The following is a 144,179-nucleotide window of genomic DNA, read 5'->3' as shown; positions in this document are numbered from 1 at the left end:
AAGATCCGTTTGAGAGGAGAACTTTGTCAGAGAAAGTTCGGGTGAAAGAGCTGGGCCCAGATCAACCTGACCTCTCAATCAGACAGCAGGCTAGCGAGAAAGGGAAGCAGTATATGCGCGGCTTCTCCCGTAGCTGGTACACCAGGAAGGCTTGGCTAGCTGGGTGCACTGATGCTAATGCTTTATTTTGCTTTCCGTGCTTGCTTTTTAAAACGACGGGGTCAGATTCAGCATGGACAGGTACCGGAGTGAGGGATATGAAGCACCTGTCAGAGAAGGTAAAGAAACATGAGAACACCAGGGCACACATGGACAACTCTGTAAAGCTAGCTGTATTAGGAAGGGTGAACATTGCTACGCAGCTGGATGACGGCCACAGGATTGCGGTGAGGAAACACAATGAGGAGGTGGATAAAAACAGGCACATTCTATCCAAAATTATCGATTGTGTGAAGTTCTGTGGGGCTTTTGAGTTGGCCTTGCGTGGGCACGAGGAGACTCCCCAGAGCCTCTACAACACGGTGGAACTTCCACAGTCGCGCTGTAAACACTGTGTACGAGTACAGGGATGACCTCCTAACGTGTTTCCAGACCATCAGAGACTCTGGGAACTTTGATGCCCCGACTGTCAGAGAGGCGGGGGGCTTTGTGAGGATGCTCGAAGACGAGGCTTTCTGTTTTTTCCTGGCACTGTTCCACAAGATCATGCCAAATGTGGACATGCTTTTCAGCCAGCTGCAGAAGAGGAACATCGACCCTGTCTTCATTAAAGCACTTGTCCAGAGGTTCACAGAAAGCATGCTAACAATCAGGTAAATAACTATATTTACTATTGGCTGATAAAGATGCTGTTAGAAAGATGAATAGTTCACTTACAACAGTTTAAAAGCCTAAATGTGTCTGGTCATCAAAGTGAGTGATTATCATAGAGCCGTCACAATTATATTTGTTTTAGTATTTTAAAAGGAAAGAGAAGACATTTACATTACATTTTAGTCATTTAGCAGACGCTCTTATCCAGAGCGACTTACAGTTAAGAGTGCATACATTTTTTCATACTGGCCCCCGTGGGAAACGAACCCACAACCCTGGCGTTGCAAGCGCCATGCTCTACCAACTGAGCTACACGGGACCACATTAGTTTTGGCAAGATCTGAAAAAAGAAGTTGGTGGAGTGCAACCCTCAAACATTGAAGAATTACAGCAGTTTGCTGCTGAAGAATGGGCCAAATTGCCAGCAGAAAAGGTGCAGCAAGCTCATTGATGTCTACAATAAGCATATGTTGGCAGCTATCTTGGCCAAAAGCTGTGCAACCAAGTACTAGCTCCAGGGTGCCAATAATTTAGTCCATGACATTTGTCTATATTTTCTAAATTACAATTGTAAACTTAAGTTTACAGAAATATAATTAAAGGTGTGGAGACCCATTTTTTCCTCTCAAATTTCAACTGATTTTAGAAGAAATAGGGAATTATTTAAGAAAAGCCCAAGGGTGCCAATATATTTGGACACAACTGTATGCCTTCAGTCTAATTGGAATGTATGGCAGTAGAGTTGTTTGTATTTCTCCCTAACCAAAATGGCTGCCATTAGGATACCATTCAGGATTTTTTTCACCTGTGTTACCACGACAATCACGCCAAATGAGCATTGCATTTGTGTGCTCCTTCAGTGTGAATGCGCAAATTTGATATGGGTCACATGTAAAACTGATACATAATTGATACAGATTTACGGTATGTTGCCTATATATTACTATATACCGGTATTGATGCACAGACCAGTTTGGGTTTTTACTTTACCTTCTATAACGGTATTTCAATGTTTGGTTTGTTAAATGTGGTAATGCCACTCCGCCATGTGTAACGTCCGTTTTTCTAGTTTACTCCGCAATTTGGGTCGTCTCTCTCCCTCTCTCACCAAGTACCACCCCGTCACTCAAGGAGCGCAGTTGTTGTTACTCGACCACGAGAACAAGTGTTTGTCCAAAAAGACACAATCAGACGTTGATAATAATGCAGGAAAGTACTACACAGTTTGTAATAATTATTCAGGTGTCCACCAGGTCAATTTCTAGAAGAGGCCTAGTTGTTATTGAAGATTAACTTTATTGCTAAGTGCACAGCAGAACAAAATTATGTTGCATCCCTCTCACAAATGTAATAGAAAAAGGCTTTAAAACGTAATAACATCAGTTAATTATGTACATCACAGGTTAAAAGCAGTTACTAGACATAGTTTGTGTGTATATACACACTATCTGTCTGTCTGTCTGTCTGTCTGTCTATATATATATATATATATATATATATAAGTCACTGGTTGTGTGTTGAGGGGGAATTACAGTGAGCTAAGAAGTCTGATTGCAAGTTATCAAATTAAACTTTATTTTTGGACCCAGGGCCTCAATTCCCTCTTTGTGTGGGGACAGCGCATCTGACGAGCAGCAACAGCCCATCAAGCGACGGAGGATGCTGGGACCAGGAGAACAACAGAGGTTGGCTATAGAGGTAAGTTGTGATGTAATTGTCAGTGTTTCCCCATAGAACTTTTTTCAGGCCTGGTAGTATGTAGCCAAAACCCTGAACAATCAGCACCTTGGTAATCATATACTTGAGTTGGACATAGGCATGTGTCAGTCAGGATCACTTGCATCAAAATAGCTTAATTGCAAATTAAAGCTGATGATGTATCTTTTACAGGTATGTGATACCATCCTGAGTCATGCCAAAGAGAGGTTCTCCTTCACCCAGCACCTCATCAGCGCAACACTATTGCACGGAGAGTTGTTCCCACAACACAGTGTGAAGTTCCCCGATACAGCGCTTGAAACAACCGTGGAGGCGTACCCCATGTTGAACAAGGCCAAGCTCAAAACCGAACTGTCCCTCATCTATGAGAACAGTGAGTTCAAGGCTTGTAGTGGTGCAGTGCCCCTGTACCAGTTCTTCATGGAGAACAACCTTCAGAGCACTTTCACAGAGACTGCCAGCCTCCTCAAGATCCTCATCACCACACCCATGACAACTGCTGAGTCAGAAAGGTGCTTCTCTACACTGAAAAGGATCAAGACCTTCCTGAGAAACAGCATGACACAGGATCGCCTGAACGCTCTGGCCATGCTCTCCATGGAGAAGAAACTTGTCAGGGACATTCCTGACTTTAATCAAAGGGTCATTGAGAGGTTTGCCACTCAGAAGGACAGACGGGCAAAATTCCTGTACAAATAAGATGACAGACACACACACACAGAGCAGCTCTGGCCGCATGTTTCTTTGTATATAGTTGACCTTAGCATAAAAAATCCAGTTATATATGGTACTCTAGAAAGTCTTAATAGTGTCTTTGCTAATATTACTGTATATATGTTGTTTTGTATCAATTAATTGTTGCAGTTCTGGAGCACATTAACAATTAGTCACATTTAGTATGATCATAAAATACTGTATGCTATTCTTCCAGTCAAAGGTTTGAGTTCATCCACTTGATATCCATTTCTATATTATACATCCTTTTATACAGTGTAAGATTTCCTATAAACTTTATAATAATTTCATGTTATTGTCCACTTTCCACTCTGTTCTGACAGCATGCCTGTTGCGTTGCCTGTTTACTACCAATGGTAAAAAGTTCACTTTAAATGCAAATGAAAGGCTTGGGTTTGTGTAATATGTTTTTGTGTAAGAATGCCTCAACTTTTTAATATTGGCATTAAATAATTACTGAATGTTTCACTGAGCACTGCTGTCCTGCAGTTTGTGTTAAAATATATCGCGATGGTTACAGGAAAAAAAAGTATGGCACAGCCCCACCGAGAATATTTTTCACCAGCCGCCACTGGTTTAGGCCTCAATCCACACCAAAGGAAAGCTCTATAATGTAAGTTGATGTTGGAGATGATGACTTAGTAGTAACCCAGTTACTTAGAATTAACCTAACTGAATTTTCTGCATGTATTGTAAAAAATATATAATAATTTGACATTCCCCATTGCCTAGATTCCCCCTTTTCCTATATTGTACATGGTATGACACTGATGAGATGATTTAGAATTTCGTGCAGTAGCATTTACTGATTGCTGGATCAGTGAACACAATATTGCACACATTTCTCTTATGATGAAAACAATGTAATGGTAATATTCTGTGAACAAAACACTTAACACTGAGTTTTGTATTCACTGATGACGTTTGTATTTAAAGTTTTGTAAAAGGTGGTCTAAGATATGCAAGTCAGGTACAAAAGCAAGAAAATTATCCGAAGGTCTGTAAATGTATTTTGAGCATTTGATTATTGCTGTTCTGCTATAGATACAGTATGTTTCAACATACATCCAAAAATTGCTTGTGCGTGATTGAGAAAAACTGTAATAAACTTCGCTAGGTCAGCAAATAACACACTTCTGGGTCCGAAATTGGAATATACGTACACAGCAGTTTTATCTGCTGATATTCAGAATTTTTATGGCAAGCATTACACAGGTGGACATTTCAATTACATGTGAAGAGATAGAACAATGAGACTTAAAGGCTCCGCATGACCAATCCGATGTCTGCAGTGGCTGTACAGTATTTACTGCGATGCGGCCTCCCCAGAAGTCAGAGCAAACATACTTTTTGCTCTTTGTGGAGCAGAGCTGTTGTGAAGGAAGTAGTCAAGGAAGTTAATTTGTGTTTATACAGGACCTCCCGCCCCCACCTACGGTCAAACAATCATGTCAATGCAGAGCTATACGGAGCCCTCCGCATTGTTAAAACATTTGGGAGGAGCACGGCGATGCGGTATGGAGCTCGATTTGGCCTCCGCAAGCCTCGAGAGGCTCCGCAATTGCGTCACACCCTTCGTAAGGAGCCTCCGGATCACATTTTCGGCGCAAGCATAAATAGGCTTTTAGTCTGTTTCAAATGCACCAGCGAATATGAATCATTTACACACATCTCCCCTCATTGTGAATAAATAATGTAGAATATGAATCCGGGGTTGAAAGTGATTGGAGGTGGGTGAGAGAAGGGTGGACATTAATCAGAGCTCTGCCATTATTAGTGTGTGTTAGTGTGTGTGTGTGTGTGTGTGTGTGTGTGTGTGACTTGACGTATATAAATCAATGGTGTGACCTTGGTGTGAATACCAGGAGAGAAATATATGTGTTGATTAAAGCCAGTGTGTCAGGTCATCTTTTATACGAAGGGTTTCCACAAACTCATCATTAGAAAAGCCTCCCTCCTGTGTAGGCCACAATTTTCAGAGGATTGAAAATGGTTGCCGCAGTTTTCCCCAGACCTCATTGACTGTAGCTTTGAGCATGATCTAATAATATCGGTGAACGTTGTTGACTGGAAATGCAATTCAATCAGATGTCTAGCATTGTAGGGGACATAATTTGTGAGCATAGATAGCTCATATACTCCAGCTTTACATAAGGTAATTGAACAATAGAACACAACCAGCAGTATATATTCTGTTTAGTTAGCAGAGACACAGTTACTGTACATAGGAAACCATGAAGCCTGGATCCAAGTTCCAACACATACTGTAGATATGACACTTGTGTTCTGCTTCCCCTTGATAATCTATAGTCTATATTTAAACCGTGTGACATTCTCAATTTACCAGACTGCCAAAAACCTCTGGACATAACTAACCTTGGAAAGATCATCGTCTGCTGGTGTACTAATAACCAAACCCCATTGGCACATGGGATACATAGATTGAGCAGTTGGCATGAACCCCGCTGTGCCATTGCTGACATTCTATGTATACTCTAGGGGCCAGGGGCCATTTTGGAAGAGCCGTGTCTATTCTTAGTTTGCGTCTAGGTCAGTATGTCAATTGATTCTGCTTCTCCACACTGAAACTGAGTACGAAACGGGTATTGTTTTACTGTTGTCTATGGACTTACTTTGAACCCAATGTTAAACTGGTCATGTAAGCCGGTGAGTTTTTTAATTGAAAGCTTAATGATTGAGAAACCCTAGGGTGTTTATCATGGAGCAAATGTCAGGTTCAAAGTACTGTTTTTGTCGTTTTTTGTGCAGTGAATTGTTGTGGTGAGAGCCAGTGGGATCTTTTAGCTCAAAAATCTTTGTTGTCTGTTGATCTTTGTTGTGTGTTAAGCCTACCAGATCCTTCCTATTATGTGTTTTGACGTATGGGGAGAACATGGAACTCACAGCACCACTCCTGGTTGCTTTTTACTGTTTTGTTCTTATATTATGTTTGTTGTAAACTCCAAGACTTTGTCGCACTCAGACAGAAATGGGGACTGTGTTGTATTTGAATTACATGAAATAACGATGTTATTCACAATATTATGCATACAAAACACTCATAACCTTTATGTTACCTCATGTTCTTACCACAGTACTTACCTATCCAGTATTTTTTCAAGCATAATCAATCACGTTGTGTTGGTTTTGGAGGTGCCGCAGTTTTCAAGCAAAAGTTGGCATTTATAAAAACGGAACTTAATGTGAAAATGTGCTCACCTTCCCTCAAACTTTAGACCATGCGTACGCACAGTTTCTAATGTTGTGGTGAGAGCCAGTGGGATCTTTTAGCTCAAAAATCTTTGTTGTCTGTTGATCTTTGTTGTGTGTTAAGCCTACCAGATCCTTCCTATTATGTGTTTTGACATATGGGGAGAACATGGAACTCACAACACCACTCCTGGGTGCTTTTTACCGGTTTGTTCTTATATTATGTTTGTTGTAAACTCCTAGACTTTGTCGCACTCAGACAGAAATGGGGACTGTGTTGTATTTGAATTACATGAAATAACGATGTTATTCACAATATTATGCATACAAAACACTCATAACCTTTATGTTACCTCATGTTCTTACCACAGTACTTACCTATCCAGTATTTTTTCAAGCATAATCAATCACGTTGTGTTGGTTTTGTTTAGATTGCTCATTGACATTCCTCATGGGTGTGTGTCTCTGCAGGCAGGCACCATGCTGACCAGCATTACAGACGGGATCCTGTGCTGTCTGACTGGGAAGGCTACCAGCCTGGTGATGCCCGTCGAGTCCTCCGAGCCAGCTGACGCCTTTGAGTTTGTGGAGGTGAAGCCCGGGAGAGTCCTAAGGGTTCGCCACATCATCCCTGAGCGCCAGTCACCGGTGGTGACGGAGGAGGACCAGGTAAAGGAGCCAGAGCAGGTGAAGGGCAGTGGAAACAGCAACAGCAGCAGTGTGCACTGCAAGCGCAAGATCACTGTCTACCGCAACGGCCAGCTAGTCATTGAGAACCTGGGTGACGTGCTGCACTCGCAGATCCTCCAGTGCCAGGATGGAGACCTAGAGCCCTGCAGCACCGTGGAGGTGGAACTGGCCGACTATAAGGAAGTGACCACCTCCCCTGAACCCACGCCTCCCCTACCCATGGTCGGGGAGCAGAAACCTGCGGCACCTCCTCGCCGGCGCCACCGCAAGCCCAAGCGCACATTGATGATTGACTCGGAGAGGGAGATCTCCAGCTGCAAGGGGACGCACTCGGACGTGGCGCTCTTTTTCGTACATGGGGTAGGCGGCTCGCTGGACATCTGGGGCAGCCAGCTGGACTTCTTCTCGCGGCTGGGGTATGAAGTCATCGCCCCTGACATGGCGGGCCACGGGGCCAGCACAGCACCCCACATCGCGGCGGCCTACACCTTCTACGCCCTGGCCGAGGACATGCGCGCCATCTTCAAGAAATACGCCCGTAAACGCAACATCCTAATCGGGCACTCCTATGGGTCAGTATGCTTGCTTCTCTGTTAAAACTAATGGTCAATTGATTACCAAGTATCATCTTATGTCTTAGGTCAGTTAACAGAAGGAATATCGTGATAGTAAATTAATTACAGTATTTGAACATGCCCTGAAACACACCATAAACTGGCCCTGACGATGTCTGAAGAAGACAAACCGATCAGAGAGCAGGGTTATGATGATGTCATGATGAAGGGACCAATCAGAGAGCAGTGTTATGGTGATGTCATGATGAAGGGATCAATCAGAGCAGGGTTATGATGATGTCACAATGAAGTGACCAATCAGAGATTAGGTTATTTGATGTCATGGTGAAGGACCCATCAGAGAGCAGGGTTATGACGATGTGATGATGAATGGACCAATCAGAAAGCAGGTTCCCAAGACGTTATTTTCACGTGTTTGATTATATCCCTTTTCAGGGTATCGTTCTGTACCTTCCTGGCCCATGAGTATCCAGACCAGGTTCACAAGGTGGTGATGATCAATGGAGGGGGGCCCACAGCTCTGGAGCCCAGCCTCTGTTCAATCTTCCAGCTGCCTTCCTGTGTGCTGCACTGCCTCTCCCCCTGTCTGGCCTGGAGCTTTCTCAAGTAAGTAAATCATCCCATCTCTTTGTAGACAAAACTATTGCAGTGCAGACAAAACAACAACACATTGCTAGACAAAACAACATTTTGTAGACAAAATAACAACACATCGCCTAACAAATAGAACAACAACCTATCGCTGTAGACAAAACAAAATCAAGAAACTCTTCATACAGAAAGTATACTTTACACTAGGGTTCCCGAATAGTTGGCTGCCCACAAGGGATTTTATTTGGCCCTCCAAGATTTCGGAGCAAAAAAAATAAATAAAAAACATTGTTGTTGGACATAAAAGACTGTAATAACCAGGGGCCTCATTTATAAACCGTGCGTACAAAATAGACCGCAAAACATTTGTACGCCAGTTTTCAAGCAAAAGTTGGCATTTATAAAAACTGAACTTAATGTGCAAATGTGCTCACCTTCCCTCAAACTTTAGACCATGCGTACGCACAGTTTCTAATGGTTGAAGTATTGCATTGCAAGCAGGAAAGTAGATTAGTATTTTGTGCAAATGGGGGATATGATGGACGGCTTATTCATGAACAGGTTAATAACAAGATGCAATCATTTGCTGTTAGTGAGAAGAGAGAAATGTGATTTAGTTTATCTTTGCATTTTATAATATTAAAAAAATAGGCCTCTATTTCCTAGGCTATTATTTATTTCATTTCCATGATCATTGCATAATAAATTCCTCACCTTTTCTGTGATGATTTCATACTCATGAGGTAGCATAGGCCTACAACAAGGATACCATTCGTCCCATCTCTCATTTAATTGGACCCACTTCACAGTAGTAGATACAGTGGCTTGCGAAAGTATTCACCCCCCTTGGCATTTTTCCTATTTTGTTGCCTTACAATCTGGAATTAAAATGTTTTTTTGGGGGGTTTGTCTCATTTGATTTACACAACATGCCTATCACTTTGAAGAGGCAAAATGTTTTTATATTGTGAAAACAACAAGAATTAAGACAAAAAAACAGAAAACTTGAGCGTGCATAACTATTCAGCCACCCCCCAAAGTCAATACTTTGTAGAGCCACCTTTTACAGCAATTACAGCTGCAAGTCTCTTGGGGTATGTCTCTATAAGCTTGGCACATCTAGCCACTGGGATTTTTGCACATTCTTCAAGGCAAAACTGCTCCAGCTCTTTCAAGTTGGATGGGTTCCGCTGTTGTACAGCAATCTTTAAGTCATACCACAGATTCTCAATTGGATTGAGGTCTGGGCTTTGACTAGGCCATTCCAAGACATTTAAATGTTTCCCCTTACCCACTCAAGTGTTGCTTTAGCAGTATGCTTAGGGTCATTGTCCTGCTGGAAGGTGAACCTCCGTCCCAGTCTCAAATCTCTGGAAGACTGAAACAGGTTTCCCTCAATAATTTCCCTGTATTTAGCGCCATCCATCATTCCTTCAATTCTGACCAGTTTCCCAGTCCCTGCTGATGAAAAACATCCCCACAGCATGATGCTGCCACCACCATGCTTAACTGTGGGGATGGTGTTCTCGGGGTGATGAGAGGTGTTGGGTTTGCGCCAGACATAGTGTTTTCCTTGATGGCCAAAAAGCTCAATTTTTGTCTCATCTGACCAGAGTACCTTCTTCTATATGTATGGGGAGTCTCCCACATGCCTTTTGGCAAACACCAAATGTGTTTGCTTATTTTTTTCTTTAAGCAATGGCTTTTTTCTGGCCACTCTTCCGTAAAGCCAATCTCCGCTGTGGAGCTTTGCAGCTCCTTCAGGGTTATCTTTGGTCTCTTTGTTGCCTCTCCGATTAATGCCCTCCTTGCCTGGTCCGTGAGTTTTGGTGGGCGGCCCTCTCTTGGCAGGTTTGTTGTGGTGACATATTCTTTCAATTTTTTAATAATGGATTTAATGGTGCTTTGGGATGTTCAAAGTTTCTGATATTTTTTCATAACCCAACCCTGATCTGTACTTCTCCACAACTTTGTCCCTGACCTGTTTGGAGAGCTCCTTGGTGCCCCTTGCTTAGTGGTGTTTCAGACTCTGGGAACTTTCAGAACAGGTGTATATATACTGAGATCATGTGACACTTAGATTGCACACAGGTGGACTTTATTTAACTAATTATGTGACTTCTGAAGGTAATTGGTTGCACCAGATCTTATTTAGGGGCTTCATAGCAAAGGGGGTAAATACATATGCACGCACCACTTTTCCGTTATTTATTTTTTAGAATTTTCTGAAACAAGTTCTTTTTTTCATTTCACTTCACCAATTTGGACTATTTTGTGTATGTCCATTACATGACATCCAAATAAAAATTCATTTAAATTACAGGTTGTAATGCAAAAAATAGGAAAAACGCCAAGGGGGATGAATACTTTTGCAAGGCACTGTAGATAAGGTACTGGAAGTATTTTGCTCTATGCCATCCAATTCGGAGCGCAATTTATTAACGGTGGAACAGAGGGTTGTAGGTTACTTCTGAGTCTGAGTACTGTCATTTCAAATTTCTCGAGTAGACAATATTGCATTTATACACATAATCCATCTTTTCATAACCATTGCAGAATTTATTCTTCACCTTTTCTGGCCATGATGGGTTCATATTCCCAAAGTAGCCATAGCCTACAACAAATTACCATGCGCATCTCTCATGTAATTGGGCTTATTAGATACGCTATTATTTCAAGTATTTTGCATGCATCAGAAAGGAAGCGTAGTTTATAACATACAGTAGAATTTAACAGTTGATATTTTGCATTGAAGTGTGTATGGCTACCACTGTAAGTAGACAATGTTTCAGAATTCGGGAAGAAAAAGTAAATGCAAAACATTAGGCCCTATTCAATTCAAACCGTCTGTTTACAGGTCCACAGAAATGTGCAATTGTTGTTGTCTTTCATAAACTTTTTGTCTGTCGGATAGCCTACAGCAAATGTCACTGCAAAAGTTCAACATTATGCCATCATCTACAAAGACATTTGATCAAGTTCGCTATTGCTATTTCCTTTAGAAAACTGCCTCAGCCTAACTCGAATACTTCCAAAGTATACAGCAAATAAGGGTATTATTGTCACCATAAATGGTGAATGATGGGCGTTTTTCAGGCTGAGTTTTAATGCTTGTTCAAGCGTGCACAGTTTTAGGACCGGTTTGATTTATAACGGAAACATGCGTATGTATGGTATGCGCCAAGTTTATAAAACTCAATATTTTTGTACGTGCGCAGTCTTGAGAGGCATATGTGATCGTATCCCAATGTAATCAAGGTTTGAAATGATTCTGTTTTTGTCAAAAGACTATATCTGTTTGGGATTCTTGCGGGAAATTTTTTGTAGTGCACAAATTATTTATAACTATGTTCTGGCTCCCTGACCATCCAAGGAAAAATCGTCCCACGGCTGAATGTAATTGGGGACATCTGCTGTACACTGTCAATGCTTAACTACTACTGCATACACAAAGTAAGGGGAATTTAACACATCATTTTGAATATCAGATAATACTGATGGCTTCCAATTGGCTCATTCATCCCCCCTCCTCTCCCCTGTAAATATTCCCCAGGTCGTTGCTGTAAATGAGAATGTGTTCTTAGTCAACTTTCCTTGTAAAATAAGGGTAAAAAACAATTATACAAAATGGCTATGAGTCTGACCTCTTTTTCCAACATGTTCAGGGCTGGGTTTGCCCGTCAGGGAGCCAAAGAGAAGCAGCTGCTGAAGCAGGGCAATGCCTTCAACGTGAATCCATTTGTGTTGCGAGCCATGATGAGTGGGCAGTACTGGCCCGAGGGGGACGAGGTGTACCATGCTGAGCTTACTGTGCCCATCCTGTTGGTGCACGGCATGTACGACAAGTTTGTGCCCATGGATGAGGACCAACGCATGGCAGAGGTAAAGAGACATACATTTATGAATACCAATCCATGTGAATTTAGTTCAGAAGCTCTACTACTCATGAATGAAAGATAAATTATATCAATTGCATTTTATGTTCTATGAAAGATACATTTTATTTAATTATGATATGAATTATGAACAGTCCCTATCATATCACACGCCTGTCATCTTCAATGACTAATATTATATTGAAATGGTCAAAATAATCTGTACCACTGTTTTATATCTTGATTGTAACTATTATCCTTTTCATTTCAGATCCTTCTCTTTGCGTTCCTGAAAGTCATCGAGGAGGGCAGTCATATGGTGATGATGGAGTGCCCTGACACAGTCAACACCCTCCTGCACGAGTTTTTCCTATGGGAGCCCGACATGTCCAAAAAGGACGCCGCTAAGACTGATGCTGACAAGACTGTTACGGTCAATGGCGTTGTCGTTCAGACACCAAAACCAAACAAGCCCATGGAAAAATAACCAGTAAGGAGTTTCATTTTACATGAGCAAACCCAATCCGAGGGCCTGTCTTTGGCAGGTGGCACGTGGTCTTAGGGCTGCTCGCAGGCTGAGAGCTGTTATTAACAGGGCCAGAGTTTGTTGTGGAAGTGGAGGGGAGGCAACTGGTGCGCCAAGCTAGAGTTGGCATTTGAATGGGACTGTAGAAAGAAGAAGACAGGAAATGATGGAAAGAAGAGAGGCGGAATCTATTACAACGACAGAGATGGGTGTTTCTGTTTTCCCTTTGACAGCTGTCTGTGCTCCATCATGTGGTGTTTGTAATCAGACAGACCTCGGGTCCAGATAATGTTTTTAAAACACAATATCCATTCGTAATGCTCTGAAGTACCAAACTTGGTTGGTGAGTGGGCCATTGTCAACCAAAGTGAGGAGGCCATGACTATTAAATGGTGTGTGGATTGCCTTACTATCTATCTTCCATCATCTTGTGAATAATATATCACTGCTGATTGGTGTCCTCCTGTCATCAGTTGCAAGTTAAATAAGGATCTTATAAGACTGGGTCCATATGATGGATTCTCTTCAAGGGAATCATTAACTAAATAGGATAACTGAGAAACTATCCAGATAATGCTAGCCAATGGGTGACTGTGGTGTGTTATGGGAGTAAGATCGTTTATGATACATGGCGATCCAGTTTGCATGAGGTCATCCTCATAATGATCATCCCCAATTAAGCAGGTTATAGACTAAAGTGTTGACTGGATGGAAGTAGTGGTGAATGGATTGGTAATTGTTATGGCAAATAAACATGCAATAAGTAATCACATAAAGTATGTTACAGGCATAATAAAAACATACACCTAAACAAATTGATCATACAATTTCAATAACCTCATAAAATATCATCACGCCAAAGTAAAGCTGTTAAAACATATCCTTGAGCAAGCTAAGTATCTGTCAGTTACAGTCAGTATCTGTCAACTTTGTGCATTAACTCACGCTTGAAGTTTAGGGTATTGGTTCGCTTTTTAAACATAATGATTCATCTATGCACAACATGGAGTGGAGTATTTTGCCTTAAGAACCATTTGCGGTGTTGTCCAATATTATGCATTTAGAAACCTATGATTACTGTATGTGTCTACACTTGCATATGCATTTGAAGTTGTTGCATGAATAGGCTTTTAAGATATTCGAGAATTTTCTTGACTACATACTACAAATCCAAAAACCTCCCGTGTCCTCTGAGAGTATAATCTAAGGGGCATTATGGACAGAGAAGAAGTTGGACCAAAGCTTTAGTGATAGGCAGTAATCGAAATTATGTAAAAGTATTCCATAACTATTATTTATCCATACTGATGCCAGTTATTAAACTTCCAATCTTGCAAGTTCAACCCATTTTGCCTCAGAATTTGATGTAACACCATTTAGAATAATGTTGTTCTTCCGTCTACAAGATAGTGTAGCAAAGCATTTTCCTCCACTGCCCTCCAGTCAATCTGTATGTGCTTACTGCTTGCAATGTCAAAGGTCATCCGTGATAATAAGCTAAACATAACGTTATCAGGTGCTCATTTGTGAATGTTTTCGTGTCTCATAATGAGAGTGTGTGATTAATCTGTGATTAAGAAGTATGAAGCACAGTAATGCATTTTATGGTTCGGTCTCTCCGACTGCTACACACTGTTTATTGCATATGCATTATTCTGAGAAAAGATGCAAGAAGATTATGCAATTTCAACAGAGAAAAGGTGAGTTATGAACTGTAGACTAAGATAATGTACTATTAAGTAATGGAAACAAATAGGTTGAGGAACAAATTAGTTTAACGTGGACTGTCCAATACCATGAAGTGCTTCTGATGCAATGTCTGCTTATGCACTGTATAGATTAATCCGACAGCTATATGGACTGCAAGGTGCACGCACATTTGCTTCCTCCGCTAAATGTATAAAAATCGGTCAGTGTTCCTATCCAGTGTGCTATAATTTGTGGTTCAAAATGTGTAAATGTCATTGATGCATTTATTCATGGCCATCAGAACTCATGCACTGCCTGAATGTAGGTGCATATAAAATTATGATATATCGAACTGTTCAATTGAGTGTATGAATGTGCCTTTCATGGCATGAATTAAAACAAATGTTTGTATTATATGGTTGTTTTTGTTCTTCTGTGAATTAATGTATGAACGAATGAATGAGGGCAATTTTATAAGTAACCATGATTGTTTGAGTGTACATTTCTGGCCATGAGGCCTGGGGGGGTCACCTCTGTTTAGGCAACTGTCGCCTCTGCCGAGTCCCCAAAGACCGGATGATCCCGTTTTGGAAAGAGAGCCTGTGACGCAACTTCCGCTTTTGGACGTTAACCACAGATTATCCATTATATTGACCAGATACCCCAAGGTACACATGGTGTTACAGGAGGAGTTGAAGGCGGAACATGCCTCGTACTTACGGCAGCACCCGGATCTCCACGCCATGATGGCCGACTTCTTGCAGTTCCGGTTACTATGAAAACCGAGCGACGTCATCATGTTTGCCTACAAGGACTTCTCTCCCTTCGCATCCCGCCGACCCCTGGGGGCCACATTCAACACCTCACCTTGAGGACACGCACTGGGGCTGCGTCTCAATAGTCTAGTAGCTTCCTCTCACAGGCACTTTAGTGAGGACAATACTCTTCTGGTTAGCAGTTGTCACTAGTATGTACAGGGAGTTCGATGGTGAGGCTTATATCTGTACCTGGGGCAAAGACTTTGTGTTTTCCTGGGGCAAAAGTTCAGGATATCACCAGGTTGCTTCCCGAGGCTGTGAGTCAGTCACCGGGGGCTGATACTGTCATGGTTCATGTGAGGTCAAATTACATTATGAAGGGCAGCTCAGAACAGCTGAGGTGGATTTTAAAGAACTGATTGGGTCTCTACTTGACACCAACAAACGCCACATAATATCTGGCCCTCTGCCCTCCCTAAATTATGGCTTTGAACGGTTCAGCAGACTTTTAGCCCTCCATAACTGGCTACGAGACTATTGCAGCTCTGTGGGTGTAACATTTATTTAAAATGTTGATACCTTCTGGAAACAAAGCTTGTATTATAAGGAGGATGGGATCCACCCAAATAATTTGGGTTCCTGGATCCTTTCAAAGCATTATAAGGCTGCGTTGAGACAATGACTTATCAATGACCCAAGTCCAGCTCATTTAATCCCTACCATTGTGTCGCTGAGTTGTCATAATGATTCAGCAAATGTACATTATCCTAGAGGCATTGGAAGACACAATGTATATAACCTAATTTATGTCCCTCTTACTGCCCGGAATGCCTCTGCTGATCCTATAGCTTTTGTATGCAGTAATCAAATGCCTATGAACCAGAGTAATACTGTTAGCACTGAGGTGGTGTGTCCTAGTAGGAAGTCCACTGTGTGCAGCTCACCCTGCACTAATAAAAATAACCCAGAGTATGTCTACCTCTGCTAAGCTTCCCAGTAAAGCAAGAAAAATAATCAAGCATCCCAGAAAAGTGTTAAAAATAGCCCACGTGAACATATGTAGCTTAAGAAACAAGGTTCATGAAATCAATAATTTGCTAGTAACAGATGACATTCATATTCTGACTGTCACGCTCGTCATAATGAGTGGACCAAGGCGCCGCGTGATATGCGTACATCTCTTTTAATGAGTACTTTTCACAATGTAACAAATAACAAAACAACAAAACGAAACGTGAAGTCCTCGGTCATGAACACAAACCAACACGGAACAAGATCCCACAAAACACAAGTGCACAACAGGCTGCCTAAGTATGGTTCCCAATCAGAGACAACAAGCAACAGCTGATTCTCGTTGCCTCTGATTGAGAACCACCCCGGCCAACCTAGAAAACACATGAACTAGAAACTGAACATAGAACACAAAACATAGACCCTACACACCCTGGCTCAACATATAAGAGTCCCCAGAGCCAGGGCGTGACACTGACAATCTCTGAAACTCACTTAGATAATACCTTTGATGATACAGTGATAATACCTTTGATGATACAGTGGTAGCAATACAAGGTTATAACATTTACAGAAAAGACAGAAATGCCAATGGGGGCGGTGTTGCGGTCTATATTCAGAACCACATTTATGTAAAGCTTAGAGAGGATCTCATGTTAATACTGTTGAAGTAATATGGCTACAGGTTCACCTGCCTCACCTAAAGCCCATTCTGGTGGGAAGCTGCTATACAGTCAGTATCTGGATAACATGTGTGAAATGCTTGATAATGTATGTGATATCAACAGAGATGTATACTTTCTGGGTGATTTAAATATTGACTGACTTTCATCAGGCTGCCCACTCAAGAGAAAGCTTCAAACTGTAACTAGCGCCTGCATCCTGGTTCAGGTTATCAATCAACCTACCAGGGTAATTACAAACAGTACAGGAATGAAATCATCAACATGTATTGATCATTACTAATGTTCAGAAATTTGTTTGAAAGCAGTATCCAAATCCATCGGATGTAGTGATCACAATAAAAAAAGTTCTAAAGGCTGGGCCTAATATTGTGTATAAGAAGTCATACATTAAGTTCTGTAGTGATTCCTATGTTGTTGATGTGAAGAATATTTGTTGGTCTGTGGTGTGTAATGACGAGCAACCAGATGCTGCACTTGACACATTTATGAAATTGCTTATCCAAGTTACTAATAAGCATGCACCCATTAAGAAAATGACTGTAAAAACTGTTAAATCCCTGTGGATTGATAAGGAATTGAAAAATGGTATGGTTGAGAGGGATGAGAGGGATGAGGCAAAATAGATGGCAAATAGGTCTGGCTGTACAACCGATTGGCAAACATAGTGCAAATTGAGAAATCATGTGACTAAACTGAATAAAAAGAAGAAGAAACTACACTATGAAACAAAGATAAATGACATAAAGAATGATAGTAAAAAGCTTTGGAGCACCTTAAATGAAATGTTGGGCAAAAAGGCAAACTCTGCTCCATCATTCATTGAATCAGATGGCTCCTTCATCACAAAGCCCACTGATATTGCCAACTACTTTAATTATTTTTTTCATTGGCAAGATTAGCAAACTTAGGCATGACATGCCAGCAACAAACGCTGACACTATACATCCAAGTATATCTGACCAAATTATGAAAGACAAGCACTGTAATTTTGAATTCCGTAAAGTAAGTGTGGAAGAGATGAAAAAAGTATTATTGTCGATCAACAATGACAAGCCACCAGGGTTTGACAACTTGGATGGAAAATGACTGAGGATAATAGTGGACGATATTGCCACTCCTATTTGCCATATCTTCAATTTAAGCCTACTAGAAAGTGTGTGTCCTCAGTCCTGGAGGGAAGCAAAAGTTATTCCCCTACTTAAGAATAGTAAAGTGCCCTTAACTGGCTCAAATAGCCCAATCAGCCTGTTACCAACCCTTAGTAAACTTTTTGAAAAAATTGTGTTTGACCAGATAAAATGCTATTTTACAGTAAACAACAGACTTTCAGCACGCTTATAGGGAAGGACATTCAACAAGCACAGCACTTACACAAATGACTGATGATTGGCTAAGAGAAATGGATGATAAAAAGATTGTGGGGGCTGTTTTGTTAGACTTCAGTGTGGCTTTTGACATTATCGATCATAGTTGAGTAAAGCCAGTGTGTCTATGTATGCGGATGACTCAACACTATACACGTCAGCTACCACAGCGACTGAAATGACAGCAACACTTAACAAAGAGCTGCAGTTAGTTTCAGAATGGGTAGCAAGGAATAAGTTAATCCTAAATATTTCAATTGGCTCAGAACAGGGCAGCACGGCTGGCCCTTGGATGTACACAGAGAGCTAACATTAATAATATGAATGTCAATCTCTCCTGGCTCAAAGTGGAGGAGAGATTGACTTCATCACTACTTTTGTGAGAGGTATTGTCATGTTGAATGAACCGAGCTGTCTGAACTACTGGCACACAGAACTACTGGCACACAGCTCGGACACCCATGCATACCCCACAAGACATGCCACCAGCGGTCTCTTCACAGTCCCCAAGTCAAGAACAGACTATGGGAGGCGCACAGTACTACATAGAGCCATGACTACATGGAACTCTATTCCACATCAAGTAACTCATGCCAGCAGTAAAATTTGATTTAAAAAACAGATAAAAATACACCTTATGGAACAGCGTGGACTGTGAAGCAACACAAACATAGACCCATGCATACAAACACACAATAACATTCACACTATACACACATGTACACATGGATTTTGTGTTATAGATATGTGGCAGTAGAGTAGAGGCCTGAGGGCACACTTAATATGTTGTGAAATCTGTTCTGAATGTATTGTAATGTTTTTAAAACGTATAACTGCCTTAATTTTGCTGGACCCCAGGGAGAGTAGCTGCTGCCTTGGGGATCCATAATAAATACAAATACAAATACAGTGGCCCTCAATATCTAGAGTATTGATCAAATATGAATGCTTTTAGGGTGTTTTGTTTTTTATTTTGTGATACTGTTTTTACTGTCTACTGTTTTAATTTGCATGAGCTGTATTGAAACAAATTCCAATCAACTCTGTTGATATAGAAATCGCAAGAGTTAGACTTATGTCAGTTAGGGTGAATGAAAGAAAATGTATTATTTAGTGTCTTGTAAGTTTCCCATTAATATCTCAATCACTTTATCCTTTAGTGAGAATACATTTACATTTTCTACATGCTTTAGTTTCAGGTTAAGGGAATGTATTATGATCTAAAAAACTAACTTGAGCCACCGGGAAGGGGATCCAAGTCAGAACGTACTGTAGCCTACACCAAAGTCTGATGAACTGTTGTCTTTCTGATTTGGTGTGATCAGTCTTTAACAACTAAAAAATTAAACAAAATCAAAAACACCTTTGTGATTTTCTGAACTAAGAGGACTACAGTTCCAGGGTACATCTGATGTTACCAAGCTACGGCTGTGTCAAGTCATGGATGTGTGATTGTGTTGTGTTAAACAGAAAATATCATACAACTGTCTCCTGAAGTGCACATATGTGACCGACCGGCTCGATTTGGTCTTATGTAGTAAAATTGTAAATGTTGTTTTTTACATTGGATAAAAGTAGAGACTAGAAAATTGTATATCATACACTACAGTTGAGGAACAATGGGAAAGTAATTCTGCTTTGAAAATTGATGAACTTGTAACCCCACTTCTGAGAAAATCTTGAATGTTTTGGTACACCTACTGGAGAGCTCTTTGTCTACACCCATTCAGCATGGTTCACACAATCTTAAGCCTTAGCCCCACACATCTCTTTAAGGATTCACATGTGAGGCGAAGTGCTAAACAGTGAGTACGGTAGTGTACTAAACAACCAATGATTTCAAGACTAAAGGCTGGTTTATACTACGTCTATCGACATGTCTGTATACAGTTTTCGCAGTGACATCATGAACATTCTATTGTCGTCCGACATCAAACTTCTTGTTGCCGTTATGAAAAAGTATAAACACAAAAACGACAGACTGCATGACATCAGCAGCCTAGTGGTCCAAGATAGCATTATTGTGTATTTTAACACCAATAAACTCATCCGTTTAAAAATGAATTTAGTATATGTCAATCCAGGCAACTAAAAGCACATTTTGAAACAATGTTTTGGTTAATTTCTAGCTTGTTAGCAAGCTAGCTAACGTTAAGTTAGCTGGCTAGCCAGTTCAAATAATGACCATATCATATAGCTGACAACATCTTAACTTTAGCTAATTTCTATTCATTACTAAAGGAAAATAAACTCACAACAAGATCATTATTTACAAGTTAATGGCAAGCTAATTACTGAAAATAGCTTATGGTTGTGAGTGTGACAAAATAAAAGCAGGGCATTTACCAGATATTTTTTTTACTTGGACACTCTCTTGTTGGCCTAACGTTATATCCTAATTTGACTTTGGTGCAGGTCATGTTGTTCTTCACATTACCATCTCTGGTAAACACACACTATATCATATAAAATCTATGTTTATTTGTCACATGCACAGGATACAGAAGGTGTAAACGGTACAGTGAAATGGTTACTTACATAGTGGAGTCTTTTGTTTAGACATGTAGCTAGCTAGCTAAACAATGAACCATAATCCCAACTCATAATGTTATTACCCTGCATGAATCTACAGGTAGCTAAAGCTAACCAACTAGGTTCAATGTTAGCTAGCTAGCTAACATTAGGCTGCTATATCATACACGTAACGTTAGCTGGCGAGCCAGCCAGCCAGCTAACGTTAGCTAGCTAGCTAACAGTACTCTTTAACTTGCAATGAAAACAACTTTCTGACAAAATTAGGAATGTATAATATCTGAAAATGTAGCTAGCTAGACTCTCTTACCCGTATAGATGGATGAACGCTTCTCCCTCTCTGTCACGGATGCCATGGTTGCCCTTAGTTTGAAGATGTAATCCAGAGTCAGGTGTTTTATACAACAGCCTTCTGTGTTCTCTTTTCGACTCCCTCCGCATTTGTAATCAAACGCCTGAACTTTCTCCAGCTCCTTAGCTATCATACTCTGCTTCCACCGGGCATTCCACTGATTTCAAAACTCGGTCCTTCAGAAAGTGGAGAGCCTTAGCAAAAATTTTGCAGTTCTTTGTGATATCTTTCAAAAAAGCTGCTTTAGAAAGGATTACCTACACATACTGAGCAGCTCATGTTATAGACAGAAGCGTGCTACATGGCAGACCAATCCGAACTCATCTCTCGGCATGTCCAGCCCATCCATTATCTCAGCCAATCATGGCTAGCGGGAAGGTTCCTGTCTTTTTCAGTTGCTAAACCAACTAGGCTCGTAATTTAACAATTTTATTCATTTTACATTTACATTTTTAGTCATTTAGCAGACGCTCTATTCATATTTACAGATGGCATACAAGTTTGTTGTTAAGGCACATGAAAGTTCACATGTTCCAGAAGGCATTTCTGTCCAAAAACGCATTATGATTTGTAAAAATGTTTTTATGTTCAAATGCCTTTCCTGTGAAGTAGTGACACGCGACATAGTTTACTGAAATTAGTCACATATAGAGCTAGCTAGCGCACAGTCCTCTTAGTCCTGAATAATTTCCTTGCACAATTTTTTTACCCTCATGTTTCCAGTGGTTGTGTCAGGGTTGTGTGGTGGTGTGTCTGCCTGCAGATTTCCCCTCCCCACCAATCAAGATCCATGAACCTGGTCTAGCTTGTGCTTGAATGCAAGTCCCCGCTCCTGCACACTTGGGCTCAAGTTGGGTTTGGCTGGGCTCCAGTGCTAGTGCACATGTACTAATGGGCTCTGGAAACCGGAACTAGCAAGATGTCAGCGCCCACAAATTGGCGTATGCAACCATGAGTAGATTACATTGAGAGCAATGGTCAGCCGTCTTGGAGGCAGTCTCTAGTTCTTATTATAGCTCAATGCCAGATAGAGGCCGCTCTAACAGTGAAAATAAATGTATTCAAAAATGGAAGGCAGTCGGGAGGAGGCAAGATCAGATGGGACCATTCTAGCCAAGGAGAGGGCAGATATGTGTGTGAACAACAGAGGTGCGTTCAATTCGCTTGAATGTTTGCTAAGTTGCGGAGCGGTTTGTACTGAACAAGACATTTCCCCAAAACGGTCTTGTACATTCTTGAACAGACTGAGGTGCGTTTGCTCCTGTTTGGTGGGTGTGGCTTGAAGTAATGAGTGACGTATTTAAAGGGCAGTGGCCATGCTGACAGTGTTCCCCTACCCAACCCCTCCCCGTTTTTCAACTGGTCGTTAAGTACAGCACCATTTCCGATCAATTGAACATTCTAGAACGTAAAAACATTCTGAACGCCCTGGCCCCTTGTGCTGTACTGAACAACCATTTGAAAAAGGAGGGGTTGGTTTGTGGGTTGGGGAACGCCAAAGATGATGGATATACTAACAAGATACATGTCTCTCCGCCCTAACAATGGGAGTCGTTGTCCACAAAGCAGCACAACGGGCTGTCTAGCTCCCGCCTATCCTTTCTTTGGATTGGTGGATACATCTCATTATTGTAATCCTTTTTTGAATATTCGATGAGGGTTGTTGACGTCAACCGCCTGTATTCAATCGAGAGAGATGCTATGATGCTAGCTTCATGCCATGAATATGCATAGCCATCTCAAGACAACTCCGATATAACGTGTTTTTTCTCAAAGTTCCCGGGATGTCACATGTCCTACTTATATCAGTACACTAGCAACAACTTAAGCATTCCGAAAATTATATTCAATTAAATAAACCTCACGTAGCAAATAAGGCTTACATTTTTTGTTGTTGACCAAATTCAACACTCTCATTGACCTCCACACAAAAACTCCTTGCTTGGTTGGTGAAACAACGAAAAACCGCCACCTGCTGCAGGGAGACAGATTTTCTACTGAGTTAGGCCTCTTGCCGCGTTCAAAACAACTGGGAACTCGGAAATCTCAGACTTCTGACTTCAGTGCATTCAAAACAACCGGGAACTCGGGAAAAAAAACAGCTCCAACTGGGAAAAATCGATTTGAACGGTCATCCAACTCTGAATTCCAAATCGGGAACTCTGGCCTCTTTCTAGAACTCCGACTTTCCGATCTGAACATTACTGACGTCATGATTTGACCTTGTTTTTCCCCGAGTTCCCAGTTGGAGATTTCTGAGTTCTGAACTCCCAGTTGTTTTGAACACGGCATTACCACATATAGAACAATGAGACAGATATTTCACTGGATGTATAAATGTGAAGCATCCACTTGGCGTTTCCACTCACTACCAAATATGGTATGGAAGCCCTGGCCGGCAGTGGGAGAAGATGGAACAAGATGGATTTTGGCTGACATTCTGCTAATTTTCTCATCTATGAAACATTTTATCTCAATACAGTTTTCTGTTCCCAAAACTACAATCTGTTACAAACAGAGTGGACTAAGTTTAGTAGACTTTACCCTTTGCCAAAGTTTTTTTTTTTAAATTACGTTGTTTAGAAGTAGTGCAAAGGCCAATTGAGTTATTGCACACACGTACTTCACAGCGTAGGCGTTCCCTAACGGAAATATGCAAATACATGCTAGAACGCGCCAATAGGATCTCGCTAGCTCGTGCTTGGCTCTGCCCACCTCCTTTCTTGTTCTGCCCACTATGACTCATTTGTTCCCATTTGAAACGACGGGCTGTGGTCTATCTTGGTTGAGTTATAAAAATCTTTGGCATTACTCTTCCTCTCTGCGAACGCTGTCAGCACGGCCAATGCCCTTTAAATATGTCACTAGTTGCTTCAAGCCACACCCACCAAACGGGAGCAAGTCTGTTCAATAACGTTTTGGGGGAACGGGTCGTTCAGTACAAACCGTTCCGCAACGTAGCAAACGTTTAAACGAACTGAACGCACCTCAGTATGTAGCCGATCAAGTTTCAGATGTTTAATTTACGTCTGCTACGTTAGGTTAGGCTACTCACTGTATTCGTATCATACCGTTTTAGAATACGGTTAGTGTTCATTCAAGAGACGAGCCTTTTCACCTCAGATGCCACCATGCATTAACCAACGATAATGTCGTTGTTTAACCCTGTCTCTTATATATTTGTTTAGTGGTAATAATCGTATTTATTTGGAAAACATATTGGCTGATATTGCACGTCGTCAAAATCGTTCACTGATTGGCTTGCTAGCTACGTCTGAACCTATGCGTACGGTGGTAAACATCTGAACGTGCGCTTGCGTACTGGTAGTAATGGAGGACAGGTCCTTCTCTTCGGGGTAAAATCGGAATTACTATCGATAACAAGACAACAACTGCCCAATAATTATCGGTTGAAGCTATTTAACATTGTTGGTAAGTTATCTTGTTTTAAAGTTGTAATTTAACGCCATATGTGGCTTGTTCATCATGAACACGTCGTTGAAAATTGCAATGGCTAGCTAGTTAGCAGACGTTAGCAATAAAATGGCTTACTAGTTCGCTAACTTAGCTATTTTCTATGTATTATTAGCGAGATATTTAGTTAGCATAAAATCAGATTTCTTATTGACGTGTTATTATTTATCTTGTTTATGGCACGCATAACATTAGGCTAGAACATTTGCTATAAGCTGTTAGCCGCTAACTAGCTACACTTCAGGGTAGGCCGAACATGACTTTAAGAGACGCTGCTCTTGACCAATCAGGTTGCTGCTTTTGTTTTGGTCTGGTAGGTAGGTTGGTACATGCATAGAATTAGGAATTAGAATACTAGAATGTGCATGAACCTTCTTATGATGGGATAAATGTCCGCCATTTTGGTCAGGGAGTTGGGCAACTATGGTTGGCCAGTGCTGTGATGAGATATTGTGTAAAATAATGAATTTTAAAGGCCCACCTCAGAGGAAGTTGCCTGAGTAATTCCAGTCCTATAGCATGAATTCTTGTTTAGGATTGCTGGATTGCTGATGCTGTGTATTGGCTAATGAGAGGCTTTGTAGCCACCGGTCAGCCATATAGGCACTCCTCAGAAAAGCAGTCCTCCATAGGAATAAATGGACTTCTACAGTATTTCATTTAAGGATAAGGATAAAATTACATGTATTTTTGTTGTTGTGGTGGGGATAGTAACATTAGTACTTTCTAAAAAAGTATACTTTAAGAAAAATGTTTTTATATATTTGTATTATTATTAGCTCTAATAGAATAAACGTGGCAAAAATAAATGTAGACTTTTATAAATGCATTTCTATAGCTTCCAAATAATTTTTTACAATGGTGGGGGAGTGCCAAGATGGAGGCACGGTGGTGTCAAAACAGCGCACCCTGTTAGTCATCTAGTTTATATAAATAATTGGTCCACCTCACAGGCTGCTAATACATATTCAGAAATTTTACATACACATTAGCCAAATACATTTAAACGCAGTTTTTCACAATTCCTGACATTTAATCCTAGTAAAAATTCCCTGTCTTTGGTCAGTTAGGATCACCACTTTATTTTAAGAATGTGGAATGTCAGTATAATAGTAGAGAGAATGATTTATTTAAGCTTTTATTTCTTTCATCACATTCCCAGTGGTTCAGAAGTTTACATACACGCAATTAGTATTCGGTAGCAATGCCTTTAAATTGTTTAACTTGGGTCAAACGTTTCGGGTAGCCTTCCGCAACCTTCCCACAATAAGTTGGGTGAATTTTGGCCCATTTCTCCTGACAGAGCTGGCGTAACTGAGCCAGGTTTGTAGGCCTCCTTGCTCGCACACACTTTTTCAGTTCTGGCCACACATTTTCTATAGGATTGAGGTCAGGGCTTTGTGATGGCCACTCCAATACCTTGACTTTGTTGTCCTTAAGCCATTTTTGCCACAACTTTGGAAGTATGCTTGTGGTCATTGTCCATTTGGAAGACCCATTTGCGACCAAGCTTTAACTTCCTGACTGATGTCTTGAGATGTTGCTTGAGATGTTGCCCCTTTTTCCTCCAAACATAACGATGGTCATTATGGCCAAACAGTTCTATTTTTGTTTCATCAGACCAGAGGACATTTCTCCAAAAAGTACGATCTATGTCCCCATGTGCAGTTGCAAACCGTAGTCTGGCTTTTTTATGGCGGTTTTGGAGAAGTGGCTTCTTCCTTGCTGAGCGGCCTTTCAGGTTATGTCGATATAGGACTCGTTTTACTGTGGATATATATACTTTTGTACCTGTTTCCTCCAGCATCTTCACAATGTCCTTTGCTGTTGTTCTGGGATTGATTTGCACTTTTCGCACCAAAGTACGTTCATCTCTAGGAGACAGAACGTGTCTCCTTCCTGAGCGGTATGGTGGCTGCGTGGTCCCAAGGTGTTTATACCTGCGTACTATTGTTTGTACAGATGAACGTGGTACCTTCAGGCGTTTGGAAATTGCTCCCATGGATGAACCAGACTTGTGGAGGTCTACAATTACTTTTCTGAGGTCTTGGCTGATTTCTTTTGATTTTTCCATGATGTCAAGCAAAGAGGCACTGAGTTTGAAGGTAGGCCTTGAAATACATCCACAGGTACACCTCCAATTGACTCAAATGATGTCAATTAGCCTATCAGAAGCTTCTAAAGCCATGACATCATTTTCTGGAATTTTCCAAGCTGTTTAAAGGCACAGTCAACTTAGTGTATGTAAACTTCTGACCCACTGGAATTGTGAAATAATCTGTCTGTAAACAATCTTTGGAAAAATGACTTGTGTCATGCACAAAGTAGATGTCCTAACCGACTTGCCAAAACTATAGTTTGTTAACAAGAAATTTGTGGAGTGGTTGAAAAATGAGTTTTAATGACTCCAACCTAAGTGTATGTAAACTTCCGACTTCAACTGTATATTGGCACTGTTTGCCGGCCCAAGATGAAGTCGAGGGCCTAACAACACCCGTGCCAGTATATCCATCAAACACCGGCTTCTCTGGGATTATGACTTAATTATTCACCATCTTTGCTGTAGCCAAAGATTATCTATTATATTGCTCAGCTCAGTCACGACATGTGAATTTTGCAGGTCTTTCTGATTAATAAACAATGCCATGCTGGTGGGTGGTACCATTCAAATGAAACCCAGCCCATAAATGAAACAGAGACAAAATTATTTACACGTCATTTAATAGGAAAAGTCACATCATTGGCACGAATTTGCACGAAGAGGTCATACTTTGACTAAAACGATGACTTATTGACTGACATTGTTGTGCAACGTGGGTAAGCTCTGGACATCGTCTTTCACCTCAAAAGTGGATTTCTACTGGTGTGGGCGTTTTAAGAATATATCTGCAATGTATGTTTGTTAGCTAGCTAGCAAGACAGTTTTACAGGCGTTATTCCATATATTTTTCAAATTAACTGACAATATGCCAACATTCCATTCAAACAATTCAGTCAATCCACAGCCATACACTGGCTGAAATCAGTTGATGATAGGACTTATGACAACAAGTACTGATATCGTATCATATAATAGCACAAACAGCTGTCGTGGAAATTCTTACACAGGGACACTCAAAGTCAATATTAAATGAATCATTGTTTATTGTCAGTGCGCTGGAGAGGTTCCAACAAACGTAATGCAGCATAGTGAACGTCTGTCAGAAGCTCTAACGGGGCAGTCCCGTTTAGTTCCCTTATATGCTGGTTACAGACACGTTACATAGTCATAGTTCATAGGGTTGGTTCCGGCATGTCTGGCACCGTCTCCTATCTTAACTTAAAGAACATATTCTGGGCGTTCTGCCAACTAGTCTAAAGGAGGAGGTCATAACGACCCCCCCTCATATCCTTACCAGGCACAGGCAGGAACCAAGGATTGTTTATGACACCAAAGACAAGATGCACAAAGTAAAATTTCCTTTACACAGCATTCCAAGAAAACAATAATGTCTGTTTACATATATTTTAGAGGCTATTATACAGAACATTGGTATAAAACCTGTATAAACTGTATTTATAATTATATGACAATATTTTAGATTGACAATAATTCTATTACACAATTTTTGATATCACATGCCTTTTATTTTCCTGCATAAGTAAAATCAGGATTATGCCTCTACTGCAATTCATTCCAATTAGACTGGTTTCGATTTCTCCCTGACCAATATGGCTGCCATTTTCACCCCATTCTGGAACTTTGAGGGATTATGACATAGCCCTTCTAGTAATTTAATAGGATCTCTATGGGTACATGCATGAAACAAAGGACTATATCAACTTCGACCGAATTATTTTATCCTGTTGTTTACATAGCTATTTACAACCGACCAACACATTGTAAACACTCAGTAGCCTAACAGTGGGCTGTGACTGGGTCATCAACCAGCATTTTGGCAATATTATGCATCACACATATGTTTTGCTACCACCTGGCCACCCAGTCACCACTGATTATTATAATTTTTTCTTCCCCAATGGACATCCTTAGTATTATCAATAGTATGCATGCTCACGGACTACTGTTGTTAAACTGTCGCTATTCTTGTGATATTGAATCTTGTTGAATTCGGATCTGCAGGGCCATTCTATTTAGGATGGCGTCCGATTCGGGGCCGCAGACTCCCAGCTCCAAAGGGATCATGACCTTTCACCCCACTGCTGAGGAGTTTCAGAACTTCAGCCGCTATATCGCATACATGGAGTCCCAGGGAGCACACAAAGCTGGTCTGGCTAAAGTAAGCAACGACACAACCCCTTCTGCCTTGTGAAGATTATTTTCTGATTTGTATTACCTATACCTGCTTTCAGAACTGTAACTTTGTGGTACTAAAATGTTATGTTTTTATAGATCGTGCCACCGAAGGATTGGAAACCCAGGAAGTCCTATGACGATATAGATGACTTGGTGATCCCAGCTCCCATCCAGCAGGTCGTGACGGGCCAGTCAGGTCTGTTCACCCAGTACAACATCCAGAAGAAGCCCATGACCGTCCGAGAGTTCCGCAAGACGACCAACAGCGACAAGTGAGTCTGACTGCACCAACACTGTAACATCTGTAACATACTAAACATAGTGTATGAATAAGCAATTCTGTATGTTTCCTCTTGTATGAAGACTTTGTGAATTGGTCTGTGATTGGGAAAGCCACTCTGTGGACATGCTATATGATTGAGGAAATTATACAGCTACAAAAGTTAATAACATGGTTGAAAGTTGGGGTTTGTATGATCATGTAAGTATTATTATTTATTGTTTCTCAAGATTTTGACAGGCTGTGGCTTTACAGGCACTCATTAAAAAACTTGATCATTTATAATCAGCAGTACCGATTGGCCCTGTTTATTTTTTCCCCATCATAGGTTCTGCAGTCCTCGCTATGCCGACTTTGAGGAGCTGGAGAGGAAGTACTGGAAGAACGTGACCTTTAACCCGCCCATCTACGGGGCCGATGTGAACGGAACTCTCTATGACCCTGTGAGTAATAACGAATCCCCTCTGGGTTGTTTTTAATATTCTATGGTGTTTACAATGTTGACATGTTGTTATTGTTCCTAGTTATAAGGATGTTGGCTGATGAGAGTGAGGTGTTTTGTGGTTGTGTAGACGGACGGTTGTGTAGATTACTTGTAAGTGTTTCTCTCAGTCATGTGTTGCACCCACACTTTTAATTCACAACAAATCTACAAGGCTGCAATGGTTTTGTTTCAATGCATCGATGATGATGCTAAATCTCCAGCGACAATAGTTACATTATTCTATCTTTCTCTCCAGGATGTGACAGATTGGAACATCGGCAAACTGAACACCATCCTGGACACGGTGGAGCACGAGAGTGGTATAACCATCGAGGGGGTGAACACGCCCTACCTGTACTTTGGCATGTGGAAGACCACCTTCGCCTGGCACACCGAGGACATGGACCTCTACAGCATCAACTACCTCCACTTTGGAGCGCCCAAGTCCTGGTAACTAACTACACTATTACTCACATAATAGATTTACCGGTAGTTGTGTGTGTATAAGAGCCATGTTATTAAGCATCGACATACTGATGATGGTAATGGGAGTGCAGTTTGGGGACTCTTTGTCATTATCGGAACAACACTCAACAAGTAAAATAAATGGCAACTATTGTAATGTCTCTGTTATAACAGGTGATAACTGATTATTGACAGTCTGATATCCTCACAGGTACTGTGTTCCTCCAGAGCATGGGAAAAGAATGGAGCGCTTGGCTCAAGGTGAGAGGCATGATCATGTGTGAAGTTTGAGGCTGTTAGAACAACTGATTTTTAACAAGCATTAATCCAACGCACTGTTTTCTGCTGTTCCCTTGCAGGGTTTTTCCCTGGAAGCCACCAAAATTGCGAAGCCTTCCTGAGGCACAAGATGACCCTCATCTCTCCCTCCATATTGAGGAAATATGGCATTCCATTTGAGAAAGTAATACTAGCCTAATACAATGTGTGATGTCAAAAACTCTTATGCTGATATATAAAGCTTTACACAGGGTATAGTATATCATTGCTATTTCCTATTTGTTTTCCAGATCACTCAGGAGCCGGGTGAGTTCATGGTGACGTTTCCCTATAGCTACCACGCCGGATTTAACCATGGCTATAACTGTGCAGAGTCCACCAACTTTGCAACTGAAAGATGGATTGAGTATGGAAAGCAAGCCATACTGGTAAGGATTTGAAAAACAAATGTATTTCAGTGTTCCTCCTTTAAAGGTGCTATACATAGGATTTCTTTTTGGTTTTGCATTTTAATTTCAGAACATTTTAATTATATCTGCAGTAATAGTGTAACGATAGTGTTTCACAGTATTACTTACCCGCCAGTGTTGTGATTGGCTGTGATATTCGCCTATTGATTTCTCCCGCTGGGCCCGGTTTATTTTATAAAAATGGGAAAGCTGTGGCTGTGTTATCTAGTGGAAACCAGGGCAAGCGGCCAATGTAGAAATAGCTCTGTCATTTCCTGGTTGCAAAAATTCTACACTGTTCGCTCAAGTTCAATGTATGTGAGAAAACAAGCACTGAATAGTGTAGAGAATCATTGTTAAATATCTTTTCAATAACCAAAAATATACACTGAACAAAAATATAAACTCAACATGCAACAATTTCAAAGATTTTACAGAGTTACAGTTCTTATAAGGAAATCAGTCAGTTGAAATCAATTCATTAGGCCCTAATCTATGCATTTCACATGACTGGGAATACAGATATGCATATGTTGGTCACAGATACCTTAAAAAAAAAAAGTAGTGGCCTGGATCAGAAATCTGGTGTGACCAGCATTTGCCTCAGGCAGCGCGACACATCTCCTTCGCATAGAGCTGATCAGGCTGTTGATTGTGGCCTCTGGAATGTTGTCCCACTCCTCTTCAATGGCTGTGTGAAGTTGCTGGATATTGGTGGGAACTGGAACACTTTGTCATACACGTCGATCCAGAGCATCCCAAACATGCTCAATGAGTGACATGTCTGGTGAGTATGCAGGCCATGGAAGACCTGGGAAATTTTCAGCTTCCAGGAATTGTGTACAGATCCTTGCGACATGGGGCCGTGCATTATCAGGCTGAAACATGAGCTGATGGCGGCGGATGAATGGCATGACAATGGGCCTCAGGATGTTGTCACGGTATCTCTGTGCATTCAAATTGCCATCGATAAAATACAATTGTGTTTGTTGTCTGTAGCTTAGTTTGTGCAGAAATTATTCGGTTGTGCAAACCCACAGTTTCATCAGCTGTCCGGGTGGCTGGTCTCAGATGGTTCCATAGGTGAAGAAGCCGGATGTGGAGGTCCTGGGCTGGCGTTGTTACACGTGGTCTCCGGTTGTGAGTCTAGTTGGACGTACTGCCAAATTCTCTAAAACGACGTTGGAGGTGGCTTATGGTAGAGAAATGAACATTACATTCTCTGGCAACAGTTCTTGTGGACCTTTCTGCAGTCAGCATGCCAATGGCACGCTCCCTCAACATTTGAGACATCTGTGGTATTGTGTTGTGACAAAACTGCACATTTTAGAGTGGCCTTCTATTGTCCCTAGCACAAGGTGCACCTGTGTAATGGTCATGCTGTTTAATCAGCTTCTTGATATGCCACACCTGTCAGGTGGATGGATTATCTTGGCAAAGGAGAAATCCTCACTAACAGGGATGTAAACAAATTTGTGCACAGAATTTGAGAGAAAAAGCTTTTTGTGCAGATGGTAAATTTACGGGATCTTTTATTTCAGCTCATGAAACATGGGACCAACACTTTACATGTTGCGTTTTATATTTTTGTTCAGTGTAGTTTTTACAGGTGTTTGAGGCTGGTGGACCAAAAGTAAAAGGCTCAAGCACGAGTCTCTGACATGTTACTGGGAAATGGGATACGGGGGAGGGGGAGGGGGAGATTTAGTTTTGAATGCAGCCTAGTGCTGTTGCAATTCACCTACCTTCCACATAGGGGACAAATTCAGAGATTCTATGTGTAGCACCTTTAAACAACCTTGTACATTAATATCATTATCAAGGGATGCTATAGTAGGAACATTGTGGCATATATATGGTAAATGAGGGAAACTGGGAAAAGACGGTCCTTTTATCATCAATACTGTCTCATAAAGCTCTATCAGACTGACCTTAGTTTTACTTTAGTGGTTGTTTAACCTTCATTCTTTGGGGGCATGATTACTTCCCTAGCACTTATACTTCCTACCTCTTTCCTCCAGTGTTCGTGCAGGAAGGATATGGTGAAGATCTCCATGGACCTGTTTGTGAAGAAGTACCAGCCGGACCGCTACGAGCAGTGGCTGGCAGGGCAGGACACAGGGTCCATTGACCACTCACAACCCACCCCAGAGGCCAAGGAGTTCCTGGAGGAGGATCAGGGGAAGGACTGCATCTCCCATGAGCCCTGTGTGGAGGAGCTCAACACGGAGGGGGAGAGAAAGAGGTCAGAAGAGATCTGTTCATTTTTATGTCGGTAGAGCAGATTTTGTTTTGTTTTATGGTTTTAAATTCCCATTCTAAAATGCTTGACATGAAAATCTATTAAACTTTGATGTTTTGTGGCCCATCAGCCCCACACAGAGGATAGGGACCAAGAGGCACCGGGTGTGTCTGGATGTACCTGACGAGGTGGTCCCTAAAGATGAAGAAGAGGACGAGGAGTATGGAAAGAAAGCCAGACTAGGCCTCTCCACTCAGGGCACGGGAGCAGAGGACTGCGAAGATACAGGTAATCTCACTGACAGTAAGGCTGTGCCTTTCTACCTCATCACTTATTTTCACAATTTAAAACCTGTGCAATTATATGAAAATTCTACACAGATGATGCATGGTATGATACATTAGTACAAATCAGAGGTAACATGAAAAAGTATCATGTCAGCGCCTTTGGAGGCTTGTGTTCAAATCCCACCGCTGCCACCAAATGTCAAATTGTTTGAATCTAGGCCTCTTTTGTGTTTGTATTAGGGCTATTCACCTGTAAAGGAATTTCGCTGAGACTGTTAAAGTTAGTCCTTGTGCATAGAGTTCTATGGTTTGTTAAACTTTGAAATCAGTGGTTTTTGTTTGGTATACATTTTAAAGTTAAAAATCTGAGTATTGTAGTAAATAGATCTGCATCACTGATTCACAGTGGGACTCTGATACTTGGAAATGATATCCCCATTGCTTCTCCATGTTTGTATTTCAGTCACCTTGAGGGACCTCCCTAATGTAAAGACAGACCCTATGCAGGGCAACAGCAGCAGAAGCCCTGCTCCGCAAAAAGTCACAATCCCCTCCACCAGCAATCATGCGGCAGCCATTTTGGCTCAACCCCAGTCGCACAGAAACGGGCACCTTCCAGGAGTGGCTCCTCCAGCCAGGACCGGCCCCTCCACCCATCCGATCAGAAAGCTAGGGGTGGCCAGCCTGCTCTTTCATAAGACCCAGAGCCCTAAGGAGGCCCTGCAGGTCCACAGCTACGCCCGCGAGAACCAGCAGCAGATTCACCACACCCACCTCCATGTGCACAGTTACGCCAGGGAGCACCTGCCACGGCACCTCCAACCCCACCTGCAACTCAAGCCCAAGCCCCAGGCCCAAGTCAAGGCCGAGCAGCAGGAGTCCCATGTCCCATCTACCAAAGGAGAGCAGAACCAGGCCGAAGCACAGAGTCCCTGTAAGGGAGAACAGGTTGAAACCAAAGTCCAGACCCAAGGCCTCGATAAGTGGCGGCAGCATCCTGGCGAGGCCCAGGCTTGGGAGGAGAGGTCCGAAGCCAGATCCCCTAGCAGTCCAGAGCCCGTTCAGACCCAAGCACACAACAGGGCAGCCAAAAGGGTTGAGGCGGAGGTCCGAAGGGACAGGCGGAAGGTTTGTTTGCCCTCTTTCATGGCGTTATCTTTAGCAGTTATTACTGTTTGGTTATAAGTTTGTAGTGTAGTTTGTGATGATAGTAGAGACTGATATTAGAGGTGAATATGTTAAAAATGAAAATGTGACATTGATGTTTCCACACTTGCCATACAGTAGAAAATGCCATTAGAACGACACGAGCCAGCTGATGGTTACTCATCCTCTTCCTTCCTCTTTCTCTCTTTCCACAGCAATGTCTTTCCCCTGTGCAGGCGGAGTTAACTTTAATGAAGCAGACAAACTTATGTCCAAATAAGCCAACAATCTTACGTCCAAGTAAGCTGACAAACTTAAGTCCAAGTAAGCAGACGGACTCAAGTCAGAGTAAGCAGACGCAGTCAAGTTCAAGTAAGCAGACGGAATGCAAGAGTAAACCGCATCCTCTCCTCCGCAAGCTGCCCAAACAGCACCCACTACTCAGGACCAGGGAAAGCTCCAGTGATGACGGTGAGTACCTGGTTGTAGTGCCGTCATGGACTTTTATAACAAGCAACCATTTGCGAGGCTCGACATTCACTAGGGGACAAGTAAAAAAAAAAAAAAATATGTTGGACAAGAAGATTTAAGTTGTCCGAATGGACAAGTAAAAAAATTCACACATCACAATATCAAACAATTACTCCAATCAGAATTGGATCAGTGAGACCAACATTTAAATAATATTCAAATCTGTTTTTCATATACATAATAAAAAAGCCTACATGTCAAAGTGTAGGTGATGCGTATTGTCGACAGCCTCATCCAAACCGATGCTGACATGAGGGAGGTGCCATAAAATGTAGCCAAACTTTAATAAGACTTTTAATGACAGAAATATAGGCTAAAGGTCAGTCATGTTTGACAAATATAATGAAGGATACTTAATGTTATCCACAAGCTTGATTCTGACGACATACAGTGCATTTGGAAAGTATTCAGACTTAACTTTTTCCACATTTTGTTACATTACAGCCTTATTGTTTTTTCCCCTCATCAATCTACACAAAATACCCCATAATAACAATGTTGTTTTTTACATTTTTGCAAATGTAAAAAACAACAACCCCGGAAATATCACATTTACATAAGTATTCAGACCTTTTACTCAGTACTTTGTTGAAGCACCTTTGGCAGCGATTACAGCCTTGAGTCTTCTTGGGTATGACGCTACAAGCTTGGCACACCTGTATTTGGGGAGTTTCTCCAATTCTTCTCTGCAGATCCTCTCAAGCTCTGTCAGGTAGGATGGGGAGCGTCGCTGCACAGCTATTTTCAGGTCTCTCCAGAGATGTTCGATCGGGTTCAATTCCGGGCTCTGGCTGGGCCACTCAAGGACATTCAGAGACTTGTCCCGAAGCCACTCCTGCGTTCTCTTGGCTGTGTGCTTAGGGTCGTTGTCCTGTTGGAAGGTGAACCTTTGCCCAAGTCTGAGGTCCTGAGCGCTCTGGAGCAGGTTTTCATCAAGGATCTCTCTGTACTTTGCTCCGTTCATATTTCCCTTGATCCTGACTAGCCTCCCAGTCCCTGCCGCTGAAAAACATCACCACAGCATGATGCTGCCACTACCATGGTTCACCGTAGGGATGGTGCCAGGTTTCCTCAAGACGTGACGCTTGGCATTCAGGCCAAAGAGTGCAATCTTGGTTTCATCACACCAGAGAATCTTGTTTCTCATGGTCTGAGAGTCTTTAGGTGACTTTTGGCAAACCCCAAGCGGGCTGTCATGTGCCTTTTTACTGGGGAGTGGCTTCCGTCTGGCCACTCTACCATAAAGGCCTGATTGGTAGAGTGCTGCAGAGATGGTTGTCCTTCTGGAAGGTTCTCCCATCTCCACAGAGGAACTCCGGAGCTCTGTCAGAGTGACCATCGGGCTCTAGGAAGAGTCTTGGTAGTTCCAAACTTCTTCCATTTAAGAATGTTGGTGGCCTCTGTGTTCTTGGGGATCTTCAATGCTGCGGAAATGTTTTGGTACCCTTCCCCAGATCTGTGCCTCGACACAATCCTGTCTTGGAGCTCTACGGACAATTCCTTTGACCTCATGGCTTGGTTTTTGCTCTGACATGCACTGTCAGCTGTGGGACCTTATATAGACAGGTGTGTGCCTTTCCAAATCATGTCCAATCAATTGAATTGACCACAGGTGGACTCCAAGTTGTAAAAACATCTCAAGTATGATCAATGGAAACAGGATGCACCTGAGCTCAATGTCGAGTCTCATAGCAAAGGGTCTGAATACTTATGTAAATAAGGTATTTCTGTTTTTATTTGTTATGCATTTGCAAAATATTCTAAAAACCAGTTCTTCGCTATGTCATTATGGGGTATTGTGTCGATGGATGAGGAAAACAAATAATTTAATACATTTTAGAATAAGGCTGTAATGTGATTTTTTTTTGGAAAAAGTCAAGGGGTCTGAATACTTTCCGAATGCACCGTACTTGAGGCACGGTTCGTTCAGATCAAATGGTCACAAGACCGGAGAGTGAAGGACAGTGCCTGCTGCGCACCGCACATCACCCACCTTGAATCTGAGCGGAGGCAGTCAGTATTTTGAAACTATTTAACCATAAACTTAATTGTTTAAAACATGGACATTTTATGTCAATTTATAAGTAGCCTGGCCAAAATACGACCATAGAAATGTTAAGGGGATTTTTTATTAACACTTAAAATGCCTTTGAAACCAGTTGTTCTATTGGTTTTCAAATCAACATTATTTTATTGTCCAGCAGCCAAAGGCATAATCCTAGTCATATCAGTAACCCTTACTAGTTGATACATCTTTAGATCACCCCTTTCTTAATTTCTAACGGATATTTTCATCTCTGTCACATGAAACTCCTCACGCGTGCGGTGTGCTTTTGAGAACAGTGTTTTCCCGCTAATTGCATTTTGGAACATACGTAAATAGCCTATAGCCATGTGCGCATTGTTGTGCTTATAATATGAAGAAGTAAAACTTTATCAATATTTTAAGCTAAACGGTCTGTTCTGTTGCATCAGCCTCATTGCTTTAAAAAAAATTGTAATGTGCAGTGGTTGTATGAATTTTGGATCTGTCGTCCCAGAGTCTGTTTTGGACCGTAGACATGTACAAAAGTATTTGGTTGTAATTGTAAGGTTGCAATATTTTATAGGCTACCAAGGGTGGCCAACCATCCTCCAGGAGAGCCTTAAAGGGGCAGTGTTGTATTTTGAGACAGGCTTGAATATGCAAAGGCAGAATGTAGCCAAAATGTGTGTCTGATTCTCTATGGTAAAAAAGATAGTAATGCATTTTAATTAGTAAAGTGGTGCCTTGCATCATACAATGGTGTAAAAATTGTGTTACAGACCATTTTTCTATTTTTGGACATGTGACTTGAGCTTTTGGACAAGTAAAAAATCTGTTCTACTTGTCCGAAGGATAAGTGGTAAAAAAAAAAAGCTAATGTCAAGCCCTGATTTGAATGGAAGTTCTGTACATATTCAGAGCCCTGTTCTCGTTTCTCTTAACCTCCCTCTTCCATCTCTCTCTCTCTCTCTATCCCTATCTTTCTCTCCTGCAGATGAACTGTGTGTGGACATGGAGGATGAACCAGAGGAGAAGGAGGAGTGGGCCAAGCCCCTGGCCCAGCTGTGGCAGAGCAGACCTTACAACCCCCAGGCGGAGAGGGAATACAACAAACTCATGGGCCTGCAGGCCCCCTACTGCTCCATCTGCCTGCTTTTCCACACATATGACCAGGTAAGAGAACTCCACTGTCTTGCTTCAACTACAGTTCAGCTGTTGTTCATAGGCACCCAAACAAGGTTTTTATTTGACTGATAACGCAAAACATAATAATGAGGTCCAAAACATTTTAGTTTTTACAATTTTGATTCACTGAAACCATTCAGCCAACAAGTCCAGGTCAGCACAATAACATTCATATAAACGACTATTTAACGCTACTAATACGTGTCCCTTTCCCTCCTCTCCAGTCGGAGTCAAGCGGCAACCCCAGCTACATTCTAAAAGGCCGGCGCGGGGGCAGACAGAGGTCCAAGCCCCTGATCCCGGAGATGTGTTTCAGCACCACCAATGACAAGACGAACAACAGCAGCAGCAGCGAGGGCGAGGGCCAACTTTCCACCCCTCACCTGGAGGAGGACGGCACCAGCCTGCTGGTCAGCTGCTCCCAGTGCTGCGTCCGCGTCCACGCCAGTGAGTAACCCAGCTTCATTCACTATCACTATGTTTACAGCCTGTTAGATTGAGCATGTATTTCATTAGTAATTGATTGTAGTGTTGTAGGCTATGCTTTCGATGAATTCTAGTTAATTTACACCAGTTGTTAGACAGCACGTTTCCATTGATAATCAATGATTTGCTCTTGCTGAATCCCAGTTCATTCACATCAGCAGTCCGTTTCACACTACTGTTTCGTATGGTATGCCGTTTGGGTCTTTGCGTGTCAAATAACACTGTGGAAAATCACCTCCCCAGTCAGCCTATTGTGCGTCATATTGCACTGTACAGCCTTGTCTAAGGATTGGGTTGACTGGTACAATAAATGTGGCTCATTTCACAGTGGTTTCAGAGTCCCGCAATAAGAGCTACGATGCTAATGTTCTGTAGGTGTCACAGAGTAGACTATGTCATTGATCCACAATCCATAGGTAAGGCTGTACAGTGAAATACGTATGCCTCCAATTCAATTCTAAAGTCTAAATCCACAGTGTGATTTCAACAGATTTTTGTCAAATTAACAAATTGTCTTTTGTTGAATTTATATAACATTCCAACCTTGTTTAGCATAATCTATTCCATTTATGGCATGATTCCACTATTTGTATTCATTTGCATCAACTTTCAATGAGACTTTTATTTTGAAGGCGAACCGCAAATTCCACTATTGTGGCTAATCCTTATTGTGGCTAGCTTCACATTGGTGGGTCCGACCATCATTAATCAAATAAGAACTGTTTTATAAATTAGGGGTATTTTTAAATGATGATACCTAGCTAGATAGTTAGCTAGCTAACTATAGCTACTGAAACAGATTGTCGTTTTGCTCTGTTTTTGGGGAAGAACATTGTTTGCATCCATCAGCTAGCTACCTTTTTTTTATGACCAACACTGTCCCAGAGCTTGGCGAAGTGTGTCTGCGCTCGTGCGGGAATGGCAGGTGCGCTAGACAACTTTACCAGCATCATAGCATACATATCGGTGAATCGCTGTGACACATGAAATACGAGTGATAGTGTAATCAATGTGTAATAACTACGTAGAAATGAATGTGACTACATTAAATTGTTATGTGACTTGCAGTTATATTCAGGTCCTGATTGGTCAACAAGCTTATTTGACTCGTCAAATAGTGTTATTTGACGTATATCTTTCTTGACATGAAAAGACCCAAACGGCGTTCCATAGTTTAGAGGACAGTTCATGTTTATTGTGTTCAATATGTTTAATGTAATCAATGAAATGCTCTCAAGGAAAAAACAGTTAATTCCAGAGTTGAGAATTGACAATTACTCACAAGCGTTCCAGAATCTACATAATCAATTATTAAACAATAACAAGTGACAAACCACCACTTTTAAATAGAAAAATGGCCTCAATGTTTTTCCTGTCCCTCTCAGGTTGCTATGGAGTGTCTGCAGACCAAGTGTCAGATGAGTGGATGTGTGCCCGCTGTGAGGCCAACGCTTTAACTGAGGTCAGTAGTACTGAAATCAAGTACATCTGAAACCATATCACTTGCCCCACTACACGATCTTAGCCCTACTTTATGCACTAGCTCCATACTGTAAGATGCAGGGCTCCCTTGCGAAAGAGACCTTGATAAAATAAAGGTCAAATAAATACTAACAATGAGGTGGGATAGGAGAGATGTCATTGCTAAGCTCATATGCATGAAACTCCTTCATAGATTCTAAGAACTAGACCTAAGCTAATTGAAGAAAGAAAGCTGACAACAAAAAAGTATAGGATCAAATCACATTTATTTTAGGGTTCTCCCCAGGAGTTTTATTACATAGTGGCGCAGCCAGTCCACAAGGTGGCGCAGCACCCCTCTTACATTCCTTGGGGAGAACCCTGAATTTAACCTCATTAAATTTGCTGACCCAATATTGGATAGTGAAAGTCCTATCCTGTACTGGGTCTTGCATGCCAAGTAATGAATCTTAGTTTGGATGTGTGGTTCTTGATTATTGGACTATTTAGTGAAATGTATTTCTGCCTCAGAATACAAGTACTTGTCAAGCTGTGAAATATGTCTGTTTTGGATTAAGTCCCAACTTGTTATAACCCAGTTTAGCTGCTAGAGGGCAGTGTTGTTTAAGAGAGAAGTAATGTACATTCTGGCTTTTGTCTCTCCGTGGGACCCAATGTATTTAAGCAAAGCCAGGAGCAGAATCGCTGATTTTAGTCACATGAGTAATTATTTGGAATGTAAGGTGATTTCTAGATCAGTGATTTTTGCGCAGTCCTGACTGCAAGTTATCAATTTCAAACCCGCACAAATGACAGAAAGTTGAGACGCAGCTCTCACTTATGTTCAAGTACTTGTTTCTGGCCACCCCAGAGTTAGCTTCCTAGGTCCATAAAAGTCCCCCATTACAAGATAATGGAAAACCCACTGCCAGGCAGCACAGCAAGGACTGTAAATAGCAGTACTCTGGCCAGCTTTGTTTGCAAAAGGGTATTGCCATAGACAATGTGGAGAAATGTTTCAAATAAAAAGAGTACATTCTGGTAATGACATGAAGGAATTTAAGTCGGTAAATAACTAATTTGCTCCACGTTGCATTAAATGGGGATGTTTTAATTAAGCCCAATCTTAGTACTGTAAATACTAAGCAAAGGACTGTAAAATAAAGTGAAACCAAAATGTGATGTTAAACACAAGGTCAGAGGTCATCTGTGTGTGTGTCTCTCCCTCAGGACTGCTGCCTGTGTTCACTGCGAGGGGGAGCTCTACAGAGAGCCAACAACGACAAGTGAGTAGTGCAGCGATTTCAGGAGCTACCCATTTAATGGAAGGCTTCCAGGCTAAATGTACAGTGAGGGGAAAAAAGTATTTGATCCCCTGCTGATTTTGTACATTTGCCCACTGACAAAGAAATTATCAGTCTATTATTTTAATGGTAGGTTTATTTGAACAGTGAGAGACAGAATAACAACAAAAAAATCAAGAAAAACGCATGTGAAAAATGTAATAAATTGATTTGCATTTTAATGAGGGAAATAAGTATTTGACCCCCTCTCAATCAGAAAGATTTCTGGCTCCCAGGTGTCTTTTATACAGGTAACGAGCTGTGATTAGGAGCACACTCTTAAAGGGAGTGCTCCTAATCTCAGCTTGTTACCTGTATAAAAGACACCTGTCCACAGAAGCAATCAATCAATCAGATTCCAAACTCTCCACCATGGCCAAGACCAAAGAGCTCTCCAAGGATGTCCGGGACAAGATTGTAGACCTACACAAGGATGGAATGTGCTACAAGACCATCGCCAAGCAGCTTGGTGAGAAGGTGACAATAGTTGGTGCGATTATTCGCAAATGGAAGAAACACAAAATAACTGTCAATCTCCCTCGGCCTGGGGCTCCATGCAAGATCTCACCTCGTGGATCTGCAATGATCATGAGAACAGTGAGGAATCAGCCCAGAACTACACGGGAGGATCTTGTCAATGATCTCAAGGAAGCTGGGACCATAGTCACCAAGAAAACAATTGGTAACACACTACGCCGTGAAGGACTGAAATCCTGCAGCGCCCGCAAGGTCCCCCTGCTCAAGAAAGCACATATACAGACCCGTCAGAAGTTTGCCAATGAACATCTGAATAATTCAGAGGAGAACTGTGTGAAAGTGTTGTGGTCAGATGAGACCAAAATCGAGCTCTTTGGCATCAACTCAACTCGCCGTGTTTGGAGGAGGAGGAATGCTGCCTATGACCCCCAAGAACACCATGCCCACCGTCAAACATGGAGGTGGAAACATTATGCTTTGGGGGTGTTTTTCTGCTAAGGGGACAGGACAACTTCACCGCATCAAAGGGACGATGGATGGGGCCATGTACCGTCAAAAATGGGTCGTGGATGGGTATTCCAGCATGACAATGAACCAAAAAACACAGCCAAGGCCACAAAGGAGTGGCTCAAGAAGAAGCACATTAAGGTCCTGGAGTGGCCTAGCCAGTCTCCAGACCTTAATCCCATAGAAAATCTGTGGAGGGAGCTGAAGGTTTGAATTGCCAAACGTCAGCCTCAAAACCTTAATGACTTGGAGAAGATCTGCAAAGAGGAGTGGGACAAAATCCCTCCTGAGATGTGTGCAAACCTGGTGGCCAACTACAAGAAATGTCTGACCTCTGTGATTGCCAACAAGGGTTTTGCCACCAAGTACTAAGTCATGTTTTGCAGAGGGGTCAAATACATATTTCCCTCATTAAAATGCAAATCTATTTATAACATTTTTGACATGCATTTTTCTGGATTTTGTTGTTGTTATTCTGTCTCTCACTGTTCAAATAAACCTACCATTAAAATTATAGACTGATCATTTCTTTGTCAGTGGGCAAACGTACAAAATCAGCAGGGGATCAAATACTTTTTTCCCTCACTGTATGTAGTTACACACAACGCTACAACCACTCTTGTCTGTAGCCAGTAGACTCACTTTACTCTACTCGCTGAATCTAGGACACTTCAGTAAAGGTAAAAGGCAGGGAATGCCTGTAGACCAAGCTAGCTTTATCCTCTGTCTAGTCAAGTTTCTGTAATGGCTTGTGACAGTGAGAAGCCTGTGCTAGTGTACAACAAGACCTTTGATATTTATGAGGGAGATGTTCTATATACTGTAGCATTACAAGATCTAATATGAACCTATTTTTGTCTAGGCTACATGTGATGCAAACATTTTTTGTATTTATACAAATAAATGTTTAATATAGCCTAGCCATATTGTTAGTTATTAATAATGTTACTACGTTGTCATTTCCTTGAATGGTGGAATGAAGGCACAGTAAAATTCCTCAGTGTATACTCTCCCCTGCTGTGTCACACACATACTGCGTTTGATGTGCTGTCCTATTTGTTTGTTTCCTGTGACACAGGTGGGTGCATGTGCTGTGTGCGCTCGCGGTCCTGGAGGCGCGCTTCGTGAACATCACCCACCGCAATCCTGTAGACCTTAGCTACATCCCCCTGGCCAGGTTCCAACTGGTGAGCTACCATTCCACCACATTCACAGTCAGGACCAAAACATGATCTAGGTTACTTCTATGTGACTTAGATGTGTATCAACTTCCTGTCATTTCAGTTTCATGGTTGAGTCACTTGACACAGTTTCTTTTTTTTTCCAACTGTTGAGAGATACAGAATTCAAGTTTCCTATAGACTTTTACTCTGTCTTGTGAGCTTAGGGCTACTTGTTTTCCTTATTATGAGCATTGTACACTCTGTTCTTTCTGTTCTTTTCCAGTATTCTTCATTAGCCCAGCACCTATGTTTTTAAGGATGTGCATATGACCACAAACTTCACATTGTGCACTCTTCCATTTTTCATACAAAAATTATGCTTCCACCATTTGTTGGTGGGTCAGTCTCTTTCATGGCTTTCACTTCTCACTCTGGTCCAGACCCCTTCTGCATGGTTCCTTTATTTGTCCATGTTGATCTACAGTGAGGAAGTGGAGTCTATGTATTTGAGTCTTAGGTCTTTTCTCAATTGGATTTGCTCAACTCCTGCGTCCTCTCTCGCCTCCTTTTGAAAAAGGTCAAAGGTAATCGAGGAGAGGCGGCGAGGAGAGGGAACTTGATTGAAAATACGCTTGTGTGAAATGACTCTCCTACTCCACTCACGCATCATCAGGCAAATTGTTTTTAAATGTGGTAGATTTCTGTGGAGGACTCTGGTAGGATTCACATGAGTATCCTCAATGAAAGGTGGCTATCGAGGAGGTCACTCTTCCGTTTGCCTACTAACTAATTGACATCTCTTTGACCACTTATCGGTTTCCGGCTCACAGAGGGCGGAGGACAGACTGGGAAGGACAGAAAATGTGGCACCTGGGAGCTTGAAACAGAAAGGGAACATTGTAATTTTCTCAATGCCCTTGTCTCCTTCCACCTCCCCTCTGTTTTTTCCCCACCCTCCTCTCACTCCTCTCTTTCTAATCCTCCACTGCTGCTCCTCTTCTTCCTCACCTTCCCTCCTTATTTTCCTTTCCCTGTTATTTGTCACTACTTCTCCCCTCTCCTCCCTTTTCATCTCTTTTTCAACGCCCGCTGCTCCTTCTCTCACTCCCCCTCTCTCCTCCATCTCCCTCCTCCCTATCCACCATCTTTCTCCCCCGCCCACCCGCAGAAGTGTTTCTACTGTAAGCGGCGGGTGAAGAGGGACGTGGGCTGTTGTGTGCAGTGTTCCCATGGCCGCTGCACCACCGCCTTCCACCCCACCTGCGCCCAGGCCGCTGGCCAGCTCATGCAGCCCGACGACTGGCCGTTCATCGTCCACGTCACCTGCTACAGGCACAAGTCGCTCGTCCTGCCAGAGGTAGCTATTACAGGGGAGGGGTTCATGTAGTGCAAACATGATAATACACTTTTGGGGAAGCATTGCATTACATATTTCTAGAGGGTTATATAAGAGTTTTCTGCCTCTTTTTTCCTCCCCAAATAGCAAATATTATCACAGCAATGATTCCTACACGTAGGTTTACCTCTGCATATTGAGTTTGTTGCCATTTTCTATTGCCTCCACCATCAAGTGCCTTCAGAAAGGATTCACAGCCCTTGACTTTTTCCACATTTTGTTGTTACAGCCTGAATTTAAAATGGATTCAATTGATAATTTGTCACTGACCTACACACAATACCCAGTTATGTAAAAGTGGAATGATAAAAAAAAAAATTTGAGTCAATAAGTGTTCAACTCCTTTGTTATCAACCCTAAATAAGTTCAGGAGTCAAAATGTCCTTAACAAGTCACATAATAAGTTGCATGGACTACAATTATCAGTAAGGTCCATCAGTCGAGCAGTGAATTTCAAACACTGATTCAACCACAAAGACCAGGGAGGTTTTCCAATGCCTCGCAAAGAAGGGAACCTACTGGTGGATGGGTAAAAACAATAAATAAAGCAGACATTGAATGTCCCTTTGAGCATGGTGAATTTATTAATTACACTGGATGGTGTATCAATACACCCAATCACTATAAAGATACAGGCATTCTTCCTAACTCAGTTGCCGGAGAGGAAGGAAACCACTCAGGGATTTCACCATGAGGCCAATGGTGACTTTCAAACAATTACAGAGTTGAATGGCTGTGATAGGAGAAAACTGAGGATGGGTCAACAACATTGTAGTTACTGCACAATACTAACCTAAATGACGGTGAAAAGAAGGAAGCCAGTACAGAATAAACATTTTCCAAAACATGCAACCTGTTTACTAAAGTAACACAGGAAATAAATTTGTCCTGAATACAAAGCTTTTTGATTGGGGAAAATCCAACACAACACCTCACGGAGTACCACTCTTCATATTTTCAAGCATGGTGGTGGCTGCATCATGTTATGGGTATGCTTGTCATTGGCTAGGACTAGGTTTTTGGGGGGGATAAAAATAAACTGAATATAGCTAAGCACAGGCAAAATGCTAGATGGAAAATCTGGTTCAGTCTGCTTTCCAACAGACACTGGGAGAGAAATTCACATTTCAGCAGGACAATAACCTAAAACACAAGGCCAAATATACACTGGAATTTCTTACCAAGACTACATTGAATATTCCTGAGTGGCCTGGTTACCATTTTGGCTTAAATTGGCTTGAAAATCTATTGCAAGACTTGGAAATGGCTAGCAATCATCAACAACCAACTTGACAGAGCTTGAAGAATTTTAAAAAGAATAATGTGCAAATATTGTACAATCCAGGTGTGCAAAGCTCTTAGAGACTTACCCAGAAAGACACAGCTGTAATCAATGCCAAAAGTGATTCTAACATCCTATGACTCTGGGGCGTGAAGACGTACACTACCGTTCAAAAGTTTGGGGTCACTTAGAAATGTCCTTGTTTTTGAAAGAAAAGCCTTTTCTTTTGTCCATTAAAATAACATCAAATTGATCAGAAATACAGTGTAGACATTGTTAATGTTGTAAATGGCTATTGTAGCTGGAAATGGCTGATTTTGTTATGGAGTATCTACATAGGCGTACAGAGGCCCATTATCAGCAACCATCAGTCCTGTGTTCCAATGGCACGTTGTGTTTGCTAATCCAAGTTTATCCTTTTAAAAGGCTAATTGATCATTAGAAAACCCTTTTGCAATTATGTTAGCACAGCTGAAAACTGTTGTGCTGATTAAAGAAGCAATAAAACTGGCCTTCTTGAGACTAGTTGAGTATCTGGAGCATCAGCAATTGTGGGTTCGATTACAGGCTCAAAATGGCCAGAAACAAAGAACTTTCTTCTGAAACTCGTCAGTCTATTCTTGTTCTGAGAAATGAAGGCTATTTCATGTGAGAAATTGCCAAGAAACTGAAGATCTCGTACAACGCTGTGTACTACTCCCTTCACAGAGCAGCGCAAAGTGGCTCTAACCAGAATAGAAAGAGGAGTGTGAGGCCCCAGTGCACAACCAGTGCACAACTGAGTAAGAGGACAAATACATTAGTGTCTAGTTTGAGAAACAGACGCCTCACAGGTCCTCAACTGGCAGCTTCATGAAATAGTACCCGCAAAACACCAGTCTCAACGTCAACAGTGAAGAGGCGACTCCGGGATGATAAAAATAAAAGATTAAGATGAGCAGTCTGAGATATGGCTGACCTTCTAGGCAGAGTTGCAAAGAAAAAGCCATATGTCAGACTGCCCCATCTTAATCTTTTATTTTTATTGGCCAGTCTGAGATATGGCTTTTTCTTTGCAACTCTGCCTAGAAGGTCAGCATCCCGGAGTCGCCTCTTCACTGTTGACGTTGAGACTGGTGTTTTGCGGGTACTATTTAATGAAGCTGCCATTGGAACACAGGACTGATGGTTGGTGATAATGGGCCTCTGTACGCCTATGTAGATATTCCATAACATTAACAATGTCTACACTGTATTTCTGATCAATTTGATGTTATTTTAATGGGCAAAAAAACAAGGACATTTCTAAGTGACCCCAAACTTTTGAACGGCAGTGTATGTAAATTAAATATTTCTGTATTTCATTTTCAATAAATGTGAAAACATTTCTAAAAACATGTTTTCACTTGGTTATGGGGTATTGTGTGTAGATGGGTGAGGAAAATAATTCCATTTTGAATTCAGGCTGTAACACAACAAAATGTGGAATAAGTCCAGGGGTATGAATACTTTCTGAATACACTGTATGTTGTTTGCACAGCAGACAATACCTGCGTCTTAGTTTTCAGGTTGAAAGCCAGTTTGAAGCCAGATTAGACTAAACAAGTCAAAACACGCTTCCCTAATGAAATACCCATTTAAATGTTGCGCAAAAACAACAACCTCCAAACCAGAGACCATGTGGCCATATAGGAACATGACGTCCCATCCCCCACAGTGAGACCTAGAATGCCTGCATGCAGGTACAGACACTTTGACAAGATGAAAGAATTATGTGACTCTTGGATCCTGTGTTACACACTTATTTTATGTCAGCCACCTAATGTGAAGTGTTGTAACGAGCATTGCGTGAGCGAGTCAGAACAATTTTCAGAGACAATCGGTGGCACACACACACCTGGTCTACAGTTTTTTTTGTGTGGGTTAGCCTGTCATTCATTCTCAGCTCGGGTCGATTTCTAGGGTTTGTTTACAGTCATGTAGCCTAGGCCATCGGTTTAATCATCTATGTCCATTCAGCTGAGTGCTGTAACACAACACTTCAATTCAGTACAACTTTATTTATCCCCTCGGGCCATTACTAAAGATCTGCTGGTTGTCTCTGTGACTTTGGCTGCTCTGATTTAGTCAGTGCAGCGGGCAGCACACTCAACCTTTTCCCCCCCTAAAGTGCTGAAGGCTTTTGTCGAAGCTCAGCCTCAGTGCTTTAATTCGCTAATTGGGTAAGATTTGATTGTTGTAAAAGAAGACACAGGACTGATGTTCAATGACATGCAAATGAATGTTCTCTGAATGTGTTGTCTGCATTTTTTAATACCTTTGTTGAGTTACCTTAAAAAGATGTCTAACGTGAAGAGAGAATTTCACCTCTACTGAAATTACTTTTACCTTCACATGTATTTATTCTTGCCAAATGTCTTAATCTTTAAGTGGAAATAAATGGTGTTATCTTTATGGTCATCTGTTTATGGTGCTATATTGAATGGTGTGATAATTGTAAAAAATATATATGGCTGCAAGATTTTTTTCTAAACAGAGTTCACTGATGGCTTATGCATTTTCTCGTTTTTTTTTTATATTTTAGCTGAATTAACTTTAAAAGCAGAGCTATATATTTTGTAAATAATATAATTTAAATATATGACTCAGTTTTAAAAGGAGAAGCTGTTAGACGTTAACAAAACAGATGCTTTTACGAGGCCACCTTCAAATGTATTTACGCTTGCCAGATGTCATATTTGTTTATTGGAAATATACAATGTGTCTTCTCTTCATGGTCATCCATTTATGGTGCTAGGGAAAGGGGATACCTAGTCAGTTGCACAACTGAATGTGTCTTCTGCATTTAACCCAATCCCTCTGAATCAGAAAGCTGCGGGGGGGTGCTGCCGCCTTAATCCACGTCATCGGCGCCGGGGGAGCAGTTTTTGTTGGGGATTAACAGCCTTGCTATTTGGAGTGGTGTGTGATTATTGTCCTCTTATCTCCTAGCGCAATAAAGCGGTCATGCGAGAGCTGGAGGTGGGCCAGAATGTTATTTGTAAGCACAAAAATGGCCGCTACTACCAGTGTGAAGTGCTGGAGCTGACCATCGCCACTTTCTACGAGGTCGTCTTCGACGACGGCTCCTACAGCGACAACCTCTTCCCAGAGGACATTGAGGTGAGGAAGCATCACCTGTATCATTGGTTGCTTGCATCATAAAATGCTATCTGGAGGTGTTGACAAAGAGCAGAAGACACATTTTTCGTTGTTCGCTGTAACATGGACCGTAAAGTTCAATTGTATTAAATACAAATATAGAGATATACTCTTAACAAGCTGCAATCGCCATGGCAACAAATGCAAAAAAGTTTATACTGTAACTTTACCTTTCTAAATGTCATTGTAGTACAATGAGGAGCCCTAATTTAGCAGTGCCAATAGATCAATCTGTTTTTATCAGTGCAAGCCGTGGGCTACTGTGGTATGGCAGAAACAGTGGTAGTATTGGTCATAGAAATTGACCAATCCTAGAAAGTGGAAACAAATCTATCCAATTGGGCTGTTGGCTATATTGACATGCTTTAATGGTCCAGATGGGTATACTACAAAACAGGATCAATGAGTTAGCCAGCTATCTTGCTGAAATGTACTGAAATATATTTTTGAAATGGGCATGGTCTCATTGACTCAACTAAAACGCGTATCTATGTTTAGCTTTTCTTAACAAACCAGAAAATCAATAGTTATCTGGTTGTTCAGCAAAGTTAGCTAGCTAACTCATTGATCCTGCTTTTTAGTATTACCCCTCTGGTGTATTTAACCATATGACCTATGCGATGAGCCTGTCTATGGTTTGGTTTCAGAACCGGGACTGCGTGAAGCTGGGCCCGCCAACAGTTGGTGACGTAGTGCAGGTGCGCTGGACCGACAACCTGCTTTACGGGGCCAAGTTTGTCGCGTCGCACTCCATCCCTATGTACCAGGTAATAGGGACCACAGTAACTTCTTCGCCCCAACCACGTTGTAGTGGGTTGAGGTTTTATAGGGAAAGCGTGGGTGGGTTTGTGTAATTAGGTTAGCAAGTACAGCTGTTCTAAAACACATCAAACACGGTTGTGGTCCACATTTTTCAAGGTCTATACCAGGGCTCTACAACCCTGTTGCTGTAGAACTACCGTCCTGTAGGTTTTCACTCCAACCCTAATCTAGCGCACCTGATTCTAATAATTAGCTGGTTGATAAGATGAATCAGGTTAGTTACAACTGGGGTTGGAGCAAAAACCTACAGGAGGGTAGCTCTCCAGGAACAGGGTTGGAGAGCCCTGCTCTACTGATTTGCTTATAAATGAAACATTTTGTTTATTCTTGCTACTCTTTTCACGTACTAATTCACATATTTTACATGCACTTCATTCAGCACACATAAAACATTTTTTTTAATTGTTGTGCGATGTCATTGTTTTGTGTGCTGACTCAGATGGAGTTTGAGGACGGATCGTCGCTGTCTGCCAAGAGGGAAGAAGTCTACAGTCTAGATGAGGAACTGCCCAAACGAGTCAAGTCCCGAATGGTGAGACGCGCCTCTTCCTATGTTCCTTTATAGGAACTGATTTATATCAGATTAGGTCATATGAAATGAGATCACATATCAATTTATCAAAGGAATATTGGATTCGGTCCATGTTTATAATACCCATCTATGTAAATGTATTTCTAAAATTCTATTTATGATACGTTGATACTATCTTTAATGGCGCCACCTTAACTCATAGCTAACCGGTCGCTAATGTACTCATGGCCTGTCTCTCACTCCTTCAGTCCAAGGCGTCAGACATGCGCTTCGACGGGATCTTCACAGAGAAGGAGGTCAAGCAGGGCTCCAAGAGACAGCGAGTCATCAACTCCCGTTACAGAGAGGACTACATCGAGCCTCTCATATACAGAGCTATCATGGAATAACCCTCCTCTTTCTCGACTTCCTTATAAACTCACCACACACCCAGAGGGGGGGGGCATCTCTGGGCACCCACAGCCTGGACAGGTGGCTCCAACCCTGGGTACTATTAGGAACAAACTCTCTCTTCCATGTCCCTTGGGCATTTTTGTAAACCACGGCTGGGACTTTAAGGGAGTTTCTGCTCTTTATGAAATCCCCTCTCTTATTTCTGTGAATGGTATCTTCTTCCTCTTTTGCGAACTGCCCATTAAACTGGAACAGCAGATTTATTTTCCCCGTTCGATGATGACCTGCTCAACTCTATGATTTCAGTTCTGCATTATCTCCTGCCGGCTTTGGACAATTTGTTTCTCCTCTGACAACTTGTCGGCATTCTAACCTCTAGCTTTAGCCATCCAAAAGCATTAATTGGACGATGAAAACAATGGTATTTCACAATGCAGGCCATTATTCAATATGATTTTCAATAACATGCTGTTAATTGATTTATTATAATCCCCAAAATATTTTGCTTTATACTCTTTGCAATACATACATTTATGGACTTCATAGGAATGTGCAGGTTTGATTGTGTCTACTGTGACAATAGGAAGATAGAAGTTAGCAGCCCAAGCCTTAAGTTCAAAGGGCAGTGTTTTCTTGTTAGGTTCAGTTTAGCTTTACAACTTTCAAGCTTTGGATTTATTGCATTTAATTTATGTCAGTTGTATGAGTTTGAGAATGCAACTGTTTGTTACCACAGCTCACTGCGCTTACAATCTCAGAAAATCCCTAAGATGTATTTATATTTGTTATGTGGATAGGTTTCTGGACGCACGTTTGTTCTCAATTCTTAAAAGTTATTGGTAGTTTTTTTTTCTAAGCCATCCTATGTTGCATTGGTAGTGTTTATATGTCATAGAGAATGAAAAAGATAGCTTCCCTACATAGTTCCCATTATGGCGTCTTAGATTACACAGGCAACACCATTGAGGCAATCTCCATTTTGAAGTAGTACATTTTCTTCACAATTGGCTGATCCCTCCTGATGACCTGGCTGGACATGACTCCAACAGGGTCACCAGGAGGGATCAGCCAATGAAGTTAGAAGTCCCACCCAGTTGACAACATTAAAATGGTGGAAGCCCTCAATGGCGCTGCCCATGCTAAAATGGCCTTTTGGCCACTAGAGGCCTCTATCATTCTCTATAGTATATGCCAACGTGGGTCAACTTCCTACTTCCTGCAACAACAAAAAAAGCACTTAAGTCCCTCCCTAAAGTACCCATGGCATGTCTATCATTGCTTATGCAGGTGGCCGTTAAGTCCAGGTACATAACTGAGCATGTGCAGGAAAGTTAGTGTTGGTCAATTACAGCCTAGGTGTATACTAGTTGGTTTGTGGTCCTATCACAACCAGTGAGATGACAACCGCAGAAAGTTTTTATAGGAAAAATTGATATTTTCATATCGTTAGAAGAATGTTCTTCCTCCTAATGCGTGGTCGAAGTTCCTTGTTGTTGACATGAATCGTTACCATCTTTGGATAGTATTGTATATGTAGCTAATTTAAAGCTGTAAAGTCGATCTCAGGAGGAGACACACACACACACACCTCCACCGCCCGATTTACGTTTTTGTTTCCATGGCTACTGTTTGAAGCGCTTGGATTTATTTGGTATGTGCACGGGAAGCATCAACTCTGTGCATTACATTTGTAAACATCAACTGTTGCAGTAAAGACCGGACTGAGAGAACGCTAATTTCACGTCTCTTGTTTCTTGTCCCCTTCATACACTAATCTCAAACATCAGTCAATTGAATAATATGTGTTAGGCCCAAATCTATGGATTTCACATGACTGGGAATACAGATATACAGCTGTTGGTCACAGATACCTTTAAAAAAAAAGTAGGAGCGTGGATTCGAAAACCAGTCGGTATCTGGTGTGACCATCATTTGCCTCATGCAGCGCGACAAATCTCCTTTGCATAGAGTTGATTAGGCTGTTGATTGTGGACTGTGGAATGTTATCCCACTCCTCTTCAATGGATGTGCGAAGTTGCTGGATATTGGCGGGAACTGGAACACGCTGTCATACACGTCGATCCAGAGCATCCCAAACGTGCTCAATGGGTGACATGTCTGGTGAGTATGCAGGCCATGGAAGAACTGGGACATTTTCATCTTCCAGGAATTGTGCACAGATCCTTGTGACATGGGGCCGTGCATTATCATGCTGAAACATGAGGTGATGGCGGCGGTGAGTGGCACAAAAATGGGCCTCATGATCTCGTCACGCTATCTCGTGTGCATTCAAATTGCCATCGATAAAGTGCAATTGTGTTCGTTGTCCACAGCTTATGCGGGCCCATACCATAACCCCACCGCCACCATAGGGCACTCTGTTCACAACGTTGATTTCAGCAAACCGCTCGCCCACACGACGGCATACACGTGGTATGCGGTTGTGAGGCCGGTTGGACGTACTGCCAAATTCTATAAAACGACGTTGGAGACGGCTTATGGTAGAGAAATTAACATTCAATTCTGACCAACAGCTCTGGTGGACATTCCTGCAGTCAGCGTGCCAATTGCACGCTCCCTCAAAACTTGAGACATCTGTGGCATTGAGACACGTGGTGCCGACGATTATACCACGCTCAAAGTCGCTTAGGTCACTCATTTTGCCCATTCTAACGTTCAAACGAACAGTAACTGAATGCCTCTGCCTTCTTTATATAGCAAGCCAAGTGACTCACTGTCTGTAGGAGAGATAGGGGGGGTAGTGTACCTAATAAACTGTCCGGTGAGTGTATGTCAGAAGATGATATGTTTCATGTGTGTCTGACTTGTTCCCTTTTATAGCAATTCAGGAAGTTGCATCAGTCTTTTTTTGTTTTGTGACTTCTTATGAGTTCATGAACGTAGTTGCAAGAATAATGAAAACCTCAAGCCACAGTTGTGCAATTTCACAGTGCCAAACAAAATTCCTCTGGTCTGGTTTTCTTGGCCATCTTCACACAAATACTTGGTGGGATATAGACGGGTTGCAACAAAACCGAGGTGTGCGCAACTATGGGGCAAAACACACTGGGTTGGCTTAGATTGTTGACATGTAAACTATATTTAGTCTCCAAATGTTTAGTGAAAACATGAACGCATTTGCACAATGAGCACTTGCCTTTCAAATACATTGTTACAGTTGTTGGTGAGCTAGCTAGTGCATTTTTGTCATTAGCATTGACATGAAATCAGTCAAAACACCACAAGTCATGGTGTCAAGAACAAGATAAAATTATGCCAAACGAGCCACCTATGATTCCCCACATGGCAGCTCCTTGTAATTGTTGCTAGCTATCTGACCGTTCAGAATCATAATGCACGGCTTCCGGCCCCATCAACGCGGGTGTGTTATGGGTGGGGACCATTGGGTATATGGGTTAATAATTTCACTGAGGTTGTCGGAGGAGAAGACTAGTTTTAGTCATGTAGTTTGGATCGAAGGTACCATTGGGATGGGTGACATTGGTTTCAATGATGGATCAAGAAAATCAATAGTCAAGAGATTTTTCAGGACAATGGGAAGCTTACATATTTTGCACATAGAAAATCTACAGTAGTTGTCTTGACTACCATAACAGAATAGTTAGTAGATGGATAAGGACAATCATTAACACAAAGTACTGTACATGGAGACAGCATGTCCACTATACTGAAAGGCAATAAGCTGTAACAATTGAGTTACAATCTGAATTTATAGACCAGATATAGATATATTATTTAATTTTTTTACTCTAGCCCTAGGTTCAGTATGGACGGGGCAAGACCTAGATCTACACATCAGATAATTTGTATCATAAAGGATTGTATCATTGTACGAGACGAGTGTTCCTCCAAAGATGGTTTGCCTTGTGTATGGCTGCTCACCCCGGCCCGGGGCTAAATAGACAGAGAAGCTGCCAACAGAATTACCAAGCCCTGCCAATTAGGTTGCATGAGATAATTGCAAGAGAAAGTAATAAGAATAGAAGCCAAAGCTGTGGCCAAGCTGTGGACTCGATCATTACCACTCCATCTCTTCCCTCCATGTCATTCACTCCGGGGTCACGGGCAGCGATGTCATTCCGATGCCACCGTCATTCAGTCACTCAGAGATGGCCACTTCAGCCTTGCAGGACAGAATTTGGCTAATAACTACCTTGAAAATGTTTTCATAAGCAAAATAATTTTAAACATGAGTTTTAAGGATTATGCATGGGGGGGGGGGACCGAGATTTCATAGTTGCTAGTGTTATTACAAGGATTGTGTTTGGCTATGTTAATATGGCGTATCAGCACGGTTACTACTATTAGAAAATAAAGTTATTCAGAATAATGTTTTTTCCCTCTCATTGAAGATGAGAGTTATCTGGTTCTTCTCCATGTCGGAAATCAAGGTCAAAGTCTCAGAACATTGTGTTCTTTGAACAGGAAATTTAGGGTGCTATTTTCTGCGATGTTTCTTGTCTTCTTCGATGAGCAGTTTACTTTAGCTTTCTAGGCGTGTCAGCTACTGTACTGTATGTATGAGGCCACTGTGCCAGTGAAATTATCTTTGGGCAGCCATTGACTACTCTGTGGGTATGTAAAGGATTACTCAAACTCTGTGCAAGTGAGTGACATACAAACTTCTACAGAGCTACTTCACTGGAATCGTTTTGTAATTGGTTTATTAAGTGGGTCATTATTCTACAAGCAGGGGCTGCGATATGTAATAATCATTCATTATATATTGTACATTGTGTTGGGGGGAAAAATTGTCCTTGAGGGTGACAAAATATATGCCATAGAATAAAACTTTATTGTCCATCCAGGATGGACATTTTTCTTTGGCATCACCTTACATTAAAAGGATCACGTACACATACTGTACATTCTCACATCACACACATTTAAAACTGTCAGTCCATCATACTGCATACACTAAAAACATAAAGGACATTGATACATTCACTCTCAACTGACCGCTGCCCCAACTTACATTGTCCTGGGTCGACCTCTGAATGTTTCCCAGGTAGTGTGTGTTCTACTCAGTTCTTGTTCTATCCTAGTAGTCATGCCATGGTCCCATGCACCACACTTCCTGAGCTCACCACACTAGGCCATTGTACTCTGCCTCCCCAAGCCTGATTCAGCTCCTCTCTACCACTGAAGCAGACCTGGCATGATGCAGCTACTGCAGCTCCAATTACCATCCACACCTTGATTCCTCACCTCTCTTTCCCTCCCTCTTTCCCTCTCTTCCAGGCCACTGTCAAGAAAAACAAGCACTGAAAGCCCAGGAAAGCAAACCTTTCATGCGATGTACAGGCACTGTATAAATGGCCTCAAAACCCCAGAGAGAGTTCTGTCAGGTTTCTGTCCCTGTAGGGCAGCGAGAGACCTGCTGTGAGGACTATGTTCAGATGGCAGGCAGGTGGCTGGTTCATCGACTCTGCTCAGTAGACTGACAGGGAGCCACCTGCAGCCACACGACTGGCTAATGAGCATCGCCGCTGGTCTGCGGGCCCTCACTCCTCACCCCTCCCCCGGCCTTGGCGGAGGATCATATCAACATCTGCTGAAGGATGGGCAGAAATGCCAGGCCTTGAACTGAGCAGCTTTGTTTGCGTTTTCCATGTGTCTCTGCCAGATGAAGAAATGTGTGTGGTTATTACTTTAAGAAGGATTTAGTTTAGTAAAATCACCTGTGTCTGAGAATTCAAAAATGAGAGGCAAACCACAATATATCCACATGAAAATACTTTTCAAAGTAAATTATGTTTGAATTGTATTATTATGTTGCCGTTTCAATTGATATCAAAACCCCCAAAGCTGTTGGATGACTTACAGTGCCTTGCAAAAGTATTCATCCCCCTTGGCGTTTTTCCTATTTTGTTGCATTACCACCTGTAATTTAAATTGATTTTATTTGGATTTCATGTCATGGACATACACAAAATAGTCCAAATTGGTGAAGTGAAATGAAAAAAATAACTTGTTTCAAAAAATTCTAAAAAATAAATAACGGAAAAGTGGCACGTGCATATTTATTCACCCCCTTTGCTATGAAGCCCCTAAATAAGATCTGGTGCAACCAATTACCTTCAGAAGTCACATAATTAGTTAAATAAAGTCCACCTGTGCACAATCTAAGTGTCACATGATCTCAGTATATATACACCTGTTCTGAAAGGCCCCAGAGTCTGCAACACCACTAAGCAAGGGGCACCACCAAGCACCATGAAGACCAAGGAGCTCTCCAAACAGGTCAGGGGCAAAGTTGTGGAGAAGTACTGATCAGGGTTGGGTTATAAAAAAAAATATCAGAAACGTTGAACATCCCACGGAGCACCATTAAATTCATTATTAAAAAATGGAAAGAATATGGCACCACAACAAACCTGCCAAGAGAGGGCTTCCCACCAAAACTCACAGACCAGGCAAGGAGGGCATTAATCAGAGAGGCAACAAAGAGACCAAAGATAACCCTGAAGGAACTGCAAAGCTCCACAGCGGAGATTAGAGTATCTGTCCATAGGACCACTTTAAGCCGTACACTCCACAGAGCTGGGCTTTGCGGAAGAGTGGCCAGAAAAAAGCCATTGCTTAAAGAAAAAAATAAGTAAACACGTTTGGTGTTCGCCAAAAGGCATGTGGGAGACTCCCCAAACATATGGAAGGTTGGCATGTTGTGAAAATCAAATACTACAAATCCCCAAAAAATCCATTTTAATTCCAGGTTGTAAGGCAACAAAATAGGAAAAATGCCAAGGGGGGTGAATACTTTCACAAGCCACTGTATGTTGTATTTCTTGTGCAAAATTAGTAATGACTTGGGCCTACTTAATACACTTTACATTTTAATACAATACATTTTAATTTAGGCATTATCCCAAAATAGGCGTCATATTACATTGGAAAGCGTTTTATTAAATATTGTTGAAACTAGGAAATTAAGTAACATTAACCCATTGATCAGCTTCCATACTCATTTGTGTAGACTACCCAAATAACGTTGAATAATTGAATAATTGAAAGTAACTCCTCTACTTTTCTTACACAAGCTGTATGTGAAAGTAAATTCAGAGTGAGGTTGGGTTTATGTTGGCTACATTGACATCTGATTTGCCCAACAAAGGACACCATCATTCCAATGTGTAGAGAGGTATACTATCATACATAGATGGTTGATTGGAACTTTGGAAATTTAGAAGTAGTTACCATTAGCCATATAAATAGGATGCCAAATTCATGATATTAATAATAAACTTTACCTTTGGATATTGGATATTTGGATATATATGGTATTAATATTATCCTTAATTCCTATTTTTTCTACTTATGCTCTATTTTCTCTCCTTCCACTTACCCTCTCTCTTTTTGTCTCTTTCTCTCTGTCTCACTCTCACTCTCACTCTTTCTCCTGTTCCCAGAGCTCTCCTTTATCTCAGAGGGGTATTAGTTGCTTGGGGGGCCTTGTGCCAATCACATGGTGGTCAGGTGGTAGAGCTCAGGTTACCTCATGCCTTTTAACAACTGATTTAGGATCAGCCCGAACCTACCTTTAACTATATTCAGCTACACAACAAAAGCAGCCATGGAACAGTGGTTAAAGGTTTTAAGTAACCAGGCATGGTGATAGTGTGAGGCTGTAGACTCATACTTAAGCCTGTTTTCTGTGTCTCCTTTGTCTTGTTCTTTGGCATTAGAGCAATGGGACTGACTGAGGATAAGGTGGGTCTCTCCATCCATGAGGCAATCCATACAGTATTGCTGTCCACTGTAGATTACTGACCCAAGACAACGTGGCTCAAGCAGATATGCTGTTTATTACAATATTAGTAATGGTGGTGGTTTGCTGCAACCACAGGAGACGTGGTGAATTGGTCAGATCACTGGTAACATTGTCTCCTCAAAGTTAGAATAAAACGGAGTTGAAGAACAAGAGAAGAAGGAGAAACGACAAATTAAAACCTGGAGTGTTTTTTTTTTTTTTTTTTGCTTTCATGATTTGACTCGGTTTTGGTTAGGATTTGCAAACTCGAAGAATTTCTCCATTATAAGGCTTGTTAATGATTTGTAATTGAGTTACCAGTGGTCATTTTATTAGGAGGAACTTACTACTACATGGCTTGGTCACATCCTGACTAGTGACTGCCCAATGTACACTCCCTTGTGATATCAATTTCTCAACTGTCACACTTTGGCACTGAATACTGGCCAATACTCCTGCAGTTTAATCATTACCCTTTTCCACAAAATTACCTGGGGAGGACTTTTGTACTGAAACGTCTTTATGAAACATGTAAATCAAATTTACATCAGTCATCCATCTCTTGTTAAATCTATCTTGGGCTTTTGCTCATGCACATTTAGACTGCTGCCATAGCAACCACTGTCGATCAGCCAATGGGATGAGAGGGTGTGTGGGCTGAGTGGACCAGTGTTATGGGGAGATTATCCTTCTGGCCACAGGTGAATTTAAGGTCAGGTCTTTTAGCCTCTGTGAGTAACTCAATTAGTTTATCATTTCAGGTTGGTGGACTATGGATGCTTTAGCTGAAATTCAATGAAACCTGTTTTAGGACCCTGTACTGAGGGAAAGTATGTTTATAATGTTTTAACAAGGATTTACGTTTGAAGTAAATCAATGTTAATTGGATGAAATTAACAAAACAAAAGTTAATCCAAAAGTGTATTTTCTCAGTGCAGTTACACAATCATTTGAGTTTCAGTTTGAGTGTGATGAAATCCCAATGACACATTTCACAGAGGACGGCCGCCTCAATTTCCTTTTTGTCCACAGGCAAAAGTACAAAGAACACTGTATAAAAGGGTTGATTTACCACTAGCAAATAAATTGGATACGGAATGGGTCTTTTTTGTTTCATCTCCTTGAGGAGGCTTCATATAAAAGAGCACTCTTTCTTTTCAAGTGGATCGAGTTTGGCTGTGGCTAAGTTCAGTGACCTTCACCCTGCAAAGTGATGCATTTGGGATAGTTCGAAAATTACATATTTCTTTCCTCACCCTGTAAGTGTAGCACATGGGGATGCGTGAAACTTACTCCTCACCCTGAAGTGTCGCCACTTGCAAAGGTAACTGAACGAAATGACTATCGCCCCATAGCACTCACTTCTGTCATCATGAAGTGCTTTGAGAGACTAGTCAAGGATCATATCACCTCCACCTTACGGGCCGCCCCCAGGTGGTGAAGGTAGGAAACAACATCTCCACTTCGCTGATCCTCAACACTGGGGCCCCACAAGGGTGTGTGCTCAGCCCCCTCCTGTTCCCTGTTCACCCATGACTGCGTAGCCATGCACGCCTCTAACTCAATCATCAAGTTTGCAGACAACACAACAGTAGTAGGCTTGATTACCAACAACGATGAGACAGCGTACAGGGAGGAGGTGAGGGCTCTGGGAGTGTGGTGTCAGGAAAATAACCTCTCACTCAACATCAACAAAACAAAGGAGATGATCGTGGACTTGAGGAAACAGCAGAGGGTGAACCCCCCTAGCCACATCGACGGGACAGCAGTGGAAAAGGTGGAAAGTTCCTCTGCGTACATATCACTGACAAACGGAAATGGTCCACCCACACAGATAGTGTGGTGAAGAAGGCGCAACAGCGTGTCCTGTCACCTAAAACCCTCACAAACCTTTACAAATGTACAATTGAGAGCATCCTGTCTGGCTGTATCACCGCCTGGTACGGCAACTGCACCGCCCACAACCGCAGGGCTCTCCAGAGGGTGGTGCGGTCTGCACAACGCATCACCGGGGGCAAACTACCTGCCCTCCAGGACACCTACAGCACCCGATGTCACAGGAAGGCCAAAAAGATAATCATGGACAACTACCACCCGAGCCACTGCCTGTTCACCCTGTTATCATCCAGAAGTACAGGTGCATCAAAGCTGGGACCGAGAGACTGAAAACAGCTTCTATCTCAAGGCTATCAGACTGTTAAACAGCCATCACTAGCACAGAGGCGCTGCTGCCTACATACAAACTTGAAAATCACTGGCCACTTTAATAAATTGAACACTAGTCACTTTAATAATGCCATTTTAATAATGTTTACATTATATATATACTATATTCTATACTATCGTAATAATGTTTCCATATCTTGCATTACCCATCTCATATGAATATACTGTATTCTATACTATCTATTGCATCTTAGCCTATGCCGCTTTGACAATGACATTGCTCATCCATATATCTATATTTATATATTCTTATTTCATTCCTTTACTTAGATTTGTGTGTATTAGATATTAGTTGTGGAACTGTTCAATATTACTTGCTAGATATTACTGCACTGTCAGAACTAGAAGCACAACCATTTCGCTACACTCACAATAACATCTGCTAACCATATGTATGTGACCAATACATTTGATTAGATTTTGATTTGATTTTGAATTGGTAGCTTTTCATGTGGCGCTGACTGTTAAGACGCTTCAGGAGGGCGGTCACTTGTGCTGGCAACGCGGTCCTGGAAATGAGCCGAATCAGGAGGAAGCAGTACTCGCTAAACAAGCAGAGTGACATCCTTTTCAGTAATGCCGTGACCCGGATCTACAGTTGTGCTCAGCTCAACACTGGGGTCACTGTTAAGTAAGTTTGAGGGCGTTCAAACAGGCAGCCCAATTTGGATATTTTCTCCACTAATTGGTCTTTTGACCAATCACATCAGATCTTTTCACATCAGATCTTTTTCATAGCTGATCTGATTGGTCAAAAGACCAATTAGTGAAAAATACCCATCAGAATTGGGCTGTCTGTCTAATTGCAGCCTAAGTGATTATTTAATAACAAATGTGGTATCCGGTGCTCTATGGAAGATGCAGGTGTGTCTGACATGTCTCTGTTCATTAAAATAAATGAGACATCGTGTGCTTCAGTATGAATACTCTAGTTACTCCAATGTTTGGAAGCATGCAGGTTGACTGATGATTTCCTGTTTTACCAAGGATGAGTTTTAAAAAATCACAGTGAAAGTGGCATTAAGAGGCTGCATTTACACAGGGAGCGTAATCTTTTGCCAATAGCTGGTCTTTCAACCAATCAGATCTTTGCCAATAATTGAGTTGTAATTGAATTGGCTGTGTAAATGCAGCCAGATAAAGCAGGGTTTCCCAAACTCAGTCCTGTCCCCCCTGGGTGCACATTTAGTTTTTTGCCCTAGCACTACACAGCTGATTCAAATAACCAACTCATCATCAAGCTTTGATTATTGGAATCCACTGTGTTGTGCTAGGGCAAAAAACAAAACGTGCACCCAGGACCGAGTTTGGGAAAACCTGATATAGAGGATATGATTTCGGGGCACTCCCCAGCACCAAGCTGTCATCAAGCAGTATGCCAGACTCATCTCACACTTTTTTTTATATAGATCAAGACTCTCAGATGCCCATCTGGCTGTGTGACACAATATCCACCTTTAGAGAATAATCTCATTGAAACAGACATCAATGTCCTGCTAACAGTATAGCTTCCTCCACTGTCCATGTCCCCATACCAAACTCAAACCACTGATGTTCTGCTCGCCAACACACAGGACCGCCCCCCTCCTTGACAACGTACCAACCGTTTGAGCTATCGGAAAATATCTAATTCGATAGCTCCATTGCCGACATTTCAAGCTAGCTGTGGAGTGAGCTTACGGTGCATTCTTAACTCTGTTACATATTTATAATTTGAAAGAGAACTGGACAATAAGATCCTGGAATAAGGTTACCAGGGTCCTGTTATTATTTAACCAGTAGAGTGCTGGACAGGGCCACTTTGTCATGAATGTCTTTACTTGACTTTGTAATAGCTAACCCATTGGGCTCAAACTGGTTGAATCATCGTTGTTTCAACGTAATTTGTCAATGTATTGTGACGATGAATCTACGTAGAAAATACATTCGATTTGAAAAAAGTCGTCAACCATCAAAACTGTTGTTTTGAGGGTGAAATTTCAACCACAGGATTATGTCATCATGGTAACCAAATTTCCACAAAGACAAACCTTGTATAAAATATGTTGAATTTGTACCTTTAAAACAACATCAGATTTTCTACCTTATACAGCATTCACTATCTACTAGAGACTTGATCTATCTACCACTATCCATTTGGTCTCCCATCCAGGGTTTTAACCAAGCCTAGTGCTGCTTAGCTTTAATATTTGTCACTGACTACTACCAATGTTCTATCGTAATAATGATTATTGAGAGATCTCCTAATGACTAAATAGATTCACTGTTGCTATTAAAGTCATTCCATAGGGTAGATTTACCAGAGCAAATTAAATTTAAGCATACTTTATAAGTCATACACTGTTTCATCAATGATGCTATTTAGGCCTATAGTATTTGCAAAGTCATCAACAGCTATTGTTTCAATTCAACCCTAAAAACACACAATACATATAGGCCTAGGGTTTCAAGCTTTGGTTGATTTCAAATGTAATCTTCAAGTGAATAATTAATATGTTGGATTCACGTCTCCATCTCAACCAAAAATCTAAGTTAAAGAATAGAACTAAATCAAATCAAACTTTATTTAAAGTGCATTTAAAGTTTGATTTGATTTGATTTAGTCCTATTCTATATTTTTTATTTTGGGTTGAGATGGAGACGTGAATCCAACATGTCAATTATTAATTTGTAGACAAACTGGAATTAAAGCCAGAAGATGGAACTATCCAAGCAGAAGATAAATCTCCTTCAATTGTTGAAATTTGGTTCCACTTGATAACCAAGCACAATTCAATATCACTGTTGGAATACAATAAATAGCCTATTAACTTGTTGACAAGTAAACAAATTATATGATGGATTCATGTCTCTAACTCAACCAAAAATAAAAGTTAAAGAATGGGATTAAGCTATCTGGAACTATCCAAGCAGCAAATCTCCTTTAATGTTGATATTTGGTTGAGTTGTCAACCAAACACAATTCAATATTACTTTTATAATACAGTAAATAGCCTAAAGTTAAGGCTATCTTACAAACTGTAACATTCAACCTTAAAATGAGTAACACATCCATGGCCACATTTTGAGGTTACTATAACTATACATTTCTTCTTATGTAATCATATAAAGCATTCATGCATAGATCATCACAGGTCTGTGGAGATATTCAGAATTGCTGTAATAATCTGCTCAGAATCTCGAATGGCATTGATCACATGCACCATGTACCTTTAACGTTGAAATCACATTTTTGCATCTACCTATCAATTTTGAGATTTGTTGGTATTTTGGCCCATGAATATAAGTATTTTCAAAAGGTTTACATACAAATATTTAAAATATGATGAAAATGTATATTTTCTTTAGTTTATCATACTACCACCATCAACATTTTAATGAAATGTAACCACATAACCAATTGACATACAGTGGGGAAAAAAAGTATTTAGTTAGCCTCCAATTGTGCAAGTTCTCCCACTTAAAAAGATGAGAGAGGCCTGTAATTTTCATCATAGGTACACGTCAACTATGACAGACAAAATGAGGAAAAAAAATCCAGAAAATCACATTGTAGGATTTTTAATGAATTTATTTGCAAATTATGGTGGAAAATAAGTATTTGGTCACCTACAAAGAAGCAAGATTTCTGGCTCTCACAGACCTGTAACTTCTTCTTTAAGAGGCTCCTCTGTCCTCCACTCGTTACCTGTATTAATGGCACCTGTTTGAACTTGTTATCAGTATAAAAGACACCTGTCCACAACCTCAAACAGTCACACTCCAAACTCCACTATGGCCAAGAACAAAGAGCTGTCAAAGGACACCATAAACTAAATTGTAGACCTGCACCAGGCTGGGAAGACTGAATCTGCAATAGTTAAGCAGCTTGGTTTGAAGAAATCAACTGTGGGAGCAATTATTTGGAAATGGAAGACATACAAGACCACTGATAATCTCCCTCGATCTGGGGCTCCATGCAAGATCTCACCCCGTGGGGTCAAAATGATCACAAGAACGGTGAGCAAAAATCCCAGAACCACACGGGGGGACCTAGTGAATGACCTGCAGAGAGCTGGGACCAAAGTAACAAAGCCTACTATCAGTAACACACTACGCCGCCAGGGACTCAAATCCTGCAGTGCCAGACGTGTCCCCCTGCTTAAACCAGTACATGTCCAGGCCCGTCTGAAGTTTGCTAGAGTGCATTTGGATGATCCAGAAGAGGATTGGGAGAATGTCATATGGTCAGATGAAACCAAAATATAACTTTTTGGTAAAAACTCAACTCGTCGTGTTTGGAGGACAAAGAATGCTGAGTTGCATCCAAAGAACACCATACCTACTGTGAAGCATGGGGGTGGAAACATCATGCTTTGGGGCTGTTTTTCTGCAAAGGGACCAGGACGACTGATCCGTGTAAAGGAAAGAATGAATGGGGCCATGTATCGTGAGATTTTGAGTGAAAACCTCCTTCCATCAGCAAAGTCATTGAAGATGAAACGTGGCTGGGTCTTTCAGCATGACAATGATCCCAAACACACCGCCCAGGCAACGAAGGAGTGGCTTCGTAAGAAGCATTTCAAGGTCCTGGAGTGGCCTAGCCAGTCTCCAGATCTCAACCCCATAGAAAATCTTTGGAGGGAGTTGAAAGTCCGTGTTGCCCAGCGACAGCCCCAAAACATAACTGCTCTAGAGGAGATCTGCATGGAGGAATGGGCCAAAATACCAGCCACAGTGTGTGAAGACCTTGTGAAGACTTACAGAAAACGTTTGACCTGTGTCATTGCCAACAAAGGGTATATAACAAAGTATTGAGAAACTTTTGTTATTGACCAAATACTTATTTTCCACCATAATTTGCAAATAAATTCATTAAAAATCCTACAATGTGATTTTCTGGAAAAAAAATTCTCAATTTGTCTGTCATAGTTGACGTGTACCTATGATGAAAATTACAGGCCTCTCTCATCTTGTTAAGTGGGAGAACTTGCAGAATTGGTGGCTGACTAAATACTTTTTTCCCCCACTGTACATCAATAATTTAAAAGCTCACTACATTAAATTACACATAATCTAAAAGCCTATTTCATAGAGAGTGTTACAAATTGGACTATATTACAATGTCCCTATTATTACAGGCCAGTCTCAAAATAAAGCCTAAAGGATCATTGAGAGTGAACAAATACATTGAAGGCCACTGATGATGGTCTCCCAAGATCATGTGATGAAGAGTAGAGTCAAGGGAGCATGAAGCCTACAGGCCAGTTGTGGCATGAGTCATGAGTGTTGCCAGAGCATACATTCCAAAGCAGAGTTTCAATGCTTGCCTATGGTCTAGGTCTCTTATGCCTTTTGAAGAGATAGAACTTTGTCCATGTGGGACTTTCAATGATGTTATGGGAAACTAATTGCAAACAAACTTCAATTTCAAGTAATTGCACTGCTCAGCAAACATGTCATGTTCAATGGATGGAGATGGATCTTTGTAATGGATGATTCTGTTGCTGAGGTAACTGAGCAGTAGCAAAGGGCAATATCTGCCTGCCACCAGCGAATACTTCCATGAGGGCAGTTCTGATATATGGACATGATGTTGGACATTTGAGTGCCTGTGTGTTCTGGTATAAATACTTCATCCTCCCACTAATCTGGCTGACCCTGATGGAAAACAGTGGCTGCCCGGATTGTGTTTCCTGGTTTATTCGATATTAATAGATCAGTGTGCGATATAACTATACATCAAGGCAGAATGGATGCCTTTTTCATCCTAGCCCTGATCCCAATATAGGATGGGGCCTATGAATGTCACGTACAAGACTTGGCTGCTCAGAAGAAAAGAGAAATAAGTGCATTCTGAGCAGGTGAGGGTATAGATCTGCTGAGCTCCAACAATCTATGTCAGCAGCAACATTTGGGCAAATAGCCTACGATGTGGCTTCTACCGAGAGTGTACAGCCCAGCCCCAGAAGTGACTCTTCTTCTCAACTATATGCAACAATTTGCTATGTGTTGTCTTAGGAATTCAACATTCTGTGTTGGTCTTGCCAACCCCCATTGTCACACCTCTGAGAAGCAGTGGTTACATCATATAGGTCTGATATCGGATTGGAGGTTAACTTTACAGTAATACTGTTGGTCAACAACTCAGGTTTTGAATCCAAACAACTCAGATGCTTATAAAAGGGTCTAAGATTATTTGTATTTCTCTTATTTGTTCCTGACCTGCTGTGGTGAGATACTTTTGGGTCATGGCCTTTTAGGCTATGGTCTCTCTCTCTCTCTCTCTCGCTCTGACCATGCTTAGAGTAATGCATTGTAATGCTTGTTAATGCGTTGTAACTTAAGCTTAATGCCTTGTATGTGAAACTATTTGTTATATAAATTAATTAAATGCACTAGTATTTAGAATTTGATTTTGATTTGATTTGATTTGAATCCATTCAAGAGACATTTCTTCATTGCCTATTACTGTAACTCAACCATAGTCTCTTGCATATTACTAATTATCGTTATGGAGTCAGATAAACATTTTAATAGGCTAATTGCTTAGTCTTAATACGATGTGATGTATTTATAATATACATACAGTATATCAAAAATGACTGCCCACTAAAGGAGAGGCCTATGTCCACGGTTATTTCTCAATTAGGTTTGGACATGAGACTTCTGAAGTGCTATGGTTAGAATTTATTCTGGCCATCTATCTCTGCAAATCAAACTCTCCCTGAATCCTACCCTTATTAGACCCCACTTCTCAGAATAGTTAAGGACCAATCTAAATGTGAATTGCCATACAACATGATTTCCCAGTAGATATTTATCAAACAACTGCCAGAACAGTTCTGTTTAGGATTGACCATGTCTGGTAACAAAATATGTGCATGCCAAGCAAAAATGATTTATACAGTGAGGGAAAAAAGTATTTGATCCCCTGCTGATTTTGTACGTTTGCCCACTGTCAAAGAGTCTATAATTTCAGTCTATAATTTTAATGGTAGGTTTATTTGAACAGTGAGAGACAGAATAACAACAAAAAAATCCAGAAAAACGCATCTAAAAAATGTTATAAATTGATTTGCATTTTAATGCAAAACATTACTTAGTACTTGGTGGCAAAACCCTTGTTGGCAATCACAGAGGTCAGACATTTCTTGTAGTTGGCCACCAGGTTTGCACACATCTCAGGAGGGATTTTGTCCCACTCCTCTTCGCAGATCTTCTCCAAGTCATTAAGGATTTGAGGCTGACGTTTGGCAACTCGAACCTTCAGCTCCCTCCACAGATTTTCTATGGGATTAAGGTCTGGAGACTGGCTAGGCCACTCCAGGACCTTAATGTGCTTCTTCTTGAGCTACTCCTTTGTTGCCTTGGCCATGTGTTTTGGGTCATTGTCATGCTGGAATACCCATCCACGACCCATTTTCAATGCCCTGGCTGAGGGAAGGAGGTTCTCACCCAAGATTTGACGGTTCATGGCCCTGTCCATCGTCTCTTTGATGCGGTGAAGTTGTCCTGTCCATTTAGCAGAAAAACACCCCCAAAGCATAATGTTTCCACCTCCATGTTTGACGGTGGGGATGGTGTTCTTGGGGTCATAGGCAGCATTCCTCCTCCTCCAAACACGGCGAGTTGAGTTGATGCCAAAGAGCTCGATTTTGGTCTCATCTGACCACAACACTTTCACCCAGTTCTCCTCTGAATCATTCAGATGTTCATTGGCAAACTTCAGACGGACATGTATATGTGCTTTCTTGAGCAGGGGGACCTTGCGGGTGCTGCAGGATTTCAGTCCTTCACGGCATAGTGTGTTACCAATTGTTTTCTTGGTGACTATGGTCCCAGCTGCCTTGAGATGATTGACAAGATCCTCCTGTGTAGTCCTGGGCTGATTCCTCACCGTTCTCATGATCATTGCAACTCCACGAGGTGAGATCTTGCATGGAGCCCCAAACCGAGAGAGATTGACAGTTCTTTTGTGTTTCTTCCATTTGCGAATAATCGCACCAACTGTTGTCACCTTCTCACCAAGCTGCTTGGCGATGGTCTTGTAGCCCATTCCAGCCTTGTGTAGGTCTACAATCTTGTCCCTGACATCCTTGGAGAGCTCTTTGGTCTTGGCCATGGTGGAGAGTTTGGAATCTGATTGATTGATTGCTTCTGTGGACAGGTGTCTTTTATACAGGTAACAAGCTGAGATTAGGAGCACTCCCTTTACGAGTGTGCTCCTAATCTCAGCTCGTTACCTGTATAAAAGACACCTGGGAGCCAGAAATCTTTCTGATTGAGAGGGGGTCAAATACTTATTTCCCTCATTAAAATGCAAATCAATTTATAACATTTTTGACATTGATATTTTTTTTGTTATTCTGTCTCTCACTGTTCAAATAAAACTACCATTAAAATTATAGACGGATCATTTCTTTGTCAGTGGGCAAACGTACAAAATCAGCAGGGGATCAAATAATTTTTTCCCTCACTGTAGTGTAGGCGACAATACAACAATCTCTATTGTTGAACGTTGTGAACCATTGAGTTAGACAGAACTTTGAAAGGACGAGGGGGACAATGAAGGGATTTTGATGGGACCACCACCACACTGCATATGCAACAGCCAAATATAATGTAATAGCTGACAGGGAGAGGGCCACGTGAAGGTTTGAACAAATGAAAAGGTGCATTCAACTCAATTGAAATACTGGAGATAATCACAAATGCAATAGAACCATCCCACTGGGTACAACCTGGTTGAATCAACGTTGTTTCACAGTAATTAATCACCGTAAACTGTTGTTTTGAGGGTGATATTTCAACCACAGGATTATGTCATCATGGTAACCAAATTACAACATAGACAAACCTTGTTTCAAATATGTTGCACTTGTACTTTTAAAACAACATCAGTTATTCAATGTTATCTCCACTATCAGAAAAAACAACAATAAACTGGGCAGAACCTCCTACTGGAGAATTGATTTATCTTCAGCTACCCTTTGGCCTCCCATTCAGGGTTTTAACCAAACTCAGCCCTGCTTAGCTATGATATTTGTCACTGACGCTACCAATGTGATATCGTGAGAATAATTGTTGAGTGATCTCCACTTAAAAACTAAATAGATTCACTGTTGCCAGCAAAGACACTACACAACACAACACAGCACTAAACAATACATGAATTGCACTATAACGGTGACAAACTGTGCCCACAAACTGTTAGAACCTACATAAAGCTGTTGTAGTGTCTAAACAGTTTATGACTTTGCTGATGTTTGCAAATGATGTGTTAGAGGAAGTCTGTTATGTGGAGGCCTGGGATTGGTTTATGGGAAAACTACCCATATCATGTTACAGATTATAAATACCATGGTTGGAACAAAGGACGGGGAGGAACAACATATTAGAGATTGGGTCAGTTGTTCTCCAGATGTCTGCAGGAGTCTGTAAATTGACGCTGAAATCTTTGGTGTAATAAACCATTATAATCAAGGACAGTGTCAGCGGATTTCTTGTCATCACAGCATAATTAGCATCGTTATTTCGATACCACTCTGACAATTTAGACCCATACTTCCTTAAGTGTGCTGCACCTATCATTGCTGGTTCAGTGACACACATTTTTAATCTAACATTAAGCACAGGAAATATCCCTAAGGTGTGGAAAGCAGCTTTTGTTCTGTCATTACATAAGGGAAGTGACGGTAGTGATTTGGATAACTATCGACCCATCTCTAGGCTCCCTTGTCTGGCAAAGATCCTAGAATCTATAGTCAACAAACAGTTGCAATCTTTTCTTTCTGTTAACAGTATTTTTAGCACCAATCAATCTGGTTTTAGATCTAAACACAGTACCACATCGGCCACTATGCTTGCTGTAAATGATATTGCAAATGCCTTAGATGATAGAAAGCACTGTGCTGCGTTGTTTGTAGATTTGTCAAAAGCTTTTGACACTGTAGACCATGCTATCCTTTTGAGTAAGCTGTCATCTATAGGACTGGGCACTGATGCCTGTCGATGGTTTTATGACTATCTTATATAGAACTCAGGCCGTCATGGTCGACGGGGTCAAGTCTGACCCCTTACAGTTACTTAAAGGGGTCCCTCAGGGTTCAACAATTGGCCCACTATTGTTCTCACTTTATATAAACAACATTGGTGATGATATCAGATATTGTAAATTCCATTTATATGCAGATGACACAGTGATGTACTCTATTGCTCCAACAGCGGACCAAGCTTTAATGCAGTTGGAGTCTGATTTTAGGATACTACAGGGGTCTCTTTTACAGCTTAAACTTGTTTTAAACGCTAAGAAAACAAATGTCATGTTTTTTTCTAGGTCTAAACTCTCAATTAGAAACACTTATGTAATCACTAGCTTGGATGGTACTCAAATCAAACAGGTCTCTGCATCTAAATACTTAGGGGTATGGTTAGATGATAGGCTTTCTTTAAAAAAAACATGTTACTAGATTGGGAAAAAAGCTCAAATTCAAGATAGGGTTCCTTTACAGAAACAGTGCTTGTCTGTCCTCCGTAAATAGAAAACAATTTGTGCAGGCTACTTTTATGTCCGTTTTAGATTATGGTGATATTATCTATATGCATGCATCAGCAAACACATTTAAACCACTGGATGCTATTTACCATTGTGCACTCAGGTTTATCACGGGTGATAGTTACAAAACTCATCACTGTTTCCTATATCAACATGTGGGTTGGGCCTCTCTATCTGTGAGGCGAGAGCAACATGCTCTCTTATTTATTTATAAAGCACTTCTTTTAAAACTACCTCCATATATATCATCATTAATTTCCACTAGATATACTAATTTTAAAACCAGATCACAGATGTGGATTACATTAGAGACTTCTGTGGTCTCCACAGAGTTGGGTAGGACTGCCTTCAGTTCCTTTGCACCTTATTTATGGAACAAACTGCAGATCCAACTTAAGTTAGACACTTTGGTGTCCCTTGCCCATTTTAAAAATGTTATGGAGGATCAATATGATGTTGTCTGTGATTGTTTCTGTTGAATTGTGTTTTTGTTTTGTATGTTTGAAATGTTCTTGTCTGTATGTCTAAAACTGTACATGTCAACATGTTTACACAGGGCACAGCCGTAAAAGAGATCCAGGTCTCAGTCTGTTTTTCCCTGTTAAAATAAAGATTTAAAAAAACTTTAAAAAACTCATATATCATCAATGATGCTATTCAGGCCTATATATTATTTGTTTAAATTAACCCCAGAATTTAACTAAAATAGACAATACAATCAGCCTAAGGTTTCAAGCTCTGGTGGATTTAAAAGGTAATGATATTAACCAAATATCCAAATTTTAAGCAAACAAAACTACACATTTTAAGGAAATGTATCTCCTCCTTGGATAGTTACATCTGTGCCACTGACTTAATTAGTCATTGATATGTTGTAGTCACGTCTCCATGTCACCCAAAAATCTAAGTTAAAGAATAGGACTAGATCAAACTTAAACCAATGGAAGTGATGGAGGCATGTGAGCATGTTATTTTCTTTGAAATGACCAAATCACCTTTAAGTAACATCAAACCAAATATGGAGTTGATTTGAATTGATTTCAGGTGATTTGGACATTTTGTTTTAAAACATGCTCACATGCCCCCATCACTTCCATTGGTTGTTAGCTTGTGGTGGCTAAGGTTAGCTGAAGTTTGTAGTGGCTATTTAAAGAAAAACTGTAATCATGGTTCAGTTATCTTGGCCCATAGACTACTTTCAGGGTGTGGAACCATCTAACATCAAGTTGTAAAATAGTTAACTACTCCTTTAAATGGTTGAAAGCCACAGTGATAGACATTTGTGTGACAACTAAACCAAAAATCAGACATTGTTTTTTTATTGGAATTTGGTTGTGCTTTTAGATGGTTGAAAGCATAATGATAACACATTGGCTGTCTTTTTGAGTGGGTGAATATAGGTTGTAATGTCATTGATCAACCTCTCAACAAACTATTATCCAATCGATTACACGTTGAATAATTTGTTTGTTGTACCTTATTTCACTTTTTCTCCCCAATTTCGTGATATCCAATTGGTTGTCCACGTTGAAATGATATGTGTGCCCAGTAGGACATGACGAACATGCTGTTGAGCTGGAGTGGTTTAGAGGAAAAAAGAAGGGGGCGCGAGCGAGCGGTCGCGTGATTTTTTGGGGATTTTCTGAAGTCTGACTGTCTTCTGTTTTGCTAAACTGAGTTCTCGGGATTAACATGATGATGGTCGGTAAAGGAGGGAGAATACGGTGGCGACCTCTTCGTTGTTTAAACTAGTCTTGCGTTTTCTCAACAACGGGCAAATCTGAAAAAGGAGAGGATAAGGTAACGACCAAAAACATGAAAACGAATCTGTTTTCTTGTAGCCAGCTCGACGTATTGGGGAGAAAGTCCTGTTTTTACACGACGTTGGTGAATGTTAGCTAGCGTGTTATTTGAGAACCGCTATTTTGCCTGGTTTCCTTTTGCCTGGTTTCTCGTTTGATGTCGTTTTGGTTAGCTATGTAATCTGTTTTTGTAAATGACTATCGTGTATACAGTTTGCAGTGTTGATTGCAATAGCTATATTGAATGACTAATTTAGAAACCACACAAACCCAAGGCAATTTCACCAGTGTCTTTGATTTCACTTCAAACGTTAGCGAGCGACTGTAGCTTGCTAGAAAGCTAGCTAACAAGCCAAGAGTACTAGCTGAAGAAGTTAGCTATCCATCGGCTTTTCTTTTTTGTGGGTTTTGGTGGCAAATTCAACGTTTTGAAGTGTCTTGCCAACCCGACTCCTACTAGGGAAATATGTCCAACAAGCTACATAGTTTGTATTGAGAAACTGCTGCATTACTGCATAGAGAAATTAGGATTATTGGACCGTTATTTTTCTACGTGACGTTACGTGCTAGAACGTTAACCAGCTAGAACAAACCTGGCGTGTAATCATTAGCCAAACAGTTTCGCAACTAAAACGAGTTTCTATTGGACAAATTCAGGTAGGTCGTTTCGGATCTGTTTTCTTCCGTTTAAGAAGTGTTTTGCAACATAATCGGCGTAAATGAATACGCCCCATGCAGCTAAATTAGCTAGCAACTTTAGCTATCTCTATAAAAACCCTAGCCACCTGCAAATGAAGTTAGTTAACAACAATAAACTAGCTAGCAAGCCAAATAATGGACTAAAGGAACCTAACTAATTACTCCTTATAGTACAAGGACAGCCAAATACTCCATCTAAAAGTGAATCGATTCTCAATTGCAGTATGGTTCTTTCATACTATGGCCGGACTGGGACAAGAATTCGGCCCTGGCATTTTATCCACTCCAGCCCACATCACTGCCTGCACCATACTGAAAATGGCAGTACTGTTTTCAGTACTGCAGCACCTTATCCTTGTGAGGATAAAGACACAGCCTTTTACTGAAATGTTTTATGAGATTGAAGAACATATTGGGAGGGATCTTAGACCATTCCTCTATACAAAATCTTTCCAGATTCTTAATATCCTTCAACTGCGCTTATGGACTGCCCTCTTCAATTCAAACCACAGGTTTTCAATGGCGGAGACTGAGATGTCTTTGCGGTCAATTAACAATTTATTTGTGGATTTTGATGTGTGCTTGGGGTTATTGTCTTGCTGGAAGATCCACTTGCGGCCAAGTGTCTGCCACCTGGCAGAGGCAACCAGGTATTTAGCTAAAATGTCCTGGTACTATGGGCCTATTTTGCTTCCACTGGTCCTGGGGCCCTTGTTAAGGTCAACTTTTTACATTTACATTTTAGTCATTTAGCAGACGCTCTTATCCAGTGAGTGCATACATTTTCATACTGGCCCCCCGTGGGAAACGAACCCACAACCCTGGCGTTGCAAGCGCCATGCTCTACCAACTGAGCTATAGGGGTCAACGGCATCATAAACTTGACCAAGTACCAGGACATTTTAGCCAAAAACCTGGTTGCCTCTGCCAGTAGGCGGACCCTTGGCCGCAAGTGGATCTTCCAGCAAGACAATAACCCCAAGCACTAATCAGTCAACCATTTCTCTACCAGTGAATGGCGAGACATGGTCCTCATCCTCTGTTTTCTTTTTACCAGCTCATGTTTAAAACAAATACAATATGTAAAAACACCAACTCACAACTATAACTGTGCCTCTGCTCTAGCCATTTTGTTTGCCTCCCTGTTGTGCTGTCTTATCTGTCTCAGCATATTCTCTGCTGTCACTGTGTGCTTCATCTTGTTTTCTCTCTGCCAGTCTGCTTAAGCCTTATATGTTATAAAAGCCAAGCTAACAACTAAGGTTATATTGCAAATTAGTGCTTGTCATGTGTTCCCCTGAATCAACACCTACCCTAACAGGCTGGCCACATAGCCATACAAAACATCATTTATGTATGATACCTACTAATGGTTACTTAAGACAGAAACAAAAGTAGGGAAGTTGGCTGGAACTGGAACACGCTGTCGTACACGTTGATCTAGAGCATCCCAAACATGCTCAATGGGTGACATGTCTGGTGAGGTATGCAGGCCATGGAAAAACAGACATTTTCAGCTTCCAGGAATTGTGTACAGATCCTTGCGACATGGGGCCGTGCATTATCACGCCTCAGGATCTCGTCACAGAAGCTCTGTGCATTCAAATTGCCATCGATAAAATGCAATGCAAAGTGTTCGTAGCTTATGCCTGCCCGTACCATAACCCCACCGCCACTGTGGGGCACTCCGTTCACAACGTTGACGTCAGCAAACCGCTCGCCCACACGATGCCATACACGTTGTCTGCCATCTGCCCAGTACAGTTGAAACCGGGATTCATCCAGTGTGCCAGTGGCCATCGAACGTGAGCATTTGCCCACTGAAGTTGGTTATGATGCCGAACTGCAGTCAGGTCAAGACCCTGGTGAGGATGATGAGCACGCAGATGAGCTTCCCTGAGATGGTTTATGACAGTTTGTGCAGAAGTTTTTCGGTTGTCCGGGTCTTGCGCTGGCTCCATGGTGGCTTAAAGTCCAGGTAGCAGATAATGGACCCTAACAGATATTTATATGTAGTTGGTGCAGATTAAGAAATATACATGGGTTCTAACTTGAACAATTATTTGTTAGTTTACAATTGTACAATTTATGCTTCCCTCATATTAAAAACACGGAGACTGCCGGAAATCCCAGAATGCAAGATGGTAATTTCTATGACTCACACTGTGGAGGAACATATGGCCTGTAGCCTACTGTACATGGTAAGCTGTAAGTGGCACTTCACTGTTTAGTATGGGAAACGGCTGTGAGGAATTTATTGTGTTATTTGTTATTATGTTCACAAGATATTGACACAATTACAATCTTTATAGAATAAACATCTAATTTCATCAGTTACATTTGGAAATACATATTTGAGGGAACTTTAGCAAGCCAGCAGCAGATTAAACAGAAGGTTAATTCTCTCCTCCCTCTCTCCTCGGTTTTAGCTTTCTGATATCAGTCTAGCTGGCTAGGTTTAGAATATTTACTAGCTCATACCAGTGACAAACTTGGCTAGCTGGCTATCTTATCGACGTTAGGGCTGACCCCAATTATTCGGTGGTTGGTCGACCGCAATTTTTTATTTGTCGAGCGGTAGCATTCTTCAAAGTATTCAGAGCCCTACACTTTTTCCACATTTTGTTACGTTACAGCCTTATTCTAAAATGTATTTAAAAATACAAAATCCTCATCAATCTACACACAAAACCCCATAATGACAAAGCAAAAACAGGTTTTTAGACATTTTTTACAAATGTATTAAAAATTAAAAATGGAAATGACATTTACATAAGTATTCAGACCTTTTACTCAGTACTTTGTTGAAGCACCTTTGGCAGTGATTACAGCCTCAAGTCTTATTGGGTATGACGCTACTAGCTTGGACCTCATGGCTTGGTTTTTGCTCTGACATGCACTGTTAACTGTGGGACCTTTATATTGACAGGCGTGTGCCTTTCCAAATCAAGACTTATAATTTTTCGGTGTTTCGTTACATTTTTAGTTTTTATAAATTTGCCAACATTTCTAAACCTGTTTTCGCTTGTCATTATGGGGTATTGTGTGTAGATTGATGAAATAATGTTATCAATTTTAGAATAAGAATGTAACGTATCAAAATGTGGAAAAAGTGAAGGGGTCTGAATACTTTCTGAATGCACTGTATATAGTTGATTTTATTAAAACACAGTGTCTATATATGAAAAAATACACGTAAATTTTTTTTTTCCGATTTTTCAAAAGAACAGACAACTTTCGGTCGACAATTATTAATTTTTTGTCGGGTACAGCCCTAGTATACATATTCTGGTCTCAGACATTGCTCATTATGATATTTCTTAATTGCCTTTTTTTATTTTTCTGGATTGTGTGTTTTTTTATTTTTTATTGCTAGGTATTTTTATTTTTTATTTCACCTTTATTTAACCAGGTAAGCCAGTTGAGAACAAGTTCTCATTTACAACTGCGACCTGGCCAAGATAAAGCAAAGCAGTGCGATTAAAAACAACAACACAGTTACATATGGGGTAAACAAAACAAAGTCAAAAATACAACAGAAAATATATATACAGTGAATGTAGTAAGTTATGGAGGTAAGGCAATAAATAAATAGGCCATAGTGCAAAAATAGTTACGATTTCGTAATTAACACAGAAATGATAGATGTGCAAAAGATGATGTGCAAATAGAGATACTGGGGTGCAAAATAAATAACAATATGGGGATGAGGTAGTTGGGCTAATTTCAGAATGGCTGTGTACAGGTGCAGTGATCGGTAAGCTGCTCTGACAACTGACGCTTAAAGTTAGTGAGGGAGATACGAGTCTCCAGCTTCAGAGATTTTTGCAGTTCGTTCCAGTCATTGGCAGCAGAGAACTGGAAGGAATGGCGGCCAAAGGAGGTGTTGGCTTTGGGGATGACCAGTGAGATATGCCTGCTGGAGCGCAGACTACGGGTGGGTGTTGCTATGGTGACCAGTGAGCTAAGATAAGACAGGGATTTGCCTAGCAGTGATTTATAGATGACCTGGAGCCAGTGGGTTTGGCGACGAATATGTAGTGAGGGCCAGCCAACGAGCGTACAGGTCACAATGGCGAGTAGTATATTGGGCTTTGGTGACAAAACGGATGGCACTGTGATAGACTACATCCAATTTGCTGAGTAGAGTGTTGGAGGCTATTTTGTAAATTACATCGCCGAAGTCAAGGATCGGTAGGATAGTCAGTTTTACGAGGGCATGTTTGGCAGCATGAGTGAAGGAGGCTTTGTTGCGAAATAGGAAGCCGATTCTAGATCTAACTTTTGATTGGAGATGCTTAATGTGAGTCTGGAAGGAGAGTTTACAGTCTAACCAGACACCTAGGTATTTGTAGTTGTCCACATACTCTAGGTCAGACCCGCCGAGAGTAGTGATTCTAGTCGGGTGGGCGGGTGCAAGCAGCGTTCGGTTGAAGAGCATGCATTTAGTTTTACTAGTGTTTAAGAGCAGTTGGAGGCTACGGAAGGAGTGTTGTATGGCGTTGAAGCTCGTTTGGAGGTTTGTTAACACAGTGTCCAATGAAGGGCCAGATGTATACAAATGGTGTCGTCCGCATAGAGGTGGATCCGAGCATCACCAGCAGCAAGAGCGACATCATTGATATACACAGAGAATAGAGTCGGCCCGAGAATTGAGCGGAGGGTGCAGTTGCAGCGGAGGGTGCAGAGCTGGTGGCCGGGGTAGTGGTAGCTAGGTGGAAAGCATGGCCAGCCGTAGCAAAATGCTTGTTGAAATTCTCGATTTATTTTAGATTTATCGGTGGTGATAGTGTTTCCTAGCCTCAGTGCAGTTGGGAGGAGGTGCTCTTATTTTCCATGGACTTTACAGTGTCCCAAAACCGTTTGGAGTTAGTGCTACAGGATGCAAATTTCTGTTTGAAAAAGCTAGCCTTTGCTTTCCTAACTGATTGTGTATATTGGTTCCTGACTTCCCTGAAAAGTTGCATATCGCGGGGGCTGTTCGATGCTAATGCAGTACGCCACAGGATGTTTTTGTGCTGGTCAAGGGCAGTCAAGTCTGAGGAGAACCAGGGGCTGTATCTGTTCTTAGTTCTGCATTTTTTGAATGGGGCATGCTTATTTAAGATTGAGAGAAAAGCACTTTTAAAGAACAACCAGGCATCCTCTACTGACGGAATGAGGTCAATATCCATCCAGGATACCCGGGCCAGGTCAATTAGAAAGGCCTGCTCGCTGAAGTGTTTTAGGGAGCGTTTGACAGTGATGAGGGGTGGTCGTTTGACCGCGGACCCATTACGGACGCAGGCAATAAGGCATTTGTCAGGATGATATCTATGAGGGTGCCCATGTTTACAGATTTAGGGTTGTATCTGGTAGGTTCGTTGATAATTTGGGTGAGATTGAGGGCATCTAGTTTAGATTGTAGGTTGGCCGGGGTGTTAAGCATATCCCAGTTTAGGTCACCAAGCAGTACGAACTCTGAGGATAGATGGGGGGCAATCAGTTCACATATGGTGTCCAGGGCACAGCTCGGGGCTGAGGGGGGTCTGTAGCAAGCGGCAACAGTGAGATACTTATTTCTGGAAAGGTGGATTTTTAGAAGTAGAAGCTCAAACTGTTTGGGCACAGACCTGGATAGTACGATAGAGCTCTGCAGGCTATCTCTACAGTAGATTGCAACCCCACCCCCTTTGGCAGTTCTATCGAGACGGAAAATGTTGTAGTTGGGGATGGAAATATCAGAATTTTTGGTGGCCTTTCTAAGCCAGGATTCAGACACTGCTAGAACATCAGGGTTGGCGGAGTGTGCTAACGCAGTGAATAACTCAAATTTAGGGAGGAGGATTCGGATGTTAACGTGCAAGAAACCAAGGCTTTTAAGGTTACAGAAGTCAACAAATGATAACGCCTGGGGAGTAGGAGTGATACTGGGGGCTACAGGGCCTGGGTTAACCTCTACATCACCAGAGGAACAGAGGAGGAGTAGAATAAGGATACAGCTAAAGGCTTTAAGTACTGGTCTTATAGTGCGTTGGGTATAGAGAAAAAAAGGGGCAGATTTCTGGGCGTTGTAGAATAGATTCAGGGCATTATGTACAGACAAGGATATGGAAGGATATGAGTACAGTGGTGGTAAACCTAAGCGTTGGGTAACGATGAAAGAGATAGCATCACTGGAGGCACCGATTTGAGTCGGTCTCCGCGTGTATGGGGGGTGGGACAAAGGAGCTATCTAAAGCAGGTTGAGCTGGGCTGGGGGATCTACAGTGAAATAGTACAATAAGAAATAACCGAAACAGCAATAAGCAAGGCATATTGACATGGGAGAGAGGCATAAAGCAATCACAGGTGTTATTCGAGAGAGCTAAGACAACAGCTGCTAATGGCGACAAAGTTTGGGCTGAGGCTAAACATAAACAGGATGCGGTACCGTATAAAGGAACAGTCCAGCAGGCATCAGCTGTATAGCGGAGTTATCATAAGGTCCGGTGAACAGCAATAGGAGAGTTGGGAGGTAGTTCGGGGGCTCCTACAGCACTGGCGAGCAAGAGGCCACGGCTTGCATGTGCTAGCGGGCCGGGGCTAGCAGATGGATCTTCGTGGTCGACGTCATATAACGGGAAGCCTGTTGAAACCACATCAGACGATTTCGTCTGCAGACCCGTCGTGTTGGAACGGCGGGGCTCCGTGTCAACATTAGGAGGTCCCGTCCGGTTGACAGAGCGGTAGATAGCCGGGAGATGGGCTCGAGGCTAGCTCAGGGCTGATTAGCCAACAACTACATCCATTTGGTTGCAGCTAGCTAGTTGCGATGATCCGGTATTAAAGGTCCAGTGATTCAGTGATTCCGGCAGAAAAACCGATATGTTCTGGGTCGATAACACGCTGTGCAGACAGTGCAGACTGGCCGATAATAGTCCAGGCTAGAGCTGGCTGGTAGGTAGTGCAGGCCACGGACAATGGTGAAAAAACGCTAACGGTGGCTAATAGCAAGTAGCTAGTTAGCTGGCTACTCCCGTCCGGTAGACAGAGAGGTAGATAGCCAGGATATGGGCCTGGCTCGAGGCTAGCTCAAGGCTAACTTGTGCTAACTTCGGGGGCAGCTGTGATTAGCCAACAGCAACATCCATTCGGTTGCGGCTAGCTTGTTGCGATCCGGTGTTAATGTCCAGTTATTCCGGCAGACAATCCGATGTTCTGGGTGAAAACCGCTAACGGTGGATAATAGCAAGTAGCTAGTTAGCTGGCCAGCTAGTTTCAACTGGAGATTCTAGATAAAAGGTAAGTCAATAATAGAATCCGTTCCACATTGAGTGAGGCGGGTTGCAGGAAAGTATATTTTGTAGAAGGATGAAAAGTGTGATTGGGAAATAAGTACGAAAAATACAAAAAAATACAAAAAACTGGCTATTTACACGGACACGCAACAAAGAACACAACCGCACTGCTACGCCATCTTGGATCTATTACTGCACTGTTGGAGCTAGAAATGCAAACATGTCGCTGCACCTGCGATAACATCTGCAGATGTCTGCGCTCGACCAATAAACTTTGATTTGACATGAAATCAGTCAAAACACCTCAAAGCAAGACATGGTATCAAGATAAAACTAATTGAAACCTACGATTCACCTACGATTCCCCTCATGGCAGATTATTGTCATTGTTGCTATCTGACCGTTCAGTATCATAACAAAGCACGGCTTCCGGCCCCATTGCGCGCATCATTTTTGTGATGTTGTCAGCCATCCCCTCTGTAAGAGCAGCACATCAGTGTTTCCCCTAGGACAGGGTTCCCCAATTAGATTTCCAAAAGGGCCAAATTTGGTCAGGCATGCCAAGCCGAGGGCCAACATGTTTGTTTTTTTGGCGACAGTTTTATGTATTATCAGTTTTCACTTCTATAGTGATTTTATAATTATTAGTAGTGGTGTTAGGAGTCACATAAGAGAAAAATGAAAAATACTAAATTAGTCCAAAACCAACTATTTAATTATGAAATGCCCCTGGAGCATATTCTGTGCAAACAGTCAGCAAACAAAAAGTCCAGCAAACACATTCACACACACACACACACACACACACAGCGCCCACTTCTGTCTGGAACACCCATGCTTTGGACATCTGCGTTCAGGCGGTCTTTCTAAGAGAAGAGACGGAAGGACAAACACAGACAGACAGAGATTTTTAGTTAGGTACTTTTCAAATGTGTTATCAGAATATGCCACATTCGTTTTTAAACTTTTAAAATATGTGAACCAAATAATATCAAGCTGTTAACAACCATAAGTGTTTGATATTAATGTGACAATATAATTAATTAGCTTTTATTTGTGTATAATTTTTTTATTGCTGTGTATTAAGTTTTACATTTTACTAACTAGTTGGATGCCATTTACTTTTATTTAAGCTGTGTAGCATATTTAGTAGGAAACATGCTATTAAATATGAAATGGTTATTTCATTGTAATAATTATTATACCACAAGAAGATTGAAAAATAGAAAAAAAATAATTGGATCTGGTTCACTCACCAATCAGTGAGAGAAGTGAGAGGGACGGGATGAGGCAACCTTTCTGATGTCAGGCTTGTATTCTGTTGTGGCAGTCCTGAGGCACTGTCCAAGATGTGAATCTGAGAGTCTGTTTCTGTCCTGGCTCTTGATAGCATTCATTGAAGAAAATGCTGATTCACAGATGTATGTTGAGGGGAACATCGTGAGTAGGAGCATTGCAATATCTCTGGTGTTTTTAAAACGAGCTTGGGGAACCACGTTGATCCAAAAGTCACTCACCAGTGCATCCTTGTGTTGAGCTTTGAGCAAATCAGATGTTCCCATCTCCAAGATTTCCATCTGAAGAGCAGCCTCATCTATGGAAGGCACCAGCTTTTTGTCCACTGGCCGTCAGCTGACACAGAAAACGGCTGTCTTACGAAGAGAAGGATGTCAGCTGAGAGTTTAGGGGAGCTTTCAAATCTTTCTTTGAAGTTTTCTGCCAGCCTGGACACAAAATCCTTCATTGCTGGATCTTCCTGCATTTGATTATTCTCACAATGCTCACGCAGACGTGGAAAGTGCAACTTTCTCCCATGAATGTCTCTCTCCAGGAGGTGCAGCTTTGACCGGAAAGCTTCAATCGCCTCATACATGTCAGCAACAGTGTGGTTCTTGCCTTGTAGTCGCAGGTTAAGGTGATTTAGATGAGACATGATGTCACACAAAAAAGTAACATCTGATATCACCTTGTTGTCAGTTAAAAAGCTCAAAAAGTCGCTGGCTTTTTGGCTCTGCAGGCTGGATGAAAATGACAAGTTAATCACGCAGGTCACACACCCTCTCCAACACACGGCCTTTGCTCAGCCAGCGAACGTCATTGTGGAGCGAAAGATTATTGTGTTCAGCTGACATTTCCTCAAGTAATGCTCTAAAAAGGCGATGCTGCAGACTAGAGCTCTCACGGACAAAGTTAACTAGTCGAGTCACAGTATCCATGGTCTCTTTCATTTTTCCACACAGTTTTGCGCACAAAACTGACTTGTGAATAATGCAGTGAAATGCCAGGAGTGCTGGGTTAACAGCAGAAAGCCTGCTTACCAAGCACTGGCGGTGTCCCACCAATGACGGAGCCCCGTCGGTAACAACAGAGACAATTTTACTCACATCTAAGCCATTCCTTTCGAAGAACTGTGTCAGCTCGTTGAATATTATTTCCCCGGTTGTATGCCCGGGTAGAGAAATCAAACACAGCAGCTCCTCCCGGAATGTCTTCCCATCAAAAAATCTTGCGAACACAGACAGCTGTTCCATGTCGGTTCGGTCACAAGACGAGTCTATTGCCAGTGAGAATGCTTCGGTTTTCCTCAAATCTGTGAGTAGACTGGAAAAACAATCCTCCGCTAAAACTTTGACTCTTCTGGTTGCCGTGTTAGCCGACAGCGGCACTTGCTTCAACAGCTCAACAACGTATTTTTTATTGGTTCCTCTTGGTTTAAAACTTCGGCAGCCATGTCGATTGCACATTGTTTAATTAACTCTGCATCGGCGAATGGCTTCTTAGCTCTTGGCAAGCTTCCAAGAAACATGTAATGAGGCAGCTGTTGCGCTCTCTTGTGCCGATGATGTTTTACACAGTCTGCATGCATATTAAGCATGTGGGCTTAGCACTGTTGTGGTCCGGTAAAAAAAAAGCAATACCTCTCAGTCCAGTCAGTTTTGAACTGACGGTTCTCCTGGTCTACCTTGCGTATCTTGGCAAATGCTATGTTTGTTTGACTGGATTTAATAATTTTTTGTGAGGAAGTGGTCAGTCCTTTTGATGAAAGAGGGTTAACTGGCGAGTGGCTGCTGCTGCTGTGTGTGTGTGACACTACACTAGGTAGCTAGTCGAGTGGAGACGAGTATGCAAAGCGCGCAAAGCACGTCTTACGTATGTATGCACGCGGTAAATGCCACAGGTCAAGGTGTGGGATAATTTTTTTTAAAAGCAGAGCCGCGGATATTAAATTCATGTTTATTATAACAAGTGAATGCCAATGCTGTCAGTGTGGGCCAGACATTTGGCTCTTGCGGGCCGGATCTGGCCTGCGGGCCGCTTATTGGGGTTGGCTGCCCTAGGATGTTGTCAAGATTTTTATGTAGAACGACTGCGAGGTCACTTCTGGAGCCGTTTTAAATCGACATTCTATTCAGAAGTGCATGAAAATTAAACGATGTTGACACCATCTGAAATATAACTGATGCGTGCCACTGCACTGTAGGGAGATGAGGAGAAAGTCGTGGCTGTGCACCTATGTCATTACCACTACTGCTCACTTTGTTTGCTACAAATATGTTGTAACTTGTCATTCTGATCTTGATAGTTAGGGATTTTGGTAATTAGCCCGTTATTTACTGCCCCAGAGTCAGATGAACTCGTGGGTACTATTTTTATGTCTCTGCGTCCTGTATGCAGGAAGTTAGAGGTAGTTTCGCGAGCCAATGCTAACTAGCGCTCCACCTGATCCAACTGGCTTCCCCCTACCATCGGTTCCCTTGTTTACACTGTGACAAAGCAGCACTATGCCCATTCATCATTGTCTATCAGTTGGGGGGGGGGGCTATTCATATCTGGTGGGTTATCTGTTTTCAGGAGAGAGAGTGATCGTGTTGAGAACGCTGGTGTGCACACAGGCTGGAATGCCCGAGGGCAATGTTCTGCTTTGACTTGACTGTTTATCTGTGAGAAACAACCCAAAGCGTGCGTGTCTGAGTCACGTTACACCGTTTATTGAACGTAATCCTGCTCTGAATAGTCCTGTCATATAGGCCTAGAATCTTAAAGTCCTATAGTATGCCTTTGCTTTTAACCCCTGGAGAACATCTGTTGATTTTTAAGCTGCTCCATCTCTTTTAATAGTGGTCGCTGTAAAGAGAAGTAATGTAATCATATTTCAACACTAATTCAGCTCAGCACAAGCCTCCAGCTGTTCAGCGAGAGAAAGTGACATGGAATTTGAATTGTGGCTCAGTTTTATATATCACGCCCATAAATCCAAGGCGAAATGTGCCTCGACTGGTTATGTGCATAATAAAAGTCAACGAAGGTTCTTGGAATTTGCAGGTAATACCAAATTGCATTTGTGTTGGATTATATATTTTTAACAGTAGTGGCCGGGGTGATTTGGAAATGGCACAGTATATTGTAGAAGAGATTAAGGGAATGGGTTCATAATCCAGATCCAGCCACTATCTGTTCTTCGGTGCTCCACTCAGATCTCAGGGCATGACTGCATGGGCATAGTGGCTTTTCCTTTGTCGCAGTGGAAACAAGGGAACCAATGGTAGAGAACACCAGTTGGATCATATTACCTCAGTTATGGAGAGAATGAGACATTTAAATGTTTTGGGAAATTAAAAACGTCTGTCTCACAAAAGACAATACTGTATGATTAGCCTAGTTTGGGTGTTGGCTCAGCAAGAGATCTTCCTTTTACTACAGTGTTGACCAATTTTAACCATTGCAGTTTCATAAGTAGCTGACAAGCAGGATGTGCTCCACCTGTTGCAACACACTGGCTTCTCTTTATCTTCCCCCTCCCCTCATGAGTACTGATCTTAGCATAATGGAAAGGTGAAACTAATAACACTTATTGGTGATCCACCTCATTGCAGAATCACCTCATTGGGTAGTCTTAGATCTGTTGTCTCTAAAGAGCATAAAGGGTTCTCCCCAGGATTTTTAAACAAGGTGGTGATGCTGCTGAGTACGGCCGAGGGGAGGCCTGGAGGGGGGCAGAGATTTTTTGCGTTTTTGAACACCTGTAACTGCCAAAAAATTGCCTTATGAAAACAAATAAAGTTTTTAAAAAGCGTTGCTCTAGATTGCAACGCCTGTCTTCCATTCTTTGGGGAGAGCCCAAGAGGAGATTGGGGAAGGTTGGACAGCCTAATCCAGGGATCATGGTTTTATTTTATTGAGTGGATGGTGGGGGGCCGGAACAATTTGTAGACTGCAAATTGACTGCAAGAAGCCCGGACAGAGATTAATATTTGACTAAAACATAATCATTTCAAACCTTGCTTACCTTTTGTATACGATCACATGTCTCTCTATTATGCGTGGGAATACATTAACAGATTTCCAAAATGTAAAATCAATTGGAGCTGATATCCTGGTGCTTTTAGTCTTTATGTTCAACAATGAAAATGCACCCCCACAATTTTTTTTGTGCTCAGAACTTGGGGGTGGTGACCAATAAAACACGCTAGTTGGGTAACCCTGGCCTAAGCCATTTCACACAGCCAGACAGCCTATTTGCACATAACACTGACTCCTATATCCTCAACTGCCTTTTCCTCCTCTCCTCTGCATCTGTCCTGTATCTGTAGGTGATATGCCATGTGAATGACTGAGAACCACTATGAAGCCCTCACACAAGCTGCTGTTCGTCCTGTGCCCCATGATGGTCCTGGGCTTCATCTACTACTCCTCTGGGAAGCTACACCTGCACGTATGGGGTCAGAAGCCACGTGAGTTACATTAGACAGCCTACGCCTCTCTCCAATCATCCATCCATTCGTCTCTCTATTTGTTAGACTGCTGGTCTGTCTCTTTTTCAATTGACTTGCTTTTCAGTCTGTTGATTACACCTGTCTTTGTGTCTGTCTCCTTGTCAGTCAAGCTACCGTCTCTCTGTCTGTCAACCTGTGTGCTTGTCAGTCTATTGTTCACGGATGGTATCGTCAGACCGGTCTGTCTTTTTGTGTGTCAAGTCTTCCTCACTTCTTGTTGCCGTTTTGCACCACAAGCATATATCTCGATTTGCCCACTAGTCCATCAGTTAATACCTTCCCCGGGCCCGTTGGGAGAGCGTAATTAGAGTTGATGTACAGCCGCTCAGACTCACTGCTACTAGAGAGGATTGCAACAGCCCATACAGGACAGGTCTAGCTGTTTGCTATATACAGTGCCTTGCAAAAGTATTCATCCCCCTTGGCATTTTTCCTATGTTGTTGCATTACATTCTGTAATTTAAATGGATTTTTATTTGGATTTCATGTAATGGACATACACAAAATAGTCCAAATTGGTGAAGTGAAATGAAAAAAATAACTTGTTTTAAAAAATTCTAAAAAATAAATAACGGAAAAGTGGTGCGTGCATATTTATTCACCCCCTTTGCTATGAAGCCCGTAAATAAGATCTGGTGCAACCAATTACCTTCAGAAGTCACATAATTTGTAAGATTGCACACAGGTGGACTTTATTTAAGTGTCACATGATCTGTCACATGATCTCAGTATATATACACCTGTTCTGAAAGGCCCCAGAGTCTGCAACACCACTAAGCAAGGGGCACCACCAAGCAAGCGGCACCATGAAGACCAAGGAGCTCTCCAAACAGGTCAGGGACAAAGTTGTGGAGAAGTACAGATCAGGGTTGGGTTATATCCGAAACTTTGAACATCCCACGGAGCACCATTAAATCCATTATTAAAAAATGGAAGGAATATGGCACCACAACAAATCTCCCAAGAGAGGGCCGCCCACCAAAACTCACGGACCAGGCAAGGAGGGCATTAATCAGAGAGGCAACAAAGAGACCAAAGATAACCCTGAAGGAGCTGCAAAGCTCCACAGCGGAGATTGGCGTATCTGTCCATAGGACCACTTTAAGCCGTACACTCCACAGAGCTGGGCTTTACGGGAAGAGTGGCCAGAAAAAAGCCATTGCTTAAAGAAAAGAATAAGCAAACACGTTTGGTGTTCGCCAAAAGGCATGTGGGAGACTCCCCAAACATATGGAAGAAGAGACTAAAATTGAGCTTTTTGGCCATCAAGGAAAACGCTATGTCTGGCGCAAAACCAACACCTCTCATCACCCCGAGAACACCGTCCCCTCAGTGAAGCAAAGTGGTGGCAGCATCATGCTGTGGGGATGTTTTTCATCGGCAGGGACTAGTTATGCACGCTCAAGTTTTCAGTTTTTTTGTCTTATTTCTTGTTTGTTTCACAATGAAATATATTTTGCATGTTGTGTAAATCAAATGATACAAACCCTCAAAAAATCAATTTTAATTCCAGGTTGTAATGCAACAAAATCGGAAAAATGCCAAGGGGGGTGAATACTTTCGCATTACTATTCCCTAGGTAGCCCATTTCTCTCATACATTTCCTGTAGTTGACGAGGACTAGATTTCCTGCTGGATGGTACTTCTACAGCAGGGTTCCCTAACTGGCGTCCCACGGGTGGTTTTTATTTGGAACCCTGAGTTTTTTTAGAATTTCATTGTTGGACATAAGACTGTAAAAACACCAGGAAATCAGCTTCAAGTGATTTTAATGGTGTTGATCTGTTCCCAAGTATTCCCACGCATAATAGAGACACGTAATCGTATACAAATGTAAGAATGGTTTGATATGATTGTTTTATGCAAATATTATATCTGTTTGAGCTTCTTGCGGTCAATTTGCCATTGACAAATTATTTGTAATTATGTTCTGTCCCCCCGACTATCTGCTGTGGTCAGCTCCGAACCCACCTGGCATTTTTGGATATTGGTTGGTTATGAATAAGGGTGATGGAGAGGGCTAAGTAACGGTGGAAAATCTGAAACCTGACAGGGCGTGGATGGTGAGGTGATGTTTCACTTCTGGTGGTCCCTGAAACTGTTATTTGTAACCAGTAGAGGGCGCTAAAAGATTTCCAATAAACATACCCTGGAAATATTTGAACTGGCAGGCAAAGGTGTGTTTCATATCAGCAGGAAACACTGTATTTGTGCTTTTCAGTGGAAAGGTTTGATGTAACTTGAATATTTTGTGCTTTAGGCTGTGGTTGCCTCTGAGTAACATGTAGCCAGAGACATTGTATTGAAGGAAGCTTGAGGAGCTACAAGGGACATTTTGGAAGAATATCAGTTTGACACTTCAAGTTTTGGGGTCTTGTCCACCGGAGGGTACAGTAACACCACAGTGAGACAGGCATCCGAAAGGGGACGCCTTGCTTTTAGCTGCCGTCCTAAGTATCGCACTTCCTCAAGTTATCACGGTGGCTCCAATAACTGGCTGTTACTCTTTGTACACTCCTCCCATTTAAATTTGTAATAAACATTGTAATTTTAGATACGTGTGCCGCTTCAAAGATACTTATTTGAGTCTTTCATTTCACTCCTCTGAAGTTGTATTTTTGTCATTCGAGTTATTCCAAAATGATTGAGTTCTTTGAAATATATTTATAGTTATTATGAAGGTTCCGAAGTCACTGTTTCCAGTTATATTTCTCACAACACCAAGACGGCAAACATTTATTACAGAAAAACACTATTTGGGATTTGGGGCTTTTTGCACACTGCCACCAGATGTTGAGGTCCCGATGTCGAAGAGGACAGAGAGCATGTTGACAAATCCCTTTTGTGTGCGCTCCCGAACTCTGACCTTTAATCTGTTATTTCACCAGAGAGAATCAAACCGGATAATCCCTGTTCTACACTTTTGTGGTATTCTACTCTGGGAGTCTTTGAATCACTGTTCAGGGTGTTGTGTATGAGTTATGGTGAAAAGATAAGCCAAGCATACCCTTTTAACTACTGTTATGTAAATATGTATCCTTACAGTGAATAGGCTAAATTTACTTCATGTTTTACAATGTAGTCCTAACACTAAACTGGTGTGTCACAAACCCTGACATGGCCAACAGAGCAGGTAGGCTATAGGGCTGAGTCATCATTTTGAACCCCGATTTGAAGGCTATTTTGCCTTTGAACATGACCTACCTGACACCTTGAACTTCAAACAAGTTCATATGGATGTTTTCATTCTGACTGCGGCAACTCGAGAGGATGTTTGACACTTCTGAAGTTGCCGTGACGAGACCCCTGTGTGCATCGCCTAACAAGTCAATATTTAGGGTCCCTGGTTTCCCCCTCTGATTTCATTACTCTCAACGACTAGAGCAATGATGCCCACATACTACACTTGGTTATAGTGTCAAGAGACTGAGCCCCCTCTCCCAAATCTAAATGCACATCACTGACTAAGGGGTCTTTATTAATCTCTCATAAAGATGTCTTGGATGGATTTGAGTGAGTGCTTCAGTTCGACAGTCCGTATGTATCTGTTTAACATCAGAGCCACCCTCTGCACTGTCACACAGGTGTGACTGAAAGTGGACACTCACCTGAGGGTGTCCACTATGAAAGACCACACCTGTGTTTGACGTATAACCAATTAGTGGTTTGCATTGGCGACAATCTATGCAGCTCATTAGCCACCTGTGGCTTCATACACGGCTTTCTCTCTTTTGTTCTTTCTACACGGCTAGGTTTTTATCCGGGCAAGGCAGCAAGCACGCTAGGCTATATGGTTACAGTTAGATCAAATGCATGGAGAGTAGTTAAGTTCCTAATTGGGAATTGTATTTGTTAACACAGACTTGTTGCACCATTGAGAGAGAGTTTGGTTAAAATGCCAGTGTATGTGCATCTTTCTCTTCTAGATACTTGGTCTCCGATACGATACAGGAACGATACGTTTTAGTTTGAAACAAATCGATACATTGAGGATTTGTTGCATAAACCCATTCATTTCCCATTCTAAATTAAAATCTGCTGCAGATGGAGCTCATGAGCTGGGGCTCTCTGAGCTGGATCTGTCTGAGTTGACTTCTCTGTCTGTGTGAGAGAATTATGTTTGTCTATGGTGTATGTACTATGTAGACACCTGATTTGAGCCATAAGGGAGACTAGGCATCTACCACCCCACTACCACCATCAGATTAGGGGGCGCAGTCTGTTCCCCCCCACCCACCCTTCCATCACCCACTAATTAATTTGTCATTTTTGCAGATTAAGTGTTTGAGGGTGATTCTCATGAAACCAGTTTTAATCATGGCAGTAACAAATTGAGTTTGGAAACCATGATGCATCTGCAACAATCAACTATCATTCTGAGGACTAAGATGCCTAGATTATGGCACTGTCTTATTTTAAATAAGTTTTAAATTTTTCCTGAATTGTGTACATTTTCACCCCAGATTCTTATTACAGAAATGTGTCCTGATTAAATTCTCAGGTAATTTTATACTATTTTACTTGTATTTATTTGAATAAAACACTGTTGCTGTAGTTTATCCATAAATCATATTGTTATACTACTTGAAGTTTACATGAAACTATAATATTTATTACATTTTACATTTGAGTCATTTAATTTTTCTTTCATACTGGCCCCCCGTGGGAAACGAACCCACAACCCTGGCATTGCAAACGCCATGCTCTACCAACTGAGCTACACGGGACTATTACATTAAAAACTGTGTGGACATGTTTCTCATTACCGTAACACTTTTTTGAGTTGCTGGAAAAACTCATCATTTAAAAAATAAAGTTGTAGTCCTGATGCATCATCTAGAGGAGTAGTCATTTTTCAATGGCAAACTATGTAACACTCATTACCGAAACATGCATTCTCATCTCTGAAATCTGCTTATTACTGTAATGCATCAATATTTTGGAAATGCTACAAAAAATGTGGTTCCCGCCATGAAGCATGGAGGAGGTGTGATGGTGTGGGAGTGCTATGCTGGTGACACTGTCTGATTTTATTTATAATTCAAGGCATACTTAACCAGCATGGCTACCACAGCATTCTGCAGCAATACGCCATCCTATCTGGTTTGGGATTAGTGGGACTATCATTTGTTTTTCGACAGGACAATGACCCAACACACCTCCAGGATGTGTAAGGGCTATTTTACCAAGAAGGAGAGTGATGGAGTGCTGCATCAGCCAATTGAGATGGTTTGGGATGTGTTAGACCACAGAGTGAAGGATAAGCAGCCAAAAAGTGCTCATCGTATGTGGGAACTCCTTCAAGACTGTTGGAAAAGCATTCCTCATTAAGCTGGTTGAGAGAATGCCAAGAGTGTGCAAAGCTGTCAAGGCAAAGGGTGGCTACTTTGAAAAATCTCAAATATATTTTGATTTCTTTTAACACTTTTTTGGTTACTACATGATTCCATATGTGTTATTTCATAGTTTTGTTGTCTTCACTGTTATTCTAGAATGTAAAAATAAAGAAAAACCCTTGAATGAGTAGGTGGGTCCAAACTTTTGACTGGTACTAATATATATATACTAGCGTTCAAAAGTTTGGGGACACATAGAAATGTCCTTGTTTTCGAAATGAAAAGTTTAAATAATTCCATTAAAATAACATCAAATTGATCAGGAATACAGTGTAGACATTTTTTATGTTGTAAATGGCTAATGTAGCTGGAAATGGCTGATTTTTAATGGAATATTTATATAGGCGTACAGAGGCCCATTTATCAGCAACCATCAGTCCTGTGTTCCAAACGTTGTTTGCTAATCCAAGTTTATCATTTTAAAAGGCAAATTGATCATTAGAAAACCCTTTTGCAATTATGTTAGCACAGCTGAAAACTGTTTTAAAGAAGCAATAAAACTGGCCTTCTTGAGACAAGTTGAATCTCTGGAGCATCAGCAATTGTGGGTTCGATTACAGGCTCAAAATGGCCATAAACAAATCACTTTCTTCTGAAACTCGTCAGTCTGTTCTTGTTCTGAGAAATGAAGGCTATTCCATGCGAGAATTGCCGAGAAACTGAAGATCTCGTACACCGCTGTGTACTACTCCCTTCACAGAGCAGCGCAAACGGGCGAAGTTGCAAAGAAAAAGCCATGTCTCAGACTTTCCAACTTAATCTTTTATTTTTATTGGCCAGTCTGAGATATGGCTTTTTCTTTGTAACTCTAACTAGAAGGTCAGCATCCCGGAGTCGCCTCTTCACTGTTGACGTTGAGACTGGTGTTTTGCGGGTACTATTTAATGAGCTGCCAGTTGAGGACCTGTAAGGCGTTTGTTTCTCAAACTAGACACACTAATGTATTTGTCCTCTTGCTCAGTTGTGCACCGGGGCCTCATCTGGTTAGAGCCAGTTTGCGCTGCTCTGTGAAGGGAGTAGTACATTGTTAGATACTACTGCACTGTTGGAGCTAGGAACACAAGCATTTCGCTACACCCGCAATAACATATGCTAAATATGTGTGTGTGACCAATAAAATGTGATATGTTAGAATTTCTTCCACAGAGTATTTTGTGTAGATCGTTGACAAAAAAATCATGAAATCAATTTTGATCCCATTTTCTAACAAAATGTGGAAAAAGTCAAGGGGTGTGAATACTTTAAGGCACTGTAACCGTGTCGACAGTTATTGATCTAAACTAAGCAAAAAAAGAAACGTGTTCTCACTGTCAACTGCGTTTATTTTCAGCAAACTTAACGTTTAAATATTTGTATGAACATACAAGATTCAACAACTGAGACATAAACTGAACAAGTTCCACAGACATGTGACTATCGGAATTTGAATAATGTGTCCCTGAACAAAGGTGGGAGGGTGGGGGGTAAAAATCAAATGTAACAGTCAGTATCTGGTGTGGCCACCAGCTGCATTAAGTACTACAGTGCATCTCCTCCTCATGGACTGCACCAGATTTGCCAGTTCTTGCTGTGAGATGTTACTCCACTCTTCCACCAAGGCACCTGCAAGTTCCCAGACATTTCTGGGGGGAATGGCCCTAGCCCTCACCCTCCGATCCAACAGGTACCAGACGTGCTCAATGGGATTGAGATCTGGGCACTTCGCTGGCCATGGCAGAACACTGACATTCCTGTCTTGCAGGAAATCACGCACAGAACGAGCAGTATTGCTGGTGGCATTATTATGCTGGAGGGTCATGTCAGGTTGAGCCTGCAGGAAGGGTACCACATGAGGGAGGAGGATGTCTTCCCTGTAATGCACATCGTTGAGATTGCCTGCAATGACAACAAGCTCAGTCTGATGATGCTGTGACACACCGCCCCAGACCATGACGGACCCTCCACCTCCAAATCGATCCCGCTCCAGAGTACAGGCCTCGGTGTAATGCTCATTCCTTTGACGATAAACGCGAATCCAACCACCACCCCTGGTGAGACAAAACGTGACTTGTCAGTGAAGAGCACTTTTTGCCAGTCCTGTCTGGTCCAGCGACGGTGGGTTTGTGCCCATAGGCGACGTTGTTGCCGGTGATGTCTGGTGAGGGCCTGCCTTACAACAGGCCTACAAGCCCTCAGTCCAGCCTCTCTCAGCCTATTGCGGACAGTCTGAGCACTAATGGAGGGATTGTGTGTTCCTGGTGTAACTCTGGCAGTTGTTGTTGCCATCCTGTACCTGTCCCGCAGGTGTGATGTTCGGATGTACCGATCCTGTGCAGGTGTTACACATGGTCTGCCACTGCGAGGACGATCAGCTGTCCGTCCTGTCTCCCTGTAGTGCAGTCTTAGGCGTCTCACAGTACAGACATTGCAATTTATTGCCCTGGCCACATCTGCAGTCCTCATGCCTCCTTGCAGCATGCCTAAGGCACGTTCACACAGATGAGCAGGGACCCTGGGCATCTTTCTTTTGTTGTTTTTCAGAGTCAGTAGAAAAGCCTCTTTTAATGTCCAGATTTTTCATAACTGCGACCTTAATTGCCTACCGTCTGTAAGCTGTTAGTGTCTTAACGACCGTTCCACAGGTGCATGTTCATTAATTGTTTATGGTTAATTGAACAAGCATGGGAAACAGTGTTTAAACCCTTTACAATGAAGATCTGTGAAGTTATTTGGATTTTTACGAATGCTCTTTGAAAGACCGGGTCCTGAAAAAGGGACGTTTCTTTTTCTGCTGAGTTTACATCCTCTATATCCTTCCTTGACATCTTTCCTGATGAACTCAGTCACCGTGTCCATGTATACATCAATATTATTATCAGAGGCATCCCGGAACATATCCCAGTCCGCTTGATCAAAACGTTCTCGAAGCATGGATTCCGATTGGTCAGACCAGCATTGAATAGACCTTAGCACAGGTACTTCCTGTTTTGAGTTTCTGCCTGTAGGAAGGGAGGAGCAGAATGGAGTCGTGATCTGATTTGCCGAAGGGAGTGCGAGGGAGGGCCTTGTAGCCACCCCGGAAGGGAAAGTAACAATGGTAGAGTTTTTGAAGCGTGAGTACTACAGACAATGTGTTGACAGAACTTAAGTAGCGTTTTCCTCAAATTTGCTTTAAAATCCCCATCTACAATAAATGCGGCCTCAGGATATGTGGTTTCCAGTTTGCATGATGTCCAATGTAGTTCCTTGAGGGCCGTCGTGGTATCGGCTTGAGGGGGAATATACACGGCTGTGACTATAACCGAAGAGAATTCTCTTGGGAGGTAATACGGTCGGCATTTGATTGAGGTATTCTAGGTCGGGTGAACAAAAGGACTTGAGTTCCTATATGTTATCATTTAAAGAAAAAATATATATTGATTTTGTAAAACAATTCAGGAAAAATAAAACATACATCTTGATTAGATAAGTATTCAACCCCTTGAGTCAATACATGGTTAGAATTACCTTTGGCAGCGATTACAGCTTTGAGTGTTTCTGGGTAAATCTCTAAGAGCTTTCCACACCTGGATTGCGCAACATTTGCCCGTTATTATTTTCAAAATTCTTCAAGCTCTGTCAAATTGGTTGTTGATCATTGCTAGACAACCATTTTCAGGTCTTGCCATAGATTTTCAAGCAGATTTAAGTCAAAACTGTAACTATGCCACTCAGGAACATTCACTGTATTTTTTTGGTAAGTGTTACAGGCCTTGGTTTTTATATTTTGAGGTTGGACATTAGCACATTGGGCGCACTGATTGGTGTCACATCGTTAGTCAGTATGTATTGCGCCTGTGCTGGCTTGTCATCTCATTTAGTCAGAAGGTCTTTCACAAGTGATATTTAAGAGCGGCATGCCCAGTGCTCCAGTGGTCTTGCGAGATGTGGAGGGTTAACACCTTTAATTGTCTCTCCCTATTTGATTTCTAAAAAAACTATCCTTTATCTGATCTTCCCTGTTTTCATTTTGCTCCACCTTGTGGTTTGCTTCCTGTGTTTAATCTTGGTGTGGGTTTTAATTTTGTTTGCCTCTTCTTGGGCAGATTTAGTAGGTGCTCATGGTGGATGCCTTTTAGGTCCCAGTTGTTGTCAACTTTCAGAGGGCGCTCCCATGAGTGTCTTTCAGAACCCATCCTAGAACCCCACCTCTTTCGTTTTGGTTGTTACTGACTGTTAGTTTCCTTTCTGTTTGAATGACAATTTTTGGTTTCTTGCTGTGGGACGTAACAACAGTAAGCAACTTCAGTGTAGGTTTGGCCTTGTCTTTTAGGTTATTGTCCTGCTGAAATTCATCTCCCAGTGTCTGGTGGAAAGCAGACTGAACCAGGTTTTCCTCTAGGATTTGCCTGTGCTTATTCAGAACAAAAAGTGAATTGCTTTGCCAAATTGTTTGCAGTATTACTTTAGTGCTTTGTTGCACACAGGATGCCTGTTTTGTAAATACAATCAATTTTAAATTCAGGCTGTAACACAACAAAATGTAGAAAAAGTCAAGCGGTGTGAATACTTTCTGAAGGCGCTGTACATTCTTAGTTCTGAAGGAGAGGACACAGCAGTTGTCACAAAAGATGAGGTATTTTCGTAAGGGAGAAAAAGTAATATGAGCAACAAAATAAAGTGAATTGTGGATTCGTAACGTTTGAATATATTTTTTTGACCGATGCATGCTTAATTTGGATCGGTTTGTGGTCCGCGGTCCGATGCAGTTGTATCTTAAACATTTGAATCGGGGACCGATGCGTACCGGTGAATCGTTATATCCCTAGTATGGCTGTTTCGGTGCAGTCTCCACTGAATTACTAGGCTAGTACCAAACAAAACCCAGGGTTTGCCTGCCTAGAATAACCATGCCTCCTGCTTTGCTTTAATGATCAAACAGAATACAATTTGTGACTCCCATCCCATTGTTCAGCAGAGGTCTATTGGTTGTGCTTAATCATCAGCTGTTGGATAAAAGAACACAACAGCTGTCCTCTGCTTATTTTGGTAGAGGAATATTTTGTTGCTTGTGAAGACATGGGATGGTTTTGTTTGAACCTGAGCCTCGTTATGCAAGAGTTCGCCATATTTATCTCTTTGAAATACAAATTAAAACGACAAATCTGTAAGGGGAAGTGGAAAGGAAATGTGGACCTGTTGCCAACTGCTAAAGAAAACAAACCCTCGTAAACCGGGCAGGGGGATTCAAAGGTCAGGGTGGGTCTGCAGTGAATTACATTTTTTACACGGCCTGATGGGCAACGGTTACATTTATAAGCCCTCCATAATGGGCCAGTCCAACCTGCCTGAAAGTGTAGGAGTAGTCTCTTCTGTCTTGAGAAGATTTTGTAGGGCAAAAAAACAATATGGTCACCTTGAGCCCAAGCTGTGTGTGGCTGTGTCTCTGTTCATTCATTTTCTATCCGTCTGTCTGTCTGTGCTTGTTTATCCGTGTCTGTTCTACCTGACTCCCAGGCCTACTCTTCCTTCTCCTGTCGAGCCCTCTCGGTCTCAGTTGCTCCAACAGCTCACCGGCGATGGCACGAGTGAGCTGCCATTCTAGCTCCTCTGATGTCCTCTAACCCATTTTGTTTGCAGAGATTGATTCGGAGCCCACTATCAAATTCCAGACTAAAGGTCAAAGCACCACAGGCAGAGGCGCTAGCACTCTTACGTGGGGGGACAGTGGGGAAGTGGTGCAGCCGGGATGCTTAGGGGATCACATTGGAACATAAACAATTCTCTGCTAACACTACAACAAAAGCCTTGCATTTTATCCTCTCCTTTTGTCTTTCTGAAGAGAAGGTACTCATTCACTCTTTACTGTGGTCTTTGCTTGTACCGTTCAGAAACCACAATAACACACTAAAATAATCGGGAAGGTGCATTTCGTAGATGATTACCAGCACAATGGGTAGGCATCTATGTTTTAAAAAAAATGAAACTTTGGGTACTAATGCCACTAACCTCTCCTCCTCCTTCCGCCTTGGCTGTGGACACTGTTTGCCGTGGTAACCCCCACCGACTGGGTCTAACTGACCCTCTTTTTTTTTCAGAGTTGGAAGCGGACATTGCTCTCACCATGGGAGGAATAGTAGGCTCAGGTACAAACCTTTCCCCCTCCCTCTCTCCCCTCTTCAACAATACACTTCCAAGTGCCTCCTGAAACACATATTATACCTCAGCAGCCATGTTTGGGGGGTTCCTCATCTCCAAGAAGTTCACGCTTCTCACAAAGATAATCGTACGCCATTTTGTTTTGTGCCAATAGAGCTTCTCCCAACATCGTGCCTGGCCAGACTCCCTGCAGGGCTCTGTGTCGCTGCCCATTGTTTTTACAAAGGTCCCACGCTTGGCTCCCTTTCCCTGGAAAGGACTACTGGACATGCTCCCAAACAGTTTTTTGAAAGGCGTTCTATTGGGATGGGATGGCAAGCGAGAAATTAGTTTTACAAATGTGGCACCATCTCTCTCCAACCTTTTGAACCCAGTCAACAACCATGCATACCCTAGACATTGGATGGACCCCAGACACTGGTGTCCGTGGATGAGTTTCAGCCAGCCTGATCTGAAAAGAGCACAACTGTGAGCTGCACGTAGACTCTTATCGTCTTTGACCACATATCCCCAAACCCATTGTGGATGGAGCAAATAAAGCACAGCTCAATCATTCGTCGCTCTATTGAATGTGATTCAACAGCGCCCTCTGTTGTTGAGAACCAGAAGAACACCTCTGGATCAGCCATGTAAAAGGGGCATAAAGTAAAGGTTAGGCAGCAACACAGAGTCTGAATGCATCTGGTGCTAGGTGGTTTCAGTGGCCAAGGTTTGTGCTGTACAGGCAGGGTCCTGCTGCTTTCTCTGCTCAGCTACGACACGCTTCCTTCCACCGAGACACACACACTCATAGCTGCTGCATTAAAACCCATGCCCCCAACCACCCGTTCCTCCTCTCTCTCTCTCTCTCTCTCTCTCTCTCTTTCTCTCCTCTAGCATCCCTCTGAAGTCGTAGCACAACCACTGGAGTGGTGAGAACTGCTTCCCTTTCACCTTTTTCTCCCCAATTGCTAATTGTATTATTTTGATGAGGCGTAATTTATGTAACAGGCACGTTTTTAAATTGCTGTCCTTTTCATGTTTATACAATCACAGATATAGCCTACAGTGTTTACTGGCTTAATCCGAAGATGCTGTTCAGTTGTGAGTAATGGTTAAGATATGGATAATTGAGGAACTGTAGTAGCTTTTAGAGATTCACGAGTAACATACTGTAAGTCTTTGCTGTATTTCACAGAGACATGGCGAAATGTAAATACTTCAGTAACAGTTGGTTCCAGAGACCTGGGGCAATCTGTAGACCTAACGGTTTGACAGAATGACATATGAACTAAGTCAGCATGCCTCGTAGTATATTGCTGTCATGCCGAGTCACGTCCAGGTCACAATGATAGATACATGTGTACACAAACGGACTGAAGTGGAATTCAAATAACTGTCTTGCAGAATTTATTTCAATGTTGAAGGACACACTTATACTAAGCTGTTAACAGTTTTATCTTGTCTGAGGGGAAAAGAGCAGGTAGGTCTTTAAAGACAAATCTGGCTTGTGCTTCTTTCCCCCTCTCTACTAAAAAAGCCTAAACGCCGACAACGCTTGAAACGGCACCTATGGACCGACCCCACGCGGTCCTCCTCCATAGGTGAACCACAACCGCTGTTTTTAACTTATCATTTGGACTTGAACCTCGGCAGAATGTTTTTGGCTGGCTTTCCCTAACCCCCTGCTTGTTTGACCGGCTGTATAAAAAAAATAAAAAAGATTAAAAAAGAAAGAAAAATTATTTAAAAAATAATAAAATATAAAAGCTCTCTAGTCCTAATGCTTTCAACCAAGTGTTTTGCTTTTGTTTATTTTCTTTATGAAAATTCACTGGCTGTTTACTTGGCGAGAGATGTACAACTACGTTCAACATGAGGATGGATGATCACTCTGTCTCCCGTGTATGGGACGAGTCCTAGTTCATGAGCCATTTTGAATCCTGTTTGTTAATTTCAGTTTTCTTCTTTCTAGTGTATGATAAGGAGGGCTTTCTGCTGAAGCTGGATGGACAATTGTAAGTAAAACTACTTTTTGTAAAGTACCATTTTATCATTTTAAACCAATAGGGTCATTGGTTACTCATCTCCAATTGATTGTTGTAGCTAGTTGTCTGAGGCTAGTTTTTTTAGGAATGGGCTTTGCTATGACCAAGACGTCTCCCATCGTAAGAATGGGCTATATTCAGTTTGAACAAATCAGAAACTGAACTGGAGATGGTGTCCTGAATATTAGTTGTATTTTTAGATTGTGACTCAGATTCTTAGATTACCCGTAGGCCACTTGTGACCTATTAATCTCACATCTGTCACAAGTCCATTCAAATTAACATGCCATCATTCATTGGGATTATTTTAGCCAATTTGACACCAAGCAAGTGTGCTTGGTCGAATTGTAATGGCCACATGAATCTCTGTATGAATGTCAAGGTGTGTTTGTGTGTTTTTAGATAAATTGAGGTGTTGGTTCTGGCTTAGATGCAAACTTGAGTAATTGTATTTTGTCGGCGTGAGAGCTCAGCTATGTGCGTGTGTGTTGCACTCCCACTGTAAACGTTGATAGGAGGCCTCAGTCCCTCGTCCCCTAGCTCACAGGCCATATTCTCATCACCACTCCGGCCTCTGGGGACATATCTGTCCTCACCATACACTCACACTATAAGCATAACTTCATGAGAGGGGTTATGCTGGTTCTTATCTGGGGCTGCTAATACATATGCCTACAGCAGTGGTCACCAACTCTGATCACTCCCTCTGACCTAGCAAAGATAGCACGTCAGCAAGAGACCCCAGTCCGCTCCAGCTACAGCCTGTCCATCCACGCCCCTCCTTTACCCTGACATCCCCCCCATCTTATCAACACTGACTCGGTGTGTGACAGATAGGTCCCAGCACTATGGGAGGCCTCTCTCCTCTCCCTCTGTTTATTTGAACTAGTCTCTCATGCCATATAGCAGGTAATTAATGAGTATGATCGCAGTGAGGAGGAGATACAAGGGGTTGGTTTGAACTTGAACTCCTTAGTCCCTACTTTACCTTTAAATCGGACAGCACCAGCATAGGCTGGGTTAAAAGGGACATCTCAAACCGTTTTTAGTTCTATCTTCCAGGGAGATCTTTGTCTAAACAGTGCTTGTTATTTGGTCACGTTGTTCTCAGTCTCATCTAATCCCCTTTATCCTCCCCTCTTGGCACCATTTGCAGGCCAGCGGAGTTGGCGTACAAGTATAGCAACCTCAGCGAAGGAGTTTGCAAGCCGGGCTACGCAGCTGCCAAGATGACCACCATCTATCCAAAGTGAGCAAAACTCCTTCTGTTCTCTCTTCAGGGTTTGATTAAGGTCCTTGGGTGCATCTCAAGAGTCTTAAGAGGCTTCCTCTCCTTGTCTCCACCCCTTTTGTACTTTGCGCTGATGTGAAAAAACTTGTAAGATGGAGGCAAATTCACAGTAAGCATGTGCCATATTTCAGTTCAGTGCAGATGGAGAGGAGATGAGGAAAGTCAGCCACTCTAGACTATTGAGACGCACCCCTGGAGACGTTATGTCATTACTCCAGCCAGCATGGCCTACGGGGAATGACTTGTGACATAAAAGCCCCACATTCCCACACAATCTTTTAGGTTTCAGTCATGTTTCATTTATTCATATCCTCACCACAAACATTATACCATGTCCTCGTCAGCCCTCCGAACACAAAAGCATCTCTGTTTGGAGAGCGTAGCCCCCCATCCTACCCCATTTGAAATGGTTGCCAGCGGTGCCTCAGGCTTATTGTCGGAGGGGCACCGACTTCCTGTCCAGCAGGGCATGACTCATCACTTCCTCCTTCTAACACAATCCACGGAACACTTGACGGCCCTTGGTGATGTCACTGGGCCTTTGATGCCCTCCCTCCACCCTTCTCTCCAGCCATAGGTCATTATCCCATGAGTGCTCATCAGCTATGGCCAATAGAGGGGCATTTTCCACATAGCAGAACATTTTCCCAAGGCATTTTACTCAGCTGCCCCTAAATGTGGAAGATGGTGACTCCATCTTAACAGTGTTGATGCATAGTCTGCAAAAATATGGCTAATAGTGTCTCATAATGCTCAAATTCGCTTACAGTTTTGAGTGACAAACAAGACCAGCAATGACTGACAGCTTTATTAAAGATGTCCCGATATTTCTTGTATTCTGTGTTTTGTTATACTTTCTGAACAGAAAAGACTCTGACATTTTTGTATAGATAATTGACTTTCATACGGAAACCAAAAGGGGCAGTCAAGGCGTGTTACACAAATAGGCTTATGATTATTATGACTCGAGAGAAAAGGCCTTACTTGGAAGAGCTGCGTTGGGGCACTGCTAAATTAGAGCAGTCGTTAAAGAAGCCGGCTGGTTTCCAGGGCACTGCCATCACAATGAAGAGGGTATGTGTTAATGATGTCTCCCAACGACTTCCTCTAATCAGCCACACGTTTCAGATCAAAGTTCCCTACAACACAGAGCACCCGCTGGGACCGCATTGACTACTACCACGTTCTCTTCAGTCACACACAGTTCAATTAGCACTATTAATGGCTAATAGTGACAAAGTTGTGTGTGTCTGTTAGATGTCCTTGAGTTTGAGGTTTGTCATGTGTGATGGGGAAAGCAAAATGTCAGTGGTCGTACATGACGTACAACCACAGATGCCAAACCTCTTGACTTATTCCCCCCAAAATTATGTTACAGCCTGAGTTCAAAATTGATTAAATATTTTTTTTAATCTCACCCATCTACACACAATACCTCGTAATGACAAAGTGAAAACATGTTTTTAGAAATTTTTGAACATTCACACCCCTGAGTCAATACTTGTTAGAATCACCTTTGGCAGTGATAACATCTGTGAGTCTTTCTGGGTATGTCTCGAAGAGCTTTGCACACCTGGATTGTTTAATATTTGCACAATATTCTTCTGAAAATTCTTCCTCTGTCAAGTTGGTTATTGATCATTGCTAGACAACTATTTTCAAGTCTTGCCATAGAATTTCAAACCGATTTTAAGTCAACTTTAACTAGGCCACTCAGGAACATTCACTGTGGTCTTGATGAGCAACTCCAGTGTATATTTGGCCTTCTGTTTTAAGTTATTGTCCTGCTGAAAGGCGAATTCATCGTCCAATGGAAAGCAGACTGAACCAGGTTTTCCTCCTAGGATTTTGCCAGTGCTTAGCTCCATTCCGTTTGTTTTTTATCCTGAAAAACTCCCTAGTCCTTAACAATTACAAGCATACCCATTAATTGGCAGACTCCAGTCACCCAAGTCATAGACTGTTCTCTCTGCTACCGCACTGCAAGCGGGACCGGAGCGCCAAGTCTAGGTCCAAAAGGCTCCTTAACAGCTTCTACCGCCAAGCCATAACACTGCAGAACAATTATTCAAATGGCCACCTGGACTATTTACATTGACCCCCCCTTTGTTTTTACACTGCTGTGACCCGCTGTTTATTATCTATGCATAGTCACTTTACCCCTACCTACATGTACAAATTAACTCGACTAACCTGTACCCCCCGCACATTGACTCGGTACTGGCACCCCCTGTATATAGCGTCGTTATTTTGCGTTTGACTTTTTACTTTTGTTTATTTAGTAAATATTTTCTTAACTCTATTTCTTGAACTGCATTGTTGGTTAAGGGCTTGTAAGTAAGAATTTCACGGTAAGGTCTACGCCTGTTGTATTCGGCGCATATGACAAATAAACATTTGATTTGATGATGCAGCCACCACTATCCTTGAAAATATGGAGTGTGGTACTCAGTAATGTGTTGTATTGGATTTGCCCCAAACAACACTTTGTATTCAGGACAAAAAGTTAATTGCTTTGCAGTATTACACTTGTTGCAAACAGGATGCATCTTTTTGAATATTTGTATTCTGTACAGGCTTCCTTTTCACTCTGTCAATTAGGTTAGTATTGTGTAGTAACTACAATGTTTTTGATCCATCCCCAGTTTTCTCTTATCATAGCCATTAAACTCTGCAACTGTTTTAAAGTCACCATTGGCCTCATGGTGAAATCTCTGAGCTGTTTCCTTCCTCTCCGGCAACTGAGTTAGGAAGGGTGCCTGTATGTTTGTAGTAACTGGGTGGATTGCTACACCTTCCAAAGTGTATTTAATAACTGCACCATGCTCAAAGGTCAATGTCTTTTTTTAAATATTTTTTTACCCATCTAACAGTAGGTGCCCTTTGCGAGGCATTGGAAAACCGCCTTGGTCTTTGTGGTTGAATCTGTGTTTGAAATTCACTGCTTGACTGAGGGACCTTACAATTATCTGTATGTGTGGAGTACAGAGATGAGGTAGTCATTCAAAAATAATGTTAAACACTATTATTGCACACAGAGTCCATGCAGCTTTTGTGACTTGTTAAACACATTATTACTCCTGAACTTATTTAGGCTTGCCATACCAAATGGTTGAATACTTATTGACTCAAGACATTTCAGCTTTTCATTTTTTATTAATTTGTAAAAATGTCTAAAAACATAATTCTACTTTGACATTATGGGGTATTGTGTGTAGGCCAGTGACACACAATCTCAATTTAATCCATTTCAAATTCAGGCTGTAACACAACAAAATGTGGAAAAAGTCAAGGGGTGTGAATACTTTCTAAAGGCACTGTATGTCTGCAAAGGGCTACCTCTTTTTGGCCGCTTTTCCATGTCAGCCCACTCGCATAGAGGAGTGGCAACCCCAGCTCTGTATGACAGATCTGAATCCCGTCTTTGGTCTCTCACAGCCAAATTAGTTAATAATGAATGTAAAGATGTAGCCTACATTTTCTTTTTGGCTAATTTAATTTTGGCATAAATGAATTGAGTCTGCAGTAGAAACAACTGAGAGTTATTTACTTGGCCAGAGAAATCCCCTCTCCCTTAACCTCTTGAAATGAGGTCCCTCCCTAATCATCTCCATCCTCCATGTTTGTCCTCTTCCAAAAGGCCCTGCCCAGTGGAATCCAATTTATTTTCAACACCTCCCCTCCCCTCACGCCAAACTGTTTGTATTGGAGCCCTAAATCAAGTGTTGCCGGTGAACTTGGGCGGCGCGGTTATGAAAATATGGCCCCCAGTGAGAGGAAATGAGCACAATGTGCCTGGGCCTCCTGTTTTGGGAGCACACTCTCTTTACGACAAGCAGACCAGACCCTTGCCTGTCCATCCATTGGCTAGGAGACTCTTGACAGTCCCAGTTATTTAAAGCCCGGCTCGGCCCCTGAATGCCACACGTTAATGAATCACGGTTTGTTTTGGCAAGGGTCTTTGCATGTCTGTCTCTGTCAGGTGATGTGAGGAGAGGGAGCCAGTCATGACTGTTACTATTCTTTCTTTCTTGGTGCAACTTGTGCATCAAGTGCAATTAAGGAGTTTGAAGGACGCACAATGTATTGAGAAGTTGACAAGCGACTCCTCTTGTAAACCATGTTTGGTCATTGAGTTCAGACACGATTAGCAGGATGTGAAGTCTGGTGACCTGATATCGAACTCGGATTCCTTTGGTGTTAGTAGCCATCTTGACTGGGCGCACTGTGGGCAGCCATAACTAGTGGTTGGTTAAGACAACCCGTGGATGTAGACACATCCCCCACCTGGGGGTTAGCCTAGTGAAGCCAGCCTGAGTTCCTGCTCCAGATGTTGTTGTGGTTTGCATCCCGGGCCTGTGTGAGTTGTAGAGAATGTCTTGTTGCTGTCAGTGTAAACACCACGGGGGCCTCACTGTGTAATCACAGCGAACTAGTCTCACACGAACGCTTGCTCTCACATTGGTCTTCTATGCTGTGTAGGTTTTCATAGGATGCAAAATGATTTGTCCTTATAAGTCCTTAAAATGGGCTTACAATATCATTAATATAGCATGTCATGTTTATCCATACTCATTTTTCTGACTAGAATCACCTAAATGTAATCTCAGATGACTTTCTACCACAACCACATTTTTCAAAAGAGCTACTAATCATACAAAGAATTTCTCCACAAGAATAACTTCTGACATAAACCATCCTAGGATCAGTAATGTCCTTGTTTTACCCCCCTCTGTTTAAACACCAATCTGCGAATGTGTTGTGATACCTTCAGTGCGAGCTGTAAAAGTGGAGCATTGGAGCTGCGGGCTTGTTAAACAAGGACCCTGGTGCTCTCCCCAGCGAGACTGCGGGTCATAAAAACAGACATCCATCGTCCGGCCACACTTCCAGAAGCCGCACATACAGCCTGGGTCTGAGGCCTGACCGGGGGAAGTGGCTCCTTTTTGATTTGAGAGGAGTGCTTTATCAAATAGGGGGGTCGCACGGCCGGGGGTGGAAATGTGTTTAAATGTACTGTGTACCCTTATCGGTCACAGCTTCTTTGGGTATGCCAAACTGGATTTTGTTTTTATTTGAAACCTCTGAGGGCAGGGGGAAGTGGGTTTATACTGTCATGGCACATTTTCCTGTAATCATTTATTTTTAAAGATCTTCTAAGGATGATTTCTTAGTTTAGGTTGTTTCCTTTTTGTTCATCAAACCCTGGTCTATATTCCTGTTAGTAAGTAGGTTGGCGTATGAGTACTTTGTTTGTGAGCCAGCTGTTTCTGCAAACATTACCGATCAACACTGCCTTCTTCAGTAAGACATTTCCTCGAAACAGCCCGTCCCCAAATCATCTGGGACATAAAAACACTGACATCAAAACATCGTCAGGACACGTATACCCAGACTGTGTCAAGAATGGTTTCGGCCTTTTCCTGGGAAGAAACGTTGTCAATAAGAGTACATGATGCAGACTTGTTCTCTCTTTCTTCCCCATGTAATTTATGTTCCTCTCTTCCTTGAGTCAACCCATTTTGCACTCTGTGTGCGCAGGATGGGTTCGGTGAACGGGGGGAGTGGAGAAGTGGGATGGTCGCGGTGAGATTGATGAGAGTGGAACAAGCGTCTCCTTTTACGGCCCAGTGTCTTTAACTCTTGGCGGGGAATTAACCCCAGAGCCCCAGGGTCACGGTAGAGATAAGTGGGGGCCATGGCCTTCTTAGGGAGGCAGAAATGGGAAAATAAACACTTTTAGAAAGAAACTGTCAGCTTCTAAGTTAGAGTCCAGAGAGACATCGGGGTGGTGTACGCCCAGACCCACGTACTGTGCTTGATCACTCACTCACCTGTGCATTGGGTTATCAGGTAAACTGTTGCTCATTGACAAGTCTCAATTCAACTAGAGGAACACCGCAATCTATCTGCGGTGAATCTCTCACTGCATATTATCTGATGCAGGAAAGGGCTAGAAATGCATCTAGAAATGAGAGGGCATCGCAACACAGTAGGCTGATTTTGGTTAACTTGAGTCATGCTGGACTTCTCATGGGTGGACAGACAAACTGTTTTACAAATTTATATTATTTAAAACTTCTATTAAATGCAGTCTCAAATGGCCGAATGTCCCTTTTAATAGCCGGGCACGCATTTCAGCAAATAAACACGTTTTCAAATAAACGCAGGGTTTAAAATAATTGTTTACGAGGTTACCATGGACACTGCTCTGATATTCCCGCGGTCATGTGCATTACTTTTTAAATTTTTTATTCTGTCGTTGTTGCTAGCCATTGCGTCACACCAATTCATGCTCTCCATGATGCTGAAGGGTGAAATCGGGGGTGTATGATAGGCAGCCTAGTCTTTGCACGACTGATCTGCGATGGATTTGTTATTATAATGTTTGTACTGGTCATACTGGTCACAGTGTGATGGTCTTTTCAACATTTTATTGAGCAAAAGCTGTGTGCGTTAAGGAAATAGACGCTTGGCTCAAATAGGAGCCTGTCTCTAATAAGCACAGTTTTTCTTCAGCGATTGAAACGCCCGGCTATTTATTGAAGTTTTACGGTAATCGCTCCTGTTCTTCTCTCTACTGTTCTTCTCACAGGTTCATGAAGCCAGCTCCCATGTTTCTCGACCGGAACTTCAAGCGGCTGGCCAAAGTCCGCAATTACTTACCTCCATTTGGATTCAAAACACAAGGTAAGACTAATTGTACGTCTGACATCGGACAGATTTGATTGTTCCCCCATCCATGTATCTCATTGATGGCAATGGATGTGTCATTAACTTGTCATGGTGGTTTTGGAAATGTGTATAGATGATGGTTTGGGCTGGATAGGTAAGCTAAAGAGGAGATGGTGCCAGGGATCCTTATCGCCACGCGCCAGTTGGCGCATCTTCATGCTTGGTGATAGAGCTGGCAGAACATCCCTCCTGGCCTACTTGGGTTGATCTCACTCTGCTCCTGTCATGCTCTCTGATGGTTACACACACTGCCACTGACCGTGCAATTGCCTGGGTTGGGGTGAAGGGTAGAGGGTGAGAATAGGATGCTTGAATATTACAGGACGTTTCTTGCTACGGCAACATCTAGACAGTGAGACAACACTTCAGTTTCTGTGAACTTCAACACCTATCCTGAAGTCGAAATGCATCAAAATACTTAAGTCTTCATTCTTTCCTCGATTGTGAAGCAGTAGGGCTGGCACAATAACCGACTGTTATGGATGAAAACCGTCATAACCATAAAAAATAAATAACGAACAGCTGACTGAATGACCAAAATGCAGGAGCAGCACACATAGAAATAGAGCGGATAGAACATTCTTGGAACCTCTAACCCTGGCAATTTGACTGGTAAACTCATGGGTACAATCCCAATGGCTGCCTGGTATTGTGATGTAATCATTTCCATGGAAATGTAGAATGTTCATTCAAATGATGTTAACTGATGTGGCTCATGCAATGAATGTATTTTTTTGTAATGCCAGTTGAGTTGAATCAACAAATCACAGCACTTATTTTACTTCCTGCTTTGCTCCTAGATCGAACATATACAGGTTAAGACAACTTCGTCACAAATCTGGGACCAGCGCCGTTGCTAACTAGCATAGCTGGTCCCATTGTTGCAAAGAGTTATGGGATATTAGAATCCCGTTGTCTTAACCTTTGTCATCTTCAACCTAGCTTTGCTCCTATGGGTACACTCGCAATGGCCGCCAGTCCACCCATTATGCAATCATTGACTTGAATGGGGACGCCCGTTCTATTTATTTATTTTTTGTACGATTTCATTTTCTTTTATAAACAATGCAAAACATACACATACAAACGACAACCTCATACAAACATCAACTACATCACACCTGCCCAGACCCACTAGCACTCACCCCCATCACCAGCGCCCGCATCACTTTCCGCCACATGGCCTGAAACTGCACCATTTTGTTTCTCTCCGTAGCCCACACACTTTCAATATTTAAAGAATTAATCATTTCGATTTTTCCATTGTGTTAATGATGGCGGGTTAATTTCCATGGTTTTAGTATACATTTTTTTAAACATGAAGAGAATTGTCAAACCTATCAGGTATCTCACTACACCCCCATATGCCATGTCTTGAAATATGCAGACAGACGGTTTAAAAGTACGTTTACATTGTAATACTTCTGACAGCCAACTTTCTAGCGCCGCCCAGAACTTCCGGACTTTATAGCATTCCCAGAAAGCATGGATGGCATTCCCAGAAAGCATGGATGGCATTCCCAGAAAGCATGGATAGCATTCCCAGAAAGCATGGATAGCATTCCCAGAAAGCATGGATAGCATTCCCAGAAAGCATGGATAGCATTCCCAGAAAGCATGGATAGCATTCCCAGAAAGCATGGATTATTGAGTCATTATTCGTTTTACACTTAAGACATTACTCTGCCGTTGTCTATGCATTAGCCCGTTCTATTCAATTAATTATATTTCTATGTCAGCACATGCGGTCAGGAGAGGGGGAGAAAATGTATATCAATGTTTTTTTATTAAAATTACATTTACATTACATTACCGTGACTGCAGTCGTTTGGCTGGCCAATTACCATCATCCAAAATTCCATGACCGTCACAGCCCTAGTCACATCTCAATACGGGTTTAGGTAGCTCACTGACCGCGACGAGACCGTCAAGAATCTATGCATTTTACGAATCAAACATGAGCACATCATGCGATCGGAATTGGGAAGATAAGATAGAGCATGCATTCAGGCTACCCTTTATCACACAATTTCCAATACTTATGAGTGAAGTGCACGTAAAGGTACACTGAATGTTACCTTTGTGCTCTGGCAAGGGCCCTCTACCCCACACAAACACACTCACACGCTGGTTTTCAAAGGCGAGTGCACTACACCTGGTTTCTGTTTTCTCCACGGTTGGTGACTGCAGTGGGGTTTCCCTTTTAGCTGTATTCATGTGGAGAGGTGATACGTGTGGACCTTGAATAGAACTCCACAAAGGATTCCAAATTAGGAACAAACAAAAAAATAGAAAGCATGAAAATAAAAGTTTATTTGTACTTTTTTTTGCGGCCAAGCAGTCTGAGGTTTACCTCAAACAGCCTTGTTCGCTAGACTTAGAAACACAGGGGAAACCTCCATTCTTCATATGGTTTCTAGCCACTCCATCATACTGTAAGCAAGCATGGGGGGCCAGTTTTTTCACACAGACCTTTTTGACACCTGAAGCTATACATTGGCTAAGCTTTTGGATTGCCTAGACCAACTGAGCAGACCATAATATTCTCTTTTTTAAAACGCACCTAGAATAGATAGCTTTATTATAATGTTGAGATATTTCTGGCCTGGGTACAGTTATGCTCTTTGGCAATCCCAAATGATTCAACAAGAATTGTATATTTGTATATATTTCTTCATGTACGTCAAGACGTTGGCCATTTGTCTGAGCTGCCGCCTAGACATACTTGGCTGAAGTGTTTATCCTGGGTGCTAATAACAATTAGCCGCCATGTCTCTCCTCTTCGAGAAACATGTCCCGATTTTGATTTCACCCCCTTGAGTCGGGTGTGGTCTGGGCCTCTGTTTATGCTGCCCGGGGTGATGCTTGATGCCAGACTTCGACACCGTGTCCAAACAATGGGCCACTGCTCATTTTCTGCTTTTTAATCATAAGGATCGTTAGAGGGGATAAATCTGTAGGCCTACTGCATTACTCTAGCAAGAGGCAATGTAGACGCCTACATGGGGTTGTGGTGAGCCTAATGACATTTCATATCAGTTGTTTAACAAATGAACCCAGCAAGCAACTGAAATGTGATTATACAAGTGAGTGATTCATTTGGATATTACCTTGTTGGATAAATTGGACACAAAACCTAGATATAAATCTCCCAATAATTTATGGTAGACCTATGACTAATATGAGAAGGAAAGAGTCAAGAGGTGCTAGTGGGCTATGGGGGCAAAGACAAATATGACTCTGCCAGAATACCCTCTGGAACATGGCAGGAATACACGCTATGGCTAAACAGCCCCGTATCTCACACCACCAGACCCAGCTCCGCGTCCACACTGAGCGAGCACAGCACACTTCAACCGGGAGAATGTGCTTGTTTGAATACAGCATTCCTCACTGAGTGGTTGTATGGGCAGCGTTTTTTCTGAATTGCCGTTTCACCCGGATTCATCCATCCTGAAAGGGCTGACGGTTTTCCAATGTTACTGTCACCGGGCCCGTAGCTTATCCTTATCTGTAATTGAATAAACGGTTAGGGATGTTCTCTCCTCCAGACCTCCACTTCTCCCAAGGACCACCTAGCCTGCTACATTATTTTCTGGGTGTTGAAGTCCTCGACATTTTATTAAAGAGGAGCTATTAATCCTTTTCATGAGGGGTTTTGTCTGTGATCTAGCAATAACAATGAACTGTAGTTGGTATCTAAACTATATTTTTTTCTTTCCCGTTTCAATTTGCAGAAAGAATAATAGACAGTATTCTAACTGCCACAAAAAACTATGGCTTGGGTGAAGACCTTGACAGGTAATTGCCATGGGAATTAAGTAATCCACTTGCACGCGGACACACTTTATAAACCCTCAGATGTTCTTCTCTTCCAGTCTAGGTTGTAAAAGATGCATTATCGTGGGCAATGGTGGTATCTTGGCCAACAAGTCTTTGGGCTCGCGCATAGATGATTACGACGTTGTGGTGAGGTGAGTACTTCCAATGGAAGGGCAACATGATGCCAGTTAAGAGGGTAAAGATGATAGTTCAGCTAATTACTCTAGCACTGGTTAGATGTTAATGGCCTTGGGGTTAGTTTGATTATCTGCGGCTGGCACCCAGGCTATGAAAAGTCCCCAGTCATGTTGTCATGTCAACACACAACGTATTCGCCCCATAGCATTTCTTCTCTAACCGCAGGTTGAACGAGGCTCCGGTGACTGGTTTCGGCAAGGACGTGGGCACCAAGACCACCATGCGTATCACCTACCCCGAGGGGGCCATCCAGAAGCCTGAGCGTTACGAGAAGGACTCGCTATTCGTTTTCTCCGCCTTCAAACCGCTGGACTTCAAGTGGCTCAGACAAATGGTCTTCAAAGAGAAACTGGTGAGGCATACGTCAAGGCTGACTTTTACCTTTTATTAATTTGGACCGCTAAGAAAAAGTTAGTTGATCATGTTAGTTAGTGGTTGGGTGCACTTCCACTGCCCTGAAAGAGTATGCATTCTTCTGCAAAATGTCCAGTCCCACCTCCTTCTAGGTCTCTTCCATTGCTTCTCCATCTGTCATAACATTGAGGCAACCACATAAACGTGAATCCCACTGGATGTTTTGGATAGTTTGAGTGATTTCTGTGGCACTGAGTGACTAGCGGTGTTTTATAAAAGCCATTATGGTCATAAACGGACACTATACGTGTATATCTTCTGTTGCAGTCTTTTGCTCGTCCTGTGACATGCAGTAGATGTGGTTATGGGTTCTCACAATACTTTCCCATTTTCTCATGAATATGAAAAACAGGGTTTAAATTGGTTTATAGAGAAACCAATCTGAAAATTTTTCCCATTTTCATTCTACCCTGGTGAGAAATAAAACACAATTTTCCCATTTAAGGACCTTTGTCCTTTCTTTTGACGAACCACTGACTGCCACGCTTGAGTGACAATCTGCGAATTGGCCTCTTAATCTGAGGGTCTGGCTGACTGAATGGGCTTTTGCTTATCTCTGCCAGGGAGGACGGCAGACAATCCTGTATCACTGAAAGTGCTTGCACAAGCACTCTCGCCAGTCTGCAGTTACTCTACCACAGTCAGGGTAGGGTATGCTAAATTCATGGACATTTGCGAAGTCTCTCCAGATGGAGCAAAAATGGTGTCTGCTGTTGAACTTGCCGGTCGAGCGTTCAATTTTGGCCGTGTTGAGTTTCTCCCTATAGGGGTCTGCTAATTTTCAGAAGGGATAAATCCGGCAACCCAGTGTCTGGGGAACCCGCTTCCTATCCAGCGCAGCTGTGTGACTTTCAGGGACCATCGGCCAGCAGGAATTTTTACTGGGTGACATTTGTCAAAATAAAAGACTCTGGAGAGATGAGAGGGGTTAGGAGGAGGAAAAGTGAGAAAGAGGGGGTAAAATGAGGGTAAGGGAGAGGCCGTAAGAGTAAGTGAGAGAGTAAAAGAGGGCTGCTCGATGGTGCCTTAGCTTTTGAATTGGGCAGATTTGACTGGACTGTCAGCTGGTAAGTAGCGGGACAGTGGAAATGGCGGACATGGAAAACATTTATCTGATCTATGGCTCCTCACAGATCAGCCTTTGATCTGCAGGGGAAGGAATTATTTCTCTCATGAAATAAATCACTGGTCAAAAGTCCTCTGTCTTCCATGATGGCACTGTAGTTGTGATGCATGCACGCACATTTGCACTTAACTCATAGTCACACCAACTCACTATTTCAGGTCAAACTTGCCTCATGCAGCTCATTGTAACTCACAAACTAAATGTGTTGGTAAACACTTTTACATTGCCGCAAATGTACAGTGCCTTCAGAAATTATTCATACCCCTTGACTTTTTCCACATTTTGTTGTTTTACAGCCTGAATTGAAAATGGATTACATTAATTTGTTTTGTCACCGATCTACACACACTACCCCATAACGACAAAGTGAAAACAACAGGTTTCTAGACATTTTTGCACATTTTATTAAAGTTAAATACAAAACTATTCACACCCCTGAGTTAATACTTTGTAGAAGCACCTTTGGCGGCGATTACAGCTGTGGGTCTTTCTGGGTAAGTCTCTAAGAGCTTTCCACACCTGGATTGTGCAACATTTGCCCATTATTGTTTTCAAAATTCTTCAAGCTCTGTCAAATTGGTTGTTGATCATTGCAAGACAACCATTTTCAGGTCTTGCTATAGATTTTCAAGTAGATTTAAGTCCAAACTGAAACTGCCACTCCAGAACATTCACTGTCTTCTTGGTAAGCAACTCCAATGTAGATTTGGCCTTGTTTTAGGTTATTGTCCTGCTGAAAGGTGAATTAATCTCCCAGTGTCTAGTGGAAAGCAGACGGAACCAGGCTTTCCTCTAGGATTTTGCCTGTGCTAAGCTCCATTCAGTTTCTTTTTTTATCCTGAAAAACTCCCCACTATGCTTGAAAATATGGAGAGTGGTACTCAGTAATGTAATGGATTTGCTCCCAAGGATGAGCCAGACTTGTGGGGGTCTACAAATTTTTTTCTGAGGTCTTGGCTGATTTATTTTGATTTTCCCATGATGTCAAGCAAAGAGTCACTGAGTTTGAACGTAGGCCTTGAAAAACATCCACAGGTACACCTCCAATTGACTCAAATTACGTCATTTAGCCTATCAGAAGCTTCTAAAGCCATGACATCATTTTCTAGAATTTTCCAAGCTGTTTAAAGGCACAGTCAACTTAGTGTATGTAAACTTCTGACCCACTGGAATTGTGATACAGTGAATTATAAGTGAAATAATCTGTCTGTAAACAATTGTTGGAAAAATGACTTGTGTCATGCACAAAGTAGATGTCCTAACCAACTTGCCAAAACTATAGATTGTTAACAAGAAATTTGTGGAGTTGTTGAAAAACGAGTTTTAATGACTCCAACCTAAGTCTATGTAAACTTTCGACTTCAACTGTAGATGTTCAACCAGACATTCAACTAATATCAGGTATTCAAATTCAATGACCCTGAGTAGATTTTTCTTTATGCATGATATGGGGAAAATGAGTGATGAGATGCGTACCTGTCTCCAAACATGATTCATTCTCTCAGTAAACAACCAGTAACCCTGGTAACAATGTAGTCAGTCAGATAACTGTTGACTGGAAACTGTAATCTGCTGTTTAGTCAATTTGGAAACCCTCATTAAAAGACAAGTAATCCTGTTGATTGAATTTTATCGTCACTTCATTGCTACCGGAGTAACTGCATCATAAGTGACCTAAACTATTGCAATGGAAACATAACATACACTTTGTATGTCTTTAGCAACTGCGGCTAGCAAGCCCCTTTGTGCTGTCAGGTTTTTAACCCCTCACGTTTTCACCTTGTTAATACCAGTAGGCAGGTTGTACACCGGTAAAGCCATGAGTAACTGTACAAAGACAACAAGCTTTAGAAAACGCATGTTTTTGGACTCCCGTCACACTAATCCCTGTACATAGCTAACCCCCTTGCACACTCTCCTTTTAGTCTGGCCCACAGGGAGACTTATATGTAACTTTGAACAGTTGCTCTGTGGGAGCTTTGATGTCTTTCGTCTGGCGGGGGCTCCTTTGTGTGGTATGGGCGCTCACAGGTGGAAGGAATGCAAGGCCCTTTCAGGATGCCTCTCTCTCACTCGGTTTGAAAGGGAAGGTTTCTCACTGCTTCTTTTAGGTGGGTGGGAGGTGCGCTTTCATAATAGTGCTTCTGAAAGTGACTCACCTGTACTGTCATGCCTCCACCCCCCCTCTCTCCTGGCAGATGTTTTTTGATGAGTGACTGACTGACACCTCTGACTGTAATGTCTTTTGAAGGTTGGAGAGTTTACTAACATTTGGAAATGTCATAATAAAGGTGGAATGGCGGCCGTTTTATGGGCTCCTGACCAATTGTGCTATTTTGTGTGTTTTGTTAAGCTGATCTTAACTTCCTTTGTACATAATGTTTCCGCCATCAATTCTATGACAGAAAAGAGCTTCTGGATCATCAGAATAGCTATCACTAACCTCGATTTAGACGAGGACTTCTACTTCAATGAGTTGGAGGCGAAAGACATATTGATTATCCCGGACCTGGCCCTAGTCCCCGACGCTCGTAGAAGGCGAAGACTGCGCTATATAAGCCGGCGCGTGAGACTACGTCGGCGAATGAATAAATCGCCTCTACCCTCTGTTCTATTGGCGAATGTGCAATCGTTGGAGAATAAATTGGACGAGCTCCGTTCAAGACTATCCTATCAACGGGACATTAAGAACTGTAATAGACTATGCTTCTCGGAGTCACGGCTGAACAAGGACATGGATAATATAAAGCGATCTGCTTTTTCTATGCGTCGGCAGGACAGAATGGCAGAGTCCAGTAAGATCAGGGGTGTGTCTCTTTATTAACAGCAATCTCTGATATTTAGGAAGCCTCAAGGTTTTCCTCGCTGAGTTAGAGTACCTCATGATAAGCTGTAGACCATACTATTTACCAAGAGAGTTTTCATCTGTATTTTTTTGTAGCTGTCTATTTACCACCACAAGCCGATACTGGCACTAAGACCGTATTCAACAAGCTGTATAGGGCCATAAGCAAACAAGAAAATTATCATCCAGAGGCGGCGTTCCTAGTGGCCGGTGATTTTAATGCAGGAAAACAGAAATCGATTTTTACCTAATTTCTACCAGCATGTCACCTGTGCAACTAGAGGGATCAAAACTTTAGATCTCATTTACTCCACACACAAAGACCCATAAAATGCTCTCCCTCGCCCTCATTTGGCAAGTCGGACCATAATTCTATCCTCCTACTTCCTGTTGACAAGCAAAAACTCAAACAGGAAGTACCAGTGACGTGCTCAATACGGAAGTGGTCCGATGAAGCGGATGCTAAGCTACAGGACTGTTTCGCTAGCACAGACTGGAATATGTTCCGGGATTCTTCTGATGGCATTGAGGAGTACACCATATCAGTCACTGGCTTCATTAATAAGTGCATCGATGACGCTGTCCCCACAGTGACCATACGTACATATTCCAACCAGAAGCCATGGATTACGGGCAACATCCGCACTGAGCTAAAGGCTAGAGCTGCTGCTTTTAAGGAGCAGGACACTAATCCGGACGCTTATTAGATATACAGTGAGGGAAAAAAGTATTTGATCCCCTGCTGATTTTGCACGTTTTCCCACTGACAAAGAAATGATCAGTCTATAATTTTAATGGTAGGTTTATTTGAACAGTGAGAGACAGAATAACAACAAAAAAATCCAGAAAAACGCATGTCAAAAATGTTATAATAAGAATTTGACCCCTCTCAATCAGAAAGATTTCTGGCTCCCAGGTGTCTTTTTTATACAGGTAACGAGCTGAGATTAGGAGCACACTCTTAAAGGGAGTGCTCCTAATCTCAGTTTGTTACCTGTATAAAAGACACCTGTCCACAGAAGCTATCAATCAATCAGATTCCAAACTCTCCACCATGGCCAAGACCAAAGAGCTCTCCAAGGATGTCAGGGACAAGATTGTAGACCTACACAAGGCTGGAATGGGCTACAAGAACATCGCCAAGCAGCTTGGTGGGAAGGTGACAACAGTTGGTGCGATTATTCGCAAATGGAAGGAACACAAAATAACTGTCAATCTCCCTCGGCCTGGGGCTCCATGCAAGTTCTCACCTTGTGGAGTTGCAATGATCATGAGAACGGTGAGGAATCAGCCCAGGACTACACGGGAGGATCTTGTCAATGATCTCAAGGCAGCTGGGACCATAGTCACCAAGAAAACAATTGGTTAACACACTACGCTGTGAAGGACTGAAATCCTGCAGCGCCCGCACGGTCCCCCTGCTCAAGAAAGCACATATACAGGCCCGTCTGAAGTTTGCCAATGAACATCTGAATGATTCAGTGGAGAACTGGGTGAAAGTGTTGTGGTCAGATGAGACCAAATTCGAGCTCTTTGGCATCAACTCAACTCGCCGTGTTTGAAGGAGGAGGAGTGCTGCCTATGACCCCAAGAACACCATCCCCACCGTCAAACATGGAGGTGGAAACATTATGCTTTGGGGGTGTTTTTCTGCTAAGGGGACAGGACAACTTCACCGCATCAAAAGGACGCTGGACAGGGCCATGTTCCATCAAATCTTGGGTGAGAACCTCCTTCCCTCAGCCAGGGCATTGAAAATGGGTCGTGGATGGGTATTCCAGCATGACAATGACCCAAAACACACGGCCAAGGCAACAAAGGAGTGGCTCAAGAAGAAACACATTAAGGTCCTGGAGTGGCCTAGCCAGTCTCCAGACCTTAATCCCATAGAAAATCTGTGGAGGGAGCTGAAGGTTTGAGTTGCCAAACGTCAGCCTCGAAACCTTAATGACTTGGAGAAGATCTGCAAAGAGGAGTGGGACAAAATCCCTCCTGAGATGTGTGCAAACCTGGTGGCCAACTACAAGAAACGTCTGACCTCTGTGAAATCCAACAAGGGTTTTGCCACCAAGTACTAAGTCATGTTTTGCAGAGGGGTAAAATACTTATTTCCCTCACTGTACCGCTATGCCCTTCGAACCATCAAACAGGCAAAGTGTCAATACAGGACTAAGATCAAATCCTACTACATACTATCATGAATTACAAAGGGAAACCCAGCTGAGAGCTGCCCAGTGACGCAAGCCTACCAGATGAGCTAAATGTCTTTTTTATGCTCGCTTCGAGGCAAGCAACACTGAACCATGCGTGAGAGCACAAGCTGTTCCGGACGACTGTATAATCACGCTCTCCGTAAGACCTTTAAATAGGTTAACATTCACAAGGCCGCAGGGCCAGGCGGATTACCAGGATGCGTACTTGTAGCATGCGCTGACCAGCTGGCAAGTGTCTTCACTGACATTTTCAATCTCTCTCTGACCGTCTGTAATACCTTCATGTTTCAAGCAAACCACCATTGTCCCTGTGCCTAAGAACTCCAAGGTAACCTTTCTAAATGACTACCTCCCCCGTGACTACATCTGTAGCCATGAAATGCTTTGAAAGGCTGGTCATGGCTCATATCAACACCATCATCCCAGAAACCCTGGCCCCACTCCAATTCGCATACTGCTCCAACAGATCCACAGATGACGTAATCTCTATTGCACTCCACATTGCCCTTTCCCACCTGGCCAAAAGGAACACCTACGTGAGAATGCTATTCATTGACTACAGCTCACTGTGCAACACCATAGTGCCCTCCAAGCTTATCACTAAGCTAAAGACCCTGGGACGGAACACCTCCCTCTGCAACTGGATCCTGGACTTCCTGATGGGCCGCCCCCAGGTGGTGAGGGTAGGCAACAATACATCCGCCACACTGACCCTCGACACGGGGGCCCCTCGGGTGCATTCTCAGCCCCCTTCTGTACTCCCTGTTCACCCACGACTGCGTGGCCACACACGACACCAACACCAAGTTTGCCGATGACGGTGGTAGTCCTGATCACCGACAACAATGCAACAGCCTATAGGGAGGAGGTCAGAGACCTGGCAGTGTGGTCCCAGGACAACAACCTCTCCCTCAACGTGAGCAAGACAAAGTAGCTGATCGTGGACTACAGGAAATGGATGGCCGAACACGCCCCCATTCACATCGACGGGCAGTAGTGGAGTGGGTCAAGAGTTTCAAGTTCCTTGGTATCCACATCACCACCAAACACACTAATACAGTCGTGAAGAGGGCACGACAACACCTTTTCCCCCTCAGGAGACTGAAAAGATTTGGCATGGGTCCCCAGATCCTCAATAAGTTATACAGCTGCACCAACGAGAGCATCCTGACCGGTTGCATCACCGCCTGGTACGGTAACTGCTCAGCAACCGACCGTAAGGCGTTACGGAGGGTAGTGCGTACAGCCCAGTACATCACTGGGGCCAAGCTTCCTGCCATCCAGGACCTATATACTAGGCGCTGTCAGAGTAAGGCCCAAAGAATTGTCAAACACTCCTTTCACCCAAGTCATAGACTGTTTTCTCTGCTACCGCACGGCAAGCGATACCAGAGTGCCAAGTCTAGGTCCAAAAGGCTCCTTAACAGCTTCTACCCCCAAGACATATGACTGCTGAACAACTAATCAAATGGCCACCCGGACTATTTACATTAACCCCCCTACAGCTCAGCCTTCAACATCATAGCACCCTCCAAGCTCATCATTAAGCTCGCCCTGTGGAACTGGGTCCTGGACTTCCTGACGGGCTGCCCCCAGGTGGTGAAGGTAGGCAACAACATCTCCACTACGCTGATCCTCAACACAGGGGCCCCACAAGGGTTCAAAAATAGGTTTTTAGACATTTTTGCAAATTTATTTCTTTTTTTAAACACGGAAATGTTACATTTACACAAGTATTCAGACCCTTTACTCAGTATTTTGTTGACGCACCTTCGGCAGCGATTACAGTCTCGTCTTCTTGGGTATGACGCTACAAGCTTGGCACACCTCTATTTGGGGGAGTTTCTCTCATTTTTCTCTGCAGATCCTCTCAAGCTCTGTCAGGTTGGATGGGGCATGTTGCTGCACAGCTATTTTCAGGTCTTTCCAGAGATGTTCGATCGGGTTCAAGTCCGGGCTCTGGCTGGGCCACTCAAGGACATTCAGAAACTTGTCCCGATGCCACACCTGCGTTGTCTTGGCTGTGTGCTTAGGGTCATTGTCCTGCTGGAAGGTGAAACTTTGCCCCAGTCTGAGATCCTGAGCGCTCTGGAGCAGGTTTTCATCAAGGATCTCTCTGTACTTTGCTCCGTTCATCTTTCCCTCAAACCAAACTAGTCTCCCAGTCCCTGCCGCTGTAAAACATCCCCACAGATTGACGCTGCCACCACCATGTTTCACCATGGGGATGGTGCCAGGTTTCCTCCAGACGTGACGCTTGGCATTCAGGCCAGAGAGTTCAATCTTGGTTTCCCTGGACCCCCTCCCTATAGGCTGTTGCGGGGCGGCAGGTAGCTTAGTGGGTAAGAGCGTTGTGCCAGTAACCGGAAGGTCGCTGGTTCTAATCCCCGAGCCGACTAGGTGAAAAATCTGTCGATGTGCCCTTAAGCAAGGCACTTAACCCTAATTGCTCCTGTAAGTCGCTCTGGATAAGAGCGTCTGCTAAATGACGTAAATGTAATGTAAATGTTTCATCAGACCAGAGAATCTTGTTTCCTTTTGGCAAACTCCTAGCGGGGGCTGTCATGTGCCTTTTACTGAGGATTGGCTTCCGTAAAGGCCTGATTGGTGGAGTGCTACAGAGATGGTTGTCCTTCTGGAAGGTTCTCCCATCTCCACATAGGAACTCTGGAGCTCTGTCAGAGTGACCATCGGGTTCTTGGTCACCTCCCTGACCAAGGACCTTCTCCCCCGATTGCTCAGTTTGGCCGGGAGGCCAGCTCTTGGAAGTGTCTTGGTGGTTCCAAACTTCTTCCATTTAAGAATGATGGAGGCCGCTGTGTTGTTGGGGACCTTCAATTCTGCAGACATTTTTTGGTACCCTTCCCCATATCTGTGCGTCGAGACAGTCTTGTCTCTGAGCTCTGCGGACAATTCCTTCGACCTCATGGCTTGGTTTTTGCTCTGACATTACTGTCAACTGTGGGACCTTATATAGACAGGTGTGTGCCTTTCAAAATAATGTCCAATCAATTGAATTTACCCCAGTCAAGTTGTAGAAACATCTCAAGGATGATCAATGGAAACAGGATGCACCTGAGCTCAATTTCGAGTCTCATAGCATAGGGTCAGAATGTTATAATTTTTTAGAACCTTTATTTAACCTGGAAAATCACATTTGAGTCTCTTTTTCAAGGAGACCTGGCGAAGAAGGCAGCAACAATCAATACATTACAGAATGAAAACATACAACAATACAATACAATTCAACAACATAATTCAGCCTAAAACAAAAGCATTTCCACTCCTCTGTAACATAGTCTCCCATCAAAATGTTTAATTCATTCAGGGGCACTAACATATCTAGATGAAGCATGGATTGTGGACTATTCCATGCCTCTGGTGCACAAGACGAGAAGGCAGTCTTGCCTAATACTGTAGATGTCCTGGGGACTTTAAGTAGCAACCACCTAGCAGACCGGGTATGGTGACTGCTAGTGGTGAAGGAGACCAGACTACAGAGATTTTGAATTTTTAAAAATTTATTTCACCTTTATTTAACCAGGTAAGCCAGTTGAGAACAAGTTCTCATTTACAACTGCGACCTAGCCAAGAAAGAGCAAAGCAATGCGATTTAAAAACAACAACAGAGTTACATATGGGGTAAAACAAAACAAAGTCAAAAATACAACAGAAAATATATTTATACAGTGTGTGCAAATGTAGCAAGTTATGGAGGTAAGGCAATAAATAGGCTATAGTGCAAAATGATTACAATTAGTATTAACACTGGAATGATAGATGTGCAAGAGATGATGTGCAAATAGAGATACTGGGGTGCAAATGAGCAAAATAAATAACAATATGGGGATTAGGTAGTTGGGTGGGCTAATTTCAGATGGGCTGTGTACAGGTGCAGTGATCGGTAAGGTGCTCTGACAACAGATGCTTAAAGTTAGTGAGGGAGATAAGAGTCTCCAGCTTCAGAGATTTTTGCATTTTTTCAGAGATTGGCAGCAGAGAACTTGAAGGAATGGCGGCCAAAGGAGGTGTTGGCTTTGGGGATGACCAGTGAGATATTCCTGCTGGAGTGCATACTACGGGTGGGTGTTGCTATGGTGACCAATGAGCTAAGATAAGACAGGGATTTGCCTAGCAGTGATTTATAGATGACCTGGAGCCAGTGGGTTTGGCATCGAATAGGTAGTGAGGACCAGCCAACAAGAGCGTACAGGTCACAGTGGTGGGTAGTATATGGGGCTTTGGTGACAAAACGGATGGCACTGTGATAGACTACATCCAAAGATAAAGAGGGAGTTTACCCAAAAGGGCTTTGTAGATTAACACGTACAAATGTAGCTTTCTGCGCAAACAAAGTGAGGTCCAACCCACCATTTGGTACAAGGTGCAATGGTGGGTGAGTGACTTGGCATTTGTAATAAAGCGCAAGGATGCATGATTAACAGAGGAGGCTGCATGCATATACAACAACACACCATAATCAATTACAGAGAGAAAAGTGGCCTGAACAAGTTTCTTTCTAGTCATAAGTGGGAAGCAAGCCTTATTACAAAAATTAAAACCCAATTTCAATTTAAGCTTCGTCACAATATTATCCATATGAACTTTAAAGGACAACTTGTCATCCAACCATATACCTAGGTATTTGTAGGATGACACTTTTTCAATGGATAAGCCACTAGATTTGACAATGCTAACCTTCTCTGGCTGAGTGCGAGCTCTAGTCAAGACCAGTTTGAGTTCATAAAGGGAGGCCTGCAGTGACTGAAAAGCAGTCTGGAGTTCTTCAACAGCCTGAACCAGAGAAGGAGCACATTAATATATGACGGTATCTGCATATAGATGCAACTTTGCTGGTTGCATCCCATTTCCCAAATCATTAATGAAAATTGAGAGCAACACAGGAGCAAAAATGAAACCCTTGGGCACACCTCTATTAATCTCAAGAAAGCTAGACTTGTGATTGTCAGCATATACACGTTGTGTTCTGTCAGAAAGATAGTTCCTAAACCAATTTACTGCCCCTTCACTGAGACCAGTGTTACTGAGTCTAGCTAGCAACTATTAATGGTCAACTGAATCAAATGCCTTTGATTAATCAACAAACAGAGCAGCACAATGTTGCATTTTATCAAGTGCATTTATGATCTAATTTGCCACTGCCATAGCTGCTGTTGTGGTGCTGTGGCCTGATCTAAAGCCAGACTGAACCCCGCTTAGTGTGTTCTTTTCAATTAAGACATGTTTTAACTGTGAGTTCCCTAGCTTACATTAGAGGCCTGGGCCCCACCATTATCACCATTATGGGGGGCCAGTATGAAAAAAAAAAAAAAAAATGTATTCACTCACTATCTGTAAAGTCGCTCTGGATAAGAGCGTCTGCTAAATGACTAAAATGTAAATGTAAAATGTAAATTATCAAAAACTGAACCAGCAGATATGCAGTGCTTGTTAAAACCTCCTACAATATCAGCTTTATCCTTCACTTCATTAGAATTCTTATGTAAATACGGTATTTCTGGGTTTTTTTATTTGCAAAAAATTCTAAAAACCTGTTTTCGCTTTGTCATTATTGGGTATTGTGTGTAGATTGATGAGGATTTTGTTTATTTAATTCATTTTAGAATAAGGCTGTAACGTAACAAAATGTGGAAAAAGGAAAGGTGTCTGAATACTTTCCGAATGCACTGTATATACTGTATTCTAGTAAAGGCCTATCCTATTTAACTATTCCAATACGCTACATGGCTAAAGGTATGTGAACACCTGCTCATCGAACATCTCATTCCAAAATCATGGGCGTTAATATGGAGTTGGTCCCCCCTTTGCTTCCACTCTTCTGGGAAGGCTTTCCACTAGATGTTGGAAAATTGCTGCGCGGACTTGCTTCTATTCAGCCACGAAGGTCATGCACTGTGAGGTCGTGCACTGATGTTGGGCGATTAGTCCTGGCTCGCAGTCGGCGTTCTAAATCATCCCAAAGGTGTTAGATGGGGTTGAGATTAGGGCTCTGTGCAGGCCAGTCAAGTTCTTCCACTCCGATCTCGACCAAGCCATTTCTGTATGGACCTCGCTTTCTGCATGGGGACATTGTCATGCTGAAACAGGAAATTACCTTCCACAAACTCTTGCCACAAAGTTGGAAGCACAGAATCGTCGAATGTCATTGTATGTTGTAGCGTTACGATTTCTCTTCACTGGAACTAAGGGGCCTAGCCCGAACCATGAAAAACAGCCCCAGACCATTATTCCTCCTCCACCAATCTTTACAGTTGGCACTATGCATTTGGGCAGGTAGCGTTCTCCTGGCATCCGCCAAACCCAGATTTGTCCGTCTGGCTGCCAGACTCTGAAGTGTGATTCATCACTCCAGAGAACGCGTTTCCGCTGCTCCAGAGTCCAATGGCGGCGAGCTTCACACCACTCCAGCCGACACTTGGCATTGTGCATGGTGATCTTAGACTTGTACGCGGCTGCTTGGCCATGGAAACCCATTTCATGAAGCTCCCGACGAACAGTTCTTGTGCTGATATTGCTTCCAGAGGCAGTTTGGAACTCTGTAGTGAGTGTTGCAACCGAGGACAGACTATTTTTACACGCTACGCGCTTCAGCACTCGCTGTCCCGTTCTGTGAGCTTGTGTGGCCTACCACTTCACGGCTGTTTTGTGTATGTACCGACATGTATGTGTAACTGATAGATGCACGCACATTGCATATTCATGTTTTTAAATGTACACTACCGTTCAAAAGTTTGGGGTCACTTAGAAATGTCCTTGTTTTCCATGAAAACATACATGAAATGAGTTTGAATAGGAAATATAGCAAAATGAATAGGAAATGTAGTCATTGACAAGGTTAGAAATAATGATTTTTAATTGAAATAATAATTGTGTCCTTCAAACTTTGCTTTCGTCAAAGAATCCTCCATTTGCAGCAATTACAGCCTTGCAGACCTTTTGGCATTCTAGTTGTCAACTTGTTTAGGTAATCTGAAAAGATTTCACCCCATGCTTCCTGAAGCACCTCCCACAAGTTGGATTGGCTTTATGGGCACTTCTTACGTACCATACGGTCAAGCTGCTCCCACAACAGCTCAATAGGGTTGAGATCCGGTGACTGTGCTGGCCACTCCATTATAGACAGAATACCAGATGACTGCTTCTTCCCTAAATAGTTATTGCGTAGTTTGGAGCTGTGCTTTGAGTCATTGTCCTGTTGTAGGAGGAAATTGGTTCTAATCAAGCGCCGTCCACAGGGTATGGCATGGCGTTGCAAAATGGAGTAATAGCCTTCCCTCTTCAAGATCCCTTTTACCCTGTACAAATCTCCCACTTTACCACCACCAAATCACCCCCAGACCATCATATTGCTTCCACCATACCTGACAGATGGCATCAGGCACTCCACCAGCATCTTTTCATTTGGTCTGCGTCTCACAAATGTTCTTCTTTGTGATCCGAAGACCTCAAACTTCGATTCGTCTGTCCATAACACTTTTTTCCAATCTTCCTCTGTTCAGTGTCTGTGTTGTTTTGCCCATCTTAATCTTTTATTTTTATTGGCCAGTCTGAGATATGGCTTTTTCTTTGCAACTCTGCCTAGAAGGACAGCATCCCGGAGTCGCCTCTTCACTGTTGACGTTGAGACTGGTGTTTTGCAGGTACTATTTAATGAAGCTGCCAGTTGAGGACCTGTGAGGCGTCTGTTTCCCAAACTAGAGACACTAATGTACTCTTGCTCAGTTGTGCACCGGGGCCTCCCACTCCTCTTTCTATTCTGGTTAGAGTCAGTTTGCGCTGTTCTGTGAAGGGAGTAGTACACAGCGTTGTACGAGATCTTCAGTTTCTTGGCAATTTCTCGCATGGAATAGCATTCAATTCTCAGAACAAGAATAGACTGACGAGTTTCAGAAGAAAATTATTTGTTTCTGGCCATTTTGAGCCTGTACTCAGCCCACAATTGCTGATGCTCCAGAAACTCAACTAGTCTCAAGAATGCCAGTTTTATTGCTTCTTTAATCAGCACAACAGTTTTCAGCTGTGCTAACATAATTGCAAAAGGGTTTTCTAATGATCAATTAGCCTTTTTAAAACACAACGTGCCATTGGAACACAGGACTGATGGTTGCTGATAATGGGCTTCTGTAAGCCTATGTAGATATTCCATAAAAAATCAGCCGTTTCCAGCGACAATAGCCATTTACAACATTAACAATGTCTACACTGTATTTCTGATCAATTTGATATTTTAATGGACAAAAAAATTGCTTTTCTTTCGAAAACAAGGACATTTCTAAGTGACCCAAAACTTTTGAACGGTAGTGTATGTAAATTGTAAAGTCTTTTGTCTGTAACGTGTTTTTCGTATTTTTCGTCCTTCCTCACTGTTGCCAGAGAGGAAGGAAACCGCTTAGGGATTTCACCGAGGCCAATGGTGACTTTAGAACAGTTAGTTTTAATGGCTGTGATTGGAGAAAACTGAGGATGGATCATAACATTACTGAGTACCACTCTTCATATTTTTAAGCATAGTGATGGCTGCATCATGTTTTCTTAGAGGAAAACCTGGTTGTCTGCTTTCCAATAGACACTGGGAGACAAATGCACCTTTCAGCAGGACAATAACCTATACACTGAAGTTTCTTATCAAGATGACATTGAATGTTCCTGAGCGGCCTAGCTACAGTTTTGACTTAAATCTGCTTGAAAATCTATGGCTGTCTAGCAATGATCAATAACCAACTTGACAGAGCTTGAAGATTTTTTAAGGAATGTGCAAATATTGTGCAATCCAGGTGTGCAAAGCTCTGATTTACCCAGAAAATCTCACATCTGTAATCGCTGCCAATGGTGATTCTAACGTGTATTTACTCATCTTATCTAATCAAGATATATTGGTGTTTTTTTGTTTTTACAAATGTTTAAATTTTTCTTCCACGTTAAGAGTATTTTGACAAATCCATTTTAATCCCACTATACAGAAACCTTTACATACCAGTAAACAAGGAGTAAGAACATTAGCCAAGCAGTATCTGTGGATATTCAAGAAGTGAAAACCATAATTTTGCCTGCCAACTTTGATACACTTTCAGATGTAGGCAAGCTCTTAATTCCCTGTTATTGACAGAAGACTGTGGGTTATTGAGAGTATCTTGATAGAGAGGCTTCTGAATATTGTTTTGATGGTTGGCTACAGTACTCATTGAACTGCTTTGAGGACCATAGGGCTGCTGTAGACTGTTTGCTGTAAGTAAATGGCTCCAGGCTGCCAGTGGAACAAGGGTCGTTTCAGACACCCTCTAAACGCCCTGAGGCCACATAGTTCACACAAGTCCTCCTTTGGGTCGGAATGCTGTCAAGTGTTCCCATTGTTTTCCCTGTTTGCCGTCGTGGGAGTGCGAAGGCGCGGTTTTCACACACCGGATAACCCCGGCACGACCGGGAGAAGAGAAACCGACGTGACCCCCAGAGAGGGCAGAGAAGGTCGTAGGGCGTCACAGAGTTTGGGCTGTTTGGATTTTTGGTAACTGGAAACCTGGTCTGTCTGGCCAACCTGGTTTTCTCTGGGCGAGCGCCCCTCAAAAGCCTCCTTCCCCCCCTTTCATACAGCTTTCTCAAGTTCCTCCCCCGAGGGACATTGTGCTGAGACACTGTGAACCTCGTAAACTCTGAGTTAAACATGTACACAGCGCTAATGACCTCCAGACAACCTTAATTGGGTTTGTTTGTAGCTTGGTGCTGCCATTTAGACTTTTAGTTACACTTAGTAGTGCATCCCTGTGACCTGCTCTAGCCTGGTCCATAAACAAGTCTTGACGATTACCCCTTCAGTGATTGCGGATCGGAAGGAACCTGAATGGTGTAAGCAAAAAGGCAGAAGCTCTCCTAATCCCATTGGAACCCGAGCACCTATTGCTTACAGTACACCTACGGTGTATCGGGTCCTTCCAGACCGTCAGAACACCCAAAGAGTAGCCTACTGGGAGGGGGTATGGGGTTGTTTTTGGACAGGGAGTCAGTGTCCCTCTCTCTGGTTTGCTCTTACCCTTTCCATCTTGGTCCAATGTCTCGCCTGGCTGCTTGTGGCTTGTGTTTGTTTTTATTTGCATAGAGGGGCCTTATGACCATCTGTGTATGGCCTGCACATGTGAACTGTCCAACTCGCTTACCCTTCTTTCCCTCTCTCTCCCTTTTGCCTTTTCTCCATTCCCTCCCCTTCTCATTCTGTCCCTCAAGCTGGTTGTGACTAGTTAACTAGAACATGCATCGTGTAAAAATAGCTCATTTTACTTTTAAGTGTGTGTTCCCAAGGTTTATCTACCTTGGCTAAACATAAACTGAAATGCGAACAGGAAACCATATAGGCTAGACATCTCCAGGGTGTTCTATTCTGAGGCCGCCTCCTTCCCATTGAGGAGCATAACTTGAGTGGCTTCTCGTCATCACTTCAATTGCACATCTATGGAGTGAATGCACCACAGGAGGTTGGTGGCACCTTAATTGGGGAGAAAGGGCTCATGGTAATGACTGGAGCGGAATTAGTGGAATGGTATCAAATACATCAAACATGGTTTCCAGGTGTTTGAGGTTTCCAGGTGTTTGATGCCATTCCATTTGCTCCGTTCCGGCCATTATTATGAGCCGTCCTCCCCTCAGCAGCCTCCACTGGAAATGCACAGTATGTTATATCATTGTGTTTATGTGTACGTCCACATTAAGTACTTGCCTACGATGCGCCTGGGGCTACTATTAGGTGTCTAATGGTATTTCTATGTGCTTTAGAGATTATTTGTTATCATATACACTACATGGCCAAAGGTATGTATCTCTCTGTGTTGTCTAGGTGACAGGGAGGAAGCTTAATGGTGTGTGTGTGTGTCTTGTCTAGGTAACAGTGTTGCAACCGAGGGCAGACTATTTTTACGCGATTCAGCACTCGGCGGTCCCATTCTGTGAGCTTGTGTGGCTTACCACTTCGCAGCTGAGCTGTTGTTGCTCCTAGACGTTTCCACTTCACAATAACAGCACTTACAGTTGACCGGGAAAGCTCTAGCAGGGCAGAAATTTGATGAACTGATTTGTTGGAAAGGTGGCGTCCTATGACGGCGGCACATTGAAAGTCACTAAGCTCTTCAGTACGGGCCATTCACTGCCATTGTTTGTCTGTTGAGATTGCATAGCTGTGTGCTCGATTTTATACACCTGTCGGCAACGGGTGTTGCTGAAATAGCCTAAGCAACTAATTTCAAGGGGTGTCCACATACTTTTGGCCATGTTGTGGAGGGACGTGTGGGCCGTAGAGGTTGAAAGTGTTATCTCTGCGAATACACATCGGTCAGGAATGTACAGACCTTTGAGATGGTCTTCCATATACTTCAGGTGTTTAGATGCTTATGTTCCACCACTACTTTTTCCAGTGAGGGATTTGGAAATCTTCTTGGGGGTTTTGGATTTCGTGTTGGTGGCATTCAGCCTTTTCAATATGACTGTCCTTAAACACCACTTTCGTCAGACTTGGTTGCCATAATTTTCCACATTCAGATTGATCCCCCCCTTCTTGGTACACATCTCTATTCTTCTCCGGCCTGGCATTGTCTTGCTTTAATCCCGCCCTTGACTCTTGTGTAGGTTGATCTGTATTTTCCTATGACTTGGGAACGACTAGATGGAGCCTCTGTTTTAGTGCGCTCAGATAGGTTGATTTGCGAGACTGCCATTTAATGTTTTTCAAGTATCAGACTATTCGTGGAAAGTCACAAACCGTATCCAGCCATTCCTTTGATGGTGATCAACAGAAAAAAAACACCCCACTTGACATTTTGATATGATTTGTTAGGTCTCCTCAACATACTTTCCCAGAAGTGCTCCCATTTTAGAAAATGATCTCCTCCGGGTCCATGGTGTTTACCATCCATACACATTCTGTTTTCCACAGACACACCTGTTTCTCATCATAGGAAAAAGTGTTTACCTTACCAAGTCTTGCACCTGTTTTATGATTGTTGTTGTGCAGTTAGAGTATATGATATGAAATGACTTTCCAAATGCCATCTATTTGTTTTCTAACTCCGATTTGTTAAACCAAGCGGCCTTTGTTTTTTTATGCAGAGTCTATTGAAGAGAGAAGATTTAGAGATTGAGTCAGAGGCTGGACGGAGGGAAGAGGCCAGGAAAGTTAGTGAAGGAAAGAGTGAGGTGAGAGGATGACTACCCTCTTGCTGTGTGATGTTTATGGAGTGATTTAACACTGGGCTGGCATGCTGTGGGGCTAGTTTAGAGGGTCGCAGGCAGGATTGACAGCCATTTACTGGTGAAGGAGGAGGAGGAGGGCGACTCGTCCAAGAAGCCTCACTCACCCACTGGGTTATGGGTCGGCTCAGTTACACATCCCACTGCGAGGGAAGAGAGCGTGGCGGTTGTTAGCCTGATTCTCTCGCATCGCGTACGATCCATCAGGTTCCGTTTTCTCTCCACAAAGAGGAAATTCCCAAACTGGAATGCTGGTGGGAGTTCTGGCCTCGTGCCAACCAGAGAAGACAGCTGGAGAATGTGGAAGATTTTGAAATAACTTTGATGCTTGAATGGGAAAATCAGACCCTGGCACAAACACAACAATGAGCACAAACAACATTTGTGGATGCTGGGGCTGTAGAAGAGGAATGTGAGCATTAATCTCACTGAGATGGTAACATGTAGTATGGACTCATTCAACACTGTGTAGCAACTTAGATGGACATGTAATACAATGATGTTCATGTCTTTCTGTTTTGTGGGTCGGTCCCTGGGTGACAACATGTTTGCTTTAGTCTTCTGGTATGATGAAATTAAACACTGGGTATTCGGCTAGCAGGCCCACCCAGAGCTCCCATGTCTGGTTATTGAGTTGACCGGTGACACACCCATAGCTCCCATGTCTGGTTATTGAGTCATTCCCCCTTTTCGACATCTAATATATGACCAAGAGGCGACATCTGTGTTTTGTCTCATTGATGAGCCACTGTTAGGCGTTGAAATATTGTCACCCGGTAAGCCAACGTCAACACTGGTGGAACTGAGGTAGTTTGGCCAGAGCTGAAGCCCTTGTCTGGATGAGAAATCTTAACCACACTCCCATTCTCTCTCCCCGCTATTCAAACTATTACCTCTCCAATTAAAGCCTGTTATAACCGGTGCTGGCATCAGGGCACACAACCTCATGCACACATTTTAAAGTAACTATCCAGTGTTTCCAGATTTCTATGAAATATTACCTACAGTGCCTTCAGAAAGTATTCACACCCCTTTACTTTTCCCACATTTTGTTGTTACAAAGTGGGATTAAAATGGATTTACTTGTCATTTTTCTGTCAACATACAAAATACTCTGTGAAAGTGGAAGACATTCTAACGTGTAAAAAAAAATAAAAAATAAACACGTACAAAAAAAACACTTGAGTCAATTTATGTTAGAATCACCTTTGGCAGCGATTACAGCTGTGAGTCTTTCTGGGTAATCTCTAAGAGCTTTTTTTTTATTCTTGAAAAAATGATTCAAGCTCTGTCAAATTGGTTGATCATTGCTAGACAACCATTTTCAGGTCTTGCCATAGATTTTCAAGCAGATTTAAATCAAAACTGTAACTCGGCCACTCCGGAACCTTCACTGTTTTCTTGGTAAGCAACTCCAGTGTCGATTTGGCCTTGTGTATTAGGTTATTGTCCTGCTAAAAGGTGAATTCATCTCCTAGTGTCTGTTGAAAAGCAAACTGAACCAGGTTTTCCTCTAGGATTTTGCCTGTGCTTAGCTCCATTCTGTTTTATTTTTTATCCTGAAAAACTCCCAAGTCCTTACCAATTTACAAGCATACCCATAACATGATGCAGCCACCACGATGCTTGAAAATATGGAGAGTGGTACTCCGTAAATGTGTTGTAATGGGTTTGCCCCAAACATAACATTTTGTATTCAGGACAAAAAGTTAATTGCTTTGCCACATTTTTGTCAGTATTATTTGAGTGCCTTGTTGCAAACAAGATGCATGTTTTGGAATATTTGTATTATGTACAGGCTTCCTTTTCTCTCTGTCAGTTAGGTTAGTATTGTGGAGTAACTACAATGTTGTTGACCTATCCTCAGTTTTCTCCTATCACAGCCATTAAACGTTCTACCTGTTTTTAAGTCACCATTGGCCTCATGATGAAATCCCTGAGCGTTTTCCTTCCTCTCCGGCAACTGAGTTAGGAAGGACGCCTGTATCTTTGGAGTGACCGGGTGAGCTGATACACCATCCAAAGTGTAATTAATAACCTCTCCATGCTCAAAGGGATATTCAATGTCTGCTTTTTCTTTTTCTTTTTTTTTTCTTTTTCTATTTGTTTTACCAATAGCCGCCCTTCTTTGTAAGGCATTGGAAAACCTCCCTGGTCTTTGTGGTTGAATCTGTGTTTGAAATTCAGTGTTCGACAACCTTACAGATAATTGTATGTGTGGGGTACAGAGATGAGGTAGTCATTCAAAAATCATGTTAAATACTATTGCACGCAGAGTGAGTCCATGCAATTTATTGTGACTTGTTAAGCACATTTTTACTCCTGAACTTATTTATGCTTGCCATCACAAAGGGGTTGAATACTTATTGACTCCAAGACATTTCAGCTTTTCTTTTTTAAGTAATTTGTAAAAAAACATACTTCCACTTTGAGATTATGGGGTATTGTGTGTAGGTCAGTGACACAAAATCTTGATTTATTCAATTTAAAATTAAGTCTGTAACACAACAACATGTGGAAAAAGTCTATGGGTGTGACTGCTGATTGGCCAGCTCATCCTCCTCTAGACCGTGGATTTGCCAGTTCATCCTTCTCAGGAGTATGACATCATACTCTGAGGAAATAGAAAGCATTTTTGAAACGGCCTGTTTGAGATACATGTTTATGCTTTGGTTGCAAATATGAGTATAGGATGAGTCAACAACATTATTTGGGTATGAGTTAGCAGAATATTAACTTTTAAAAGTGAGATTTTCACTTGACAAAATCTAATAATCCAGACCAATTTCACCATAAACCTGTCACGAGAGAAGGGAAATAGCCATTTCCTCTAGGCTATACCACAACCCAATACAGCCACCGCCCTACAAGCCATACACGTCTGTTCACCCCAGTGTGTGCGTATACGTGTTCGCACATCCATCTGTGCGTGTGTATGGTTGACTCAGGTTTAGTGTGGCATGAGAGCGAGTAGGACAGGATCATTCTGCAGCTTCCTGTTTTATCTGTTCAAACGGCCCATCAGTTAAGTTTCTCCTGACTCACCGACCCATGTCACAGCGGAGGGGAAATCACTTCCTGTCCCCCAGGGGCCCATTCAGAGACCGTTCTGAGTGAGAGAACTTCATTACATTCAGAAACCTGTAGAAATAGGCTATATCTCTCATTTCATGTTATAGGTAGCTTCATTGGAAATGATCAGTGTTTATTGAAAAGCACTGCTGTTACCCGCTAATTAGCTTTCCTCTTGGATGTACCTTTCTCTTAATACTTGTTTGTCTGACTCCTCAGACATGACACTCTTGTCTCTGTGTGTATGTGTACTGTCTCTTTGAGTCGGCACCATCTCTGCTTTCCACAGTAAAATGCATTACTTACTGCTACGACAGCGCTGCCAAACAGATCCCCTAACACAAGCAGCGTGTTGACAGTAGAGATGAGGTTTTCCTGCCACGGCTTGCGGAGGGCTCGGAGGCCCCTGGTTGAAAACACGCTATCTAACCGCCTCTTCCATTATTCCCCCCTAATATCAAGGCGGCAGGGCGGGCGTCTGACTATTTGAACAGGTTTCCCATTTACATCTGCTGACCCCTTTGATTGTGTGCAAGGTAGTCAGTCAGGCAAGCAGGCAGGCTAGTCAGTCGACCAGTGCTGTTTGTGGCAGAATGCTACTGTTTGTGTGTGTGTGTGTGTGTGTGTGTGTGTGTGTGTGTGTGTGTGTGGAACATCACAGTACAGGCATGATGCCTGAGGGATGTTGTCAGAGGACAAGAGCTAGCCGTAGCTACCTAGCTAACGTTATAAAATATTATTGTAGATTTGGCAGATACAGTTGAAGTCGGAAGTTTACATACCCCTTAGCCAAATACATTTAAACTCAGTTTTTCACAATTCTTGACATTTAATCCTAGTAATAATTCCCTGTCTTAGGTCAGTTAGGATCACCAATTTATTTTAAGAATGTGAAATGTCAGAATAATAGCAGAGAGAATGATTTATTTCAGCTTTTATTTTTTTTCATCACATTCCCAGTGGGTCAGACGTTTACATACACTCAATTAGTATTTGGTAGCGTTGCCTTTAAATTGTTTAACTTGGGTCAAACGTTTCGGGTAGCCTTCCACAAGCTTCCCACAATAAGTTGGGTGAATTTTGGCCCATTCCTCCTGACAGAGCTGGTGTAACTGAGTCAGGTTTGAAGGCCTCCTTGCTTGCACACGCTTTTTCAGTTCTGCCCACACATTTTCTATAGGATTGAGGTCAGGGCTTTGTGATGGCCACTCCAATACCTTGACTTTGTTGTCCTTAAGCCATTTTGCCACAACTTTGGAAGTATGCTTGGGGTCATTGTCCATTTGGAAGACCCTTCTGCGACCAAGCTTTAACTTCCTGACTGATGTCTTGAAATGTTGTTTCAAAATATCCACTTAATTTTCCTTCCTCATGATACCATCTATTTTGTGAAGTGCACCAGTCCCTCCTGCAGTAAAGCACCCCCACAGAATGATACTGCCACTCCCGTGCTTCACGGTTGGGATGGTGTTCTGCGGCTTGCAAGCGACCCCCTTTTTCCTCCAAACATAACGATGGTCATTATGCCCAAACAGTTCCATTTTTGTTTAATCAGACCAAAGGACATTTCTCCAAAAAGTACGATCTTTGTCCCCATGTGCAGTTGCAAACCGTAGTCTGGGTTTTTTATGGCGGTTTTGGAGCAGTGACTTCTTCCTTGCTGAGCGGCCTTTTAGGTTATGTTGATATAGGACTCGTTTTACTGTGGATATAGATACTTTTGTACCTGTTTCCTCCAGCATCTTCACAAGGTCCTTTGCTGTTGTTCTGGGATTGATTTGCACTTTTCGCACCAAAGTACGTTCATCTCTAGGAGACAAAACGCGTCTCCTTCCTGAGCAGTATGACGGCTGCGTGGTCCCATGGTGGTTGTACTTGCGTACTATTGTTTGTACAGATGAACGTGGTACCTTCAGGCATTTGGAAATTGCTCCCAATGATGAACCAGACTTGTGGAGGTCTACAATTTTCTTTCTGAGGTCTTGGCTGATTTATTTTGATTTTCCCATGATGTCAAGCAAAGAGGCACTGAGTTTGAAGGTTGGCCTTGAAATACATCCACAGGTACACCTCCAATTGACTCAATCTGTTTAAAGGCACAGTCAACTTAGTGTATGTAACCTTCTGACCCACTGGAATTGTGATACAGTGAATTAGAAGTGAAATAATCTGTCTGTAAACAATTGTTGGAAAAATTACTTGTGTCATGCACAAAGTAGATGTCCTAACCGACTTGCCAAAACTATAGATTGTGCCCTTAGATTTGGGAGTAATTTACCTCTGGTGTGGTGTAGCTAGTCGGGTCTGGTCTCTGTGGTGATTGGAGTAGGAGGTACCAGAGGGCTGTGAGTGCTCCCGGAACCCCTTCTGAGGTCAGGGTGTGATTTGGCTTACTTCCTGTAACACTTCCTAGCTGATGAGGGGGCGCTACCGTGGTCGTAATTATGGTCGATTGGCCATCCTCCATGTTACCCCCGAGGCACAGCGCCATTTTCCCAATCAATGTAGGGAGCGAGTCTCTAGGTGGGCCTCTCTGGGTTATGTGACCTTTGTGTTCTATGTCAATGTTATAAAAGATCATCTCTTTGTGTTTGAACCTCCGGCTACCTCATACTAAGTAGTACTCCTTTGACCCCCAAAATGACAAATTGTATGACATTTTTTACTTTCAATGCCTTTCCTGAAACTCAACATCTCCTCTCTTCCTCTCTCAGCGGGGTACAGAGGGCTTCTGGAAGTCTGTTGCACACTACGTCCCCAGGGAGCCCACAGAGATGCGCATCCTTAACCCCTACTTCATCCAGGAGGCTGCCTTCCAGTTCATCGGCCTGCCGCTCAATAATGGACTCATGGGCAAAGGGGTGAGTGACACTCAAACAGAAACCCGCTCCAGTTGAATAAAAATATAAATGTTATCAAAAAATTGCATTGTATTGGAATGTCCTGAGAAGAACCATCAGAATGTTCTGAAAAAACATGTATGGTGCTAGTAGACGTTTGCGGAAAATGCCATGTCTTCAATCACCTGATTCAGGTGGATAAGATTCAGCTCAGTTTGCAGTCTGCACGCAAACACATATGCAGACATGCATTCACAAATGCAGTACAAAGTGTATAGACTCTTACTCACTTTTTTTTAAAGTTCAAGAATAATATGCACACCCCGACAGAGGCGCATTCCCTCGTTCACACATATATGCGCACACACTCAACACATGCGACGAAACGGTACACAACCCACAGGCAGCCGGTAGCCGTTGACCGACCGCGCGGTCATAACCAAAGTGTGTTTGACACAAACTCAAACCTCGCTGCCAGTAGAACCCCTGTTCCTATGACAACCACCGCAACGCAGCACCTTGCCGTGCCATCACAGGAAATTAAACCGTTAAAGGGATACTGCGAGATTCTGGCATTTAAGCCCTTGTTTTACTTACCCAGAATCAGTTGATGTGCTGTATGAAGGAAGTTAGTGGTCGTTTTGTGAGCCAATGCTAACTAGCATTAGCTCAATGACTGCAAGTCTACAGGTACGGTAGCATTATCCCGCAGTATTCCTTTAAAACAAGTCTCCAAACATGTATTGGAGATCAAGGACCCAAATGACAGGAATACTTTTAAAAATATATATTCTCACAAAAACCTAGTGCTCTGGTAGCTGCAATGGATGAACCCTATGATTGATAGACATGGCCGCACCTGACTTCATTTCAAACTAAACTAAACAGAATTGTGTTGAATAGTAAGTGGTCTAGCCAACTTCAGCTGTTTTCATGTTCTATTGTGAACTACAACTAATTTGATGGGTTAATTCTTTAAGTATAGTCTATTAATGACTAATTATAGGTTGTCATGGAGCCACAAAGGGGCAGTTAAAGAGCCACATAAGGCTCCAGGGCCACATGTTGCAGACCCCTGCTCTAGAAAACGGTTTACGGAGGGAAAATGAATCTTCAGACATATTACCGCAAATGCTGTCACCCTCCAGGACAGGAACTGTGCAGCAGACTAGCTTGAAAGGCTGAAGTTCCAAAGAAGAGAGCAGAGGAGATGGGTTAGGGGTTAGGGAGGTGGGCTGCAAAAGGAGTTAGGGAGGTGGGAAGGGCTACAAGAAATGTACAGCCTTCTGCCCTGAACACCTGGTCTACAGGAACATGTGTAGAACATGTGGGGAGCCCTGGTGCCCCCTCAGTGTGTGTGTGTGGGTCTGTGTGTTGGTGGGGGGCTGTCCCAAACAATAATGATCAAGGCAGGATGCAGCCTGACACATCATTCCCCTAAAATGCCCACCTTTATTGCTCCTGATTAGTGCGTGTGTGTGTTTACGTGCTGACACGGGGGGGGGGACACTAAGATACACCTGCCCTGAGGGCTCCAAATCATGCTGATGGGGGCCTCTCATCCCCTCCAACCCTCCTCCTCCTCCCCCCCATGTACCCCTAGGCTTTGAGGAAGTGGAGGTCTGCCCTCTCAAACTACTGTGACATTGTGGGGGTGCGCCTCTTTAAGCAAATTGTTGATCACACTCAGATCAGGACGAGTTAACAACTCTGGCCTAGAACAAAGCCATGAGCAACAGGGGGAGCGGAAAGGGAGAGTGGTGCCAGACCAGTCACAGACTAGAAGCAAGATAACAGATGTAAAGGAAGATGGGGAATACAACAGTTCATATAGACATTTTCAGTTTTGATTTGATTTCCAATGCTTTCTTGTACTACCTACTGCTCTTAGTGTAAAGGGTGTTGGCTCGTTGATGACAAACTCTCGTCTCACCTTCTAATAACGCTTTTTTCCTACATTGCACCCCAACATATAAGATACGACCCACTATAATAAAGTGACATAGTGATGCGCGGGTTGACTAAAGAAAAAATAATACATCATTATTATTTTTTAAAGTATAATTCTTGTGCAATTTATATCTATAGGCTACATTGAGGTTTTTCTTTTTAGGCTATCTGTCATTAGTGCGTAAGCTTAAGCTTTAGGGCCTAACTTTACGCGAGCCAAATAGCCTACACGCCAATCACCAAACTCTTTTGGGAACAGGCAGAAAAGTTAGTCGATCCACTGAGGCAAAAAGGACAATGTTGGAGTTTAATTAAATAAGAAAAAGCTGCGAAATGGAGAGTTGAAAATAAAGAGAAGGGAGGGCCAGAAAAGTAATGTTTGGGAAAGATTTGGTAAAGTGGTAAAGAGGATGATAGCAGTGCCGGCTATGTTATGTGTGATGGTTGTGAGGTGCTATACAAATTCAACATTCACAAGACGGACTTCAAATAGGCCTATGGCACGTCAAGGGAACTGTAGCCTACTGTTCAGATGGGTTATATGGAAACTGAGATCTGGACACTAACTGTAGGTCTATAACCTTTCTTAATATTAACTCACCAAATGTACATTTTGACTCAGGAACAGGAGTGGAGAAATATGATTTCTTGAGCATTTTCAGCATCTACAGACAGTCTTCTATCTTTATCAGCATCATAAAAGCTGATAGTATTTAAACCACATAAAATATGCAACCAAGCCGAACTGAAATCTTATCAGAAACATGTTGGGTCGTTTTCACAGCATTTGTATTTCCTTACAAGTGGTCAAACTGATGTCATTTGGAAATTTGGCACAGAAAATTGTTCCCATTTTTATTTTTTCCCCGGTCCCTAAACGTCTTTGCTCCGCGAAAGAGGCAGGGATGACATAACTTTACCGATGTCGACTAGATTGAAGCATTCATTCTATAATTTATGACATTCTGGTGAGCAAGGGTTTATTTAGTTTTCTAGGTTAACATATAATGACAGAAGAGAAGCTGCATGTATTTAATTATAGACAAGTTGACTAACAAATGACAGAAATTATAAGCAGAAACATATGCAAATTAAACAAAGAAAATCCTGCATCCCCTGTCATAAAATCATTCTGCCGTCTCTGACTGTAGCCTACACCACATTTACTATATTTGCGGGTCCGGTGCGGGCCTCAGATTTTCACTTCATCACATATAGTCGGGTGGTTTCAGATGGGTTATGAGACGGGTGCGGGTGAACAAACAGCTGACCCATGCACCACTAATGGCCACCTCTGTGCTTCTGCTTTTCCAGAATATTCCAACCCTGGGGACGGTCGCCATAACGATGGCGCTGCATAACTGTGATGAGGTGGTGGTGGCCGGCTTCGGTTATGACATGAACACGCCTCACGCACCCTTGCACTACTACGAGACGGTCAAAATGTCCGCCATCAAAGAGGTGCGTGTTTTTGTTGCATTCATATCAACTGGAAATGAGTACATCTCAGTACTCTTCGAGTGGTGTGTCCTCTCCTTGTCTACGCTAAGTCAGATGTGAAAGAACTGGAAAGGTGAAAACGCATTGTCAGTACACATCCACCATATTGCTTTCCCTGATCCTGTGTTTTCAGGTGAGTGCAGATGAGAGAGCGGAGACTACATTGGCTCCCCACTAGACCTATTAGACTAACGAGAGTGTTATTCCGATATCTGTGTCTTTTTGATTGGCTCTTGCATCCCCCCCTCCTCCCTTTGAACTTCGACCAAATAAATTACCCCAAGACAGAGCGTTTTAATCCTCCACTCCCGACTGCATCAGTGTTCTATTATTACAGATGTCACAGAGGGGAGCTGTCATATGAACTATGAGCTCAGAATGATAACCTTTGTCTAAACTCCCAGTGAACTCCTGACATTTGCCATGTTGAGCAGTGTAATCAATGGAAACATCAACTGGTAGGTCTATCGTCATTGGAACACTAAAAGACTACCTCTCCCTCATGTCCTTCCACTGGTGGTAATGTGCTGAGGTCACCTCTCAGGGGGTGATGAGATGCAATAGTATCCTTACTCACTGTCTGACGTGAACTAGTCCCCTCCTTCAAACAGCGTTACCCACCATAGACGCAAGACGGCTCAAGGTGCACTTTGGGGTGTTTTTCAACTTTCTTTAGCTCATTCAACTTTCTTTAGCTTAGTGTAAAGGGACCGTACAGGAGTGAATGTAGAATACCACACTGTACAGCATGGCTGTACACACCATTTGTATGTGTGTGTTATGTGGATGCAAAGATGTTAAAGCAAGAGGGAGGTTGCTTCCCTATCGTCTACTTTCTGACCTAGCTCCTCATCCCTGGACTCTGAAGACACACACACCGGTGTTACCGCTCACGTCTTTCCCGGCCATGCTCCCTGTAGAGCATTGAAACCCTAGCCCTGGATCCGTGTGGTTCCGTGTGAGTGAGATCCGTCAGTGTCCGGGCCGGGCCAACACAGACAGGCCAGGGGCCCTCGAGCGGCTCGGTCCCACAGCTTGGACCCAGGTGGGTTCCCTGGGCCAGCTGTGGGGCCCAGTTCAGCCCAGTCCTCGCACTATCAGGCCCCAGAGCCCACCACCTGCTCTGGTTACACACACTGCCGACCGGACTGAGGGCCTGGATCACAATGGGGAGGGAAACTTGGTGTGGCTCCATACACACACACTTTAATCTATCACACATTAACCAGAAAAAACGATGCATTTACTAAAGTACTTATGGCAAGGCTCTTAACCAGGTCAAGTTAATTGTTTTGATGCAGAGAGATAGAGAAGCAGAATAGGATGCAAGAAACATCCTTCAAGTTTAGGCTGATGAGAACAGGGTCTTTGAACCTGACCCGCATTCATCTGACAATCTTCTTGTTTCTCATTGTGTTCCCTTGCACCTCCACAGTCCTGGACACACAACATATCCAAGGAAAAGGAGTTCCTCCGCAAGCTGGTGAAGGCCAACATCATCACGGACCTGACTAACGGGATATGAGTCTGACCGTCCAAGAGGTTTGCCTTTTCCCAAAGGAACTACAGAACAGAGGATGCTGGGAATTAACCTGGGTGGTGGGGGGGAGAGGACCCTTAGAACCCGGACCCTGGTGGTCTGCACACTGCCTGAGTTTTTATATAGAGGAGATTTAAGCGGACGGCTCGGTGGAAAGGCGCACATATGTGCCTTCTGACCTAGAGGCTCCTGTCTGACACAGCCAGGAGGGACGGACATGGATCGAACGTCAGTCAGCAGACAATCAGACAACCGCCTTTACCATTTTAAAACCGGCGAGCATCGCGTGAACGCACGAGTGGTATGGAAGAGGAGGATGACACGGATGGCAGAGTACGGAAGGTCTGACTGACAGACTGCAGGAGAGACAGACAGAGGGACAGATAGTTACAGCAGTGCCAAATGTACCTCGTTACAAAGGGGGGAGGAGACTACGTCTCCCTCTACTGCCTGAATGTATTTACTTTAACAGTGTAAATGTCAAAGATTTTTACTGTGCTTTTTAACAAACTGCAGCGACTCCCACCCCATCCCCAGTTCTCTCGGTACGTTCTTCACCGGCGAGACTCCCTCCGTCCAGGCCTGGCGGAAAGGCCTTTTTTTTAAACCTCTATCTCCCCCTTCTCGCTTCCATATCAGCAGGCCTTTTTAAGGCCACCCTGCGTTTTGAGATTATAATTTCAGATTTTAACAGGAAGACGGCCTGGATTATTTTATTTTGGTTTAATTTATTTATAAATGAAGGCTGAGAATTGGTGCGCTATCATTTCCTCCTAACAGTTCGCCATGATGTGCTTCCTCAATGACTCACTGTGGTGTCATAAATTGTTGAGTGGATGTCCCTCAAACCCTAGTATTTCCAGTATGGCTCTTCACAAAATGAAGCGCTAACAGTCCAGTATTACAGCGAGGGACCCACTGGTCTGGTAATACAGTGATCCCGTTCATACCCAAGTGTTACAGAATAAGTCCCCACTTGTCCAGTATTTAAATAAAAGCCCAAGTTGTCCAATATTGCAGTAAAATAACCGCTGGAGTAATATTATGAGTCCCCACTTGTCCAGTATTTAGTTAAAAACCTAAGTGGTCCAATACTTCAATGGGTCAGTTATCATATTAGACCCCACATGTCCAGTATATCAGTCAGATTGCAGTAGAGTCCTGCATCGGGTCAGATACCCACGATTCCCTGCAAAGAAAATCAGCTGGTGGGTGCAATGAAAACATTATTTCAACCCGCAGGTCGGCTCGCGGTTCAGAACAATTATATTTCGGGTCGGAAACGTTTTAAATGAAGATGTCATTTTGTTTTACAAACCCAAGAGCTTGTTGAATTCTGTTGCACATTCTATAATGTGAGCGGTGAGGCAGAAAGGCTACCAGCCACGCAGCGAGAGAGTGGAGATGGGAACTGTCCTTTATTTGTGTGGTGCTGAGAAACATTCCTAATTTGTCCACGTGCA

General features: G+C 42.4%; 3 protein-coding genes across 7 annotated transcripts in view; all 3 read left to right on the top strand.

The window, feature by feature from the left end:
* The window catches only part of LOC121535042 (protein ABHD8-like), a 17,937-nt gene extending 3,100 nt beyond the window's left edge, over positions 1-14,837 (top strand). Inside the window, exons 1-5 of one of the 2 annotated variants that reach the window (XM_041841725.2) lie at positions 5,832-5,934; positions 6,949-7,739; positions 8,178-8,348; positions 11,999-12,215; positions 12,480-14,837. In XM_041841725.2, coding sequence (XP_041697659.1) covers positions 5,911-5,934; positions 6,949-7,739; positions 8,178-8,348; positions 11,999-12,215; positions 12,480-12,695 — 1,419 coding nt within the window. In that variant the 5' untranslated portion in view covers positions 5,832-5,910 and the 3' untranslated portion in view covers positions 12,696-14,837. Of the gene's footprint in view, positions 1-5,831; positions 5,935-6,948; positions 7,740-8,177; positions 8,349-11,998; positions 12,216-12,479 lie in introns of those variants that run through there. The other variant, XM_041841726.2, reaches the window with a different exon arrangement.
* A 9,300-nt stretch (positions 14,838-24,137) lies between these two features.
* Positions 24,138-52,350, top strand: LOC121535041 (lysine-specific demethylase 4A). Its single transcript, XM_041841723.2, has 22 exons — positions 24,138-24,558; positions 28,724-28,880; positions 28,994-29,169; positions 29,506-29,620; positions 29,918-30,111; positions 30,338-30,387; positions 30,486-30,589; positions 30,696-30,833; positions 32,876-33,099; positions 33,227-33,384; positions 33,847-34,511; positions 34,745-35,000; positions 38,081-38,259; positions 38,496-38,718; positions 40,143-40,219; positions 41,449-41,504; positions 43,624-43,732; positions 44,877-45,065; positions 49,357-49,527; positions 50,214-50,333; positions 50,828-50,920; positions 51,169-52,350. The coding sequence occupies exons 2-22, from the start codon at positions 28,740-28,742 to the stop codon at positions 51,307-51,309; spliced, it is 3,579 nt and encodes a 1,192-aa protein (XP_041697657.2). The 5' UTR covers positions 24,138-24,558; positions 28,724-28,739; the 3' UTR covers positions 51,310-52,350.
* Positions 52,351-73,447: 21,097 nt separating this feature from the next.
* LOC121535040 (CMP-N-acetylneuraminate-beta-1,4-galactoside alpha-2,3-sialyltransferase-like) lies at positions 73,448-143,363 on the top strand. Of its 4 annotated transcripts, XM_045206236.1 has the most exons (13): positions 73,448-73,647; positions 87,199-87,339; positions 98,834-98,881; positions 100,849-100,891; positions 102,078-102,170; positions 108,808-108,902; positions 112,685-112,748; positions 112,826-112,921; positions 113,133-113,319; positions 131,674-131,760; positions 137,601-137,747; positions 140,991-141,137; positions 142,612-143,363. In XM_045206236.1, exons 2-13 carry the CDS (start codon positions 87,231-87,233, stop codon positions 142,699-142,701), a joined length of 1,206 nt encoding a protein of 401 aa, XP_045062171.1. In that variant the 5' UTR covers positions 73,448-73,647; positions 87,199-87,230; the 3' UTR covers positions 142,702-143,363. The 4 variants fall into 4 exon arrangements, with proteins under 4 accessions (XP_045062171.1, XP_045062172.1, XP_041697656.2 ...); XM_045206237.1 differs by lacking the exon at positions 98,834-98,881; XM_041841722.2 differs by lacking the exon at positions 131,674-131,760.
* The last annotated feature ends 816 nt before the right edge of the window (positions 143,364-144,179 follow it).

This window comes from Coregonus clupeaformis, chromosome 21 (genome assembly GCF_020615455.1).
Source record: "Coregonus clupeaformis isolate EN_2021a chromosome 21, ASM2061545v1, whole genome shotgun sequence".
In the NCBI taxonomy this organism is placed as follows: Eukaryota; Metazoa; Chordata; class Actinopteri; order Salmoniformes; family Salmonidae; genus Coregonus; species Coregonus clupeaformis.
The sequence above is the reverse complement of the archived record's forward strand: the minus strand, read 5'-3'. Positions and strand labels throughout refer to the sequence as shown.

Coding starts and splice junctions, on each gene's coding strand:
- LOC121535041 (XM_041841723.2), top strand. CDS start 28,740: ATGGCGTCCGATTCGGGGCCGCAGACTCCCAGCTCCAAAGGGATCATG. Junction 30,112..30,337: donor TTTGGAGCGCCCAAGTCCTG/GTAACTAACTAC, acceptor ATATCCTCACAG/GTACTGTGTTCCTCCAGAGC. Junction 40,220..41,448: donor AGGCCAACGCTTTAACTGAG/GTCAGTAGTACT, acceptor TCTCTCCCTCAG/GACTGCTGCCTGTGTTCACT.
- LOC121535040 (XM_045206236.1), top strand. CDS start 87,231: ATGAAGCCCTCACACAAGCTGCTGTTCGTCCTGTGCCCCATGATGGTC. Junction 112,922..113,132: donor GATTACGACGTTGTGGTGAG/GTGAGTACTTCC, acceptor CTCTAACCGCAG/GTTGAACGAGGCTCCGGTGA. Junction 113,320..131,673: donor TGGTCTTCAAAGAGAAACTG/GTGAGGCATACG, acceptor TTTTTTATGCAG/AGTCTATTGAAGAGAGAAGA.